The 142,750-nt window shown below is 39.7% G+C and overlaps 2 protein-coding genes across 3 annotated transcripts in view; both read right to left on the bottom strand.

Moving 5' to 3' along the window:
- The window catches only part of anxa13 (annexin A13), a 9,115-nt gene extending 3,155 nt beyond the window's left edge, over window positions 1-5,960 (bottom strand). The window contains exons 1-7 of the mRNA XM_063484046.1: window positions 5,813-5,960; window positions 2,605-2,680; window positions 2,397-2,491; window positions 2,134-2,304; window positions 2,011-2,044; window positions 315-394; window positions 14-82 (exon numbers count right to left, since the gene is read on the bottom strand). Coding sequence (XP_063340116.1) covers window positions 14-82; window positions 315-394; window positions 2,011-2,044; window positions 2,134-2,304; window positions 2,397-2,491; window positions 2,605-2,680; window positions 5,813-5,827 — 540 coding nt within the window. The 5' untranslated portion in view covers window positions 5,828-5,960. The remainder of the gene's footprint in view (window positions 1-13; window positions 83-314; window positions 395-2,010; window positions 2,045-2,133; window positions 2,305-2,396; window positions 2,492-2,604; window positions 2,681-5,812) is intronic.
- Window positions 5,961-53,631: 47,671 nt separating this feature from the next.
- gpr158a (G protein-coupled receptor 158a) lies at window positions 53,632-141,276 on the bottom strand. Of its 2 annotated transcripts, XM_063483345.1 has the most exons (12): window positions 140,049-141,276; window positions 123,961-124,066; window positions 101,658-101,760; window positions 97,344-97,570; window positions 93,748-93,816; window positions 76,307-76,416; window positions 72,836-73,074; window positions 68,849-68,987; window positions 63,856-63,961; window positions 61,803-61,949; window positions 61,629-61,712; window positions 53,632-61,152 (listed from the first exon to the last, which is right to left on the bottom strand). In XM_063483345.1, exons 1-12 carry the CDS (start codon window positions 140,924-140,926, stop codon window positions 59,335-59,337), a joined length of 4,026 nt encoding a protein of 1,341 aa, XP_063339415.1. In that variant the 5' UTR covers window positions 140,927-141,276; the 3' UTR covers window positions 53,632-59,334. The 2 variants fall into 2 exon arrangements, with proteins under 2 accessions (XP_063339415.1, XP_063339414.1); XM_063483344.1 differs by lacking the exon at window positions 61,629-61,712.
- Window positions 141,277-142,750: the final 1,474 nt, after the last annotated feature.

Genomic DNA, 142,750 nt, shown 5'->3' with positions numbered 1-142,750 from the left:
AATGAAACTGTACCTCAAACAGGGCAATTGCATCTTGTTCAGCCAAATTCTCATCCACCTCATAACTCTCATCTCTGTTGCCCTGGAAGAAGACAATTAAGAGGACTTTGGTCCTTACTGAGGTCTATTTCTCTGACTCAAGCAACTTTATCTGGGCTCCGTTTTACTCGTGAGAGGCTGTCTGGATGTTAGCCAGTGTGTGTGTGTGTTCACAGGGCACAGTTTGGCGAAGGGAGAGTGAGCTCGATTTCATTCCAGGGACAGATGGGAGGAATTTAGTTACACGAGTAGAGTAGAAAGTCAGGGCCACTTACCTGCAAAAGAGCCGTGAGAAGGTTTCTAACGTCCCCGCTCGTATCTCCCTCGATATCAGCTTCAAGATCACGCTCGTGCACTGCAAGAGTGACACCGAGAAAAGTCACAAAGCATGAGGACCACCAGATATTCTTTTACCATACGATACAAGTGTGTTGTGTTGGTGTTTTTCGGATAGTATTTTATGTTAGTATATTCCTAGATTTCATCCACCGTTTTAGCCATTTCCTGCAACCATTCACCTATTCTCATTTCCTTGCTGTGCATAAAAGTGTACAGCAGCAATCAGAAAACTAGTTAGTAGTGTAAAGTGAATTAGTGCACTTAGCTGCTTAGTTAGCTTCACAAATAATTTTGGAAGCAGAGCACATGACTCAAGTAAATATTTTCACATACATGATCATAGTCCTGTTTAAATGACATTTTTCCCTGAGTATTTTCAGTAACTAACGTAACATAAAAATACTTAAAATACTAAAGTACGTTAAACCTGTATCTTAGTAAAGTTTTCACATTACATTGCTAGTACATTGCCATTATCCAATGATGTTGGGCAGCACTCTAAACTATTAAGATTGGGCACTGGAATGATGACATCTTTCTAATAAGCTATTATTTATTCTTTATAGCTTTATAGCTGAGGTGACCAACAGACCAATTAGTAGACAAATCTAGAGGTCTACACTTGTATGGTTTGTCTGACCGTTTCTATTTTACTCTGTGCAACATTTGTCATATTTATGGTACAGTTATATTAACCTGCACAGCCTTTTCCTTTGTGTTTACACTCAATGTATGGAAACAGGAAGAGAACTTATTTAAAGATTTTCCAACCGGCCTTTTTATTTTTGAATACAAACCTTCTTTTACTTGAAGTGAGAAAAGACGATTTTATTATTATTTTATTATAATTAATAAATTAATAATAAAAATTGTTGAACTACTGTTGAATTGTACTTTTGGTGTTTTATTTATCTATTATGCTATCCATTATTGGCCTGTACAGCATCAATAAAACATTTGATAACTATAACATGGTGCTTGACTACTACCATGGAAGCTTGCTATTACATTTAATAATTTTCTCATTATATGTTTGTTAGCAGTACGCCCTGCATATGCTATTGTGCTAGCTTTATACTGTTCCAAGTAAAACAACAATACCTAGCAAAGTCAGCAAAGTCATCGCTCACGTCTATAACATGCAAGCTTTAGCTATCGGTGTGCTTACATAGCATATTAGCTAGTTCACCCAAAGAACAAGAATAAAGCATGTGCTATGCTATAATCTAGTCATTCTAAATCACAATAAAACAAACTCTTAAATAAACATACGCACTCTGTAGAAAATTACAACGACAAACTTATATTTTTGAAGAATGATGTAATTCCTTCCATGCATAATTATGAAAACAAAACTAAACAGAGGTTACTCTGTTCAAAACTCATAAGATTTCAGTGCCTATAACCACAGAGGATATAGCCAGCTATAGTGGTAAGTATAATCAACTCTCAGCACCAACACAATAATGAAAGGGAAGTTGAAACAGGATGGGCCTTGACTAAACAAAATGTGACATGGCACTAGAGACAAAAATAGTAAGCTACTGTATGAGGTGTAGGTTGATGACTCACACTTACTAATTTCAAATGGAGAAGAGATTTAAAAACTGCTAAGTTGCTTATTGTACTAACCCTGAAAGTAGCATTCCTTGAACATGGCAATGTCCTGTTAAAAAACAAGTAGGAAGTTACACATTTCCTCTGAAATTGAATTGCAATATGATTGTCAATATAAATATATATTTTTCCAGTTACAGCATTTGTGGCAGTGCAGAGGATCTCCACCAAGACGTCCTCATCAGTGCCCGGTCCTTTCATCGCCTTCCTGAGCTCCTTCACAGCATAGATGACCGGCGGATCCAGCATGGCAAGGACGGCCTTCTCAAAGTTTCCTGACAGCTCTTTCTTCAACACATCCACCAATTCCTATCCCAGACAGACATGCTGATTTTAGCAGAGAGATAGAAAAAAATGTTTCTTACACATTTGAAATGAGAAACATGCCGAATGGCACTCACATCATCATATTTTTCAAAATAGGCCTGTTTAATTTCCTGACGCTGAGCTGAACTCCGGTTTGCCAGGATGTCAATAATAGCCTGCTCATCAGTTCCTGAAAAGAAGTCACAACAGATCAGATGCAGAGAAATCAGATGCATCCTTTCGAAGTTCAAGGAGACTAGTTTAATTTAAAAATGTACCGTTTTCATCATATTCACAACCTACCTAACCCCTTGCAGGCTTTGCGAATGGCCTTGATGTCAGCAACAACATCAAAATCTTCATAGGGAAAAACTGTGGGCTGAGAAAACAAAAATAATAATGTTACATGCAGTAACTGTTATGGACACACACTGATTACAGCTAATCATTGTTTATGCAAGGATTTCTGATCGTAGGCAAGAGCAGCTGGCAGCTGGGGGAAGGGACGGTGCTCCTCGTTGAGGAATTCAGCAACTGAACTCTTTAAACAAACTTGGTGGAGGCCACATGAATGAAAGCAGTCAGTGAAGTGCAATCGAGGGACCAAAAGCAAGCTGAGAGGGGTTTCACAGAGAGAGAGAGAGAGAACAGTCTCCCACAGTAAAGATACAGTTGACTACATATATGGGAATGAATTTAATGGTATTTTCATATATACAGGTTCATACAACACCCCTAAAATAACATATACGATATTTTAGGAGTGAGGGGAAACATTGATACAGCCGAGTATCTTAATATTTTGTATGGCGATAGGAACGCCAAATATCGATATGTTGCTAAACAAATTCAAATACTGGACACACTTCGCTTGACAGGACAGCAACCTTCCTGCATCTACAAAAAACCTCTGCCTGATGGGAGGCAACCTTTCTGCAGTCACAATGTGCCTGGGACAGACGTAGGAAGATTGTCATAGGCCTGTATTACTCTCTAATCTAAAATTGCAGACAATGCCAACATGTTGCCATCAGTCTGAATGAGTCTTTGTCAATAAGCCCAACTCAAGGGTCTGATCTCAGCTGGCTCCCAGCCATACTTGCCAACCTTGAGACCTCAGAAAATAGGGAGACATTCAAAGGGGGTGGGGGGGGGGTTGTATACATATACATATATTTACAAAAAAAAAAAACTTTAATTTTGCGGTATTTATTTATCGGATAAAATAAGTTAAATGTCCTGGACGTGGCCTTTGTGTTCTAAGTGGGCCTGGCGTAAATTCTCGACCATCTCACACTTCTGTTTAATCAGTTTTCCGTTTGACGTTTATTCAGCTGTGTGGAAACCCTCCCGAGGGATTAATAAAGTTTTATTTAATCTAATCTAATCTAATAACTTTAATCTCAGCCAAACTGATTTACTCATAAACAAATAAGACACTGAAAAAAGCCAAACAATAACATGTTTAAGTTATCTAAGTGGCTTATATATCATGTTTAATGTGCCGGGAGTTTGCTGTTCTCGTTGGCTCAGATATTTGAAGTTTACACAGCTACATTCTCGCCTGAAAATATGTTAAAAGTTTATTTTGCGACCCAGAAAGAGTAATAAGAGTAATATAAAAACTAAGTAGCTACAGTAGTAGTAGCCATTGTTGGAAACTGGAATTGGCTGGGCTATATGGTTTTTCAATTTTGTTGTCCGGGTGGAAAATCGAGAGAAATTCGGGAGAATGGTGGCTCCGGGGGATTTTTGGGAGGGGCATTGAAATTCAGAATTCTCCCGGAAAAATCGGGAGGGTTGGCACATATGCTCCCAGCTGATTTTATTCTGGTTATATTCCTATAGAACACAAAGGTTTCAGAGCACAAAGGTAACAAATATGAATTTCTGTCTGTGTAGACAACATCAGATATGGGATTTTTGATGATTTATGACATTTCATTGGTGTATTGTCAAAAAAATGTAATAATTGGCTTGACACCATTTAATTGCAGACTGATAGCAGACTGACTCCATCTTATGGCAGCATTTATGGCAGGTTTTACTGATAGGGGCTGGCATGGGCTTTTTTTGCTCATTTCTAAGCAAAAAAAAAAAAACTTAACTGAGATAACTGTATACTGGATAAATCAGATACAAAGTTTAACTCTGAGGACCCCTTCCTGTGCCCCCTTCTGTTGTTTAGTTTCAGCTGATCTCCTGACTGATCCTCATTTCAAATTTAACACCACAGGTGCTCAAGCTTTCAGCTATGCCGCACCTTGTTTCTGAACCCATTATCGCTACACTTTTGTCAGCTTGACTCTTTGACAGACTTCAAATCTCAGCTCAAAACTCATCTGTTTTCATTTTCACATCAGTGATAATCATCCTGATTTTTGTGTTGTAAGGTGACCTTAAGTGTTTTGAAAGACACAAAAAAATAAAATAATAATTAATAATAATATTAATTAATAATTATTAAAATATATCAATAGCATTTTTAAAGGAACTTTGCCAAAAACGTTTCACAGAAATTTTCTTTCTGCCTCAAAATGTTTGACATATTATAGGTTCACAAGTTATTCACAACAATGTGCCAAGTCATATTAACTATAGTAGCATATAAGGAAGCATCTGCGTCTGCTCTGCCCTTCTATAATATTAAATATGACTAATATTGGAAAAGTCCCTGATTTCCAGATGAGGTTTTAAAGTCGAGGTCTTTTGCAGTGGATAGAATATGTTTTCACTGAGATAAGCCTTTGTGGATTCAGAAAATATATTGTACTTGTTTGTTAGGTTTTTTTTACATTTCAGGCTGGAAAATGCAGTCAGGAAGTGGTTAGTATGGTTAGTACGTTTTCAGTGGTCGAGTGTTGACAAAAACAATTCATCTCACGCTCTTCCCTCTACAACCGGCACTGAATCATTAAAAGCTGTAGTATTTGATTACTCAAATAAAAAGAGTAGTGTCAACCATTTGTACTGATGAATAACATGGTGATAGGACAGGATACAAAATCCACAGCCTCCCGTGAAATCCTTTCATTGCACACAGTCGAACTCATTAAAGAAAAAAAGAACTAGTGTAACGGGACCGTGATGAAATTCCGCAAAGGAGTGGCCCTTTCCTTTGCGTAAACCCCGACACGGCGTCTCCCAGACGGTGTCATTTGCAACGTTTACACCGCTCGAACCTTAAAGAAACAGCGCTAACTGAGAATCTATATTCACAGCTCTTTATCTCGTCAGTGTAGTCGCAATAATAGAGGTTCCGTATGATGAAATGGGTTGTGCGTAAAGCCTTAAAAGTGAAGGGCGGCTCGCATTATACGGACTAAAATGATGCAAATAAAACATGTTTTAAACTCCTACATAGACCTAATCCAGCCGTCATTCCTGGCGGTGGTCGAACCGAAAGTATGGCTCATACAGACTTAAAACAGCGAGCCAAGAGATTTTTTGTTTAAATCTAGCCTTTAATCAGTGTTTTTCTCAGAGAGATTAGGAGGAGAATGACGCCTACTTGACAGTTGCCCATTTTTGAGGAGATGATCCGTCTGCAGCGCCTGATCTCTTGTTGAACTGGCAGCCTTTGGGTGGGTTTGGGGGATATTTGACCTCTTCTGACCAAACTGCGACTCAGCTGCACATACTGGAATGTGACGTCACCGCGGAGCACAGCGTGGCCCGGTTACGTGCGCAGTTAACGTCCACAGCCCTTCCCCCGGTTTCTGTCTGACTTAATCATGCTGACTGTAAAGATCCACTCCAGACATGTTGCGTTATATAAGAACATATTAGTAATTCTTCCGATTAAATAGTTTAATTAGTCAATATACAAATATTATTAATAGTCGGTATGAAGATATGGTGCACAAACGAGGATTTTATTACACAGCAACCAGGAGCGTGTACTTAAGGGAGGCATCGGGCACCAACCCCCCCAATATTGATTATATGGTTATTATTTATAGTGAAGTTACTCTTCCCCCTCACTTCATGATTAGCTCCTGATCATTTACCATTATCAAAAATATAAAAAATTAGTATGAATATACTTTTTCTCTTAATGCCCCTTCAAGTTGGGGACAGTGTGCATGTGTAACATAGTTAAATAGAGTCAAAGTTAAATCCCGCTAAATGGGACATTGGCACCACCTACTGTTGAAAAAGTCACCCTGCAACATTCACAAAGGGCAAGGGATTCCGGGTAATCCTCAGAATAATGGAGGATTCCTGTGAGGTAAGGAATGCGCAAATGTCATGGTGAAGAAAAATCATATCACAGGTTGTTAAAGTAATACAATCTGACCTGATTATTTTTGTTGTTTATACACCATTTGCTGTGGGTCATTTCTCCAGTCTTTATGTTGAATTGAGTGCATGTTTAGGTGAGATTTCTTTATTGGTAAGAGAGGAAACAAAATGGGAGCATAGTTAGCTAACTCCGTTGTTGCTTTCCCATTTAGATCTTGTGCTGATTGCTCACGACATTAAAAGAGAGCATTCTAACCATTGCCTTTTTGTTGTGAATGCAGGTATGTGACTGTGCCACACTGTTTAGAGAATTCACATTGTTTCATGTACAGCTTTGAAATATATTTCTATATTCCTTTCATTTGGGAAATTTAACATGCAATGTTAATGGTGTTGAGGTTTTTCTATTTTGTTGTATAAATTTACTACTATGCGATCACACTGCAATCCCTAAGGAAATAATGTGGATTACAGTTGCTCCAAGAAGAAATGGTAAAAATAGCAACAGTAACAGACTAAACTGCAAACAATACATTATGTTACAGATTTTAATATTAATTAGTCATTGTCAATTGTTGATTTGTCCTGTTCTCATTGTATGACGAATTATGATGGCTCTTTGGTAACCATTTGTATACTATGCATACTCTCTCTTCATATGTGTGTGTGTGTACAACAGTTTTATGTTAATGTACAATCCTTAATATGTTTTGTGTGTGTGTGTGTGTGGAGGGGAGGGGGGGTGGGGGGGGGGGGGGGGGCACCAGTGGGAGTCTTCGCCCAGGGCGCCAAACAGGCTAGGACCGCCACTGCATGCACATGCACACAAGTGAGCGATCGCTAATAAATCACAGACGCATCAACAGTGTTTTAGCTTCAGCGCCGGCGTTCTCAAACTTTCAATCATACCTGCAGCCAGTTCTTTGAAGCTCTCAAATGGGCTGAATGTCGGGTGTTTTCCACCATCATCGCAGAGCATTCCTCCAGCAGGTCCAACGCCTGATTCAACAAAACCCGCGACTCCGGCAGCTGTGCTCCGAAGCAGTTTGCTAATGTGATGGCTAACTAGCTAAAGAATCCCAACATATATGAGGTACTTAAAGAACAAAGGGAACGAAGGAGGAGGAAGAGTGGTTCCCTGTCTCAGCGAGATTCACAACACTTCTTGCAACAAACTCCCGTAACCATGGTTACAAGAGGACGCTCTGTTTTTTTGTGGGTTTTTTTTTTTTTTCAACTTTATTTGAAATTATAAAGCGAACAGTCAGTCATTCCAGTTCAGTTTGTACAGTAGACATACAGGGCAAATAAGAGTAACAATATACAGGATAAATAAATAAAGGGGGAAAAAAGGGGGAATGTGACAGACTTCATAGCAACTTCGTACTTGAAAGTTGTATTTGTGACAGCTCATTCGTTAAACATTTCTGAATGAATTTCAATCAATGATAAACCTTTTTTTTTTTATTGGAAGTTAATTTAAGAGAGTTCAAGTAATATTCAATTTCAGTCAAAAACAAATTAAATGATGGGGTTGAGTTTTGAAATTTACATTTATGTATATGGAATTTCCCTAATAAGATATAAAGATTGACAATGGTACATATTTTTTTTCTTTAGTTTCAAAATAAGTGATAATGTTCTTCCCTTCAATTTTCATTTCGTATGTTGTTTTGCACAGTATGTAATTTTCAAGCTCTCTCCAAAATGTAGCACTATATGAACAGCCATAAAACAAATGAGTAACACTTTCAAGTTCAGTTTTACAAAAGGTACATTTTCTATCAATGTCAAAGAATCTTGAAATGTATGTGTTGGATGGATATATGTTATGTAATATTTTCAAATGTAATTCTCTAACTTTGTTTGTAATCCAAAATCTAAACGGAACAAGCCACGCTTTATCCCAGTTGATATTATCAAAAATAGGAATGCAGCCGGCGTACAGGCAGCCATAAAAGGCTGCGCTCAGGTCTATACCTGCAGAAGGAGACACACTGGTGTGAAGGATGCTTGCAGTGTCCAGGTGCTGTCACCTGAAAAGTACATCATCTGCATCGTCTCTCACCTGGCAGGTACACCAGAGCGACATGATCTCCTTCCTGCAGACCGCCTCTCTCCATCAGCAGAGCTGCCACTTGCTCCACCCTCTTATGCAACTGCAGACAGGTGAGAGAGCTGGACACTGCCCCCTGTGGGGGGTGAGAGAGGGGAACAGTGTGAGCCATCAAGAAGCCACCTGCAACACTCAAAGGACAAAAAATGCAGTTCATCTAACGGCCAGGTTATCCACAGTTATGGATAATTATTATTCAGTTTTCTACTTGCTTGACTTAGCTCATAATCGTCAAATATGGTCACACCTATTTTTATTTATTTACTTAAATTACCATGATAATGAAGCTTGAAATTCCTGATTTTAAGCTACTGATTCCATGGATAAAGATCCGTTTTGGTATCGATTATAATCCACTTTTATTCTCCTTGTATTTAGCATCTTAACACCACAGAGGAGCGATGACTGATCTACATATTTTTCACCTGCAGGTTATTGAGCTCAAAACTACAATTTTTTAAGGTGGCCAGTTGTGCGTGGGTGTGCTGGTACCAGAGAGCTGAGCAGGGTTTGGAGAGGACGGGGTCCTGTGTGGTCTGAGCTCTCCACTGCAGGAACAGAAACTGCAAGACAGACATAAACACTTCTTTTACACACACTTTGATGGCTTAACCTCTGTGTTTTTTACATTAATGTGTTTACGTGTGTTGTACATGACTATTGTGCATCTGGCTCAGTGTTTGATATTGTAAAGGAAAGTCAATAACACCAAAAATTTAATATTTTACTTTTTATTTCTGTCGCCCTCCTGCAACAATCCCAGAATCACCCACACCCTTTACCACATTTGCTTACTTTAGAGACTCCAAACACCAGGAAGTGGGAGTAATTTCTCTTATAATAAGATACGGTAATCTTTCTGATAATAGGTGACATTGCTTTTAAATATGGAAACGGGGGTAGTCACAAGAAGTTTGAGAGGCGCAACTCAGACAGAAGAGGAGACAGAGAAAAGCCACGTGGATAGGAGCTACTCTCCCGAGCTAAGGTTAGCCACAGAGGGCATGGATACAGACGAGCCCAGCCTCCTGAATATCCCAAAAGAGCTTCGTGACTTTAGGAAAGACAACAACAAACAATATGCACATATTAGACGAGGGTTGAGAAGAGTTGATGCAGAGGGGCGATTCGACGAGACTGAGACAGTGCTATAGTTGTTTATTTTATTCAGAAACTTCACTATGTCATTAATTATTTCATGGTTTCTTTGCATCTTCATCTGTAGTACTTACGCATCGGTGTATGTTACCTGTGTTGACCAGAGCATATAAATTTTCATATTTGACAATATATTTTGAAAGCACAAGACAAATCAGAAACTGTTTTTAATTTAGGTTTTTATTTTCATTTTGTTTTATTTTTCAGTTCTTGATTTGATGGTGATGTGATGCCATATTACATGTTTTTAAGATTCAGATAAATTTAATATTTGTAATATAGCATCAAATCACAACCGTCTCCTCAAGTTGCTTTATACTGTAAGATAGAGACCCTACAGTAGCAGCAAGAAAACCCCAATTAATTAATAATCCCTTATGAGCAAGCACTTGGCGACAGTGGGGAGGAAAAACTACCTGTAACAGGCAGAAACCTCCGGCAGAACCAGGCTCAGAAGGGACGGCCATCTGCCTCGGGCGGTGGGGGGTGATGGTAACGATAATACGAGGAGACACGATGAAGAATATTTCTCAGTCTAATTAAAGTCGAATGAAATAGTTTTAAAATAAAATATACCTCAGATGTTAACTCTGAGGCCAGACTGCTTTAAGATTTTAAAAGAGGTATTTGAAAAAAATCAAGATGACAATTTAGTCATCAGTACTGCCTTTAAAGCAGCAGCTGAACGGCTTCTTAAAAGCTTTTAACACTGCTGAAAAAAACCTGGCGAGTTTGGATTTCTTTGGAGGATTCATGAAGACACCGAGATTCATTGCTAGGTGCTTCAGAATAGTGCCGTCAAAAGATGAATCTTCTGATATCATAACATCAAAGAACTTGTCTGGAGATCCAAACTCCTTGATAAGGCCTTTAGCTGTCGCCTTGACTAATTTAACCCTGTTATTTTTAAGAATTTCCAGGGATTCGGTGCATCTCACTTCAGAAAGTAACAAATCTGTCAGGTGGTTGATAGCTAAGTCTAATTTTTTTGGATCCAGAAGATTTCTGGTATTTTTGTGCACTTTGTGTTCGATTCTCATGACTAGAAGAGTGCTGAATTGATTGGCAATTAGTCTATCATCAGGTGACACTGATGTTTCTGACAGTTCTTCCACTGTGTTTTCAGAGGTTGCTGGAAGACCTTGACCCTCTGTGGGTTCAGTGTGAGACACTGATGCCTGATCATAGAGAGTCATTGCTAGGTGCTTCAGAATAGTGCCGTCAAAAGATGAATCTTCTGATATCATAACATCAAAGAACTTGTCTGCAGATCCAAACTCCTTGATAAGGCCTTCAGCTGTCGCCTCGACTAATTTAACCCTGTTATTTTTAAGAATTTCCAGGGATTTGGTGCATCTCACTTCAGAAAGTAACAAATCTGTCAGATGGTTGATAACTAAGTCTAATTTTTCTGGATTTAGGAGATTTCTGGTATTTTTGTGCAACTTTTGTGCGATTGATGTGGCTAGAAGAGTGCTAAATTGATCGGCAATTAGCTTAGCATAAAGTGACACTGATGTTTCTGACAGTTCTTCCACTGTGTTTTCAGAGGTTGCTGGCTGACTTTGACCCTCTGTGGGTTCAGAGTGAGACACTGATGCCTGATCATAGAGAGTCATTGCTAGGTGCTTCAGAATAGTGCCGTCAAAAGATGAATCTTCTGATATCATAACATCGAAGAACTTGTCTGGAGATCCAAACTCCTTGATAAGGCCTTCAGCTGTCGCCTTGACTAATTTAACCCTGTTATTTTTAAGAATTTCCAGGGATTCGGTGCATCTCACTTCAGAAAGTAACAAATCTGTCAGATGGTTGACAACTAAGTCTAATTTTTCTGGATTTAGGAGATTTCTGGTATTTTTGTGCAACTTTTGTGCGATTGATGTGGCTAGAAGAGTGCTAAATTGATCGGCAATTAGCTTAGCATAAAGTGACACTGATGTTTCTGACAGTTCTTCCTCTGTATTTTCAGAGGTTGCTGGCTGACTTTGACCCTCTGTGGGTTCAGAGTGAGACACTGATGCCTGATCATAGAGAGTCATTGCTAGGTGCTTCAGAATAGTGCTGTCAAAAGATGAATCCTCTGATATCATTACATCGAAGAACTTGTCTGGAGATCCAAACTCCTTGATAAGGCCTTCAGCTGTCGCCTTGACTAATTTAACCCTGTTATTTTTAAGAATTTCCAGGGATTTGGTGCATCTCACTTCAGAAAGTAACAAATCTGTCAGATGGTTGATAACTAAGTCTAATTTTTCTGGATTTAGGAGATTTCTGGTATTTTTGTGCAACTTTTGTGCGATTGATGTGGCTAGAAGAGTGCTAAATTGATCGGCAATTAGCTTAGCATAAAGTGACACTGATGTTTCTGACAGTTCTTCCTCTGTATTTTCAGAGGTTGCTGGCTGACTTTGACCCTCTGTGGGTTCAGAGTGAGACACTGATGCCTGATCATAGAGAGTCATTGCTAGGTGCTTCAGAATAGTGCTGTCAAAAGATGAATCCTCTGATATCATTACATCGAAGAACTTGTCTGGAGATCCAAACTCCTTGATAAGGCCTTCAGCTGTCGCCTTGACTAATTTAACCCTGTTATTTTTAAGAATTTCCAGGGATTTGGTGCATCTCACTTCAGAAAGTAACAAATCTGTCAGATGGTTGATAACTAAGTCTAATTTTTCTGGATTTAGGAGATTTCTGGTATTTTTGTGCAACTTTTGTGCGATTGATGTGGCTAGAAGAGTGCTAAATTGATCGGCAATTAGCTTAGCATAAAGTGACACTGATGTTTCTGACAGTTCTTCCTCTGTGTTTTCAGAGGTTGCTGGCTGACTTTGACCCTCTGTGGGTTCAGAGTGAGACACTGATGCCTGATCACTGCTTGTATTTGAAACCAGGTCCGGGTCTTCTGCACTCACACAAACTGGTTGATTGGTGACATCAGTAACTGGACTTGACTGTGATGTAAACAGTCTGTCACTTGTTTCACCAGCATCTGGTCCAATCATAACTTCTTCCTTTGATGGGGTCAGCACTCTTACTATATCTTCCACGGCACCAGAAATTTTGTCATTTATAATAGTTTGGGTTAAAGTTTCATTCTCCAACCAGAAAAGAAGGTTTTGTAAGAACCTTTCCACTGAATCTTCTAGGAGCACATATGGCACCTCGGGAGTAGAGGGTACGTTACAGTCACCCTGTGAAGTCTTGGAGATTTCAGACTCTGAGAGACTTTTACCCATTTGCATCATGGGGGCTGGATATGTTGACTCGACATGGTCGTACACATTTTCTGTCAACTCCCTTGAAAACATCTCGATTTCCTTACTTGTCAGGTCAAGGTGTCCTGCCTGGGTTAATCTACTAAACAGTGTATTCAGAACTGGCATGACTGTTGTAAATTTGAGCGGAGAAGAACTTTTAACTGTGGTTTCTAAGGTTGGTGATTTTCTGGGAACGTCTGAGGGATTCATGTGTACGCTTTTCCTGGAGTCAGCTCTCTCACTCTCAGGGGAGTTTGCCTCTTGTCTCTGAAAGTTCAAAAATCCTTTGCTTTTCTTCACCTGATCTTTCAGCTCACTGTTCATTTTTTCAAATTCCTTTTTAGCAAACCTGAAGAAGTGTTGTTTTACTTCATCTGGTTTTATAATTAGAGCGCATGATGCAAAAAAGTCTTTCACCTTTTTTATCACCAGGTCCACGTCAAAAGCAGGCTTGGGTGAGCTACACTTCTCACTTAATGTGATATCTTCTGCATCAGGATACTGAATGTTAGCAATTAACACATTTACAATGTCAACTGCAGCTTTGTCTGCATCATCTTCATCATGTAAATAATTCAGATTGTTGAGGAATGTTTCATCATCGCTTTGAGCTTTCTCCTCAGCTTCTGCAAACTCATCACTTTCTTTTTCCTCCACGGGTTGCGGTTCTCTGTGACAGTCCTCATCATGTTTACTTATCTCTCTGTCTGTACTCCACCTCATGAGAGCCATACTTATTTCTTTAATTGTTCCCATCTCAGAGAGCTTGGATTCAAGGCTCTCATCGCTTGAACTAAAGGAACTGGGTAAAGCCCCCCTCATGCACAGGCAGCTCAGCTTACCTTTATATCTCTTCAGATATGAGAAAGCATGAGAAACCATGCATCTGAGGTTTTTTGTGTTCGTTATTTTTCTGGTGACATAAATAGAATCAGGGTTTTCTGGGACCAGAATCCAACCCGAGTTTACTTTATTTGAGATCTCCTCCTCAACCATCTGTGTCAGCTCCACAGCGCTGTCACACTCCTCATGGGTGACATTAAGAGCGGCAGCAAAGCTGGTTGAGAGAGAGTTTCCCAATACGGGGCTTATTTTTGTCGCGGCTATGCTAAAGAATGATGAATCATTTAAATGGTCCTGACCTCCTAGAATTGAAGTTTTTATGGTGCTTGCACTAACTGACTGAATGACATCAGTAATCATATCAGCCAGTGCTACTTGGACATCGGAGTCCCAGATCCCATTTTCTATCAAGCCCCACTGTAATCCAGAGAGCCTATCGAAACAACCGCTGATAGCAGGTGAAATAGCCTCTGAATTAATGGGGGTAGGGGTTCTAACACTGGACACAGACATTGTCAATGACTTAGTTTCGCTACAATTATTTTGGAAATCCGTTTTAAGAAAGCTTTCAGAAAGGGAAGATCGCGGTCTGTACATTTAACGTACGACAACTAAAAATGCAAAATGCAAGATTCAGGTATAAAGCCCGCTGTTTTTATTTAAGGATTTCAGTGGAGGTCACGTGCTGCAAGATCAAAGGCTTGTACTGTGAGATCAAAGCAGAAAGGAACTGAGCTGTGTGACGTCATGACGTGAGCGTTCACCTACATGCGCGTGCGCACAAGTGAGCGATCGCTAATAAATCACAGACGCATCGACAGTGTTTTAGCTTCAGCGCCGGCGTTGAAGTCCGTGTTCTCAAACTTTCAATCATACCTGCAGCCAGTTCTTTGAAGCTCTCAAATGGGTTGAATGTCGGGTGTTTTCCACCATCATCGCAGAATTCCTCCAGCAGGTCCAACGCCTGATTCAACAAAACCATTGACTATAGAAAACATGGACGACGCGACCCCGCCTCCTACCATTGGAAAAATGAAGCCAAAATACCCCGCTTGTGGAGGCTGCCATCTTGCAAATTTGGAGCCAGAGTCTGCGCAGTAGTGACTTGAGGTGGAGCGACTGTGTAACGCTCCCGCCCACACACCCGCCGGACGTGACCGCAAACACGCCCCTCTACACCGCGACTGACGACTAGTTTAATTAAGGTAAATACAACCACGTCACTGTTATAAAAAAGACACACAGCTTGTCATCTTATAGTTCTAAAATCACTCCGTTGTTAATTCGTTAGTTAAATTAGCCGCTAGCATACGCACGGTGTTGGAGGCTTGTTGCTAGCTAGTTAGCGATGCTACACACCTGCTACTCTTAATAGTACACTTATGTTTTTTTTTTATCCATTTTTAGACAGCGATGAGATCAGCTGCACACTCTACAGAGGCCCAGAGTTACTGTTAATATCAAAAATATAATGCTGTCCTTTGAGATTTTAACATAAGACTGTGAGTGTAATGGATCTAAAACTGTTTAAATCTTCAGAGCCCTCTACAGCCTGGTAACATGGAGACTTTAAAAACATCAGCAGAACGTTTCAGTAGTGTAGTCTAATTTGTTCTTTTCATTTAATAATAGAGTCCATAGTATATCAACAGCTACATTCACCCTGGAGAGAAACTAGTGAGGCAGACCACCAGGACATCATTTAAGAAACAAGATATTATATTCAGTCCTGTAGAAAGTTATATATTTAAAAATATGTGATCCTCTCTGGTTACTCTGGTATGAATAACTCTGAATCACTTTATGGTAAATAACACACTATGTGTAAAAAAAACTGTGAAAAAATTCCAGATGACAAGTTTGTAGTTCAACATACAAGTGACGACCTTTGACCTTCATCAGGTTTTATTTAATTGTGTTAGAGAAAATCTCACGTGCTCTTCATGCAGCTGAGTACATCAAGTGTTTAAAACGGAAGCTGTGCAGGTCTGAGATCAGCAGCTTTATGAAACACCAAACTGAGGTCCTGTTAACACTGATGTATAGTGACACAGTTACATGAGTGATTAATCCTTTTGTTTTTTTGTCTTTAACTTTATCAATAAAGCTGCAGCTTTCACTACAGCACGTGTGGTACTTTAACCTTTGCACTGTTTTCATCAGTTCATTTTGCAGTTAACATGTGAACATGTTGGATGATCTGTCTGCTGTCACTGGGTGGTGCTGAGGTCTGAATCTGAGGGCAGCTCCTGTAATCACAAAGAGAACAGAACCATCAAACTCAAATATAAATTTTATCCCTCAATATTGAAATAAAGCTGATTCTTCTGTCCTCACACACTCAGGATCTGAAGTTCTTCTCTTACATTTTTTTCAGTATTACAGTACTCTACAGTACTTTAATCCATAGTTCCTGATTAATGAGGAGTTACTGAAGTACAAGCTTTTAAAAAAATTGTTACTGTCTTTACAGATGTGGCAATAGACTGAAAACATGCTGTTGTTTGTACATCTTTAATACTCAGCTCTGCACAGGAGCTGAAGCAGGGTGCAGCCTGTTGCTTTTACAGTATAATACTTGTAATAAAAGTACAGTAACAGTAATTAGTGACTGAGCAGCCCGGGGCGTTTCTCTTGATTTCTTTAGTAAATTCATTCACCTGCACAGATTAGCTAAACGAACCCTGACAGCCGAGTGCTCATTTTAGCTAGCTAGGTCTCAGGACCGAGCTAAGGACGGTAGTTACGGATTAGCTTACAAACACGTTTAACTTACCGAAAAAGTGCAGCGCGGCCTCGGGTCCTTCTGTCGGGTAGTCCAGTTTTCTGAAGAACACCTCAGGCTGTCAGGTTAAAACAGTTGGTCGTGTTTTCGTAGCGTAAACGCTGGCCCTCCTCTCAGAGCCTACGCTCTATCTGCTATTCCCGAACAGAGATACGCAAGTTTCTCTGTGACTGCAGCTGTCAGTCAAAGCTGTTATGATGACGTTTCACCCCAATTTAACATCACCGCGGTAGGAATTAGAATCAAACTTATGGGAAAGGAGACCCCTTGGACATCAATCAGCATGATGAGAACTATTGATAACAAAAGAAAGAATCTTTGGAAAAAAATTATCTGAGGAGAATTAATTTATTTTAGTCTGACCCCAGTCCCATCCGCTAACATGGAGGAGGCGGGGTTTATGACCTATACTGCAGCCAGACACCAGGGGGCGATAGAGACGTGTTGGCTTCATTTTTGGGGAGCTGTCGCGTCGTCCGTGTTTTCTACAGTCAATGAACAAAACCCGCGACTCCGGCAGCTGTGCTCCGAAGCAGTTTGCTAATGTGATGGCTAACTAGCTAAAGAATCCCAACATATATGAGGTACTTAAAAAACAAAGGGAACGAAGGAGGACTCTCCGTTGAGCCCCATCTCCCTCTCGATGTCTTGTCTCCAGCATCTAAACCATTTTCTGAATTTTCGGTAGAACATTCATGTGCTCTACCCTCTGTGCTAAATGAAACTGCGGCTTGAAAGTATGAAAATGAAACGCCCTCACTGTGGCCTTAGTCTTCTTACAAACAACTTCAAGGCTCACGTGATGAGGAGGCATTCAAACAGATGTTTGCCTGGCCTGTCAGCTGCAGTGTTTTTGTGTAGAGGGACTTCTTCTTCTTTGTTTTTCAGTTTGCAGAGGACATGGAGCTCTTTTTAAATGTGCTGACGAGCAGGGACTACAGGTCAATGCGATGTTTGACACTTAATGGACAGATGAAGGCCCTGGCTGTTTGTTTGTGTTTTTTATGTGTTGTTGGGGTTTTTTCAGTGTACAGAATTCCAGTTAAGCTTATAATAAAATGTTGTTCACTTGTTTTATGTCCATACTTATAGTAAAAAAAATTAGTGTAAATGTAGCAGGATTGTTTATACTTGTAACTTCAAAGTAAAAAGCTTACAGTTGCTATTAACATTAATGTATTATCCTGTAATCAATAATATTTTTAATACATTTTACGAATTAACCCTCTGATCTCTATCCTGGACATTTGTGGCCACTTCACTTCTTTTTCTTTTGACTACTACACTGCATAATAAGGACATTATAAATACAATGTCATGCACATCTGCATCTTGTAAGCTGTGTGAGCAAATGATCTTCAACATGGCAGTCTAAAGTAATGCAAGAAAGAAAGACCTCTTCTGTATTTAACACAGTAGCATGTAAACTTGTGATGCTGAATATCCCACATTTCTTGCATCAGAATTCCTAAGACTGAATCTGGACTTTATGCTATCAGTTGTACTTCTGTAAAAACTTAAGTGGCAAATTGTCTGATTTGAGGGCATCATCAGTATTATTATGTGTTAAATTATTTGAGTTTTGTTGCCAGTCAGTGAGGTTAAAGGTGTAAATATCTAAGTTGAGTGTTTTCTGGAAATATGGCAAGAAGGGAATTGCTGCTCATTTCTACAATCTCCCAGTTGGGATACAATGCCTTTGTCCCATGAAAACCACTTCACAGTACTAAGAGTCCACTAAAACCTACAAATGATGAGTGATCCTGGAAGAAATGGGGCGCACACTAGTGACCTCAACAATTGCAAGACAGCCTTGTCCCCGATGCTTATATGAAAAAAGAATAAATAAATAGGAAGATTTATGAATTAGGACTTTATCACCTTTTTATCTGAAACGTTACTGGCACTATATATAACCTAACTGGCATTTAAAGAGTAAAAAAAAGAATGTAGATAAAATTTTGGTTTTGATGAAAAGAACTGGTGCTAATTTAAAGAGTCAAGTCGGTAAAAGTAGATAAATGTTTTAATAAATATACATTTTACAGCATTTTGTGAACATACACAAAAGTGGCCATTTTTGGCAACGAACAAGCTGCGAGAGAGTTTTATGGTTTTTGCTCTCCTTGAACAAAAATAATAGTGCATGATAATCAATGTGGATGTTAATCAATTAGATGTCCCAGACTCTACTATTAATAATACACCAGTCCTTCGTTTATCGCGGATGTTACGTTCGCTACGGGAAGTAGCCAACTTTAATTTTTACAATTATATTTTTATTTTAAGACTGTAAAACCCCTCTTTAGATGCTTTATACACTTTTCTCACACATGCATGTACATTTTCACACTTTTCTCCTTTGTTTACAAGCTCTTAAACTTCAACTTATCATAAAAACATAAGTCCAGTATTATAAAATGAAACCGTGCAAAACGTTTAGTGGGCAGATTTATATAAATTAGACAAGCTAAACGTATTCTGTAGTGTACAGCAGTGGTCCTCAACCTTTTTTGCACAACGGACCAGTTTAATGTCTTTAAGGTGTTGCAGATAAATACAACAAAATAAAATGATACAAACAAAGACAAAGACGGTGGTATTTTGTAAATATAATAATAAACGCGAATTCGGCTGTGCAATTCTGTAACTTTATGAGCAGCGTCCTCCTGAAATGCGCCAACAACATTGAGAGTAATGTCCTCCTCTGTGCTTCTTGATGCTCTCTGGTCGCTATGGTAACGCGTAAATAGTTCTTTCAAAATAAGACACACAACCACAACACGGGAAAAGACCCAGGGAAACCGACTCAACGGACCGGTACTGGTTAGTGGCCCTGTTGGGGACTGTACAGGAGATACTGTACTAGGTTGACTGACAATGGTCTACAGCACATGTGTCAAAGTCAAGGCCCGCGGGCCACATCCGGCCCGGCGTACATTTATATCCGGCCCGCGAGATCATTTTATATAGATGTACTATTATTGTTATGCATGGCCCGGCGATATGAGGCGCTAATAATATATAAACTACAGTTCCCATAATGCAGCGCTGCAGCCTCCTCGCTGAACGCTAGGCTACCTGGGAACATTCTCGCGTCAATCAAGTCAAACTTCTGTTATCGCGAAGCTAGTCCCGCACAATGGTGGAGAGAAAAGTTGATTCTGAAAGCAGAGCCTTTCAGCGCCAGTGGGTGACTGAATATATGTTTACAGACATTGCTGGTAAACCCGTGTGTCTTATTAGTGGAGCTAATGTGGCTGTAATTAAGGAATTTAATTCAAGACGGCACTACGAGACAAAACGTCAGGATAAGCTGAAAAACCTAAATGCAGAGCAGAAACTACAGAAAGTAGAAGTCTAAAGAAGAATCTGACATTTCAGCAGTCGTGTTTCACCAGAGCAAAATCACAAAGTGAAGCTGTTGTGAAAGCAAGTTTTATTGTAGCAGAGGAGATAGCCAAATCAGCCCGGCACTCTGAAGAGCTGCGTGATGAAGCTGTGCGACGTCTTGTGTCCAGACAAAACGCAGATTTTGGCAAATGTGAGCCTGAGGAGAAATACGATTGCTGATCGGGTTTGTGAGATGGCCACTGATTTAAGAACACAGTTGTGTGAAAGAAGCAAAAACTTTATTGCATACTCTCTTGCTGTGGATGAAAGTATAGACATGATGGACATTGCACAGCTGGCCATCTTCATCCGTGGAGAGGAAATATTGAACATTAAATCGATGCACGGGACAACGACAGCAAAATACATTTTTTAAAACGTATGTCAAAGTGTAACCGACATGAAACTGCCCTGGGACAAACTTGTTGGACTTACAACAGATGGAGCGCCGGTGAAAAAAGCGGACTAGTCAGCAGGATGCGAGTAAAGATGCAGGAGGAGAACTGTACCGGTGAGTTAACAGCATATCACTGCATCATACACCAGGAAAGGCTGTGTAGTAAAGCCCTCAAAATGGAGCATGTAATGATCACCGTAACGCAAACCGTACATTTTATCTGAGCTAAAAGTTTAAATCACCGTCAATTTCAGTCTTTTATGTGGGAAATAGATTCAGAGTTTGCCGACATTCCTTATCATACAGAGGTCCGTTGGCTGAGTTGGGATAAAATTTCTCAATAGAGTTTTTGAGCTCAGCAAGGAAATCTGTCAGTTCATGGACATGGCATGTATGATGCGGTGAAGGCATTTCAAGTGAAGCTGTCACAAATGCACCAGTGCAACTTGCCTCACTTTCCCTGTTGCCAAGTAATGTTGAACCAAGTCAGCGGACTTTGCTGAACTGCACCTGTGCAGATTCAGATGGAGCTGCAGTGTAATGATACACTCAAGGCAAAGTACGACACTGAATGGCCCGCACAGTTTATTAGTTCCATTCCTGAAGCAATGCCCAGCTCTGTCTACATGCGGCTCCAACCTTGTGTATGCTTTCATTTATTTTTTCTGGGGTTTTTGGCAGCATGTTCATATTTCTAACTTGCATAATTTTGACAGGATATATTTTTATGAAGAGCAAAATATTTAAAGTTAAAGTTTATTTTTTTAAGTTTATTTATTCTGGAATAATATTCCTCTCTTTTTATTCATATTTATGTTTAAAAAACATTGTTTTAGTGTGTTCAATAAATGTTTATCTTGTTTGGCCCGCGACCTAAAGTGTGCCTTGAGTTTTGGCCCCCTGTGCAATTGAGTTTGACACCCCTGGTCTACAGCAATCAGAACGCACAACACAATGTACTGTTAAAAAAAAAAAAAAATCAGCGAAAGAGTCCACAAAAGGTGAACCGTGTTATTGTGAGGGACCACTGTACAATAATTTCCAGTAGTACTGCTGATATATGAAATGGTGAGTTTTGAGGTTGTCTTCAAACAAGTGCATTATGCTAGAAAAGGGTGTTTGAAGGATTAAAAATGTAAAAAGTAATGACTATTTTATATTTATGAAAAAACCTTTATGCAGAAAAAGTAGCAAAGAAACAAAAACATAACACATGGACACTTTTGCCACAAACAAGTGGCGGAGCGGGGGGTGGCTTACTGGGCTTAAGCCCGGGTTGTTTTTTCAGAAGCCCGGGGTCTTTTGGAGTGTAATTTTGTCACAGTTAGATGCCTGGCTGACAACTGTATAAAACAAAAAACTGCACACAATATTCGAAGCACATAGGGAATTACGACTGTGCGTAAATCCCCCCTAATATTGGTATGATTCGAGCTCAGGCACTAAGCGACTGAGCGAGGGGGCGGGGGGAGCTGCTGCCTGCGAGTGCGCTGAGAGAAACGGAGCCAGGCAGACAGAGGAGAACTGAAGTTCGACCAGGTACCAAAGCAAATCATTCGTACTGTACAAATAATATAAATATGACGGTTTATCACGAAAGATTGATATCAAACTGATCACTTGACCCATGTTACGTTACTTGCTCTTCAAGTGAATCAACAAATGGCAAAATGAAAAGCCGAACAACAACAATGCTGTTTCTTTAGAGAGTCTTAGCTTACATGTGTGTTTATTTCATATTTTCAGTTGTTACCCTTCACGGCTAAATAAATCTGTTTCAGTAATGTACAGATACACAAGAATGGACATAAGGGGCTTCTTTCAAAGAAAAAACTCTGGTAGATGTTATTTTATATATCATGCTTTGTATGTTGTTCAGTATATTTCTATGCAAAACAAGAGGAATTTCAATACACAGCAGTTTATTCACAGTTTAAACCAGATATTTACATACACTTTATGGAAAACACAAGAACATTTTTTTTTTACTGTACAACATCAATTTAGAGTAAACTTGTTTTGTTTTGGATAAATAAATATTGAAACATCTTTTGAATTAGTTAAATGTCAGAATAAAAAGAGACAGAGCTGTCTAATTTTTTATCACTTTCATCAAATTTAGGAGTACATATACACTAAGTTTATTGTTAATTAATAAGAAAACTCCAGACGATTCCATTCTGAGCTGAAGAAGCTTCTGATAGGTTAGTAGAGTGCATATGAGTAAATTGGTGGCACACCTGTGGATGCATATAAGGCAAAACACAGAGCCTGTTTCTTTGACATGGGAAAAACAAGAGATATCAACCAAAACACCAGGAAAAGAATTGTGGAGCTCCATAAGTGTGGCTGAATTTTGAATACAATTTGGTGCCATTTACAATTAAGAAATACAGATAGTTTCTCTCTTTACTCTTAAAGTTAACAAATATGTTTTTATATTTATCAATCTAAAAAAATAAACATTTAGTCGGATTCGATGTTACAATTAAAAAAGTGTTTGTGTTTTAATCTGAAGAGTATGTAAATATCTGGTTTCAACTGTATATTTGATGATTGTCAGCACAAAGAGGGAGAGAGAGGAACAGAGAGGGATGGAGTATGAGGACAGAACAGAGATGTAATGAGCAGGTGAGACTCACATGTTAGTCAAATGGTTGTTTACCAAAAGTATCACCGTATCATAGGTACTCATGTATCTAGTACCTAGTGTTTCTTTTTAGGTTTGTTATTTTTGAATTTCTGTATTTATTAAGTTATGCAGGCTTGTTTGCACAACAAGGCTAAATAATTATATAAACTTTTCTAAATAGTGTACTTTGGTAGAATTAAAAAATAAGTGTAGTGCAGGTCTATGATGATTTTTAGTGCTACTATCATCCAGTTCTGATTCTAGTTCTGTCTTGGTTAAATCTTAAGTAGTCCTGATTTTGAACTGTTGTAGTCCTGTTTTAATTCTGGATCATTTCTGGGTCTGGTTGACCCCCCCCTCCCTCCCCGCCCGTTCCCCCATGCATACTACCCTTTAGGGCTAAGCCCCGGGTGTTTCAAATGTCTGCCTCCGCCTCTGCTGCAGGCGCTGTGTCTTTGCCATAGCAGCACCTACTGTTTCCTGATCTTCCAAGGTTAAGTCGTGCCAGAGCTCTGGGTCACAGTGAATGCTTTCCGCATATTGGCAGCATTGTCACTAATAATAATAATTATCTTTGATGTTGTATTCGTCACATATAGCTTCAAATTTCTCACAGATTCTTTCACCAGTGTGTAATCCTTTGAAGTGGTCAAAGGCCAGCAGTTTGAATTTTAGCTGCATCCTGTCTCTTTCTGTATCCAGTGCACAGTGATACCAAGGAAACCCCTCATCCTTCGGTCTGACCAAATGTCCACAGTGACTGAAACATGATCAGTCTCACTCAACTGAGTTTTTAACATTGAATGTTTCTCAGCAGCGAGGTTCTCTGTTTTTGATATAATAATCCTGCGACATACCGGGCTGTATTTTCTGTCAACTACCGTCAGAAAGTGCTGAAAATTCTTGTTTTCCACAATAGAAAGGGGCAGGTTGCAACCAATAATCAAGTCACTTAATAATGCATTCATGATAGCTTTCTGCTGTGGATGAGTCATGCTGTACTGTCCGGCACAAGTGTCCATAAACTGTGATAGGCTGTTGAGGTTCATTTGTGATCCTCTTTTTCATCTGGTATTCTTCAAATTCGATAGAGGTAAGCATATTAGACTCATGTCAGAAATTCCATTACAGCCATTCATGAATTGCATTTGACTTTAAGTTGATCCTTATAATCCTAAATAAATATTAACACTTAAACCCTCATAGTTTTCAGACAATAAAAAATATAAATAAAAAATTTATAAAAAATATTTATTAAAACACTTTTCTCAAAACTCTGCATACAGTTCTAATAAGCAATGTTTAGCATCCCTGTTAAGAATAACTGACCTTTGCAAATAAACAACAGCTAATAACATAAGATCAAAGTATTTTATTTGATGTACTGACATAAATGACAGAAGAAAAAGGCCATATATAGCAGGACTACTCAATTACACACTAAGGTGGGCCAGATTTTCTAACCAAAAAAATTTCCCAGGCTCAGACATGCAAAAGTTAAACACGACCATACACTAATTGCAAATTAAACAAAGTGATTTTGAATTGTGATGTGATGGTAAAATAAATATTTATCAGTCTAAACTGGGTTAAATCTACGGGGTTAATGATGGGGAGGAGACGGAGAGAGACTCTCTTACCTGAGTACAGCTACAGAACCCACTTTCTGAAACAGACCCTGCTCACCATTCACCGACAATTCTGAGCTAACAAGTTGCATGTTATTCTTGGATGCGCTTGTAGGACTGGATTTAAAATAGCATGACAAACATATCATACCTGTTAAAGCCAAACAGTATCATCAACGTAGCCCGGAGAACATTTGCTAAAAAGATGAACTTAGCTAAGTCAGCTATCTCATCGTAGCAAAAAGAACCTACCGTTCTTTATGCAACTTCAAATGTCGGACAAAGTTGGAAGTTGTTCCATCTCCGTCTGTAATTCTCTTCTTGCATGTTTTGCATATTGCATTTCGTTTTTTGTTGACTACTTTGTAGTTTATGTACCCGAAAGAAATTACTCTTAGGAGCATTTTTGGCTCAAGCGTTTTTGTTTTTGTTTTTTTAAAATCTGGTTAATTTGATTGGCTGTGCTACAGCTCACGCTCACATACATACAGAGTGTGGTAAGAATGAATGAATGAATAAAGTGAATTAATGGTCCGCAATTTTTATATAATATGTATGTTAAATTTTAGATTTGGATAAAATATCAAGTCTTTTCAAGTAAACAGGTTCAAGTCCTATTCAATTCCCAAGTCACTGGTGTAAAAGTCCAAGTCAAGTCACAAGTCACCTTTTTTCAAGTCAAGTCTAAAGTCATAAAATTAATGACTCGAGTCCAAGTCATGTGACTCGAGTCCACACCTCTGGTGAACTCATTGTCATGTTCAAGAAACCAGGTGGAGATGATCTTTGTTTTGTGACATGGTTCATTATCCTACTGGAAGCAGCCATCAAAAGATGGGTGGTCATAAAGGGATGGACACAGTCATCAACAACACTCAGGTGTCAGGTGGGCTGTAGTGTTTAAAGATTCTTAATTGATACTACGGCGCCCATAGTGTGGCAAGAAAACACCCCCTCATCACCCATAGCCTGAGCTGTTGATACAAGGCAGGATGGATCCATGCTGCTTACACCAAATTGAATCATTTCCTTTGTTTCCTGTTCCTGGCTGGCCAGAACCAACCCAGAATGATTTAGGTGTGATTTAACCATTTTTAATGTCCTTGATCAAAATGAATCTCATTTAACTGAACCATTCAGAAAAATTTTCCTACATATATTTTAATGTTATTTTTAACTTGTTTTCTTGTTCACACATCATGTTTTTTCCACAAAGAAGTAAAGAGACACGAGTTTAAACACTTTATTCATTTGTTATAGTTATTGTACCCCTTTTCTTTAATTTAACAAGCTTTTATTTAATTAATAAACCAGAGTCAGAAAGATGATCTGTTAAATCGTTAAAGAATTTAGTTTCTTACAGCATAATTACCAACCTTACCAGCCTGTGCTCCAACAGTGAGTATTTTACTGTCCCTTAAAACTGTCACTGCATCATAATTACTTACCCACTGAATGATAGCGCTGCCGTTGCCCTCCATAATACACAGTTTCCAATTAAATGCCTGATATCGTCACACTTACAAAGCCATGCAATCAGAGGGAATGAGTCACCTCTCTTTGATATATCATTAAATGCTGATTTCCTCAAACATCAATCAGGGAAAGATTTTCCATAAAAACTCATTTCGGCTGATTATTCACACAGTTTAATGTGAGACACTATAATAAGCAAATTAGCAACATATTCTAAAAAATGTGAGTCATTTTCAGCGACAACAATCACTAGCCAGATTAAGTTTCATCAGTAGTGATTCTCACTGGCCTGTGTAGGATGTCGCAATGACACACATTGTAAGCTCACATGAATTTGCTAAAACCAATTAAATAGCGGTTGTCTACACTGTAATTTCTCATTCATAAAAGCTTCTGCAGCTTCGGTTCTCACTTTTGCAGCTCACTTAGTAAACAAGGTCTTGTGCAATCATGCTTGTGCTGATGCAATTCAAAATTCCTCCTAACATTAGAGCTGTAGACCTGGACTAAACTTAGATTAAATATAAATAAATAAGTAGGGATGGGTACCGGTATCCGGTGCCATGATGGCACCGGATCTGAAATAAATGGTAGTAACCAGACCGAAAAGCAGCGCACATTTCGGTGCTTTATTTCGGTGCTTTTTTCCCCCTGAGCTGTACACTTTAGATTCTAGCCAATCATTTCATGTTTCCGAGGATAGTAGGCGGGCCCAGGTACGTACGTTCTTTTAGAGCAGAGCTACAGATTAAAAATGGCCAAGGCGAAGCGGTCAAAAGTCTGGCTGTACTTCACAGCAAAAGATGCAAATCAGCAGCCTGCAACAAGTGCTTTAAGGTGATACTGTGCAAAGGAGGTAACACTTCGAATCTGATCAAACACCTGGTGACGCATAGTGGGGTTTTTTTTAAAGTCGAGAAATGCGCCGTATTTGATAGCTTGCTGCGAGACCTCACACCGGGCACATCTACTGCGGGTGTGGTGCCTGTTATCGGACGTGGAGTTAGCAACAACCCAAGAGTAGAGTCCTGGCCCCTAGCCCTGCCAGTGTAGCAGAAATGATGACGGATGATGATGGTAGCAGCAGCTGTTCTTCTCTGCGTGAGTAGCTTAATGTTGCTCGTGTGTAATTTACGTTGAGTAGGCTAACCACGTTATTAAATTAATGCATGTAAGGTGAACTAGCAAACACCGTCGTAGTTACATGCGGCTGTCTTCTTGTTTGATGGCAGATACTCCCTTCACCCTGGCCAAAAAGGCTAAAATGACCAAAGAAAAAGTGGAAAACAGTTAAACATGAGAGGTTTTTGGACAATGTTTGTGTTTTTTCCATTCTTAAAGCACCGGTTTGAGCACCGTTTAAGCACCAGCATCGTTTCAAAAGTACCGGTTTGGTACTGGTATCGGATAAAACCTAAACGATACCCATCCCTATAAATAAGACATATACTCACAGGATGGTCGGTGAAGTTAGGAGGGCTGAGAGAGTCCCACACAGAGTGGTCCTGCTCAACCTGACCTGTCCCTCTGATGTACACATTTCTAATGCTGGCATGTGCTCAGTGAATACCTCGGACAGCAGAAACCCAAGAAGAGGAGCAAGAGGAAGAACCATCATGGAAGGACAGGCCCTTGCATGGCATGTACCACCAGCAAATAGAGGAAGTGGCTGACATCCAGAAATCCTACCAGTGGCTGGACAAAGCTGGACTGAAAGACAGCACAGAGGCACTAATCATGGCAGCACAGGAACAAGCTCTGAGCACAAGATCCATAGAGGCTGGGGTCTATCACACCAGGCAAGACCCCAGGTGCAGGCTGTGTAAAGATGCCCCTGAGACAATCCAGCACATAACAGCAGGGTGCAAGATGCTAGCTGGCAGAGAATACATGGAACGCCATAACCAAGTGGCCGGCATAGTATACACAAACATCTGTGCCAAGTATGGCCTGGAAGTCCCGAGGTCAAAATGGGAGACGCCCACTAGGGTGGCTTAGATTGGTTTAAGTCATACCTCTCTAATAGGTCCTTCTCGATCAATTTTGGCCCTTATTTCTCCTCTGCTGCACCTGTCTCCTGCGGCGTGCCTCAAGGATCTGTCCTTGGCCCCCTGCTCTTCTCACTGTATATGCTGCCCTTAGGCACAATCTTTGAGAAGTATAACATCGCACATCACTGTTATGCCGACGATATACAGATATATTTCGAGCTAACTGATGATCCCTCTATGTCCCTCCATGGCTTCTTTGAGTGCATGCGTGAGGTCAAAAATTGGCTCGCAGGTAACTCTCTTATTCTAAACAACAGGAAAACGGAAATTATCGTGTTTGACAGTAGAGTCCCCCGTGGCCAACTTTGTGACGCCCTCGGTTCCTTTAACAGTTTCCTCACAGACACTGTCAGTGACCTGGGTGTATTTTTGGATAGCTCTTTTAAGCTCAATAAACAAGTGTCTTCTGTTGTTAAATCTTGTTTCCATCAATTGCGTCTTATTAGCAAGGCCAGACATTATGTTCCACATAGGGACCTTGGAAAGCTTATCCATGCCTTTGTGACATCTAGGTTGGATTATTGCAATTCACTTTACTTTGGTCTTAACTCTACTCTCCTCCATAGACTTCAAATTGTTCAGAACGCAGCTGCTCGTCTCCTTACTAGTAGTGAGCGGCGTGTTTCTATCACCTCTGTCCTTGCTGATCTGCATTGGCTTCCTGTTAAGTACCGCATTCAATTCAAAAGCTTGCTGCTTACTTACCGAATTGCCAACAATATAGCACCAAGCTACCTTACCGAGCTACTTAGATCATACACCCCTACTAGAGCGTTAAGATCATCTTCCCAGTCACTCTTGGTACTCCCGAGATCCCGGCTGAAGACTAGAGGTGACCGCGCGTTTGCCTTGGCTGCACCCGTTTTATGGAATAATCTCCCCATCGCTATACGCGAGTCTGATTCCATCCATTCCTTTAAATCGCGGTTAAAAACCCACCTATTTAGCCTCGCCTTTTCTACCAGTTAGCCCATGCTTGATAGTCAGCTTAACGCTTTTCTTATCTTCGGCTTATTCTTAATTATTTTAAATTCATTTTTAATTTTGACTGTTTTATCCTTCACATTTTGTTTTGCTTTCTTTTATGCTTTTATATGCAATTCTTTTGCCTTGTGTGTTTTAATGCCATTCAACCTGCCAGCTCGTTTTGGTACTTTACCATAGTCCTCATTCTCCCTGTTATTTCATCTCACCCTTTTGAATGTTAAGCACTTTGGAACACCACTGGTTTTTAAATGTGCTATATAAATAAAGTTTGTTGTTGTTGTTGTTGTTGGTCAAGAATGACCGAGCTAAGATCCTGTGGGACTTCCAGATACAGACGGACAAAATGGTGGTGGCTAACCAACCAGACATAGTAGCGATACAGAATGACAGCAACATCAGGCAGAAGGAACACGAGAAGCTGGAGAAGTACCAAGGGCTCAGAGAAGAGCTCGAGAAGATGTGGAAGGTGAAGGTAACAGTGGTCCCAGTAGTAATTGGAGCGCTCGGTGTGGTGACCCCCAAGCTAGGCGAGTGGCTCCAGCAGATCCCAGGAACAACATCCGAGATCTCTGTCCAGAAGAGCGCAGTCCTAGGAACAGTTAAGATACTTGGCAGGACCCTCCAGTTCCCAGGCCTCTGGCAGAGGACCCAAGCTTGAAGGACAGACTGCCCGCAGGGACGAGAGGGGATTTTTTTTTTTTTAATGCTGTCTTGACTGGGAATACCTTGGAATCCCCCAGAAGGAACTGTAAAGTGTGGCTGGGAAGAACAACATCTGGAATACCCTGCTTAGTCTGCTGCCACCATGACCTGACTGTGTTTCAAGCTTCACTACTGGCAATTTTTCCTTGGTGAAAAGCCAAACTATCTTTAATGGATGCCAACATTTTTTTTTTTTTTTTTACTGAAGGAGAAACCCTGGAGTGTTTAAATCTGCTCCAAAGCATTAAGCAATGTACTGCTACAGAAGCACTGCCTCAGTTTAAACATGAAGGGAAGCCAAAGCAGCCTCATTCATGGTATAGATCCCAAATAAATGAGATGTAAACTGTTTGTGGGTCAAAATGGTAATAGGTTGCTATGGTTATTTTCAGGCATCATAATGATTGTCTTTTGACTTTCTAAATTGATTGAAGTGTGTTTTATTTTTTTAATAATCTAATAATTTCACTGAAAAACAATGACAACAGTGTCAAATTGACCCCTTTACTAACTGACCTTTACTTGTCCCATGTAAACACAAACTGATCTATAAATACAGTCTGATTATTTATGGTAAATATCTTTAGTAATACTCATCTGGCTGTTTGCTTTGCTTATGCTTTCAAAGAATTAAGAGACCTTAAGTTCAGATATTGAGACCAAAAGTTTTGCAATAACTTTGAGGATTTGAAACACAATTTGTTGACTCACCAGTTAAGATGAACAAGTTCAATATGCTCAATATGCATTGACTTTTTCTGCCAGGACAAGGTCTGATTGCGGTATGCAATGAGGAGTGCAACACTGTTGCAGGCACTTGTTCATTTGGCAGCAGCTGCAAACTGAAAGTTTGCTTTTGTTTTCGTAAATTGTTCAAAATGTCTCTGTTTGTGTTGTCTTAGTTTATTGTTTTCCCTGCGAGAGTTCGCTGCTGAAACAGTCCAAATTTCTGAAGGACTACAAAACTGAGACAAGTCTGGGGGAGGGTGGAAGGGTCCTGGGCTTCATTTCACGGGTGGAGAAAGGGATCCCGCTGAAGCCTCTAACACAGATCTGGGGGAGGAAACAAAGGCAACATTCAAGAGGATCCAGGCCGTAATGTCATGCTGGCACAGCACCCAGACTCATGTTATGACCTCAAACACATCTTGTTTGGAGTCTGAGCAGCTCCGACTGTTAATAATCACAGACAGAGGGCTGCGTTTCATCTGCTCTGACACTAAAGACCTGCCAGGAAAAGGAGGCCAACATATTTGTGTTTAAAAGAAGAAAACTACAGGAGAAAAATAGTCTTAGCACATCTTCATGGATTTGTTTGTTTAAATATTTTTACTAATTCATCAATTCAAGATTTTACTTGAGTTTTGGATTCTTATCTGAGCAGATATTTTTCAGCCCTCTTTGAATTCTTTTAGTTCAGAGTGATCATGAGGCTTTCTGAGCACACTAGGCTTTTGTTTGCACAGAACAATGCTAATAAACGGTGCATTGTTTACCTGCTCTTGTGGTAAAAAATCTGACATTGTAGTGGCTTGTGGTCATTCTTGCTGTACCCAGGTGGTAGTTTGGGGCACCACTTCCTGACATGCACCACACAAAGTGCTGTGTGGTCTCATTGTGCGGCAAATGGTAGAAGAGCTGTGAACACTTTGCATGTTATCTCGCTCAAATAGTTTAACTATTTGGCTGTTGTTGTTGTTTTTATCGAAAAAGTATAAGTGATGCAATAAACTACAAATGTTCTTCTTGGACTGAAATAACTAACTTTTTAATCATCAGTGAGGTTTCAACTTCTGACCATTTCTTTGTGTTGTCTCCTCTCCTCTACCTGCTTACTGAGGTCTTCCTAGTACCAATTTTTGCTATGGACACATTTAAAACAAGCATCTAGAGAAAGGTTATGCAAAAGATGAAGATGATGTAGATGAGATGAAGTTTAACCTCTCTGCTGATACTGGATGCCTTAAAGTTCATTGTGGACTCTTTGGTGCTACTAATGTCCTGCAGAAGAGCTGACACCGGCGCCTTTCCCTGGAAGAAACTCGTTGCTCTGCATAAACCTGTCTTGACATTCCTTAAAGTGGATCAACACCACCACCTAGTGGTCACAGTACTAAGTACAGTTGAAATGTGATTTCCAACTTTTCTCCTCAGTGCTTTCCCTCAGTTTTCAGATATAATGTGTAGAAAGAGCATTTTTATTTTTGGTTTGTTTTCATTGCAAATGTTTTAGGACACTGGGCCAAAGTGCCAAAGAGAAAATGTCTAGTGTCAGCAAAAACTACTCGTATGTGACGTTAAAATTATTTAATTCCACAAGGTATTACATGCAGAAATATTGCATTGAATTGTCAAAATCTGTAAAGCCCACTGACTCTGCCAGCAGTCCTGTGAAAAACTAAGCACTTCCTTACACCTTCCATAGGAATTAATAGGGTAAGTAGCAGCCAGGTGCTGCTAATTATATTCACGTGATTAACTGATCATCAGCAAGTGCAAGCACTTCTGTAAAAGCAAAGGTTTTGTCAGTTTCCTGGTGTGGAGCATTCAGGTGTGTGTTAACACAATGCCACAATCTTCCCAGGAGTTGATGACCCTGCAAATTCACTCCAAAGTCTGACCCAAGAGCTACATTTCAGACTCTAAGGGGCTCAGTTAGCACGTTCAATGTTAAAGTTGATGACAATACAATTAGAAAAAAGTTGGACCTGGGCTACAAGTATTACCAAAGTATTCCAGAGTTAAATGTGACGTCATTTACCTGATAGCTAAAAGGTTGGCTGAAATTGGATCATATAACAAGGCGAAGGTCACAAGCACAGAAGCAAATATACAACAGAACGGGTGAAAAAGACACGTAGCAAGGCATTGCAATGTCCCCGTCAAAGTCCAGACCTCAACCTTATTGAAATGCTGTCACAGGAACTCACATGAATGTCCACAGTCTCAATGAACTGAAGCAATGTCATATAGAAGAGTGAGCTAAAAGTGAGCTAACAATAACAAAGCAACAGACTGATAATGTCAGACAAAAAAATATTAATTCAATTCATTTGTGCTCCTTTAAGCAGTTCTTTAAGTTACTGATACATGAACTATCCCAAATAAATGCCATTTCCATGTCAGTCTGCACCAGATTTAGGGGGGTTTAGTTATTTATTGTTTTGAAACTGAATCTGTATATTCTGTATTTGTTCCGTTGGGAGCAGTGCTCCGGTTCTCAAGCTGGGAAAAACTCATAAAATAAATTGATGTGAAATAGTACTATATTTATCCTTTACAGGAACTAAAAATATGCCCCTAATCTGACACATCAGCTGTGAAACTTATAGCAAGTGCTGCTTGAAATGAAGCAGTTCCTTTAGATGTGTTGTTACAGTTCCTTCCGTGGTGAGTAAACGCAGCAGGGCTGGGGGATAAACGAGATAGGGGTGAAGCAGTTTACGTTATAGGCTGTGATCTGAACTTAAAGGTGTTTGCAAGCATCTACTCTTGTGAATGTATGACAACTAGAGCTGAAAGTATTTGCTGTCAGCTTTCACAAAAAATCTCTTATGTGTATATAGACAACTTGTTTTAGCTTCTTTTTCTTGACTTTTCTCATGCTGATGGGCATAAATATAAAGAAATATAAGATGCAAACATGCCACATGTTAGCAGAACTGCTCATTTTCATTCATTCACAGTTTACAATAAACAAAACAAACAACAGAAACAACTATAAATAGTAACTTGATAAATACAAGAACAACGAGCCGTGCTTTAAAAGTAGGATATGTGGAGTGCTCCTTTATTGCACTGCAAAGCTACACCAATATTTAGTCCCTTTACTGGTAGCACAGTTTGTCCAAATGTAGGGAACCCATGAGGCACTGGTGGCACTGGTACCAATCTCCCTGTCAGTTTTGTGTTTAATTAATTTAAAGGTGGTGGGTCAAGTCCATGTAAAAGCTCATAAACCACATGGCTGCACTTTAAATGATCATAACCCAAAATATTGTGTTTCTCATTATAAAATGAGAATCACTTGCTACTCAAAAATTTTCAAATAGTTCTCTTTGAAAGTGATCCCATGAATTGGTGTTTCTTCTGTTAATGACCAGGAAGTGGGGAAAAAAAAACTATCCATCCATCCGCTTATCCTTTTCAGGATTGCGGGGGGCGCTGGAGCCTATCCCAGCTGTCATAGGGCGAGAGGCGGGGTACACCCTGGACAAGCTGCCAGTCTGTTGCAGGGCTAACACATAGAGCTAACACATAGAGACACAGACAACCATTCGCGCTCACATTCACTCCCGACATTTTGGTTTCAATTACTGTCATTTTGTATAACAATGTGTCAGGGTTTGGGGTAGGCTGGCTGGTGGGTTGCTTTATTTTCCTCGCAGGTGGCACTGGGATGTTCTGCCCTGGCTCCACCCATGCGTAGGTCAATTCCCCAGGCTTGTCCTCTCACACCTGCGCATAGGTTTCCCATCAAGGAAGCACATTTAGGAGCTAGTGTGGCAATATGCCTGACCATACTATCCTCATGCGAGTAATTTTCTTGCCTTCTGTCTGCATGTTATCCTTGAGTAAAGAGAAGTAACCTATGTGTTTGTTCTCTAGCTTCGACCTGCACTTCAGTCTGAAAAGACCTGTTTGGCTTGGGAGGCCCGCACCTCAACACATTAATGAAGCAGTGTGGGATCATACTGACAGAGAACATAGCAAAAGGTGCCAACATCCATAAAAGAGCTTTGAATGTCCTTCAAGAAGTCTGGAGAACTATTACTTAATACTTAATTAAAGAAATACCAAGAAAGCTTTCCTAAGAGAGTTCAGGCTATGGTAAATGGTAAATGGCCTGTATTTGTATAGCGCTTTACTAGTCCCTAAGGACCCCAAAGCGCTTTACACATCCAGTCATCCACCCATTCACACACACATTCACACACTGGTGATGGCAAGCTACATTGTAGCCACAGCCACCCTGGGGTGCACTGACAGAGGCGAGGCTATGTTGAAGAACAAAGGAGATCATACCAATATTGACTTTTAAGGTTGTAAGAAACTCAGTTTTTACCTTATATACTGTATTTCTATGAGTTTTCAAATACTTCACTAAATTGTTGCACCTATTTCTAGAAAAAATCTATAAAAAAGAAGGGTAGCTTAAGACTATGTTACTGCACAAGGAGATCATTAATACAAAGTATGGATAAAAGGGGCCCAAATAAGGAGCCTTGCGGGATTCCTGAAGAACATTTAAGGTAAGGAAGCTTGAGATTGCTAGTACATATACATTGCTTCCTATGGGCCAAATCTGATTTACATCACATTCCACATTCTTCATAAAAATTGAAAATTATTGTTGCATCACTCAACATCACTTCTCTTCACATTTAAACCAAACAGGTAGTTGATGATGAGGGACATTTGTTGGCTTTTTAATGGGAAAATGTTGACCGTAAGACAATACCACTCAAAACCTCGTAAAGGCACATTTCAGCTGGTTTACTTTAAATGTGAATCAATTGGTGGAAACACTCAATGGCACAAACCAGCAAGAAACTGGGCAATCAACTTTGCCAGTATACTCATACTGACCCCAATTGCTCACACTCTTCTTTTTATGTTACTATGAACTGAACAATGTTTACAAGAATTTACACAAATGAATACTAAAAAGCAATAATATTGAGATATTTGGAGTTTGGTACTGATCATTTCCTACTGTTTTTGTCTATGACCTTTACCAGTGAGTAAATGCAACATTACATGTGAACTCTGGACTGCCAGTTACACATCATATCACGTCTCTTTCTCCATTTTTGTTAAAGTCACGATATCTGAACTTTTATCGGTTTTAAATGCACAATCTGAATCTAAATTCCTCTACCCTGAAGCACACATTTCGTACTCTAACTTCTGCAAGGGACTCAATTTTACTCCCAGATAATAAATCAATAAACCTGTTTTGTAACCCAGACTGTCTCCTCTGCTGACGGGGGAAAAAGCCTTTTGTGAGAGCTGGAGTTATCCATTTAGCTCCCACTGTAGCAAAGCCCACTCAAAATAAGTTGTACTATCAGGCTGACTCACATCGCCTTTCAGGCCGTGACTGCAAATGTGCTCTTTGTCTCCTCGTGCAGAATTCCCCTAGGCTTCCCGTGAGTGGAGGTGTGCAGTGTGGAGTGGCTGTATTGTCATGGAGGCAGTGATTAAGTAGTCTCAGCCTGATTATGTAACTAATTCAGTACTACAGTAGTGTGGATTAAATCCCCTGTCTGCTCTCATTTAGTCTGAAACATCTTTTGATTAAACACAGAGGAAATACAGCAGAAATAATAATTAAATGCTTCTGACTTTATTTTCTTTTCCTTGTTTTATTCATTGTTGCTCCACAGCTGTAGCAGCAGCTATGTTAACTCTGTTTTTGTTGTTATGTGGGTCTTACAGAGCTTTAGAGCATCACAAGACCTGCCTTTATATGTGCAACAATGGCTACTGAACATTTTGTATTTCTACAGTCATATGGACTGTGGCTACAAGAGCCTCCACTCCATTGGTAAGACTTTATGTAACTTCATCCAAAAGCAGCTGAAGAGGTTGAGGTAAGCAGCAGTTTGTGGTATACATATTAGAGAAAAGCAATCACATAGCTTTGAAAACCATGTTTTTAACTCCAACATTTATTTGCAAATTATTTCACCTTGTGCCTCATAATCACACACAAGTTTTAATACCTTAAATCACGTCTCCAACTCAAGCCTTGAGGGCCAAATCTTTCCCTTTGCAGATTTCAGCCTGGCCTTTAGGTTCTCAATTAATTTTTGCCCATCCTGCTGTGGCTGTGGTTGAATTAAACAGAGGGATTCCTTTCCACTGCAGCTGCAAGCTAACAAGCTAGCTAACATGAAATGGATCCAAAAAGAAAAGTTGATGCTTAAAGCCTCGATTATACTTTCCACATATGCGAGGTCTACTACGGTCCGCTCAGGTCCGTGCAGATGTCCTCATACCTGCCTGGTTTTTCTGACCACGTGGACTTGCTTGCAGACAACTTACATTGCATGTCATTGGTACAATAACTAACGAGCTACGCATGTGTCCTAGGTGACAGACTTCCAGGTGCCTTTAAAGAAATATAACAGGACTGGCGAGATGTCTGTGTCCATGTCATCAATGCAATATATCAAGGTCTAAAGCCAGATTTTTTTCAAGACAGATCTTTAAACAAGGCCTAAGTATCTGCTTGCAATAATGTTTTGTGAAGATAATTATTTTAAAAGAGCTGGGAATTGAATCAATGTGTAGGGAAAGGAAGCTTTAGAAAGTGGCTAAACTATAAAAAGGTATGAAGTTACCACTGAATGTCCTGTTTGGAGTCGAATTTCAAAGTGATGAAGCTGTAAAGGCAAATTTCACCATAGCAGAGGAAATGATATGATGAGAAAGGGGAGGAACAGAAAAACTACCAAGCTTACTTGCAGTTTTTATGTATTTATTTGAGTGATTGTGAATTCTACGTTATTTATGTATTTATGTACTGCAATCCTGAACGTGTCCTTTATCCCATCAATAGTAGGAAATAACTAAAATGGCGCAGTGGTTGTCAGGTATACCTGTTAATGGAAAATAAACCTTGATGAGCAAATCAAAAGAAGGTCAGAAGTTATCAAAGAATGGCAAACTCACTGGCTCTTCTAAGCTCCTGGAGCACTCAAAGCACTTCATTCATACAAGCACCTTTTTTTTTCTCTATGTTCAAGTGCTGTTTTCTATCCAACATCCACACTCCGATGAACAGAGGTCAGTATCTTGCCCAAAGATACTTTGGCATGTAGACTGAAGCAGGCAGGGGTCAAATCACCAACCATCTGATTAGTAGATGCCCTGCTCTACCTCCTGAGCCACAGCCAGGAATCATTTTAGGCTCATGTGATGATCCGAGTTGTGATAAAAGGTTTGACATTTTCAGATTTCCAAGTTTACTACGGCAGTCTTAAGTTAAAGGATGGCTGGTGACAGCTGTAATTGTGACAAATTTAGGTGCAAGGTTAATTTGGTGTCCAGGACTCTGTGTTCCCTTCTAATCAATGGGGGAGTCTTAATCACGTAAATTTGCCTGTGTAGTCAAAAAAAGGTTTAGTGGGAAGCATCTGCTGATGGAGAAGTCGCCTCAGGCACCATAGCATTCTGGTTCACAACTGGTTGAGGTCAAGGATATTCACACCAAACGGTGGTCTTATCTCACTACCTCAGGGTTCACATAATAAGTCAAATATCACACTTGTTTTGGTGATTTCTGACAGTGGTGCCAGCAGCTGTAATCCTGCATTCACCATGCTTACTTTTAAGAGTTTTTAACTCTTAACTCTTTTAACCTGCATTCTTTACTCGTTCTTTAAAGTGTTTAATATTCACTTTGGCTACAACCTCCCACTGATGTTATGATTAGTGCTGTCAGCGTTAATCTCGTTAAAATGACGTTAACGCCATAACCGCATTAACATGGCAAATCTCCGTTAGCGAGTTAGCACGGATCGCCCCGTGCATGGGGCTGCACGGCGTCAGCGTTAGCGCGGTTAGTTCTATCTAACGGAGATTTACCGCGTTAATGCAGTTATGGCGTTAACGTCATTTTAACGAGATTAACGCTGACCGCACTAGTTATGATACAAATACATTTGAAGGCTGATGATTGGGGTTGACGTCACTTTATCACGTAACCTATGTGGTGCCTAATTATATTTCATTTTGTTTTTTGGGGGGTTTATTTTGTGTCTTAGCAACATTTTACAAAAAATACTCAGGGTAAATATGAATTGCACTTTTTAAAATGATGATTTAATTTACTGAAGAAAAAAAAACCTATCTGGCCCTGTGTGAAAATTTGTTTTACGATGGCGTTGTACCAGCAAAGTAAAAGCAACTTTCGAAAAGGAAAAATAAAGGGAATAAATCTCTTTGTCTTGACCTCTGTGGGCGGTGGTGGTAAAGGTACGTTTTGTTATATGTGCGTTTTTCTTTGTCTTACTATATCCAATCATTGCAGAATGGCGCACATAGTCACATATTTCCTGCACACATGAGTAAGAGTGAGTGACTAACAGTGTGTGAATGAGCTCACATTGGTCCCTGAGAGAGGCCGCCTCGTTCCCATCAATCAGTTGTCTGCATTCTACCTGGAGGCAGAAAACAGTGAAGACAAAGCGCACTTACCTTCTGGAAATTGCTGTAATTGAGTGATTAAGACTGATGACGTCAAATGAAAGCCTGAATGAGCGCTCATTCACAAACAAACGGTATGTGGGTGACTCACCAGCATCCTGGCCTTGGGCTTTGTGCATGGCATCTGCATTCGTGCGGTAGCAGCTCCTGGTGAAAGACAGCGCCATGATTTAGAGTCAAACAGGCAGCGTTTGCACCTTTTGTACAATCAGAACAGAATATTGGATGAGTGGACCCGTGTTTGTCCTTTCCACACCAAGGGCATCTTTCTGTTGCCTACACTTGTGCATAAACCATGCCGGTGTTGTGATCGCTGCCATCATTGTGCTCATAATCACTGTGGGGATGAGCCGTGTAATAATAAAAAACAATTTTACTGAGATGATTATCACGTAGATCTTTGACTTTCATTACTGTACATCACTTACATCCAGGGTTCACTGTCATACAAGCACAGGAAGAAGACTTGAGACACATTTCTGGCTTTTATGTTTTTATCCCTGCTGTCCACTCATCCCTCTGGCTGCTGGACTCCTCATGTTTCACGATTTCTCCTGACCTTTGGAAATCAGATCACAACATCGCATCAACTTACGACTTAATATAATCACTACTCTGGAATCAGATAACAGTATACTTAAAGGACAAAGGCAAAATGTAATTTTATTAATATTTTATAATTCCTGCTAACAGAGTTTTTTTTTATAGAATTCAAGAATTTCTTTTAAAAAATGCCACAAAATCTTTTGTTTCTCTGCCAGATTTAAGAAGTTAAAGCTTAATATACTGCAATGTACTATAACAGGTTAAGATACATATTAACTCTATAAGATGGGAAATTTCTTTGTTACAGCAAAAAAAAAAAAGTATTTAAACATAAGCCATTACAAACTATGTTAAATAAGAAGAATAGTATATAGCTAATAAAATAAACCCATAACAACATAACAATATGAGTGCTTTTAATCAGATTTTTTGATAACTTTATTTGACAAATCAAGATGTTTGTGTGGACATATACTTTGACAATAGTTAGCTAGCTAACTAAAATTACTATTACACAATTATGGAAAGGTAGGACTTGATAAGGTAAGAATTTGATGTCTTTTTTAAATAAAAGTTAACTTTTTTCCTTGAGTATTTCTTTTTTTGTACCCTGTTCATAAAGTCCATTCATGTGTCTGTGGTTCCCTGTTTAGCTATGGTTTACTTCCTGTTTTATTTTGCTACTTACTTGTCTGTACTAATGATTGTCACTGTACTGCTGTATTGGCCTGTGCTGTGTTTGATTTGACTTCCCCTTCTCACATCATCTGATTAAAAGCTCAAACTAATCATGTGATCAGTTTAATCTGTACCCAGGTGTTTCTACTTTCCTCATTACCTTGTCTGTCTCTCTGTCTTTTCAAGCGTCTGGTACCCCAGGTGTTGACAATCAGGCATCTGGCCTGATTGACACTTGATTAACAATTAACAGCACCTGTGAGCATGGCCCTTGCTACAGCAGTCAGTTGTTGTGTGCTCCTGGCATGCCACATTTGACTTATGTGGACTGGGCACTTAGCACAGGGCAACTTCAAGCTGGTGTGCTGCAAATTCAAGTTGCAGCATTTTTTGGACTGAGTCCTAGTATATAGAAGTAGTGTAGTATAGATATTTATTTGTGCCTTTGGAGCTCAGGAACATTTCAAATTGTTCTATGAATTTTGTTTCATAGAACATGGACGTCAGTTCACTAAATTTTATTTTTTTTTATTGTTCTGCCTCGAGACTGCCACATTTGGGCCCTTCTGGTACAAGTATAACAGTCCATCCACACCTTTCCTATACCAGTAAGACAGCGGTTAATGAGGTTTGCTTGCCAAAGCGCTTTACACGTATGAAAGGAAATTCTTACGATTATACCGGCAACGTGATTTGTGGGCACACTGGCCACTCATGAACCAAAATACCTGCCTTCAGAGAAGAGTGTTCGGTTGTTTCAGGTGAAATTAAATACACACAATCGACAAACAGAGAGTGAGGGGGGCAATGAATGACACACACATAGGCCTACAGGACTCCAGCATAAAAATACAAACACTGTGTTCGCAGCTGGAGTGTGTCTGTCATCCAAATAACAGGAGCAAGAAGGGGAATTTCTCAGAGAAACAGCCTCCTCAGGGCTGAAGGCCTTCCCTAATTGGGAGAGAGGTGTCATCGGCCCCCAGCAGTTAATCATGGCACTGTGAGGAGAGAACTGCAGACACGGAGGACTCATCATTTCTCCCCCCCCCCCTGCAAGACATTGTGAGTGTTTGCACATTGTGCTGGGGAAACTCACAGCTCCTTGTTACGTCTGCCAGGACGATAGCTTACACAGGTTCAAATAATTGTCTCGAGTGTGTGGGATAATTACTGTAAAGCTATTTTCTGACTCTCTACTATCACTCAACTTGGATAAGCAGATATAATTTGGCTCATAAATGTCTAATAAACTCTAGATGTTGGGGGGGACTCCAGAGATTGACAGCATCTTGGGTTTCAGTAATAATAGCATTGATTGGCAATATTTATATTTATACTGTATATCATCCTGAACCAAAGCCATTATGTTAGATTTCAGAGATGAGCCAGAACTAGTCTCATCCTGTCAGCTGGGGGAGATAAATTGCCTATTAGGCCTCTGGGTTTATGATAATTTTGTACAATCAATCATAGTGTATGAATAGGTGTCAAATAGAGGCTCATCTAATTGGAATAATAAAAGGTTGTATTCATACAGAGTGTCTATTTGTTTTCCCCTGAAATGTGTACTTATGAGTTGTTCGCTTATCCTTTTTTTTTTTTTTTAATTAGGGCAGCAAATCTTTCATTGGTTATTAGTGTGTAAAATTAGTACCTGCCCTTTAAGTGTTCTTGGAGTGCGACTGGACGTTTTAGACTCCTCTCTCGTGTCATTTTTTTCTCTCTTAGACTGGTGACTGGTAGCAACACGTCACAACAAAAGAAGAAAATGTGACACGTAATTTGCGCTTTGCTAGCATGGTCGCAGTAGAGGTAATGAGATGAGAAAGGGTTTTAACTGATTGTGGTGAGACGGGGCAATTTGGAAGCTATTTTGACGAGTGAACAGACGTACTGAGCTGGGACTTTCTGCTGTCAGGATTATCTGCAACTGAATTCATCCAGAAAGCAATTGTTCTCTGCTAGGGTGAATTGAGATGCTCAGCCAGCCATAAAACACACAAATAAACATACAAACTTTGCTTAACTCACTGTAAATATGTCCAGCTTGAGGTGATCCAGAGCTACACAGCTTTATGAAATTGATCACTTATTGCAAAATACTGTATAAGTTGTTTATATGGTGTAATTATAGAGTCATAATTCTTGGCATGCATGACAGGCTACATGCCTGCTACCAGTCAGTCAGTGCTTGATGGCTTTATATGATGTCATTCAGAAAAAGGTGGCAGGCACTGTAAAAATGAAAACAAACAAACAAACAAACAAAAAAAAAAACAGTGTGCGCAGCAATTAAAATCCACTCCCTGTATATAAAAGATGTAAACATTTATGGGCCTGAAAGATGAGGCGAATGTGAAAGTTAGATCTGCATTCCTCTAAGATAAGATAAGATAAGATAACCTTTATTAGTCCCACACGTGGGAAATTTGTTTTGTCACAGCAGGAAGTGGACAGTGCAAAGGTTATGAAGGACAATTAGAATAAAATAAAATAAGAATTAATACAGTACACAACTGTACAGAATAGAATAAAATAAAATAAAATACTATATACAGTAGTATAAAATAGAATAAAATATACAATAAGATAAAAATAGAATACAAATGCTATATACAACTGAGTAAAAATACAACGATGCCAGAAAAGATTATTGCACATTAGTGTTATTGCACATTTGTGGATGTGTGTGTTTGATCAGTTAAAGTCTTTGTTGTGGAGTCTGACAGCAGTGGGGAGGAAAGACCTGCGAAATCTCTCCGTCCCACACCGTGGGTGCCGCAGTCTCCCACTGAAGGAGCTGCTCAGTGCTGTCACAGTCTCATGCATGGGGTGGGAGATGTTGTCCAACAGTGATGACAGCTTAGCCACCATTCTCCTGTCACTCACAACCTCCACTGGGTCCAGAGGGCATCCTAGAACAGAGCTGGCCCTTCGGATCAGCCTGTTCAGTCTCTTCCTGTCCCCGGCAGAGATGCTGCCGCCCCAGCAGACCACACCATAAAAGATGGCTGAGGCCACCACAGAGTCATAGAAGGTCTTCAGCAGTGGGCCAGCAGAGGGGTGTCTCATCTGCTTGAATATGAAAGTGTGATTGCTTTGATGACTACGGGAAAAGATCCATTTCCTCACTTGATTTATATACTCAGTTTTTATGCCTGTCATATTTTATGCCTCTCTAATGTTATTTTATGTTTATTTTGTAAATGATGGTCATTATTGGAAAATAATAGATGATAAATCAGAGTTTACTGTAGGAAAGGAGTAGACAATTCATTTTTCCAAGGTATCCCATTAAAATACTGGTAGGCTTAATGTTAACTTGAACAGTCCCAGTTTTTCATGTGGCCCTTTGGGAAAATCAATCGCCCATACCCCTGCTTTGGGTTAGGGATGGGTATCGAAAACCGGTTCTTGTTGAGAACCGGTTCCCACTGTTTCAATTCCTTGGAATTGTTTGCCATTTTTGCAAACAATTCCTTGGAATTGTTTGCCATTTTTGCAAACGATTCCCTTATCGATTCCAGTCGCCCCGAATGACGTCACCGCATTGCGGAGCGTCATTTACCTGGCAGGAAACATGGCGGCTCAAACGCTAAAAAGTTTGCTTATACTTTACGAGAACGGATGACAACAGGGCAACTTGCAATACTTGCAAAGTAGATATTTCATTTAAGGGAGGAAACACTACGAATATGCAAAAGCATTTGCTCACAAAACACACGATAACCTTAAATGAATGTCGTGTTTTTAATTCCGCTCCGGACTCGTGAATCTCAACCCAGCAGCAGCGGTAACGTTTGCGCGTCCTCTCCCGTTAATGCGGCAGGTAAATAATTAACTAACGGTGCATATTATGTTAGCGCGATCTGCCTTATTACAAAATCTGCCATTACTGTGCATTTAGGTGACCATGATGAGAGAGACAGAGTCTGGCTGGCTCAGATGCTGGCAGTTTTCGCTGCAGTCCACCTGTAGCGTCTCCTTTCAGGCCAGAATGTCACTGAGCAGTGACTAAGTTTGTGGTAAAAGGCTTGCACCCATTTGCCACAGCAGATGCCCCCGTTTTTCGGTAAGTGAATGTGTTTAATTGTAGGCAGGGACATTACTGGATATTCTTGTGTTATTGCTCAAGAATAATTTGTTATACTTTGTTATTGCTACAGAAGAATATTTATTTTATTATTTTACATTTACAATTTTCTTTCCCGGGGACCCTGTGACACCCCATTGAAGAGCCATAGGCTGTGGATCTCTTAAGATCTCACTGTTGGGTTTGTAAGGCCATGCTACTCCTAAATTTCTGTCTTGTTCAAAGAGAAGATATAAAACAAAGTTCTAAGCTAATCGACCTTAGTGTTCTCCTTTTTTAAAAAGAATCGATAAGAGAATCGATAGAGAATCGAATCGTTAAACAGAATCGAAAATGGAATCGGAATCGTGAAAATCTTATCAATACCCATCCCTACTTTGGGTCATGGCTAACTTGTGATTGATCATTTGCTATTGCATGGCAGTGCAGTGTCTTTTTATTTTAATTTCTCTGTTCTAATATCAGATATTTACTCTGTCACAATCTGCACTGGCACATTTTCAGCCCTAACAACCTACATGTAGGGAGTATTATGATGTAGTAGATTGCCTGTCAGTAGCAATCCCAGGCCAGCCTCTGTAACTTGTATCTACAATGGCAATTTTTAGTCTGGTTTGCCTCCGCTGACTGCCTACCTGTTGCCTATCATGCCTACTGAATAAATAAAGTCTGCTTTTATCCTCCAACTCCCCGTCTGCTGAGCCCACTTAGTAAAGAATTATTTCACAAAGTGTCCAACCCACAGTCTGACATCCCTCCTCCACCTCCTTGTTGGTGTTTGTGTGGTTGGTTTGACTCTCTGGCTCAGGAGAGAACAAGCAGATTAGAAGAAGATATCACGAGCTGCTCAGACCTCTGGCTTCTGTATTTTCTAACCTTTCCATGTCTCTCTTCTGCCTTTCAGGCACCTATAAGTTGATTTCAGGTGACGTGTGTCTGCTCAGCCACTCACTGTATTCATTATTGACCTTAGTGACTGACCTAACCCCTTAACATTCACCTTTCTTTTTATCCAAAAAGACTAAAAGCTTGGAAGCTTTTTGTTCGTTGGACTCTCACAGTAAAAATAATGTGCATCGGTGATTCAAAAAGTAACCTGTGTGGTCCTCAACACAGAAAATCTATAAAACTACAGAAATGGGCTCTAGTTAGCTGTGGTTGTGGCATCTTTAAAAAAGTTTGCACCATTTAAATGTTATAGTCTTGTGTACCAAAATCATTGGATTTGAAATCTGCTGATACTTTTCAAAACATAGCGACAGAATTTTCAATCACTGTAAATTTAAGGGTCACATTTTAGGTTCAATTTATCATTTTAGTTCAATACTGAATAATATGTGACTCCCTTATTTGTCATTTACTTCAGGTCGGTGAATCCTATTTAAAAAACAAAACAAAACAAAGGACAACTTTGTGTCCACAGATGAATGGGGAAACACACAGAGAAGCACAGGAACACAAACACTGGTACAAATACTGAGGGAAGACAGCATTTTTCATACATAATAATATAGAGGTTTTGGTAGATTTAGTTTGACACTATTAAAAACACATGGCTGGTTCACAAGTTGATTTTAAGGTGTGTTTTTTTTTCTTTTTGGCTCAGTATAAATGCAAACACAGAGTATTCAGGAGTATTTTTTTCCATAAGTTTAACACATCATGCCAGGAATGAAAAATGACAGAACTTAACTGATGAAGAAAATGAAAGAATCTGGTTACAGGACGCAGTGTTACCCTCAAATCGAAAGTCTAAGAATTGTGTCACTGGTGTCACTGGTTTTATAATTATAAGCTATTTCGATGAGAGTAAAATAAAGCATTTTCAGAGGTACTGCCAACCAGCTCAGACGTAATCTTTAAGAAAAGGTTTTACAGAAAAAAATTCTGTGTGTCAAATAAATGAACAATAAAAGAAAAATCAAACCTTAAGAGTGCGTCAGGAATCTGCGAGAGTTAAAAGCTCTTTTTCGGGTACATGTTTGGGGATGTCTGCAGATGACATCAGTCCTCCAGAGATGTGTCATCATGTGTAAAGAGCTGATCTGTGAGCGTAATAGAGCAGAGTTACATTAGCTTCAAGGTTTTAATGCTCTTTGTTTCCACTTGTTTGCCTCAGCAGCAGTCACATCAGGGCATTTTTTTTTAAATAACTGAATGACCCATTCATTACATACACAAGTAATTCAATCGTGATTGTGCACCTGAATGCTGAATTGTCTGTTAAAGCGTCGATTATTTCCCAGTCCTCCTCCCTCTGGGTGTGGAGGTGGTAGTAGTGGTGTTGGCGGCAGCAGCAGAGGAGCGTAACAGGAATGCTCTGTGAGTCATGAGTGCTTACATGAACCAGGGCCTCCTCCACTGATGAAACCACCATTGAAGCTTGTAACGCTGTGTGGGAGTCCAGACCAGAGGACAGAGGCTTGTGGGCGTGTACTACTGGCTGGGGTCTCCAGCTTATCAAACATCCAGCTGACTACTGAAATAAATCAGACTCCACATTAAATAAAACAAAACCAAAGTGTCAAAAAATCCAAAAAGCTCAGAGGTACATTTACCCACTGAAACTCAATAACAAGATTCAAATCCTATCTCAATTCAAAGGTCACTGACCACTCCTGTTAAGGACCTTAATGGGGGGCTTTTTTGCTCACTTTTGGTTCCATATTTGTATTCTTGGAGTATTATATCAAGCATTGCAAGATTTATGGCTGTAAATAATCTTTATGTATCTTATACTGGGTCTTGTTGCCGCCTTTAGTTCCTCTCCCTTAAGCCATCTTTATCCTAATTGGGTCCTCCACACAAACAGACGGTTTAAACAGCATGTGCTCACAGGATATCATCATACATACATGTCCAACAGTAAAAAAAATGATTTAGAGCTGTATGAAGTATTATGTATTATGGAGCAGTATTTCGCTCATCTGCCTTCACACAGATTAACTTGAGTATCCTAATTTAGCCCTTAATCCACAGGGTTTAATTTCATGTTGGCCCACACTCGGAAGCTGTAACAGCCTCAACTCTTCTAGGAAGGCTTTTTACAAGATTTAGAAGTGTGTTCATAGGAATTTTCAACCATTTTTCCAGATGTTCCAGGTCAGACACTGATGTTGGATGAGGAGGCCTGGCTCGCAATTTCCACCCTGATTCTTTCCAAAGGTGTTCTATTGGGTTGAGGTCAGGTCTTTGTGCAGGCCAGTCAAGTTCTTCTAGACCCAACTCACAAATCCATGTCTATGTCATGCTTTATGTACTGATGCACTGTACTCATCCCCAAACTGTTCCCTCAAAGTTGGGAAACATGAAATTGTCTAAGATTTCTTGGTATGCTGAAGCATTAACAGTTCCTTGCACTTGAACTGAGGAGCCAAGCCCAACGCCTGAACCCACACCATAATCCGGCACCACAGTACCACGCTGGAATTCACTGGGCCCCTGAGACCAACCCATTCTGCCACAAATAATTGTAGAAGCAGTCTGCATGCCTAGGCTCTTGTTTGTTTGTTTGTTTTTAAACCTGTGGCAATTGAAGTGATTGGAACACCTGGATTTGATGATTTGGATAGGTGAGTCAATATTTTTGGCAATACAGTGTATGTTGTCCTGATTATTTGAAACATAACAGTATATACATGACAGAAAATACCATATGATAATAGGTCCACTTGGGGTTACCACAATGGAGCACCTTTCTCCATTTCACCCTATACCTAGTATCCTCCTCTGTAACACCAACCCTCCTAATGTCCTCCTTCACTACATCCACAAATCTTCTTCTTTTCCTTCTTCCTGGCACTTCCATATTCAACATCCTTCATCCAATAGATCCACTATCCTTCCTTGCACAAACCACCTCAAGCTTGCCTCTTTAACTTTGTCACAAAACTGCCCAACCTGAGCCGTCCCTCTGATCTACTCATTTCCAATTCTGTTCACTCTGGTCATAAATGCTTTAAAATTCCTCCCTTTTATTAGGACAGGGAGAACACAGGAGGGTCTTGCCCACGTTCAGACGCAGGCACCCCTTGTTGAGCCAACCACTCAGCCTTTGTGCATTTAAATGACAAAATATATCCTTTATCCTTCACATCTGAATATTGTCTCATTTCTGAAAGCAGTTTGTCTGGGCAGCAGTGAGACAAAGTCATTAATTTACCAGTGAAAAATAAATGGTGAAGTCAAACTCTCCTCTTAAATTGTATCTGTACTACATGAAGTTCAGTGTCGTTTCAAACTTTTTAATAGGTAACAGTTTTTGTGATTTTATACAGGAATAATGATCACGAAGTCAAGCTCCAAGTCTGGTTTGAGCCTAGACAGGTTTAAAGTCGACAAACTCTTAACTGGATTTACATTTTTTTAGATTTCAGAATATATAAAAGTTTTAAATTAATCCAAAATGACGTCCTTCTGTGGTCATGAGCTACAGTAGAGAAAAACCAGATGCTTGCAGCTGTAATTATGTTGTACACATTTTGTGTTTCCACACGCATCTCCCACATTGCTCTCCCCCCACGCATGCATCCCCCTCTTTGTGAGTCATGAGTGCACCACAACACACGATATGTCCTCAGTGTCTTTCCCCCTCCCACTACCCACCACCCCCACCCTCCCTCCGACCCTCCCTCAGCTGTTCCTGTGTCTGAAAGATGGATGAGTCAGCAGCAGAGTATACTTTGGCTTGTGCCAAGCCATCATCTTCCGCTCATCTCCCGTCTCTCCTCCTCTCAGCCGCCGTCCATCTCTACCCACATGCCCCTGCCACCAAAGGCTGTGATTCATGTGCTGTTCACCATCTAAGGTTTTTTTTTAAAAAAAAGTCCCGCAAAGGTGGACAAGAGTGTTCAACTATGATTGTCACAAGCACTAACACGGTCCCAGTGTAATGAGCTGCATTTGCAGCAAACACAAGAGTCTGAGATTTAAGTGAAACAGTGGGATTATTTCTACGTGAAAGGACTTTGTTATTCATTTATCTACAACAAACTTCAAGGATTGACTTCACATCCAGTACTTGCCCAGTCAGACTGTCTCTTACAGTGCTGTTAAGCCACTTAACACTGACCATGAATCACAAGTATAGACAGGCACCTAACTCAAGAAATAATCCAGTGTTCTGTCTATACATAACAGACAATTTAGCAAAGAACCAGTTTTAATTTATGTTTTCAGATGCTTTGTTAAAGAAATTATAAAAAAGAATACATTATAATATTCTTGTGACAAGCTGCTAGTAACAGAGTCTATGAAAAATGCCAAAGGTAACAGTTTGGCAGGCATTAAATAGTATTGTTGCAATAACATCAGCAATGTGATTCCCAAAGAACTATTAGCTTTAAAACTCGTGTCCTTAAAATATTTGAGGAAACTGAAAATAAGTGGCAACAGGTCCTATGGAAGGATAAATCCAAATGTGAGAACTGAATTGGTTCATGCTGTTCTGAGGCACTGTGCAAGGCAACTAGGAAGTTTGTTCCGGACTCTATTTCAACACTCAGTTGACAGTCACACCGTCCCCCAGCTGTGGAAACACTCGACAGTCATCCCCATCCCCAAAAGAAACAATCCAAAGTCTCTGAATGATCTTCGTCCTGTGGCCCTCACCTCCCTGGTGATGAAGGCCATGGAGAAGATCATAAAACAGCACATTGTAAGAGCAACTGACCCCCTGATGGACCCACTCCAGTTTGCTTACCGTGCACGCAGAGGTGTCGATGATGCAAAAATCTTCATCTTGGACTCCATCCACAAACATCTGGAGCTCCCTGACTCCTCCGCCAGACTTCTGTTTGCTGATTTCTCATCAGCATTGAACACTCTGCAGCCTCATATCCTGGCCACTAAACTTTCCACCCGATTTCACCTGGATGATCAGCTAATCCTGTGGATATTGGACTTTTTGACCAACAGGACTCAGAAAGTTTGGGTGAACAGCTCTCTTTCCGGTCTCCGTTCCACCTCCACTGGCTCCCCCCAGGGCTGTGGGCTCTCCCCCCTGCTCTTCATCCTCTGCACCGATGACTGCAGATCCACACAGCCCAACTGTCACCTGGTTAAATATGCTGACAACACAGTTCTCCTGTCACTGCTGTCAGGCCCCTCACAACACCACGGGCCCACTCTTCAGCAGTTTGTAGAGTGGTGTGATGGCTCTAAACTTGAGCTGAACGTGAGCAAAACCAGAGAGATGGTGGTGACCTTCTCCAGTAGACAGAGGGATCTGGCTGCTTCAGTCACCACCACCATCCACAGGAAGCCAGTGGAGGTAGTTGAGGAGTACAAATACCTGGGAACCATCTTTGACAACCTCCTGAAATTCTCTGCCAACACAGAGGAGATTCTCAGGAGGTGCCACCAACGGCTATACCTCCTTAGGAAACTCAACTCCTTTGGAGTCAGCACACCCATCATGATGACTTTTTACTATGCCTTCCTGGAAAGCATCATGACCTTCTCCATCACCTGCTGGCTCCACTCCCTCAGCCTTCAGAACAGGAACAGACTGCAGCACACTCCATCAGTGTGCTCTAAAATCATTGGCCTGCCTGTCAGAACTCTGGCACAGGTTTTCAGCCAACAGGCCCAAAGACAGGTAGCCAGAATCATCAATGACAACTCTCACTTTCTTCACCCCGCATTTCAATGGCTCCCCTCTGGGCGACGCCTCTGCTGCATTTCCTGCAGGACTGAGAGGAGGAGAGCCACCTTTATCCCCAAAGCTACCCTGCTTTTTAACTCCAGCCGATAAGACCATTTCCCACACCAGAAACATAAACTACTCTACACTCTTTTTATACTACCGACACTTTATTTATCCCCAAGGGGCAATTAACATATAACAGTGACTAAAAGTGAATAAAGTCTTTCTGATTCTGATTCTGGAAGAAGTCAGGAGAGAGGGTAGAGGGAGGGAAACACCTAGGGAGACACAGCTGACACAAATGAACATGACGTCACCCGGAAAGTAAAACAAAACACCTTGAATGCAAGAGTTTCAAAATAAAACAGGAAACACGGAGAGACGTAAGCATGATAACACAAGCTTGACAACATGAAACACAAAGACAAGAAACACATGACAGACTAACACAGACGACAGGAAAAGAGTCACAAACACGGAGACATAGGTGAAACATAACCTAGACTAAAACTCAACTAAACTATAACTAATAATAACACAAGAACCTGTTATCACAACTTAACATAATTCCAATGAAACACGAGGAATCAAAAACACAAAATAAACTCAAAATGCTGGGTCACACTCTCATTTCTTCATATTTTGCTACCATGCAGCCAGACTTTTTTTTTTTGTAATTCTTGGTCTTGTGGTCTTGTGTAAGAGTTCTCCATCCTTTGTGAACATAACAGTTTCTATGCACATTGGCTTTCACTCATTTTTAGTCCAGTGCTTTCAACGGACCATTTCAGAGGATTTTTGTTTTGTTTACTAAGCCACTTAACCTTGACCTATGAATCATTCAAGCATAATAAATGCACCGAACTAAAGAGATGAACCAGTGTCGTGTCTACACATAACAGTCAACTTATCAAAGAACTTTTAATGGTATCTTAAGGCACTTTGTTACCAGCAGCCTGTCACAAAGACACGTGATTTAGTCCCATTTCTTCAGTTGAATCTATGAAAAATGCCAAAGATAACACAATCGGACAGGCATAAAATAGTATTTTTGCACGAGGTGATAAAGAGTTACTAGCTGAAAACCTTGTGCATTTTTGCATGGTGCACAGCATATCCCTAAAAACTGTAAAATAAATAAATAAATAAATCAGTAAATTGGACAGTTTAGTTTAGGACAAAAGAAGAAGTGGCAGGCCTAAAAAATATCTACAGCAGATCTGAAAGTATCAGAAAGTATTGTCCTTAAGAAATCCACTAAAGACCTCAAAGGGCCTGAGTGATGCATCTGGCCTTTCAGCTGATCCATCTGCTGTTTACTGAAGACTCATCAGAAATAGTCTCAGTAGTAGGTTGGCCCAAGACTTAAGAAGCCATTCTTAAGGAAGAAAAGCGTGAGATATATAAAATTACAAAAGAACTGGATTGAAAATATTATGTTGTTATGGACCTTATTGTGAGATTTTTGGTTCAGATCATTGTCAGCGTGCACAAAGGAAGTCAGGAGAGACGTACCATCAGTAACCATGAGTGTGTACATCCTATAAAACACGGTGGAGACTCTGTCCTGGTTTGGGGCTGTATTTTAATAAGTGGTGTTGGGGGATTTTGTCAAAACTGAATTTTAAACACACCAAAGCACTGCCAAATTTTGATTCCCCATGTAATATCATCTGGAAAGCATTTAACTGCAATGGCTTCATTTTCCTGCAAGACAATGATCCCAAACACACTGCCATTGCAGTAAAAGCAGACCTTGATGGAAAAAACACACAATAGAACACTATTAGTCATTGACTGACCTCCCCAGAGGCCAAACCTCAAAATTAAAGCAGTATAGGATCATCTTGACAGAGAACAGAACAGAAGGCAGTGGACATCCAAGAAAAAGGCCTTCAAGAGACCTAAAGAACCATTCCTGAAGACTAATTACAATTGTACATAATCTGTTTAGCCTTATATACTGTATTTGCATGTGCATATACACACTAGAAATTTCATTGAATGCTATGATTTTATGTTGCTTTAAACAGTATTAACAGAGCAGGTTTTCCCTTTGGCTCGGGTATGAAATAATTTCACCTTGGCGGATAATTATCTCGGAATAGGAAAATAACAGCACTCAGTTTTTCTTCAGGGGTCTGGAGTCAGCATTTGATATCATCTTCTGTGTCCTGCTTCGTGCAGAGCGTCCATTGATCTTCATCCAAAAAGACCACAATGAGCCATAAAAGCATTTCAGGGCAGTCGCCAAGAAGCACATACTCTAAAGTGGTTATGATGCACAAGGTCGTTAAAGGCTGGACTTTCTCCAACTGTATGTTTGCACAAAGAATAAGCAAATAAATCTGAGACAGGCATGATTATAAGCAGAAATGCACCACGGGACTGTCTTCCTGTAGGATCTGAAGCATTGTAGTGGAAACAGAGGAGAACGCACAGTTAATTTTCATATAAATATTTATTGCAGAGGAGGTATCTTTTATGTACATGCTATCACAATATAACACAATATAAATCTACCAAATATTCCCATATATTGATGCTATAAGCTTGTCATAGAGCAATAGTTATAACAAGCACAATACAGTGGGTTAGAGACAGTATCACTCACTATACAACTTGTAACAGTCCATAAAAGATCAATTTTTTCTTTTCTTTTCTTTATTTTTTTTTGTTCTATCAAGGGCAGTGAAACATCGGTCCTACTAATTTCTTGAATTCATGCAGAAGCCACAAGAGCAAGATTTACGACGTTACAGCGTTGAGTAGTAGTAGTAGTAGCGATAGTAGTAGTTGTATTTGCCTTCGTGTGACTTTGTTTGGTCACAAGAGAATAGAAGTCAGGTTTAAATGAAAGCAGCTAACCAACAAAAATGCACCATGGCAGAGACGACCCAATTGGAGGACAAAGAAGCTACGGGACACGGCATGGTACAAGAACAATGGTCTTGGATTTTCACACCCGAGTAAATGGCTGAGGTTCAAATACTCACAGACTCATTGATGATTTCCAGAGAAACGGACAGTAACAAACACTTGGTTATGTATCACACTGTTTACTACACATACAGCTATGGACTGGCAGAACTGAGAATTCCTGCAGCAAGCACGCTGTTGTAAATTAAAAAAGTAGACTCAAAGTTACACAAAACAGTGACTTCATTTAGTGCTGGGATGTTGCACTGTTATTTTTTGGGGTTTAGTTTTAAAATCAACATAAATGACACCATAAAAATTCCTTCTGTTGTTAAAAATGCTAACATATTGCTTGTTTTTGGTTCTTTTTTTAAATTAAATTCTACCAAAATCATGGAGCCTCTATTCGCTCCATTTCACTTTCAAATATGAAACAAACACATCTTTCCATTTTGAAATAACTTTCCTACAGTGACAGTAAAAGAGGCAGCAGGTTATTCTTCACCCGAGTTCAGTGAAAACGGCAGTGACTCCAACGTTAGGTTTAAATAAAGAAGGGGCTTTTCAAATGTCGCTGTACTCATGCAATAAAATTCTGACTCAGATGATAGATGACGCTTAACATCTGGTTCATAAAGATCACAAGGATCCATCAAAGGATTGCAATCAATCAGTGCTCTCTGACACCTCCCACAGGCTGGAGGTGGAGGTAATTCTCAGAAAATGATATCAGTTGCTGGATTGTTTTCATTTGAGTTGTGCCAAAGAAATTTAGTAATTCAAGAAAACTCACCGATGGGTACTGGCTTGAATCATAGTCATTACCAACCCCTAATGGGTTCTGAGGAAATTGACATGAACACAGACAATTACAATCAGTAATTCTCACAAGATACCATAATGCACTGTGGATGCTTTACTGATACACAACTGCAAATATAAATGGGGGTATTTTTTTCACTTTGATAGTTTATGGTGACTATTTAGACATTTTGATACAAAACACGGAACATCTCAAAACCTTTAAAAGATTTAGTCAGGTTATTATTTGATAACTACCATGCTAAGTTTAATTATGAACTTATTAGGTTGATAAACAACTGGGGGTTCAGTCTGATTTGTATTTAAGTTGAAATGACGCCTAATATGGAGCTGCAAAGAAAAACTGCAGCAGTGCTTAACCTTTAAATATAAAAGGTCACACTATTGTCAGTATTTCACATCATTCAATGACAGTTCCATTATCCAGTTAATAAAAACTTGGATTTTATTTTGGAAGTTATGGCCACTGTTTCTATCATTTAGATAGGATCATACTTGATGAACCTTCATTCATCTCTGTCTGTGTCCAGAGTTTCCTATATTGCAGATTTCAGACTTGATGCACACAAGTATGCTTAATCTGCACTAGACCATAGACTTTGAAACACTATATAAGTAAATAAAAGATGGATGTAAACAACATGACATCACTGATGAAGAGTTGAGTTTGACATTTCGGCTGCTGTTTGGATTTCTTCTCTTTTTTTTTGGAGCCAGAAAGAACCATATGTGGAAGTGAGGATGAAGGTATAAGTCATCAACCTAGTTAACTAACCCAACCTGGTACAACACTGATGCTCTTTACAGGAAGGGTCAGAGCAGACTCTACCTGCTGAGGCGGCTGAGGTCATTTGGAGTACAGGGAGCGCTTTTAAAGACCTTCTATGACTCTGTGGTGGCATCTGTCATTTTTTACAGCGTTGTATGTTGGAGCAGCGGTTTATCGGCAGCTGAGAGGAAGAGGTTGGATAAACTCATCAGGAAGGCCAGCTCTGTTCTGGGATGCACCCTGGACCCAGTGCAGGTGGTGGGAGACAGAAGGACTCTGGCCAAAATAACATCTCTGATGGACAGAGTCTCCCACCCCATGCATGTAAATGTTGCTGAACTGCAGAGCTCCTTCAGTGACAGACTGCTGCATCCTCGATGCATGAAGGAGCGTTTCCGCAGGTCCTTCCTCCCTGCAGCTGTCAGACTGTACAATCAGAACTGCTCCCAACAATCATAGATGTTTACATCAGCACTGTAACTGCAATAAGTTAATTAACCGAGTTCCACTACAACCTGGTTTGCCTCTTATCTGTAGTTATTTTTATTTAATTTAATAACTGTACAGTACTCTCTGTATATAGTAACCATTGTCCTTAATGTAAATATGTAAGAAAAAATTGTGTATGTTTCTGTTCTGTGTCCTGTGTACTGTTTGTTTGTATATGTGTCTTTTTGGCTGCTGTTACAACCAAATTTCCCCTTGTGGGACAATTAAAGGATTATTCTATTCTATTCTATTCTATTAGCGAGCAAAGTCCTGGAAATATTCCTCAGAGACTTTGGTTCATAGTGGCATGATCACACAGTTGCTGTAGATTTGTCAGCTGCGCATCCATAACGTGAATCTCACCACTGGAAGGTGCGCTATTGGATTAAGATTTGGTGGAGGCCATTTGAGTACAGTGAACTTAATGTAATGTTCAAGAAACCATTTGAGATGATTTGAGGTTTGCATTAGCCTACGGGAGCAGCTATCGGAAAATGGGTACGCTGTGATCATAAAAGGATCAGCAACAATACTGGGGTAGGCTGTGGCATTTAAACGGTGATGAATTTGTATTAGAGGCCTACATCCCCTAAGCTATTACAACACCACCAACATGACCCTGAACCACTGATACAGAATTGAACCATGCTTTTGTGTTGTTAACACCAACTTCTAACCCAACCATTCAAATGTTTGAGCAGAACTTGAGGCTCATCAGACCAAAGGCAATATTTTTCCAGTCTTCTATTGTCCAATTCTGGTGAGTCAATGTGAAATAGGCTCAGTTTCTTGTTCTTAGCTGACAGAAATAGCATCTAGGACAGGCTTCTCCTGCTATAGTTCATCTGCTTCAAGGTTCAGAGATGCTCTTCTGCATACCTTGCTTGTAACAAGTGGTTATAAGTATTTTTCTTTCTTTCCTATCAGTTCCAAGTAGTTTGGCCATTCTCCTCCGACTTCTCACATCAAAAATGTCATTTTTGCCCAGAGAACTGCCATTCACTGGATATTTTCTCTTTTTTGGACCTTTCTCTGTAAACTCTAGAGTGGGAATGTGAGAAAATATTAGCAGATCAGTCGTTTCTGAAATATTCATCCCAGCTCATCTGACAACCACAATCATACTTCATTCAGTCAATTAAATCACAGATTTTCCCCATTCTAAATTTCCCTATTAGCAGGTCTTTTTGACCATGTCTACATACCTAAATGGACTGAGTTACCATGTGACTGACTGAGTCGAGATTTGCGCTAATGAACAGCGGAGCTGATGTCCATATAAAATGTCAGGTGAGTGTAAACAAAAACATACCATCATTTTACTCATTACAACTGTTGTACAGACCTCTTGCATAGACTCTTAGTACACTGAAATGCATCATAATCTATAATATTTGTCAGATCACTCACACACTGTAAAGTTGGGCATTTTCAATATTCTCAAGGGATTGACTGACTTAAACATAGTGGGCTCAAGTGCAGTGTAGCACACAAGTGTAGCTAACAAAGTCATCTATCGCTGCAAGAAACGAGGTCCCAGAGGCACAGCAGCATTTCAGGTAGCTCATTTCTTTGACTAAAAGTTACTTTCTGTTGCTACAGCATGGATCTCCACGTTTTCGATATTTATGCTAGCTGCCCTTCCTGACATGACCCAAAAGCGATTCGTGTTTCCTTTATTTTCAAACTTTTTTTTGGCTTTTAGGCCATTACATTAGACTATAATCTACAGATGCATAGCATGTTAATTTGTTTAATTTTGATGGATGATTACCCAGACTAAGTAATAACTTCCAGACAGTTTTAGCTAAGCCAGAAGTCTCCTTAAAAACCTGTGGGACTATCTGGCAAATTTTAGTGGCCACAACTATTATACAGAACCCAAGTTTTAATTACCCAGAATGATTCTGTTATTGTGTAATACAAGTTGCTTTCCTTTTTTTACGTTGAGGCAGTAGGACAGTAAACACAAAGGCAAGAACAGATCTTCTGCAAATTTTTCTGCATCTCATTTGTCCTTTAAATATTGCATCCTCAGGCACACACTTACATTTGGTGCAAGACAAAGATCCAAGCTGGATTCATACACAAAGCTGGTGCAAATAATTTTTCCTTCACTACTTTTGACATATGTGAACATATCTGACACACTCATGTTAACGCTGCTCTCAAATATCACCCTTTAGCTTTTGAAACTATAAAACAGGGTCTCAAAAAAGTGAACTGAAAACAACATTATAGATTTGCCAACACATTAACTGTTTTAGTTGACAAACCGGTAGGCTTCATCTACTCTCGATACCTGGCTGTGCATGCTGTTTATATAATACACCATCACAAAATGCTGAAGAAGAAGACACTCGCTTCTCTTCAGACTGATACAAGACAATGCTAGTTAGATAGGCACATACAGTACATCTCCGCAGACTTGGAAGCATTTTAATCTGCCGAGAACTACAATTAAATAGATCTAAACAAAAAACAAACAAACAAACAAAACATGTCTGAGTTTGGTCAGTGTGTTATATCGTGTGTGATATCATGCCATGTGGTTGAAAATAAGAAGACGAAATGTACAAGTCGGACATAACCTGTCCTCAGTTCTTAATTTGTGAAATTGGCTAAAGTGCTATAGACTGATTTCTTTCCTACACCAAGGACAAAAACTAATAAATTAACTTTAGAGCTTCGAGACCTGCATCCCTCTTTGCAACTGTTCACTTGTTCTTTGGCTTTCACTTTCCCTGTTATGCAATTCAACCTTAATTTTATACTTTCTTGTTTATACACATCAATATTTGTCTCTACAGTCTCATCTAAGAATTAATCATAGCAAAAAAAATGTAAGAACAGCTGACATGGTGAACATGGATGTTTAACATTGCTTATGAAGTGAAAAGACTGAATTAAAAGTTGCATAATTAGTCTACAATTTCTCTTCAGGAGTTTCCTGTAATAATCTGGAATGCTCATCATGACTTTTTTTTTTGTACATTTCACTTTTTTCCAAAATAGATAAAACAGGAACAAAACCTTGGAAAGGAAGGCAACTTGTGGATCAACTTTGCTTCCAAGTCACCGTACTAATAGTAAAAGGTGATATTTAACGATTTCAAAGTGGAAAAAAAGTATACATCAATAATTATAATATATCAGTGGTCCATTAAGGTTGAGTGTCATGCTTTCTTGCTCGACGTACTATCCTCAAAGTCCCAGGGACAAACATCTGCCTTTTTAGCAGCACCTACAGGCCCCCCTTTAGGAGTTGGTTTGCTCTGTTTCACTGCAGAAGCACTTTTGTCTGTACCCGTTTTTTCCTCAAAATCCCACGGACAGACTTCCGCCTGCTTTTCTTTGGCTGCTCCAACATTAGCGCTTTTCCTTTTTTCTACCAGCAGCATTTCCTGGTGACTCTCTACATCCCACGGGCAGACCTCAGCCATTTTTTGTTGGCCGACATGTTTCTCTGAAGATTTACTCTTGTCCTTCACCTTTGTTCTGCTTTTCTCATCATCAATGTCTTTTGATTTTTCTTGGTCAACTGTTCTTGTGAAAGGGGGCCCTTTCTTTTTAGAAGGGGACTCCTTGGTTTTGGGTGCTTGTGAGGGGCTGGGTATGCTATCTGAATTTGGAGCAGCTGCACTGCTGTCGAATTCCCATGGACAGACGTCGACTTTTGATATTAGTGGCTGTAGTGATCCTTTAGGTGGATCTCTCACATCCATTGGAGAGGTTCCCTTTTTCTGCTTTGTCACGTCTTGTGAGTGAGCTGACTCTGTTGGTTTTTTCAGCTCTTCGAAGTCCCAGGGACAAACATCTGCCCGATGTGTTCTGGAGCTTTCAACTGAAGAGGGAGGCTGCTGGGCTTTAGACTGAGACATCGATTGCTTCGATGCTTCCACTTGACTCTCACCTTTGTCTTCCCATGGGCACACCTCTGCTCGAATAGCCGATGACCTCTGAATCTCCTTTGGGTACCTGCCACTGGATGGAGAATGATCAGAACCTTTCTGCTTCTGAGACTTGGCTCCTTTCGTGCTACCTCCATGAACAGTTGTGGTTTCCTTTGGTGCAATAGATACATGCTTTTGAACCTTATTTTCAGATGGAGTTGGGAGATCTTCCACCTCCCAGGGGCATACTTCTGAGAGATCATAGAGGTCTTTTCCCTTAATGGGGTCGGAGCAGATTGTCGGTTGGCTGCCACTAACTGGCTGTTTCATGATTATGCCTTTTGTGGTGCTTTGTTTGTACTCGACTGACTGGCTGATAATCATCTTGGGCTGGCATTCATTTTCTGGCTCTACATTTGCCTTTGTGTCTTTGCTCTTTGGCTGACTCTTCTTATTGCTTTCCTCTGTACCTTGGGTCTTTCCAGTCAAGCCCAAAGTCTTCTCTTTGGCACTAGCAATGACACTGAGGGACTTCTGCAGCATGGAGGCTCTGGGATGAATTGGTTTCTTGTCTGCAGAGAGATTATGGGCGCTGGCTGACTTGCATACCAAGGGAACTGATTCTGTAGATTCACTGGGGGCGTTTATGTTCTCACTGGATGTCTTCTTGACCAGCTTCTTGCCCATAAGTGTATCCAGGAGGGACCCTTCAGCTGTGTTCTCATCAATCTTATCATTTACAGTGCTGCTGGAGTCCTCATTCTGGTCCCGGACGTGATCATAGCTACTGTGTGACTTCTTTAGGGAGAACACCTTGTTCTTCAGTGTCTCTTCCTTCGCTGGTTTTGCTGCGTGAGTCGTATCCAAGGGGGTTTTCTTCAGCATGGAGATGCTGTTACGATTGCTGCCATGCTCTCCCGCCTCCTTCTCTTCACGGCTGCACTGGCGATGCACGGACTCGGGAATCTCTGTGATGCGCCTCATCAGTGAGCGACCTAGCCCTTTCTTAGAGCTTCGCTTTTTCTGGAGATGAGGGTTGTTTGCTAGCATCTTCTTCCTTTTGTAAATCTCCAACTGGGAGTACAGTTTCTTCAGCTCTTCCTACACATCAATGATAAGACAGATGCAAAGTTATAAGTCTTTTTTTAAAGACAACAACCTGGCTAAATAAAAAAAACAAACAAACAAAGGTCGCGCTCAAACACTGCTACAGAAAAGCACACAATCTGCTGCACAGAAAACATGCAGTACTACCTAATGACACGTGACTACAAACAGTTTTTAAATAATGCATTACAGAGTATCACATGCTGAAAAAAAGCAAAGACGGGACAGTTTAGGACAGCGTCAAATAAGAAAACGGAGTGTCTTTTAGTGTTAGGTCTGAAACAGCCTCTAAGCTCAGATCCTGAATCAGTTGGATTTCAATCTGCATTTCCATCCGTGACAGTGAATGCTCCCAAACACCTGGATGTCATCATAAAACCCCCTCCTCTAGATTACAGGCTTAAGGTACCCAAATATTTTGGTAGAGAGACTTCTTCAGCTCTAACAGACAAACAGATATCTCTGCTCACGTTGGCACGTTTTTCCCAAAGGCTGTCGCAAGACCTTATGCCACAGCCATTAATAGAATTGAGATGGCCCATTTCGTCTGGTGTCTGCAATAAAAAACTGCCATGGCTCAGTATTTTTGGAGGATTCAAAAGGTACACAATGGAAATGTAAAAGTTGGTGGAAACACCCCTCACCCTGATGTCCTCAGGGTCCAGGCTGTGCTCACTCCACGCTGACGTTATGCTGCTGTTGAGGTACGATCCAGAGCGACCCATATCCAACTCGTCCTCATAGGCCTCAGACGCGATATCGTCTCTCATGTGGGTGCCAGCAAACAGGAACTGATGGAGGGCGGTAAAATTGGTCAACACTGATTGTTTCCATAACATTTCTTAAGCAAGGAAGGGCAAACAATGCAGAAATCACAATATACATATATAGCTTACTTACTTAACCTAACATTATTCAAGAAGATGGAAACAGTTCTTTAGTGCATTAGTATGTATTTACGTGTCTATATAGCAAATATAAAACATTATATTTTACTGATGAAAATAAAGACCACCATGAAAGATAATGAATAAAATAAAAAGTAAGAATAAAAACAACAATAATAACAATATCTTAAATTGGTAATGCCTAAATGCTGGACAGCATCTAATACCAAAGGAGCTAAATTACAAGTAAAGCAGCATGTAAGCACAGGCTACATATGAAAGGTGAAGCCAATGGTGAAGTGCTTTAAATCTGGGCCAGTGGGGGCAAGTTGAATGGCCAAGTTAAGGCAATTTACTCATATACAGTAGAACATTTAAATGATACTTAAGTGCTGCACAGATTCTTCTCCTTCTTCTTCTTTCCTTCCCTTAGGGGTGTCCACAGGGAATTATCTTCCTCCATTTCACCCTATTTCTAGTGTCCTCCTCTATCACATCACCCCTCTGCATTTCCTGCCTGCCAGATCCATGTTCACCATCCAATAATCCACTATTTCTCCTCTACACAAACCAGTCTTGCCTCTCTAACTTTGTCTCCAAACTGCTCAACTTGAGCTGTCTGTCTGATGTAGTCATTTCTAATTACGTCCCAATGAAAGTCTTAACATCTCCAGCTCTGCCTCCTGTTTTTGTCAGTGCCAATGTCAATGCCATGAAACATACATACATAGCATTCTCACTACTGTTTTGTAAACCTTCCCTTTCACTCTTGCTGCTATCCCTCAGATATAAATCACCCCCAACACTCATCTCCAACCACACCACCCTGCCTGCACTCTCTTCCTCACCTCTCTTGCATACTGTCAAAGTGCTGCACAGCAAGTAATTATAAAAAAAAGAAAACAAGTAAAAGTCAAAGTAAAAGAAAGCTACTTAAAAACAATTTAGAAAAAGAAATTATACATAGTATAGAAAATAAAATAAGGGCAAATAGTCTTCAAAAAAGGCGCAGTTGTAAAATGATCCAATATTGAAAAAGTCAATGAGAAAAGGTATCTTTTTATATGAAACTGGTCGGTAGATGTTTTCAGCTGGAGAGGAATGCTACTGTAAAGTTTTGGAGCTTGAACTTGAACTAATAAGAACTTTAAGGCTAACTGACCTAGGTTGCATGACGTAAAACTGGAAATAAGCCCAACAGATACTCAGAGTGCTTACTGCTGATTTGTTCTATGAATACACACTATTTTAGGCCCCAGTCACCATAGGTCAAGAGACCAGTCAGCGACTCCATAGCAACCTTTGGAAAAATGCATATACCCCAGCTGGTTGCCGAGTGGTTGCTGCACCAAAAACCTTGTGATTTCATTGATCGCTAGCAGTTTGCCAAAATTGACCATAGTTTGCATGCAAGACACTGACTTGACTATGGCAATCTGTTAGCGACCAAAGCAATCACAAGCAGGTTTTTATTACACCACGAAGTAACAAGTAAAATAACCTCCAGTAACTACTCACTACCTGGTTGGTGAATATACATATCACCCTAGCGACTTTTTTAGGGCCTCATAGACTAAATCTATACAAGCTGCTACTCTGTGAGCATGGAGGGGTGCTTGTGATTCAGGGCTGCTGAAACTGAGGTCTCACAGTGATGGTTCACAAACTACAATTATTATTGTAATATAAAGCATCATGAGGCAACTGTTGTTGGGATTTGACGTTATATAAATAAACTTAAATTCAATTAGATACTACATCCATCTTTTCCATACATTTATGAATGTATTGCATACATTGAAATGGTTACCTTAGGAATGAGTAGAAGACCCAGGGTGACAGTGACAGTTAGGTGAGTGTGGGTGAAGAACAGGAGCAGCATCCAGTCTGGATGCAGCTCAGGAGCAAGAGTGAACCTGTAAAAATAAAGACAGAAATCCAGATGTGAAGCTGATGTTAGTCAATTTCATTGACTGCCGATAGGATTTCAGTTTCTTATATTCTGATATATCTATAAAGCTGTTCAGAATCACTATTCAACCTGCTAAATCTCATTACATAAACCAGGAAAGTATTTGGACACAAAGGCTACGTTCACACTGCAGGTCTTAATGCTCAATTCCGATTTTTTGATCAAATCCGATTTTTTTGTCTGCTTGTTCACACTACAAATAAAATGCGACAGCAAATGCGCTCTAGTGTGAACCCTCAAAGCGGCCCGCATGCGCAAAAGAAGACGTCACACACAACGCGCTCTGTTTAGACCCAGAGCAAACAATATTGTTTGACTGATGGCCCTTAATATAAAGACTTCGGACTTTACTTTTCCCAATTTTTGGTTTAAGTTATTTTGTTATTTACATAATAATGTAAATAACCTAATAATTATCCTTTTTGCTGTTTTAGAGGAGCGGTGCTTCAAAGGATAGTTGCAGGTTTCTGTCAGAATCTGCAGATTATACAGTACAAATAAAATGTTCCCGTTTCTCCAACGTTGTCTTCCCAACAGTTTCACTGACATCTACACTGGATGGCCAGGAAGCGTTCGCGATGTCTTATCGGGCGCTTCTCCGGAGCTGACAATTGGCGTCTGTCTTGTGTCAGTGACTTAAAGATGGATTTAATGCGACTTGACCATTCAAACAGCAGTCGCTTTCTAAAACATCGGATATGTATCGGATTCAGTACCACATACGAAAGTGACCCAGATCGGATTTGAAAATATCGGATTTGTGCCGTTCACACTGTCATACCATGATCGGATATGGGTCGCATAGGGTCAAAAAATCGGATTTGATGCGCTTTTGCCTGCAGTGTGAACATAGCCAAAGACACGTCTTTATTATAGTTCATCAACTTTAAAGTGTTCATTCACTACTGAAGTGAAACCTGCATCAAAGCTCTTGGATACAGATGGATGCAGGAGAGAAAGCTACCACCAGTGCAGCAGATTTAGCAGCAGTGTCTGTCTAGTCGTCAAATGCACTCCTGCAGTGTTCCACTTGGGTGATCCTCGTGCCAGCAAGGACACAATATTTTCCTCATCCGCTCAATTGGATTCACAATAAAAACGAGTGACCTTCATCTGGTCAAAAGATTCAGTCTATGTATACATCAGACGGGAACACACTGGGCTAGCTGTGCTGCAGCAGTTGGAGGAAAATAAGATAATTACCATCTGAAACAACAGTGGTGAGAGGAGTAGCTCCAGCCTGTTATTTAGAACGAACTAACAGGCTTTCAGCACAGTGAGACCTCGTGTGCACTAAGGATATGAAGGCATGTCTTGTTAGATGCTAATTCTACCACTGGAGAGCCTCTAACCAAGCAAATGTCATGTAGCAGGCTCATTACGCTGCTGAGGTTGGCAAATGGCTAATTAACAAACAGTTACTGTGGTAATAGCTGTGAGGCATGAATGAAGGCAAACGTCCAGCATATGAAATGTCTCGAAGCTTTGAAGTCTTCTCTCCTTCGTGTTTTGTGATGAGTTTGTGTGCAGATGAGGATTTAATAACTCTGGCATGCTGTCTCCTCTCAGCCTGCAGCATTTCACTGAGCGATCCCCACCACTCCTACGACTCCAGCGGTTTCATTCCAGCATCCCATTTACCTGGACCTGGCTTATACCTGAAGATGACCACAGCCAACACGGAAGCCTGAGCTTTAACTGGTCACTATGGGATCAAATAGCAGGTTCTTCATGCAACATAAATGGATGGCGGATGCCTTTAACTAGCCCCAGTGCACACTGGAGCCCCAGGTGGCAACCAGACGGAATTAACCCACCACACCAGGCAGTTCTCCAGTTTATTAAGGACCTCATCTGGCCATTTTCTGCAGAGGAAAGCCTCACAACAATGCTCGAGAGGCTCGTTAAAAGAACTGGCCAAGCAATCACAAGAGCCAGATGTTCAAAAAGACATCAGAACACTTAAAAACTCACATTTCTTCCAGTAAACTATCGATCATGCACAATTTATTGGTAATGAATGATAATAAAGCTGCCAATAGTTCAAGTAATTGATGCTGTCTTAGAAAAAAAAAAATCATCCTGACATGGTTCATTAGTGAATAATGTGATGGAGCTGAGCTCTCAATTAGGGCGGCTCGAGCTAGGAGCGGCTGTGGCAGTGTCAGCTGAAACATCTCATTTATTAAAACTGCACATTGCAGCTATTTGACGTGTAGACTGGAGGGAGAGGGCTGATTTCACTATGATCAAAATTAACTACGAGCTGAACAGAAGAGTTGAGCTAGCGTACACGGAAATCAGGCGATCTACTGGAGGATATAAACATCAAAATGACAACCCAAACACAGACTATGATATTAAATATGGAGCCAGTACGTACAGGGAATTTTGCAAATTTAAGTGACAACATTTGCATGCTGAACACAATGTATTTATTAGTAATTATGCTTAGAGCGCTATGTGGGTGGATTCGAGCCTTACTGTTATTCCAGTGTTAAGGTTCTGATTTTTGTGTTTGTTAAACTTGGACTTCGCTTTTGCTTCCTTTATTATTCCATGAGATTTACATCCATTTACGTGTGCACACAGAAAGGTCCCGAGCTGGATTGGAAATTTCACCTTTTCGCTTTGAGGCAAAAGTGACACCGACTACCATCCAAATAAAGCAAGCAAACAAACAAACAAACAAAAAACCACTTCTTCATCTTAAATATCTTAAATAAAAGTGTCTCTTTTTCTTCTAACTGGTCCTGTCAGTTATGTTACTGTCAGTTATCATCAGTGTTAGTCATAAAATAAAAGTTGGAGCGTATTTCAAGACAGAGGAGTATTACCCAAAGAAGCTCTAAATTCAGTATTGTATGGAGTATAACAGAATATAATTTGTGATGCTCAAAGTGTTTTAGTAAAAATTCTAGACAGATTTATTATATAAATAAATAGAAAATCAGTTAAAAAAACGTTTTCAGTTTGTATATAGCATTATAACAGATGATGTAAGCTGTAGGCTTCTTACAGTATAGCACAGGTGTGGGAGTTTACTGCAAAAAACTGTCTGTGCTGAGTCAGAAAACACAGCCTGACTGTACAAACAGCACAGGTTTACCTGCGTATCTGCTGATACTTAAAGGTCTTGTATTATGTCCACCTTTAACAAGTCTCACTGGACCCCAGAGTAGAGCCTTCCCAGTTTCACTTCAAGACACCTCACAGATTTTTCTATCACACCACTGTATTCTTGGTTTGCATTTTGGGTTATTTTTGTTAAATTAATTGATTTTGCTCGGTTTCAGCCCTCTTCTCATCAACTCTCTGTAGCTTTAAATTATTTGAGCTGCTGCTGCCCATTTCCAGAAGAGGGCAGTACCTTTCCTGCCATTACCACAAACAACCTGAACCAAAAATGCAGCAGAATAATTCAATTCTGTGCCGTAACCTCAAAGTGTCTGAGAAGAGCTGCTGGTTTGTACCAGGTCTGTACATATGTACCAAGAATCTGAACAGACTGACTACTTTACACAAAGCAAAAATGTTCTTATGCAGTACTGATAACATATAAGAAATTTCTAGCTGATAAAAAACCTTTCCCTCACTAGTCTGCACCACAAATACCAGCTGGTTGAATAAATAATTACTATTTTACTCATGTGCAATAGTTAACTGTTCTCAGATGCTACACAGCAGTATGTGATTTAGAAAATGAACAGTTGTATGCAGGCTGTGAGAGAACAAGCTAGTATATAATCACTGGAGTAATGTGCCATGAAGTACACCACAGGCGTGTGGATGCTAACCTGCAAAGAAAGGAACACTTGGCAAACTAATCTGACATCATGAGTATGATGATTTGCAGTACAAAGTGCAGCACTGTTGAGTGACATTTAAAATTTGATTTGATTATTTAAGAATGTAATTAACAGTTTCAAGTGGTTCCTAAATATAAGCACTGTTTACACAGTCGATTTTTATCCTCATCCATTAGATTAGGCTACATTTTTTATGTTTTTCGTACTATTGCTGGTCTGCTGGCTACCAAATGCAAAGCAAACTTTCCCCCTGAGCTAAGGGTCGTCCACACACGGAGCAATGTGGTGATCAGAGAACATAAAATGCCAAAGATGTTCAGCAACTTCAAGCGATAATAGGAGAAGTGAGTGGGCCCCTCGAGCATGAGCAAATACAGCAAATACCAACAACGGCGACCCCCTCATATGTTGATCGACATATGAGGGGGTGGCAAATAAATTAGAAGGTTACCTAGGCAACCAAGGACTGAATTGTCCAAAAGCGACCAACCATTGAACGACCAACAGGATGAGGAGGCATGTAACTGATAGCTGGAAATTTTGCCATTTTGCACACCTTCTTCAAGGCTTCATCTGTTTTTCCTGTCTCTGCATAAAAGTGAGTTGAGCTGTAGAGCTCCGTTTCTAATTGTCATCATGGGTTTTTGCTATGCAACACGATGCAAATTTGAGTTGAAAATTTTTAACCTGTGCAAATGCGGCTTCGCCTCTGTTTGCAGTGCCCAGTGTGAATTTGCATCAAATCACCTCACGGGATTGAAAACGTGTTCGCGGTTTGAAGGTTTTCAGACTTTCTGTCATGACATTTCCTTGAGATTCATTCTGTCTTACTCGAAGTGCTATAACCAAGAGACTATGTTGGCAGTTCTCTGACCTTATAACCAAACTATTTATCTCATATAACTTTTACTAATGTTCTGGTATGATGCAATAATACGATAGAATATATTTGCTTCTTTTTTAAAATTCAACAAAAAAAAAAAACCTCACGGTGCCAAATCACTGGGAGGAGGAGCTCTTACCTGATGATGTAGAATATAGCTGACAGCACAAGCTCATTGTGAACAGCGATGGCCATGTAGCGAGGCTCGTGGAAGGCCGAAGGCACAGTCCTCACGGCGTAACACAGATAGACCGCCCACAGCAGGAAGAGGAACTCGGCTGGGAAGCGAAAAAACAAAAAAGAAGCTGTAAACACAGCGAATGCTCTGGCCAAGAAATCATTTCAATGCGGCACACACTCCTTTCATGGGCACCAACCAACCAGCCACTTCACACTCCAGCGCACACATGGAGCTGCCACAGATGGTTGTAAAACACACGTATACAGGAAAGTGGCCTGCTCGACAGACTCATTTGTAACAGCTGTGGTTGTATTCTCAGGGCATTAAATGAGTCCCCGTGCACCTCCGCGGCAGCCTCACATAAGGTTTCCAAGGTATCCAGCTCCGCAACTGTAAACACGCCAGGTTGCTGCCTGTGAGGGCAAGTGAATCATGTTTCCTTACAATAGGAACAACAATCACTGCAAAGTGACTCATTACTGTAAACGCCTTCCTGTCCGTTGTACTTCTTTTTTTGAATAATTAGATCTCAAACTTTTATTTTTGTAAGTAAAACTATTTACTCGAGACAACAATAGAAATAAATTAGTTTTCTTCGTTTCTTGAAATAAAATAGCGAGTGAGAGCAACGAGGGAAATCTAACAATTTTTTAATGGTTTATTCAGAGCATTTGTAAATTATTTATCAACCTTTGTGGCAGTAGTTCCAGCATATTAATCCTTTAAAATGGGCAGATTTTTTAATTTTTTTGTACTTGATTATTTTTTTACAGCGTTAAACAAAAAATGTTTCTGGTATGTTAGCAACTAAAAGACTTCATTCACAAGTTTAGCTACCTCAAAGCCTTTTCTTTTTCTTTTTTTTAACATATATTCTGTTATAGAATATAACTTCTATAGAATAACTTCTATAGAATATAACTCAGTCTTTCACTGTTACCAGTAACTTTCTTTTTTTGTAATCTATCATGAACCTCCATACAGTTTAGAGTGGGCTTTGTGAAACCGATTATACCGAGGATTTGCAGACAAAGAACTGCTAACCCAGTGACATTAACTCATCCCTGTGTAGGAACACTTCTAGTGAAACTGGGACCATTTTCCTTCAAAATAAAAGCTGCACCTTTTGAAATGCTGAGGTAAAACTTCTACTTTGATGGGGAGCCTTCTCCATTTCCAGTTTGCGTTGCACTTTTGCTAACTACAATCACTTGGGTAGTAGTTGGCAAGTATTTGCAGCCAAGCTGTTCGTTGCAAATTACAGGTGACCAAGGCAACCTACTAGCGACCAAAGCAATCATAATGAGCTTCTTAGTGCAGCATATCATATTCATTATGTTGAATAACGTGCACACATGATATCACATGAAGAAAAAGAGACCTCTCTAGGTTGTATGGTGCAATATTTAAAAAAAATACTTACTACTCACTTACTAATTTCTTTAATGTAATTAGTGTTTCTGTGTTCTATGATATTCAGTGTTGGGCAAGTTACTTTGAAAAAGTAATTAATTATAGTTACTAGTTACTTCTTCAAAAAAGTAACTGAGTTAGTAACTGAGTTACAATATTCTAAAAGTAATTAATTACTTGAAAAGTAACTATTGCGTTACTTTAAAAAAAAATGGTTTAACCCTCTGGGGTCCAGGGTATAATTGGCCATTTTTAACTACTTTTGATTTTCCCTCCACATTTTACCTTTAAAAACTATTTACTTTGCCTTGTTTGGTATCATCCTTTTCAGCACAACCTCACGTGTCTGAATTTACAGTCATGTTTTCATTTTGACATACTGTATTAACACAATTGATCTAAAATCAGACAAAAAACATAAAATCAGAGTAGAAAAAGTTATATTTTTTTACTGTAACAACCACAAACATGTTTATTGAATCATATTTCATAACTTTAAATGCAAATATAAATTGTCAATTTTAAAATCATATGCACAAGTTTCGCAAACAACAAAGTTATTTGCATCCATTTACCTTTTACCTTGAGTTTTTAAATAACCATTTCAAACTATTTACAGAACAATCAGCTGTTCTTCAATAAGATGCCACACAGATTATTTGCCACTCCAGAAAAATAATTTCTGTCCACTATAAAGGAGAACATCACAGCCTGATACCTGCAGGTCTGACAGCAGCAGGTGTATCACTCCTGTTTCTACCTGGAGACAGCAGTCGCCTCATTGTTCTGACACACTACACAAAACTATCCACAACACTACACACTAACTACACAAGACAACACATTAACTACACAATACAAACACGCTAAACGTCACAAATCTCTCACATCTCAAAACTCGCTCTCTCTCTTTGTCGCCGTCACTCCTAAAACGTCCCCTGTGTGTTTTTGTTTTTTTTGGGGTCATAAGCAGAGAGTGCTTGCTAGCGCTGTCCTTAGACAGTAAACGTGAAGAAACTATTGAGGAAAAACGCCGCGTGTATATTGTTTATCATGACTCTGGTTTTACGTGGCCTATCAACACAATTTATAAACTGGTATATGTCACCTTGTTGCTTTATCTTTAAGTGGTCGTGTGATTGGCTTACCACGAATACTTTATTCTTCCTCAGTCAAACAGCAGCACTCATGCGATTGTTTTGCCCCCTTAGCTCCAGGTGTTGTGCTAGAGTGACCGTGACTACCGTCCGCGGGAGCGCGCGCAGCTACTTAAAGCTGTAGCACCCAGATTACTTACAGCTACTTCCGTGCAACTGATATAAGATGCGGTAAGCTGAACACAGCTTCAACCGTCTGTTTGTTGAAAAATAGTAACGGACCGCATTTTCTTGTTAGTAACTGTAACGGCGTTGTAACGATAGAAATACTAATTAGTTAGATTACTCGTTACTGAAAAAAGTAACGCCGTTATTCCCATGACTGATGATATTTAACCTTGCCATGGGTGTCACAAGAAACTAACTCGCACCAGCATGTGATTTGCACGAGAGGCTGTGTGAGGGATGAGGAAGAGGAGTGTGCAAAAGAAGTGTGTTCTCTTACCATGACTGCTGATAACTGCTTTTTACTGTTTTTATGTTTATAAAGTTAGACTGCACAATATTAATATAAGAATCCCGGTGTGCCTGTACTGTCCTCTACCCCTACACATGCGAGCACGTGATAACAACTACTGAAAGTGCAGTTTCGCTGCATGCTTGGGTCTTAACAATTAGTCTTTATTCGATAGGAGCTCATTTTTTATGGGATTGTTTCTGCGCAGAAACACAGCAAAGCAGAAAATACTACAATTAGATCTCTTGCTGCGAGCAAATGCAGGTGTGGATTTCTAAATCTGAAAGATTTATTGCATCTCTGTGGGTGTAAATTATAAGCTGCATTCAGGTGGCATCAGAGTTGCCCCGCACATCCATATTGCCAAGCTATTTTTACCTCCTAATAAACAGAATGAAAATGTGTCCTCAGTATACAGTAGCGCAGCATGGCGGCCCGGCTGGGGGTCCATCTGTTTCCCAGAACTCTAAAACGACCACAGCGCTCTCTCATGAAGCCTGAGTCAGCAGACATAAACCAGCATGCAGACTTGCTCAAAGTGAGATGCTGCTCTCAAAGCATCTTTGATTTCTCATCTGTCTTCATCTGCTGCTGGTTGCCCTTCCCCTCCTGTGTACAACACAGGAAAGCATCCAAAAGCGTAGCACCAGTAGAGAGGATTAATGTCTTCTTTTGGGAAACATTTCCAAATGTACATGGAAGGGAGTTGTCTTAATCATCCAGCTTCACCCCATCACTCATTCTTCCCTCATCTCACTTTCAACTCCCATCGCTATCATGCCTAACAAATCACTTCTTAATTTCACGTGTCCATCAAGTAACCCACGTTTCCTCACCACACTACGCACATGCAGAGTGCGGCACATTTAAATCTACTCACAGCGCCCTGCAGAGGCAGAGGGCAGTAACGGTACTTACCAACAGCCATCATATAGTCCCAGCGATCCAGGAGGCACATGCTGAACTGCAGCCCATTGGGCGTGTAGCCCACCTCGATGAGAGCCAACTTCGTGTCCGGGTTTTGACAGACGGCAGATGTCCAAGCCACCAGGAACCAGCAGACGATGAGCAGAATGATGCCCAGCAGACGTAGCACTCGCCAGCTGGTCATATAGGGGATCCTCTGGGCTGTACGGGACAGGAACACCTTCAGCACCCTGTGGAGGGAGAAGCTCACATTGAGACTGTTTCACAAAGTTTCATGTAAGCCTGTCGTCATTTCAAGTAAACAGAGTATCCATGAGAGGGAAATACCTCTACACTCAGTGTGCCTTGAGTGTATTTATCTTTTTATTTCCCATATCTGCTAGAATTTGAAACCTTCTACATGCAAAAACTCTAAGCAAAAAATACATCATAGCTGCTTTACACACTGGTTTATTAGTCTATGGCAATATTAGTATCGGAAAAATATTGCTTCCACAATATGAGATTATTTTGCTTTAATTTTAAGTGTTTGACATAAATACTGAACAGAAAACTAGTATTTCCATTTTCATAGACTCTTATTAAGCTTTATAGCAGCCATTCCCAAAGTCAAGAGTGCTGCGGCCCACTTAAAAGCCAGAAAATCCCAAGGGGCCCACTCATTCTTAAATCTTCACTTTAATCAAAATGCAAGAGAAAGTGATGTATTTCCTTGAAAAGTTTTATTCCAAAAAACATAAACAATGCAGGCTGTTAAGGCTATAAATTGTTGATGCTACTTGGGTGTATGCAAAGTGTTTAGGTCAGTGTGTGACCCATCTTCCTCCTTGGACACGAACTTCACTCACTTGTGCCAATAGGAGTCACTGAACTGAAACGCTCTGCTGTGCTATTGCAGCCTTTCAAAGGATTTTTATTATGTGCTGCTGTGTCCAAACAAACACGGTGAAAACGCCGACGTCAACTCTGTGATCAAAAGTGGGCCTGGCAAAAAATTAACCTTGATGGTGGATGCTGATGTCAAATATTAGTCTAGTCATGCTGTCTCTTGCAAAATGAGAAGTATACGTCATATTACTGCAATGAAGGACTTGAATGTACATGTATAATCAAATGACCTATGAGTAAGCACTTTGGCCAAAGTGGAAAGGAAAAACTCCCTTTTAACAGGAAGAAACCTCCAGCAGAACCAGACTCAGGGAGGGGCGGTTGGGGAGAGAGAAGGAAGACAGGATAAAAGAAATAGTATTATGTGGAGAGCAGTGAGGCTTCAAAAGCACTGGATCACATCATGATGGCTGTGTCCATCTTTCATGCTATCTATTGTAACCACTGCTTCAAACCTGCACATCTCACTGTGTGAGGCTAACTGTGATCCAGAATCTCTATCTAAGGGAATGGTTCTCAGTTTTTCTGGCATGCCTCCCTTCAAAAGACAAAACAAGTCACTAGTAACCTCTTGCTTACTTATCCTGCATAAATCATATTTCTTGAACATAGTTTTATTAGATGGTTGAGCCATTTGAAAACACTGGTACAAGGTAACCCTAGAGTAGAAAGTTATAGCAAGATTTCTTTTTTTATATGGATGAATTTACCTTTGTTAGCACCATTTCCTGTGAACTGGCTCCAACATGCTCAGAATCGATGATTTTCTCGACCATATTAGTTCATGAAATTTAACCAAGACAGTTTATCTGCCTTAAACTTACTAAACATAACAAAAAGAACTGAGTAGGGTTGAGCGATTGGACGAATATATCAACTATCGACGATAGGCTGAGCCCATCGGCAATCGTTTTTACAAGGTCGATTTATTTGTTTATTTGCCCATGAGTAAGTTTGCTAATAATGATGGAGCTAATAGAAGCAGTCAACAGAAAAAAAAATAATAGCGCTGTTTTAACAGCACCCTTTTTCATCTGCGAGCAAATGCACGCTCCTAAATTCTGTGCCCAAATGCGTGTTGATGGAGCTGCAGAAGTTGGTGATAGCCTTGCATACTCAGCCGCATGGTGGACACGTACATGCTCATGCAAGTTAGTCGTGTTTGAGTACTTTGTTCACACTATACGTCTGCACAAGTGGCACACCGCTTTGGTTACATCCTTAGGTTTACCTCTTTCATCCCAAATTGGCAACTTTATATTTTTTTTGTGCTGTCAGCATTAACGCGACTAACGCGTTAACGCCTTAATCACGACTAACACGATTAACAATTAACCCATCTGGAGCACAGACTGAATCAAACTGCCTGAAATGTCTCTGTCAACACATTTCAGGCAGTTTGTCCAAAGTTTGTTCATTCTGCACTCCAGATGGGTTGAACCCGTTAAAAATTTTAATTGTGATGACCGCGTTAACACTGACAGCCCTAATTTTTGGGGAAATTAGTTCATCCATGTTTGGTCTTCTGTGTTGTAAACAGCAAATCAGTCCGTGCATGATTACATTGCTCCGCCCATCAACAAGTCTGCGCATACGCGAATATATTGCCGATCGTCGATTATTGGACTGACGATTGTCGGTTGGAAAATTTTTACATATCACCCAACCCTAGAGCTGAGTGATCAGAAAAGAAAAAAACAAAGCAAACTTATTGTTTGTCACCTCACTAAATGGGTGAAATTTTACATTATTTATTAAAAAATGCTAATATGTTGCAAACTTATTTCAGGACTTTGGTTTAAAAGAAAGTGTGCCTTGAGGTATGATTAAATAACACTTTTTCCTGAGTTCCTGCAAAGCAGCGCAGCAGAAAAAAACTGCTAGCAATCACATTTGCAGCACTTATTCCACCTGCCAAATCCACAGACTGTGGAACATGAGTTAAACTCTGCTCAAGCACATCACCGGCATAGCTATTCTTAGGCTCTGCCCTTCACGCACATTGATGAAGTGTCCACTGCTCTCTCCACTAATGAGCCCCCCATCAAAAATTGATCTGTGCAATATGTTAACTTGCACCTCTAAGGGTGAACTGGGCCCCAGCTCATGTTAGCCACATCCTCTTAATCAGTATCTCCATTAGCGCATTTTGACAGATTCACCTGACAAAAAAAGGCCTACAGATGAAGAATTTCATCACTGTCACTTTAAATACAGTGGACCACCCTGTCTCATTAACAGCTATTCACAGCTGGAGAACTCCCCCCCCAACACCACTCCACTGCATCCTCTGGCGATGCTTTCTCTTCCTGAGTTCTGTTTTTGTCTTTTTCTCAGCATCTGTCATTCAGGACTTTGTTAAATATGGAGCTCATTTGGGGCCAATGCGCGCCGTGTTTTCTTAATTACTTTACCACTTAATGAGGCAGTATAGCCTGGTGATGAAGTAGCTGAAAAACACGCTGCCTTGACACATCACAGGACTCTTTATCAAAGGATTAAGAGGTCAGATGCAATGTAATCTGATAAGTGCTTCCAGGGATGGATAACAGTGTCGAACTGTGGGTGAAGTACCTGTACAACTTAAGAGTCAGCATCCCGTAGACGGTAGCGAAACCCAGCAGTCGAACCCAACGCAGAAGGATGCAGCGGAAAACACTGGGCTGGAAGTAGAGAATCCCAACCTGGAAGAGGACAGAAGAAGCGTTGAACAACAAAGGTCGTGAAAAGAAACTGAAAAATAAATAAATAAATAAATAAAAGAGCCACCCAACTGTGAGTGTTTTTTCTATCTAAATGATAATGGGCCCTCTTTCCCTGGGAAATTACATTTAAATTCGTGGGAAGCTGCTGCCTCATTGTGCTCTCAGTGGACGTCTCTATAAACAGTAAAGTAATCTTATTTAAATGTTGGTTTTCTCCAACTGTTCTCCTTTAGTGTCGCACAAGTGAATGAGTGGGTTTATGCAGTTTAGTTTACTGTACATCCTATCGCACATTAAGTCCCTCTATAATCAGTTACTTGCTTTGTTTCACCACAGAATCTACTCACGAAGCTATTTTGCTTGTGTTCTCTAAACCTTTTCTACTTCCTCTGCCACCTTTCATCCATCAAAGGGAATTTAAAATACAGCAAAAGTGACCATCAGTGTGTATCGCCGATGCTGCAGATGAACTCAGTGTGTTTTGGGGCTGTGAACTTTTTTTTTTATAGTGGTTTTTGTCAGCAGATGGTGTTTCCAGGGATGTCATGAATGTGTTGACATAAAAGATCAAATGCTGCTTGAATTCTAGGACCTTTTTGCTCATGTCGGCCAAAAAAAAAAAAAGAGCACCAAATTTTTATTTTTTCTCATATGCTACAAAGAGCAGCTCCATCTGCTGATGAAGATCATGTGCTATGATCAAAAGGTCTGGGCATCAGTTGAGCTCATACACTTGGACTTACTTCTAGGACTCAAGGATCAAAAGTTTTGACCATACTAAAATTACTATGGCTAAACAGCTGCTGAGCTTGCTTCTCAATAATGAAAAAGTAGCATTTGTTGAGCACTTTTCTAGTCTGATTGCGCACTAAAAAGTACCTAACAGATACAATATGTACGACAGCTGCAGAAACCACAAAAGGTTTGCTCCAGTAAAAGGTATAAGATTGCTTTCTTAGAACAATACTTGTTGGTGTACGGCAAAACTATGTGCCAATGATCAGATTCCCTTGATGAAAAAATAAATAAATAAATAAAAACTTCAGAAAGTTTATGGTCCAGGTATGTTGATATATAACCTATTCAAGAAGGGGCAGTGTCAAACAGAACAATAAGTGGACACGACCACCAAAAATGAAATCCAGAGGAAATGATGTGCTCACAGTTGCTATGAGACAGTAACTAACTAAACGAATATATAACAAAGTTACAAAATATAACAAAATAACTACAAATAGCTGAAATTATAAATATTCTAGTATTATTAAATATGCACGCAGTGTTACTGTATATGCATATCGTAAAATTAATTATACATACTTGACGTTGGGGTGCCCATCTTACCATATTGTCAGAACCCTGTGAAGCCCAGTAAGTAAAGGAGCTTAAGCTCGCGGTTACATCCAGTAACTAATATTTTTCCAGCAAAATTTGTATTTGGGAATTATTTTCACTGTATATTTTTCCCTTTGACACATTTTAAGGGTATAACCACTCATTTGTAATTATCTTACAAGCTTTATTAACAACCATAACAAGAACAATGTTGACACTGCATATCAAGGCTGAAAATTCCCTCCACATTGTACATGGATTGACCCCCTAAATCTAGAAGGGTATCTGGATGAGATAATGAAGACATTAAGATAATACCTTCAAAACTTCCTGTTACAAGTGACATTAATTTATCACATATGTTTGTGAAAGGACATAAAATGTCAAATTTTCCAAATCCTCAGATCTAGATCCAGGTCTACATATAAAGTTAAAGTTCCATTTCTGCTAAAATCTGAATGCAAATCCAACCATAACCTTTTGAGAAATGTCACTAAAAAGTAAAAAAAATCAGACCGAACCAAACACATATCGCAAAGGAACCAAGCTAATAAAATTAATAATGCTAATAATTTAATAACTCAATAGAAGATTACTTAAAACACTGACTATATTTGAATCTCGTGATTTGCCAGTCATCATTTTATGAGCAAGATAAAGCAGTGTGTGTGTGTGTGTGTGTGTGTGTGTGTGTGTGTGTGTGTGTGTGTGTGTGTGTGTTATATGTGCTTTCAGTGCTCTATCTCATTTATAAATAATTGTTTCAGCTTGGCCAACCTTTGGTAAAAGTTTGAGCTAAACTTTGACCAGGTTGGAATTGGTTGTCACTACTTTTTAGTGTGATTTTTAATTTTCAATTGAAAAAAAAAAGAAAGAGACTATATTGAGCGCCGGTATGAATATCACAGTGTTGTTGGTGATTTGATGAATTTAATGTCTAGCTCTTCCAGTCTGGCAGAATGAAACTCATCCAGGAATAGTCTCCCAATCTTTAGGGATTTAAATCCGCATTCATCTCTATAGTGCATTGTTTGAACTCCAACACACAGCGACTCAGCTCAGATAATCTTTGAAAGAAACCTTCTGTTAACAGGATAACATCATAATGAGTGACTGACGCTCACCGCTTCGCTCCTAAAATGCCTCACACACATCGTCAGGGTTCAGCCAGTGCTTTGATATTGTTGCGAGCATACAAGTAAACAACCCTTACACTACAATGATTGCATAATAGAGCAATTAGGAATGAAAAACAACTGACATGTTCTGCACATAGTGTCTCAGATATAACACTCAATGGATAAATGTCTAAGAAAGAAACAGGTAGAGAAATTTCTATTAATTAGCATTATTTTTTCCAATAATTATAATTACTATAGTACAACTAATAGTAGTACTACTGCTGCTGCCACTATTACGGGAGGTGAAACCATTTTGGTAGAGTCATTTTCATGAGAAATTTACCTTTTATACATCAATACATCATTTCATAACCATCCTTGGCATTATTTAAAAAAAAATCATCATAGAAAGCTTGCCCTTGAGACACAGAGGGCATCCTCCTATGTTACATCTTCACGAGTAGATTCTTCTACAAAGACCTGAGCATGCTAAACAGTGCCCATCCATGCTGGTAAAAAAACGCTGATGGTCTTCCAAAGACATAAAAAGAGCCAGAACAAACAGAGAGAAAAAAGAAACAAACATCTGAGGCAACGTAATTATCTGTCCGTTGCAGATGTGCAGAGATTTCCCCTGTGGGATTGTTAATGTTAATCGGATTAGCTGAGGCATTAATACGTTCCCTCAGGCAGCGGCGAAGACGCAGGCATGTGGATATTTTTGCTCACTAGGTTCGAGTCAGTTAAGGGACACAGAGGACCCCACGGGAAGAACGGTGGCCCACATCTTCATCTGCTCACAGAGTCTGGAAGACCAAGTGGAGAAACTTCTGATTCAAACAAAGCATGATCCGTTTGACTCGATTTTGCAAAAGGAACGTCGGCTGAGAAAATAAAGACTTAAAGAGTGCTGAGCTGTTCATTTTCAATACATACAAGGTGCTTAATACTATATCTACTGTCAATATGTTTTTAAAAAGCCTCTAAACCTGCATTTTTTTAACAGGTGGGATTAACATAAATATCTAAATAACGATGTGTGACTGCTCCTCAATGCATTACCTTTTTCACAAAATAAAGAGCAGAGGAACAGGAGCTGATAAAAAGATAGCCAGGCTGCCGCTGAGCAACTTGCTGACGCACGTTTGGGTCCACAGGGACAGGAGAGGGCACAGGAAGAGGAGCAAAAATGCACAATGGGAAAACACAGCTCATGACTCCCTTTTAGATAAACTACCAAATAGCATCTGAATCTCCATCACGTGCCAGTTTTAAGACTGGTGTTGTTTGTGATGAGACGGAAACGGGGAGGTGTTATCTGCCACATTCTTCCCTTGAGGGCTGGCTTTAAATGATTTGAATAAGCTGTCATAAAAAACTTTTTTACACATTTAGCAGTCTGAGTTTCTCTTTTAATGGTGCGATCTCACCTTCTGGTTATTTTAATGGCTCACAACAAGAAACAAAAAGTTAGGGATATGTACAAACATGTAAGACATCCTTTTCATCCTTCTCTCCCTGCAGTCGTGAATTGGATAATGGATGGATGGTGTGTCGTGGTCATCTTACTACATTTCAAATGACAGATGATGAATACATTAAAAGGTAACACCAAATAATTTTGATGATTGCTTTGGATGATTTATCTAATTAAAAATAACAAACAAACAAAAAAACTACTCGTAGTGGTTGATGCTGTTTAATGCTGTCTAGTTGGACAACATTTTGAGGACTTCCTTTTGGAGCCACTATTGTCAAACATTGCCATGACCCTCAGGTTTCATGATGATCTGCAGAAATTACACAATCAATTTGTGCTGGCACAGTACTTTCCATCAGTTAGGTTTCTGGGAAGTTACTGGCCCCGATCCTCAGACAGGTTTCTCTTAATGTTAGTGGGTATAAAGAGTAAGATCAGTTTCTGCCCTCCTTCTCTTTTGAAACCTTCCATTAATAATCGATGTTAAGTGCTGGGAATACTGGATTCAGCGTTGTGGGGAAGGAATGGAAAAGGATCAAATGTTATTGGTGAATGTGTGTGTGTGTGTATGGTGTATATGCATGCAAGTGAGGTACTGTATACCTATCTAATGGACATCAATATCAAGGAGACAATTATGAACTAATATCAAGCCTCTATCCCAGCCCCATTTGCCTTGTTTCCCTACAACATAGCAAAGGCTTCAGCTGAGCTGAGCAGTTCTCTTTCCAGTTTTACTTTTTGCTTTTCTTGAATCTCATCCTATCGCTATTTGCGATTTTAAAAAGTGCTAGTTCTTCTGTCAGTTTGCGTGCAACAGATTTTGCAACTAGTAGTGAAGACATTTAGATAATGTAGGTTTTTTTTGTTTTGCTTTCAGGCAGGCAGGTGAATATGTCCCAGCTGGATAAACGCCTAGATGATGAAGTTTTATCTGCTGGCCTGGTCTCCAGGCTCTGCAGACACCTGACTTATCACAACCTGGTTCTGCACCTGCTCTCTAAAACAAAGTCTTATCATGTGGAAGCTACAACACAACACAAAGTTTTATACAGACATATACCTGAGATGAGCTTTCATATGCAAATATAAATATTTGAACGTTGTAAAAATGCACAATTGAATATTTTTAAGAGTTCTGGAATTTTCTATGTCCTATTTTACCACTGAATTTTGACTTAAATTACAAAAATCTAAAATAATTTGCTGCTACCTTTTTTAAACAACAAATCTTCTTCTTACCTGTTATTAAGTGGAAGGGGAGAAAATTCCTGTTAACCAATTAATAACTAACCTTTAAAAAGGAGCAGTTGGATATTATGGGACATATACATATGTTTGCTTACTAGTTTGGTCACATAAGTAGTATGTAAAAAAAAAACCACAATGGTAGTCTCAACAGCTCAGATAGATCCATGCTTTTGTAGTAGGGTGAGAATTTACCAGGTTGTCTTGAGCATGTGTACATGCATAAATGCACTGAGCTGCTGCCACTGGAATGGCTGATTGAATAGTTGAATTAATGAGCAGTTCAACAGGTTTACTTTTCTGTGCATTTTGTACCAGTGGGTCAAGCATCTCTTTGACATTTTCCTTTTCAGATGAGCCACAGTACTAGCTACGTATCCAGCATTGCACTAAGTGAGGATGTAAAGCTATTAACAAAATAATCAACTTCTGTCGGAGTAAAGTTTAAGTAGCTGATTCCCACTCTGCTGGCACATGACATGAAAGAAAACAACCATGGAGGAATCGCTTCCATAGTTCAGTTATAGCATTTGCAGAAACAAAGGCATCTACTGTATTGAAATTTATTTGCTAGAGCCTAGTGTTTTGTAACATAAAACATTGTACATCTGAATGTTATTAAAATATTCAGACAAATGTTTTTAGGGATTAATGTTAAATGTTAAGTTTCTATGCTATATGTCAGGACAGGTTATTGCAATTTTATTGCAGTGTTGAGGCTGTGATATTCTTCATAAAGATGGGTGTTAATATTACCTAGAATAATTACTTAATCTATACTGAACAAGTAAATCAGATTTAAAAAAAAAAGTCTGAGAAAGGCTACGTCCACACCTACACGGTATTTTTGAAAACACAGCTTTTTCTATCAGTTTGGGCCTTTTGTCCACACGTAAACGGCGTTTTGGATTACTGAAAATGGAGATTTTTAAAAACTCCTGCCAGGGTGGAGATTTTCAAAAAACTCAGTTTATGCATTTACATGTGGACGAGGAAAACTGAGATTTAGTCACGCAACATCAAAGCTGTGCGCCTTTTTTGACGTCACGCTGTTCTTCGTCACGTTATTACCTGAGATGAATTTCTACAATGGCGGATATAGACAAAATACTGTTGCTGATAATCTTAGAGATCTTAGAGATATTTTTCAGAAATGGGATTTGGGATTTTTTTTTTTTTTAAACGAAAAGGAAAAAAATCTCAGTTTTCCAAAATACCTGTGTATGTTTGGACGTAGCCTTAGTAAGGGCAAGGCAGATGATTCATAACAACTACTAAAACAGTTTTTTGAGTTTTTCAGTTATGGTGGACGAGGCTATGGGTCTGCTTTTGAAATGAATTTGAAGAGAGCAACCTTATGGTCAATGCACTGTGTTTATTTGGATTACCTTTTAGTGCAGTTGAGGATATCTATATTGTATTCTTTCTTTTCCACTTAAATGTTGATGGCATGACATTTAGCACATTTCTCCTAAAAGCCTATTTAGAAAATTATAATGATTAAATAGAAAAATGATAAGAACTGACAATAGAAACAGGCATGGGACAAAATATATGATGTATTATTATATATTATATCTATGTTGAACTAAGAAGATCTATGTTGAACAGTAAGGAGCTATGGGAGACTGAAAGCGCAGACAAACATGACACAAGCAAGATTCACTCACCCACTTAGTGATTCAATCAACACTCAGTCACTTAATTTGCGGTTATCTCTCATTCCTAATCATCTCTCATTTCAGCACCCACCAGCTGGCTTCCACACTGAGATTCACTGGGTTGGTTACCCACCAGAAAGTGTCCCTGTTGATAGGACGGTGACGCAAGCCGGCCAGCTGTGGTGGGAGCATCAGCTTTCCAGGGAGCTATTGTAATGTTGGCTACTTTAACATTCTTTGAAGTTTTGTTATGTGTCACCACTCAAAAGCTGCAGATAGTCTGTGTGATATTTGTTCTACAATAAAATCCAAAGAATTTAACAAAGGAGTCTGAACTCACGTGTGAGGTTAACTTTTGCAAAAGGGGCTATAATTTGGGGTTAAACGGGAAAAATGTCTTGTTATTTTGAGTAGAAAAAACACAGTTTGCACTCACTACTGTCCCTTCACATTCATGTTTAGGTAACAAATAATAGCCAGCTAAACTAATAATTCATATTCTATTAATTAGAGCTGTAAGAAATCTTCAAATCCATAATTCAGGCTATATCTCATATTTCTAGCTCATTCTTTACCTGAAAAATCTCTAAACATTACAAGTGTCGCTAGACTGGAATCAACTGTGGCTCAGGAGATTGAGTGGGTCGTCTGCTTTGATGCCCAGCTGTTCCAGTCAGCATTTCAAAGTGTCTCTGGGCAATATACTGAAGCCTGATTCATCCATCTGTATGTGAGAATGTGTGTGATAAATAAAAAAGGCTTAAAATTCACAGAATAAAGCATTAAATGTATGAATGTCTGTGTGTTTTAGAGCCTAACTGATATATTGGTGGGTTGGCCTAACATACTGGAGGATATAAGCTATTTGCCAGTATAATGGTTTCTGCACATTTTTGTTGTGATGTTTCACATTCAGGTAATAGTCAGTGAATGTCTTAAAAAGCAGCACAGTAGCAACAATATCAGGGAAGAAAAGGCTATTCTGGCAAGTAAACATGGATGTAAACAATAGGAGAAAATGAATCTGCAGGTTAGAAACTGCTTGAGAAGGCTTATTAAAATAAGACAAAAACAACATTATTATGTAATATGTCATTACTACCATTTGTACAGGTTACTGTACAATAGGTTTTGCGGTACTCAGGTTTTGCTTTTGGATATTCAGACCTTAATGTGACCTTAACTGAAGATGTCAGTTTTATCCTGTAAATGTAAACAGAACCTGTCATAGCAAACTTTTAACACAAACTTTAGCACTTTTCATTCCCCGAAGGCTTCATGTAAGAATGGCTATACACCCACAACAAAAATATGACACCCAAACTAGATGCCCCACAGAGTGTAGCAAAAATCATTTAGTGCTAGGACGCTTTGGATAATTAGCTCTCGCTGCAGGGCAAAAAAGAGATATTCAGCAAATAACACTTAAAAAAAGGAAGTGGGTGGATTCTTTTATCAGACTAATGCAGTTAGAAGAAGCACTCCGAGAAGCAGGAGTGTGTAATTAAGTTGTTATGTGCAGACAATAAAAATGCAAATGCATAGGTGCAGGGTGTTTGGTGCAAAAGGTGAAAGCTTTAGGGATTGATCCACCTTCTTGTGAAGGTCAGGATGCCACAGGATATTGATCGCAGGGGACGACAGACCTCTCCCTTTGTGCCATTAAATCAGTATACTGCTTTCACTAAAGAGCAGAGAGCAAAAATTAACTGTGGTCTGTTTTCTTATGTTTTTAAAATCCTCTGTCTTCACAAAATAATGGCTGCTTAAATGCAGAGACCAAATTATTACTGAGCTGAGTTCTTATGAAGCATTTAGAGGAAGTTTTCAGGTTATAGGGCAGCAACCGTGCAAAACACTGACACATTCACATTGATCGGTCCTGCTCTGAGAAGATAAAGAAAGCACCAGTGACACTAATCACCTTTGAATCTAAAGTCATTTTTCTACATGTGAAGTTACCCTTTCTGTGTTATAACATGCATTATAACATGATTTATATTATAACAATATAACATGATTTTTTGTCCATTTCAAGACAGAAAAACAAGCTGTAAACTCCACATTTGCATAACGTGACCTTGTAAAGAGGATATTGCTAGCATGTTAGCAAATAATTTATTTACACATTCAGCAAACATGACACAACATTAGCATGGACTGCGAGTCCCATCTGATCATTGTAAGTCCGGCATTGACTCGGTTGGGTTGCCCATGTGTTCACCAGCATTTTGCTAGCATTTTCCACCATTACGCGGGGCAGGAACCATAAATGGGTTTATGATAGCAGTTTGTATAAAAACTGCTAATTGTTGGATTCTGGTTAAATCAGTGAGACTATAAAAACCAAAACAATGAGCTAAAAGACACTGAGGAGCTCTGTAGCTCACAGTAACTCACACAGTCAACCAACTAAATGATCACCATTTTTTGCTGTTGTAAATGAATGTCTTTTGTGCTTTCTTCCTCCCTTCACCCCCAACTGCTCACGGCAGATGGTCGCCCCTCCTTGAGCCTGGTTCTGCCAATGGTTTCTTCCTGTTTAAAGGAAGTTTTTCCTTCCCACTGTCGCTAAAGCGCTTGCTCATAGGGGGCCATCTGATTGTTGGCGTTTTCTCTGTAGTATTGTAGAGAGGTGCTTTATATTACATTACAATATAAAGCACCTTGAGGCAACTGAAGCTGCCCAAAAAGTGATATAACTCAAAATTTTGATTTAGTGTCTCATTAGTTATTACTGTAAGTCAAAATTTCAATATACTAACCTGACATTTTGACTTACAGATGGAAAAAACTATTAAATTCCAGTAGTGGAAAAAAGCTTCCATATGTGCTGGGCTCAGACCGCACAATATTTTGTCTGTTACTGTTATGGTCTGTGGGACTCGTGGGCTTTGTTGAGGGTTGTTTCACGTTTAAGTGCTCCTAGTTTGTGTTTCATATTCTTAAACTCTAGATTTCTAATTGTTATTATTAAGCTGAGTGGGTCCTTACTTCAGTTCTAGTTTAGTGTTTATGGAGTGTGCTATTTAAGTTTAGTTTTTGTTGTGTTTTCCTGTTAATTCCTGTTTGTCATTTAACCTGTGATAGACTGGTGACCTCTTTATGGTGCTCCACAGTCTGCATACGAACCTGAATTGGATGAGCATTTAAGAAAAAGGATGAATGGATAGACATTTTGCCCGAGTGAGACCTGTGAGGACTACGACTAAACCAGATATATAACCTGTTGTTCTCCATAGTTATTACATTAAATAAAATTCAGATATTTGTATTAGAGCTATGTCTCCATTCTCAGACCTCCTGTCTCTCCAGGAAATACCTCAGCACAAACTTGAGCAGATATCAATCACAACAGACGCCATCGGATGCAGAATGAAATATGCGCTGGGAACATGGTATGTTGCAAAGCAGCTTGCAGAGCACAGCAACTTTGCATAGCTGAAGCAGTTTAATTAAAACGCTATACATGACTGTGTGTAAAGGTATCAAGAGATAAGAGCCAACCCATCAGCTGATGTTAATCTCACATGAAGATTAATGTTAGTTTTTGAGCAGTTTTACTGTAGTCACAGCAGTGTTTGCTGAATCATTGTTAGATAGCTTCATACTGTAAAGGTCTTACTATTTATTAACAGATTTAAAAAAAAAATAGCCAGCAACAAACTTTGCATAATACAAAATTACAGTTTGAATTATTTTCAGGGTTGCCAGCGATGATGGGTATAAGAGCAACATCATCCTAATGGAGCACTTACCGAAATGAAAGTGCAGAAATACAACATCATATATTAGTCATCTGTCAATTATGGAGTATAAACACATCACAATTTAGGTTCAAAAACGACTAACACCAAGCGCTAAAAACATTAGCCAGTTCCAGTCAAAAGAACAGACAGTGCCGAATTTCAGCCTTTTGTTATCACAGTTTCTTTGGAAACTGCTACCAGGGAGAAAAATGACTTTCAGCCATTTAGTGTGTCTGTCTCCATCTGAGTAGAGAATGGGATTGTGCAGCCTCGGGAATCATTCTGTCACAACAAAGCTCTCACGCTACTTTTAATGTTTTGACATGAAATGGTGACAGCCATGCGGTCCGCCCATGCCCCACTTTGTCCGGCCATGATCTCCTGCTCATTCCCCGACCCTTCTATTTCTAATCTACGAAACACCTTCGGTATGAGAGAGTGGGAGGGAGCTGCGGTGGGAGGTGGAAGCAGAAGAGAGGTGGGGTGTTGTAATAGCAATGGATCCATTTTTATATGAAAGCTGACACTGCCACATGGGAAGGGCAGCTTTCTGGAGGGAGGTAATGGTTTCTTCTCCTCCCGCCGCTCCCTGAGGTGGGCTGAGTGTAAATTACATCCAGCTCAGCCTCTGCTCAGTCAAGACTGGAGCTGACTTGCACCCACCTCCCACATTCCCTTCCCTTCTCATCACCAGTTACGACCTCAGAGAGAGATATTCCCATCTTGCTAGGACACAATGAGACATATCAGAGGAAATAGCCTGCCTGCATGTCATACAACTCTCTTTTTTTCCCCACTCTCTCATAGTTCTTGTCTCTCTGCTCAAGCAAGTAGGAGCACTTGAGCTACAGCAACGCATCCTCAGCTTAGTCTCTGTATGCTGTGGGAGACTCCTCTGGATTTTTCAGAAAGAGGAAAGGAAGTAGAGTATGAAGGGAAGGCTGCACATGCACAAAACAACTCTCCAGATCCACTCAAGTCAGATTGAAAGTGTCAGAGCAACTTGGATGGCAAGCAGAGCAGAGAAAGGCAGACTAACGGGTGGCAGACTGTGTTTCATGGCCTGTCAGGTCAGGATCCATTATCCTCTGGCCATACTGTTTCTCATTAGCCCCCTGATGTGCTGTGAAGGCATGGCTTCGTCCTGCCATGCATGGCAAAACCCCTAAGTTGGAATGAGGCGGCACCTTGGCCCTCCTTGGCACAAAGACAATGCCGAGATTGGACAGGTGGAAAGACAGGGATGGGGAAAAGGGAGTAATACCAAAAAGACCAGTGGTGGAAAACATGGGGACTCTATAGATTCTCTACTTTGCCCCCAACAAAACGACTGAGTAGAAGGTAGAGGACTATAATCTCTTCTATTATGGTTAAACGCATTTTTCTTTTTCTTCTTTTTTCTTTTAATATTTATTTAGTCAGGAAGTGAAACTCTTGAGACACTCTTTCACAACTGGATTGTGAAAAGCATTTGGAACTTTCACAGTGAGGTTTTGGCAGATTTTTTTAAGTAACACCCCAGTCACATAGGTCAGGAGACCAGTCAGCAACCACCAGTTGTTGAAAAAAAAAAGTGTTTTCCCTACAACGGCTTGGCAAGTTCTTGTTGGCTGTCACTAGATGAAATTGGTTGCAAGAAGGTATACAGTGCTACACCAAAAAGCCTTCTTGGATTTGATCGTTTCTCTAGCAGATTGCTAAAGTTGTCTATGGTTTGCATTCGAGATGCCAACTTGTCTGCAAATACTAAATGAGCAGTATTGAAACTGAAAAGTACAGAAGTGCAGTGCAAACACTAAACAAAGACCCTTTGTCTTTACTAAAGTAAATGTTGCACCTTTTGAAATAGGTTGGTTGCAGAGATAAGGCACAACTTTCATTCTGAAGATAAACATTCTCAACCAGCATGGCAGTTTCACTCCTGCTAGTTAGTGAAATTTGTAGTTTTAGTTGGGTAGTGTTTGCAGATAAGTCAGCCCCTTCCTGTTCCAACATGACTGTGTGTCAGTGCACAAAGCCAGGTCCATAAAGACCTATATGAGCGACTTTGGTGTGGAACAACTCGTCTGGCCTGCACCTGATTGTCCTGACCTCAACCTGATAGAACACTTTTGGGATGAATTAGAATGGAGACTGCGAGGCAGGCCTTCTCGTCCAACATCAGTCTCTGGCCTCATAAATATACTTTTAGGATAAGTCCAAAATTGCCATAAACCCACTCGTAAACCTTGTGGAAAGTCTTCCTGGAAGAGGTGAAGCTGTTATAGCTGCAAAGGTGGGCTGACATCATATTAACTCCTATAGATTAAGAATTGGATGTCAAGTTATCCATGAAGGCAGACAAGCGATGACTTTTGGCAATATAGATAAATATGAAGAAGAAGAAGATTTTGGTGGCAGTGAAATTAAAGTAAAGTGGTAAACACAGAATAGAAAACAACAGAAGCTTCATATGATGCATTTACATGGATGTTACTGGTTATCTGCAGTGCTTTGTTATTTTTTTCCTCCAATGGGAGACTTGGGTTTCCTTGAATTGAGTGGGTAAAGGAATCAAGGATGTGATTTCTGCGGGGGAAACCTTACTTTTGGCAAAGGTGATTTCTAATGTGTGTGCATATGCATGTGCATTTTTTCCATATCTGACTACAGAGATGTGGAAGAATTAAAGGAAGTAGATTTAATTCAACCCAAGTAAATAACCTGAATTTGATCATGAAGATATGTTTGTTTCTTTGGATCAGTAGTAGCTATTAGATGAGCTTTAGTGTCCCTTGGCCTTAATTCTTCACATCTATAGAGCTCAGTAGGGATTGCCCACTTTTTCAGCATCCCCAGTCCTAAAAGTGAATTTCCCATGAATTCGGTCATAGGAAAATAACGGGCCAAAAATAATGTCTAAAATCTCCTAAACTGTTAATTTGACGTCCTTTAAGTTATTAGGTAATTAAATATACTAAAAACATAAGCCAGGAAAAGAGTAGGCAAGTACTGAATATTTGACATCACAAGTACTGAGGTGCATTGCTAAGAGCAACAGAAGCTAGAAGGTAGATAGAAAATAACAACAAGTGAAGGAACATCAACAAGGATTAAAGTGACACACAGAAAACATGAGTAAATGGAGCACAAGTGAGGCAAATGTGGAAGAGTCTCTCTCTTCTGGAAGCTGTAGAAAACTAAAATAAGTAAAGTCATGTTCAATAAAGCAGCTTTCTGTATTTCCATGTCTATCTCCCTTACAAGTCAAGTTTCCTATCTGAATGTGTTCCTGGCTCCACCTGAAAGGAAAACGCGCCGATCCAAACAGTCACTTTGCTCCAATCTAAGCCTCACCAACAGCGTCAATAAGAAGCCACAAAGACGCAAACAGCGGGCTGGCGAGCTCATCCAAGGATCACATTGTGATTCACAAATGCGTGTCCATCTCTCCATCTCCACAGTCAGACAGAAATAGTCAGTTTTGGCACTGCCATAGTTTTGCCTCTTTCCCTCTGCACTGTCTGTCCCTCCCTCCTCCCCTTTCATCTCAAAGCAGGAGGGAGTGGGGGGAAAAACTGAAGTTATTGCATGTGACACACCCAGGAGAGAAAAAAGGGGGAAAAAATTGCATTACTTCACAAAGCTGAATGCCACAGGAGCAGAAAGAGATGTAGCTCTCCTGCTGCTTAATAACAGTGGAAATATTTAAAATAGAAGCAGCAGCAGCAACGGTGGAATATTTCTGAATCTATATTTAGATTGGGAGTGATGTGCCTCGCCCTCGCAGCCATGGCTCATGTGGGATTCACAGGGGAGACATGGAAATGCATCAGGGTGGAGATCAATCTAGCATGCTGCAGAGTGCCATGCAGAAAGATGTCTTTCCCCTTGCACACGCACACACACACACACACACACACACACACACACACACACACACACACACACACACACACACACACACACACACACACACACACACACACACACACACACAATCAGGCCAATATATCATATATTATCAAAACAAGGTCTGTCGTGTTCAGGCTGATGGTGGACGATCAAACTGAATCCTCCTGCATTTATTCCACAAGAACATTTCAAAGCATTGTAATCTCTAAATGAGGTAGGATTTACAGAGTGAGCTACAAAGTCAAATTCCTTTGTACAGCCTCTTTACAAGCCATCTATTTTTAGCTTCCGCTGCCATCACTACTCCAGCTGGATGCAAGAATATCATCTGCTATTCATTCATTCACTAACCAATAACCTGACTCCCGGGCTTGCTTTCACTCTGCAGATTTCAAACATTATTACTTTCCAGGATCTTGTCACAGCAAATTGCATTGATTATTCGGCTCTACATCAGTTGGCTTTAATTACATTTACTTTGCATTGCTTCGCTAAGCATATATCTCCACGTGATTGCGACTAAATTACAATTAGCCAATGCCCCGTGCACCTGGGAGAAAGACATAATGGTGGTTTCATGTAAATCAATGGCATGTGGGTGTTCATCTGCAAAAAATAATGAGGTACTGCAGAAGCTGGCTGAACAGTGTCACTGATAAACCTGAATTGATTTTCATTGGTATAGATTGCGTAACACTGTTAGACATTATTTTTTTGGTAAGTAAAATAAAGAAAGCCTTAGTCTGTAGCACAGCTTACAGCTTCAGTGGATATTTTACATGGGTGGAATTACATTTATTCCTATTTAGCACTATTCAAAACTTATACCAAAAGTGACAATCCAATATGTTTCTTATTTTCTACTTCAATTTCTTCCTGAATTATAAGAAATCCATTTCCAAAGCCCATTAACACAATGAAGAAGCTTTAAATCTTAAAATAGGACCATTATGTTTATTTATATCCCTTAGTTGCTGTCACATTGATACCCTTTTACAGTCTAAGTTGTTCATATTAAAAATGGACACCATTTCAAACAATCAGGTCAAGAGGATTCCAGTGAGGCAAAAACTTAGACTCTAAAACCAACGTGCTTAAAATATGCAACGGGGGTTAGAGACCATCTCAATCTGACTCTGAGTCCTAAAACTAAAAACCCCTCCAATCAAAAACCAATAAAAGCCACACTTTCAACAGAGTGTTTATGTCTGTGTTTGTGGGTGCAAAAAGAGGCTAACCCATATTTCTTCAATAAATCATACAAAATATACTTTGTAACAGTATCAGTTGTCTCTCCACTAAGCTTCTAATTACTTGGAAATACTCAGATGTTTGAAAAAAAAAAAAAAAAAAACCATACCAGGTACAAACACTGAAAATCAAAAAATCTGACAATGTCCAAATAAGCCCTTTAAAAGGCCTTTGGAAAGCCTGAAAAATTACTGCTCTAGACTACTTTAAAAAATGAAGAAAAAAAATGTGACTCCTTGGAAACAAAATATAAAGAAGAGGAGACTTTTGCACAGTACTGTAGGTATGGGCGAATCAGTATTGACACCAGCATTGGTAATCCAATTGGATTGAGGGGACCAATACTGTTATTTCATCTTAGGCATATCTGAAGTGAACATCTGAAGCCTCAGTAAACTACCAGCATAAAACAGTTTTCAGCCAGCTGCAAGTTCTGGTTAGAGTGTCAGACCAGATCATGGAGTACCAGCAGCTGCAGCCCGAGACTGTGGAGTTAGATCCTGCCACAGTAGCAAACCGATGAGTTCACCAGTGCCTGGTTTTGTTCAGACAGAGAATGAACTGCAGGACCGTATATACCAAAGATACAAAAAAATTTAACTGTTAATTATGCAATGATGCTGCAGTAGATTCCAAGATTAGAAATATGGAGGTGGAGAAGAACACAGTAGGTCTTCTTTGAAAGTATCTCCACAATTATTTGATTCCTTGTGTCTTTAAAGCAAAGCGATTAAATGTATGTGTGAAGCAAAGAAAAAAGAAAGAAAGAATTGATCTGTAGATTCATGGATTAATAGATCAATGAATCGGTTAATGGGAGAGTGCAGCAGGGGTTGGGTGTGGCTGACGTAGCAGAAGCTCAAGTACTAAATAATGAATTTAAAAATAAAAATAAATCTTGAATTCAAGACACTATTAATGATAAGTTTAGTTCAAAACTGTTAAAAGAAACTGGATTAAATGATGGTAGTTTGCATTAAGAATAAATATAAATAATAAAGTCTTTAAAAGGTTACACTAAAAATAAATTCTGTGTGCCGGTTTTAAATTAACACAATGCGTATGAAGCAGCGTGAGTGGCTGGTCAACAGATGGTAGTGTTGACAGGCTGCTGGGTTCATTGGCCAGTTCTGTGTACAGTTAGCAGGGGGTCACCAACAAGCCCTGGGATGTTAGTCTCTGCCAGTCCCGTTTTATCACATGCACACTTCGGCTGTGAAATCCCTGCTTATCACAGCTCCATTCAGCTGCCACCAAAAAAACACCTGAACAGTGTGATTTATGAACTGGGGTTTGCACTGTCTGACAAGGCAAACAATCCCACTTTGTGCCGCTGCTGCAGATATGAAACTTTGTTCTCAGATATGTGATTTTGCTTTAGATGAATGAGCGACGGTGTGAAGTGAAGGTCGAGCTGAATGCCAGCCTTCAGTCAAGGAGAACATTTTTATTTTCAGCTCAAAGGAGCATGGCATGTAGATTATCAGCTAACACTTCAAAAAAAGATTGCATGAAGAGATCCAAGGCTGCACGGCAACACATGCACAAGCTCACAAGAGTCTCAGGCTTACCGGAAAGTAGAGAAGCAGAGCCCCACACAGGATGGCCTCCAGCAGGACAAGACCTGATGCTCTGATACTCTGCAGAAACACAAACACACGACAATTAATAAACTTCTGATTTATGGACCATTTAATGTTTAAAAAATCTGAACACAAAAATATGAATAATATGTTTAACCAACTGGTATCAAGGACATTGTATTCACAAGCTCAAGTTGTTCATCTTTTACTAGTACAGGGTGGTGGGACTAGTGCTGTTGTTGTAGCCCCAGGAAGATCAGTCAACACATCAAGCTATGATTATTTAACTTGAAATCTGTATAGAGCAGAGATGCAGAGAACCACAACAGCAGCCAAGTCCCGATTCTTCCAGTACCTGTGCCAAATACTCTCAGTCTGGTGACCAGAAAATATAGCAATAGCAAAATCAACTTGTAGCAGTGGACAGAGCAACATTAAACCATTAAACCAACCATTAAAGGATAAGGCAGCTCAGGAGAGACTGTGCTGGTGGAAAATTGTCGTTGGCCGATCCTCCAGGAAGAACCAAAGGCTTAACTATTACTGAGGCTTTATTGGGGCCTTTTCACTGAAGAAAAATCCACCACAAAACCAAATTTCAAAGCCATGCAATGGCCATAATAGTGATGTCAAAGAGACTAAAATGCTTCATAAAGAGCAATTGTAGTGTTGGGTGGTTTGTCACTATGACCAACTTCAATTACATTACAAACAGATTGCAGAAGAAAGTTTTTCAGTTTTTAATACAAAAACATTAATGGACAGCTTTAATTTTGATGTGTGTGTGTCGTAAACAGAAATAAACCAAATAACATGTACATAACTGCCCACTTTTTAAAAGATATATCAGAAACAGGGTATCATTTAGGCGATTCTGTAAGCCCAAAAAAAATCCAAAATGTCAAAATAAAAATGTTTTTTCTTTTGTGTACAGAGCACTGTAGTTTCTATTCACATTAAAAAATGTATCACACAGCGTGTCATAATACTCAAGGCTGATTTAAAGAGGATGGAGGTTTGTTCCTCGTTACTTGAAAGAGGAGAAGAGCAAAGTAAAAGCTCCTCCCTTAAGCACTTTTTATAGAAGCATCCACCATTTGCAGGCGCTTTGTGTGCACCTCTTGTGTAAGATATTTAGCAACATATCGTCCTCTAATTGACAAGGCGCTTGAGGGGGGCTTTCAGAGAGCAGAGGACAGCTGTGCCACCCATTTAAAAATACATGCAAAAGAAAGCAAAAGGGCTCTCTTTGTGCACCAGATAAACTTATTTTAATTAAATTGCATGAATGTAATTGAAAAGTCTGCAAAGAACTTTGAAACAAAATCTTAAACTTAGTTTAATGACATTAATTGGAATTATATAAGTAGTCTTTAAATTATGACAAAGCCCTGGAGTATCTGAAACATCCATCTGCTTTAATAATGGGAATGATCCTTTGATGAACTCTAGCCGTTGTAATGGCAGAGTCCTCGGGTGTGGAAGATAGAGCAGCTAGAAGTTCCTTTGTCAGGAATGTGGAGCATCTTCAGGCTAATCCTCAGATGTTTGATGCTCAATTCAAAGCTAGTAATTAAGACACTTAACTGACAGAAACAACAGGAGCAATGGGAGGCTGAAAAGTTCAGAGATTTAATTAGGTAGACGTTAAACTAAAGAAAAAATGTTTGAAATATTAACCATACAAAATCAAGTTTTGTGTCTTGACATGAATATATATTTATTTATTTTGTTCCAGAACACAAGACACTGTACGGTGTATTCAGGTAAACACTGAACAGTGGGAGCAGTCGCAGTTTTCCCCATATGGTATCTCACTTTTTCTTGTCCTGGAAAAGTACACAATACACACCCCGTCTCCTTCTGCTTTTTGTGGGAGTTTTTTCTTCCCACTGTCGCAGAAGGGTTACTTGATTGGGTTGTCTGACTGTTGAGGTTTTCTCTCTAACATTGTAGGGTCTCACACCTGAGTTGGCTCCTGTAGTGAAATGAAACTGAATCTCCTGTTTGTCTGCTACGGTTTGCAGATCCCAGCAAGTGTAGAGAGGTGTCTTCCTGTTACAAGGGAGTTTTTCCTTCCCACTGTCGCCAAAGTGCTTGCCCATAGGCCATGATTGTTGAGTTTTCTCTGTATGCATTATTGTAGGGTCTACCTTACAACATGAAGCGCCTTGAGGCGACTGTTGTTGTGATTTGGCGCTGTATAAATAAAATTGAATTGAATTGAGTTGAAAAGCCAAATCCCACTTTTAAAAAAGTAGTTACGTAGATCCAAGAAACAAAAGAATCACCAAAGAGATGCTACGAATTAGACCGAATTTGTAATTCATGTAAGTAGTATGTACTACTTCATGTAAGGAAAGTATAGACTTAGAGAGGGTTAGATTCAGAGGTTACGGTTACATCACAATAACATGAAAAGATGAATGAGCTCTTTTGATCAATCACAAAATTTGTATAGGTATCCTCACCCTGGCAAAAAAAAGGACAACCGTTCTATTTGAACCCCAACTACAATCTTTTTCTAAACTTAACATAATAGTTTTTTAAGCCTTTAAGTCCATTTAAAATCCCAAACCTGACTAAGTCTCTAAATTCCTCCACTACCAGCACATCCAGCTTGTTTTCTTTATTTTTCACTTTTTAAATAGAAATTGAGATTTAGAAAGGCAATACAGTAGATACAATAAGATGGAACTAGGAGGGGGATGATCCACTGCTGCGACCCCTAAAGGGAGCAGCTGAAAGTAGGTATGGGGCTTGTCAAATGAAAAAGCTCATTCAGGCAAAGAAAAACCAGACAAACACAAAAACAAAAATAAACCTGACTGCAACCTGACTAATTTGCAAACTCATGCCATGCTCGAGTAAGAAATGAGTAAAATACAGTATTCTCCACGTTTGCTGATCATTCACTCTCTGTGACTGATTATAGGACCCCACCGTACCACAGGCAGCACCCTTGCATGAGCTATATCTCAATTTTTACTTTGCATCACATCTTATATTCATACTCTTCTTTTTAAAGGTGCATGGTCTCAAGGTCATGTAAATAATGTAAAACTTAGTGAAGTTACTAAATTAAGCAGGAGATTTCAACCAGGTGTCATCATTCAAATATACATATAAACCACGCATCATAAGTAAAAGATTAAACAGATTGAATGGTGAGTGGTCTGATGTATGAATCAAAGTAAATGTGCTTTTGTGTTTGCAAACTTTGGTCGTGATCCAAGGTGGTGATTTTGACTTGATCTGAAGTGTTGGATTCATTTGAAATCATTTCAAAGCTTTATTGTGACCACCCACATTTGGAACTACTGTTTATTAATTCCAGCGGGCTTTGATGACCATATGGCCTATAAAACATCAAACATGTTGATGTGATGTTGCAACTGTGAATTAAATTAGTGTAGATCTCTCTTATCCACTGCTGAGTCACAAAACTTTACCTCTTCATGGCATTAATGACTACATTCTTGGTTTAAAACACATTTATATAATTATATAAAAATAGAACATGCGCTTTAATACCAATTCAAGATGACGTATCTGGAAAATCATTGTTTTATTATAACACCTACCTTATTCCTACGAAAGTGGTATATAAGGACCATGCTAATGAAGACGATCAGCATGCAGAGGCACTGGAAAGAGACCACAGCCATGCGAAGAGGGCCATCCTCTTGTACCACACAGGGGGTGTCATCTTTACAGTAGGCACAGCCCTGCTGGCAAGGCAGGCAGTCACTGGAAGATCCCTCCTCTGTGTTGGGACTGCTGTCTGCAGGTTTTCCCTTCCTCCCCATTCCTGTCAAAGAAAACATTGGAAAGAAGAAGTCCCAAAATCTTAAATACTCAAAGAAATAAACACTAAATAAAAACTAACTCTCGCAGGCTGATTTCATATTTTTTGTGTGTTCCAGGACAATTATAGCTACATTTTTAATAATAATAAAAAATAAATAAACGGCCCCAAATACTGACACAATAACTCCGCCAACAGTTTTGTGCAAGTGAAGCTCATTTAGGCTAAAGTAGCACATAAATTAGTGCATTTAATAAAAATGTAAAATACTAAAAAATAGCTGAATTCAAGCACATAATGTGCTGAATAAATACATTTCTGAAATATTCAATGCAATTCCAACAGCTAAAAGTTACGGATAAATATTTAATGGATAAAATGACATAATTTAGCTTATTCAGCTGGCTAACAATAGAAATTAATTATGAAATATAATGAAGTAAACGTTGTAGGCTACTCTTAGTTTATGAAGCAAAAAAAAAAGAAAAGAAAGATCAACAGTTGAAAAATGCTAGAATTAATGGTGGGACTGATAAGTTCTTAACTTAAAATAAATGAGCTAGATGATAGACTGTCATGCGAAAAAGAAAGTACGCACTCAACTTTTAAGATTTTACATTTCAGGACATAAAAAGAGATCATCTGGTCCTTACCAGGTTCAAAAACTGGTTAAATATAACCTCAGATAAACAACAGGACAACATTGTTACAGCATATTAAACAAAACAAAAACTAAGTCAAAATGCAGAAATGTGTGAAAAAACTGTGTACACCCTTCCTCCATCCATAGGAATCAAGAGGGTAAATAGCATTTCTGCTAATGAGATGCAGATCATCGTAAACAAGTCTGAGCAGCTCTATAAAAGTAAAGAAGGCCATCATTGTACACTAAGAAAGATTATTCACAAGTGAAAAACATTCAAGACAGCTGCCATTTCTTACCAGGAGTGGACATTCAAGCAAATTCACCCCAAGATCAGACCGTGCAATGCTCAGAGAAACTCCCAAAACCCAAGAACTACAAAGCTTTGCCCAAATTTGTTCATGCAACATGACGATGATGAGCAAATCTACAACAGAAAAGCTGGAAAAGAAATCAAGGTAATGCCGTGGCCCACCAACGCTGTGGTGGGACCTTAAGAGAGCTGTGCATAAACAAATGCCTTTAATAGAAATTATTTAATAGAAAACACATAACAAATAGAATACCCATGTGCTATAAAAGAAATCAGAATATAAAAAAGTAAATTTATTAATATGGTAACACATAATCTGACAGAGTTAGTTAGCTAGAAACAGAACTAGAAAATCAGTTTGCTAAAATTAATGCATTTTGAAACTATAACCAACAATGATCAATAGTGTAGTAAAAATATTGGTTGAATGTTTGATGGCTTTGTTATAGGTAAATTTAAAGACAAAATCTACTTTCACTGAATTAGGTTTTACACAACTTTAAACAACCACTTTACAGTGTTTTACTCTTGACCTGTAAATCTGTTTGATTTGTATATGTGTTTTTTTTGTTTGTTTTTTTACTCAATAATTTGACATTTGACATTATATTTTAGGATTATAAAGAAGATAGGAACAGATGGTACAGCAACTGTCATTTAAATTTTCCTTGTTATTGAATTTTCCTCCAGATCTGTCCAGATGAAGTGCGTCAGTGGCAGAGTGAATCCCGACTGTATATATATTCTTCTTCGTCTCTGACCTTACAAGAAGTCATCGACATTGTGTCAACAAAAGGGAGATGGATCTCTATGTGTGAACGTGGAAAGTCAACACTGCTCAACCCTGTTCAGTCACGGGCATATCATACAAGGCTGATGACTTCAGCTCCCTAATAAAAAACACACAAAAAAAACACACAAAAAAAAACTTTTTTTTTTTTTTTTTTTTTTTACTTTTTTGGTTTATCCTACCAGGACCAGAGAAGCTGTGAAATGTTTTTGAATGAAGCGTAGTATAAACTAACTATAACCACTTCAAAAGTGGCTGTTTTTTTATTTGCTCAAATAAATTGGTCACATTGGGAAGCAGCAAAAACTTATGCAAACTTAAGAAAAAAAACTCTCTCTCAGGGTAAAGTACGGTAAAAAACAAAACTAAACAAACTAAACAAACCCAGGGGGACAACAAGGAGGAAGTGGACTTGTTATTGGCCTGTATAGAAATCCCCTGAGAGATGCCCATGTGGTTGGATAGATAACACATTTTGGACTTATAGAGCTTTTATAGAGGCTTTATTGGAAGCAGGCATTGTCTCAGAGATTTGCAGGGATTTTGCCTTTAAAAAGAAACTGGCCTATTTTTCAAAGCTATGACTCGGCAGATCATTGATCCCTTCAAAAGGAGTACTTATCTCGGTAGCACTGAGTCATTTCCTTTAGCTCATTCTCAGTGGTTTGTTGCTGCTGCGTTTGAGTGACAGTCAAAGGAAACGCAGCTACAGTAACCTCTCTCCCATATTTATATGCAAGATCCACAATGTAAGATCACTGTGAGACAAAGGGAAGAGAGTTGCACCGGCTTCCTCTGCAGGAGTGTCAGTGATGTCCCCTTGTGGATTAACAGGCTTGTTATTGGCCCCATGGTGGGCCAAACTGCAGCACAACGCCTCGCTAACAGGCTTGCTTTTCCTCTCTATTGCTGGGTTCTCAAAGATGCACACACACTGAGCTTTCATGCAGATTTGAACACTTGCACATGCAAGTTTGTGTGCCTTCGCAGCACAGCAAACAATGCAAATTGGCTAAAACAGACAGCACATATATTTAGCTCTCTGCACACGAAGTGTGACGTTTTAGAGTAAAAAATGGATGCAATAAGACGGTGCAAAAACTGAGTGAAGGAAGGTAAGGGAGAGGGAAATGGATGAGAATGGGGGTAAAATTGAAACAGACGCACGAGAACACGCTGTATGAGGTTTGAGTGGGATGAGGCAGGAGGGAAAGTGGATTGAAATGAAAGTATGGCACAGAAAGTGATGGAGGGCAGGTGAAAACCACTGGGGTTCTGTGTCTGCAAAAGCCTTTTTTAATTAACTCACAGCAGACAGAATAAACTGGAGAAAGTCGCTACCATTAAAAAGATATTTCCCTTCTCGAACCAGATTAGCCTCCCCAGGTACTGGGGCTACTTCAATTTTCAGACAGGGCGGATACGGTTATCGCAGATAGCTGTCATAAAGTGCAGCTTTTAGCAGAGTCAGAATTAATAAAATTAACTTATTGTTAATTCAAATGCTCTATTTTAGTGAGAGAAGAAAAGGATGATTATGTGGAAACATTTTCAAATTTTCAAACATTTGCTGCCAAACTGCATGCAAAATCTGATGCTAAATAATAATTTTTTACCTTTGTGTCTCCTATGCTTTTTACTTCCTGTTCCGCAGATTACCCGCTGGATTTACCCCACCTTAGCTGTTTCCACCTGTGCTCTGTTCTCACCTGCCTCTCATTGTGCAATCAGTCCTGTGTGTCTACATATAATCCTCCCTTTACCTTCATCAAGACGTCAGTTTTTCCCCATGTTTTACTTGTTCTCAGTGTCTGGATACGCGCTGTTTAGTCCAGTGACTGCAGTGGACATTGTTTTTTTTTCTGATTTTTGCCAATTAAGGCACTTCTTTTTCATTGTTATTCCACCAAACTCTACATTCTGCACTCAGCTCTTCTCTTCACCTCAGTCCAGGATAATAAAGGTTTTAACTGTGGATGTTGCAAATCAAAAAGTATGATAAACACAACTTACCAATCTCAGATCTTTCAGCCATGTTTCATGGACTGCTGTGGCATTTAGTCAGTAAGAAAATTTCCAGACAATTTCCAGAAAATATTAAATGCCATCAAACATTTTGATATGCACAGAAGCAATTAATATATTTAACAAAGGTGAATTAAAGCCAGGGTATAATTGGGCACATACTGGCTATAATGTACGCACTTCCACCTGTGATTTCCCTGCTTTAAGTCGTAGGGTTGTTCATTGTTAGCATGTTTAGCAACACTTAAACGCAGCCACATGAATAAAGTCTGCATACAAGGAACAATCATCTTACAGTGACTCATTTGCCATTACTTACTTGTAAAGCCATTGACAGCTACTCTGTTGGGATGATAGAAACCTTTCCTGCAGTGGCACTTGTACTTGTCCAAGACAAATCCGTGACCACGGATTGGCAAACACTGAGAAGAGAAGACCAGAGACAAAAATGAGTGCAGTTTAAGCTAGAATAAGTTTTACAATCAACAGCGTTTAATCGTGTCATCTTGTAATGCAGACACAGACGTGAAAACTATTAAAATATGTCAATACCAAAGCAAAAAGTAAAGCCCGCAAACCAAATTCGGCAAACAGACTGAGATCAAATGCCTTGCGGGAGGGACACGAGTCTAATTATTTAAGTTGTGAGATTCCTCTTTCTGTCTAACTGTGCCTCCTCATCTCTCCATATTAAATTAATAAAGCCTCTTCCATTTGATTGAACGTGTGATAGGAAGTAGACTGAGAAGAGCAGAGAAAAACACGAGGGGCGTCAGGGGGCACCCTTGGCAGACTTTGTGTGCTGTTTGCCAAATTACAAGACATAATTAATAGCTAAATTAAGAACAGACTTATTTGCCTGATTAGAGAATCGCCATTAATTCTATTTCTTGTGGGAATGAGATTTCATCATCTCCCCTGTACAAACACATTTTCCCCTCTCATTCTTGCTCTCCTTCAAAAACTCCTTTACTGTTTTTTTTATTTTTTTCTCCACACAACGTGAACATGTTTTTCTAAGCCAAGACGATAATGACTTATGAATCCAAAGAAACGACAAGGGGCCCAGAATAGCAACGGTACTTTAGCTGACACTTGACACGCTATGAAGTGTTTGTGACCTGACTGAGAGATCTAGAGGAAAGGCCGGTGGCAGCGTCTAAATGAAGCACCAGTCACTGTGATGCTCTTCACAGCGGACTGGACTCGGCATGTCTTGAGAGGCTACTATTTCTGACTGTCTCTCAAGGTCCTTGGTGAGGGCTGAATGCATTTTTCAGTCCGAGAGTGTGCGCTCCTCAGTCGAAGCCTTGAGAGGCCAGCCAGGACTCAAAAGCCCAAGGTAATTACCAGGTTACTATTCAGTGGACAACTTCCTCAAGTAAATTCCACTGAAGAGGCCAAAGTATGTGAAGTGACTCTTCACTAATCTGTTGAAGACGACTTGTCGTTTTAGTGGTGAGACCCTCGAAAGACCCTCAATCTGACACCTGTGAATCTGTGTAGAGTGATTTTCCTCACCACTTTACTCAAACACTATATAATACCCACACAGCTCGTAATGAAGTAGATGCTTATTTCAAGACATACCCTCTATGTCACGTATCTGTCAAGTATTGGCAGAGAGATGACCCAAATGCAGGTAAAAATCATTAAAGAGCATGTCTTTATTGGCTGTTACACGGTCCGAAAGAGAAAACAAAACAGGAATCACTGGGTGCTGTCTAGTATTTATAAAATGTCCTCCCACTTCCTTTACCTAATCAATTTACCTGGAAAATGTCAAGAAATGAATAAAGTTATATGTGCATAGCATTATATTTTAGTATATTATAGTATATTTATATTTTAGAATCCTTAACAATATGGCAACAAATCTCATCTGTGTTGCAGCATCAACATCCAGAAGACGGACTACAAAATGCACACCCCGTGTGATCTCACTTTGTTGTTTGAGCCAGGCCACATAAACAAGAACCACCGGTCAAAAACGTCAATTTATCCCAACGGCTGGAATTTTAAAGGAAAAGGAAGACGTGCTTGGATGAGGAAATCAATTAAAGGCAATCCCAAAGACTAAAAATACAATGACAACCTCAATCTTCAAAGATGACAACAATCTGTTTTGATAAGAAGCAGAGTTATTCACAGGAGCCTAATGTTCATAGTTCAGCTGTGGGTTTAACATAGCGACTTTTTGAAGGTTTATTATGGCTGCCACAGAGTTAGGAACCTTTCTGAGCACATTTGACGGTTTGAAACAAAAACGAAACATAAGCAAAAGCAGACAATCAGAAAGGAGGGGAAAGAACAAAAGCAGGAAATAAAAGCAAAACAAGACAGCTGAGAAACCAAGCCTTCAAAGTAAAACAGGAAGTAACCAAAAGATAACTGATTAACCACAAGGCATCACGACAGATAAAGGGGAATGCTGAACACTAACAGAACCGCTGACATTTTGTTATATAGTTTATGCTGTTAGTGTCACATGCTTTGAATATATTCCCCCATCATGCTTTTTTAAGCTCTCTTCCACCAGTCATGTTCATGGGGAATAAAAAAGCCCAGAGTTTTTCTTTAAAATAAGTTTTACAGTAGCTTCTGTTAATTTTTGTTTATGCACAGACTGTGTATTGAAGGGTGTAGCCACAGTGATATGATTCACTGGTTTGTGAAGCCCCATCTGGAAGCCTCAAACAAAGTACTAAACACTCTGTTTTGAAAACAGACATATGAAGCTAGAGCTGACTGTCAAACTACAGTTTGACACTGCATGCTCATACTGTAGCAACTTGTCATTCAGAAGGTAGCCATGCCCGAAAGCATTCCCTGCTGCTGTCATCTGGTTTTCTCTGAAGTGCAACATTAGTTACCCAATAAACATCATGTTATATTTAGTAAGATTTGAAACTAGTGACCACAAAGAAAATAGACCAAATGTTCATTAGCAAAGTGTTTAGTGTGGCTATAGAAAAAGTGATCATCAGTCTTTATGTAGTCAGAGGAGTTGCCCCCAGCTGGCCAGGAACAATAGAGGTGCGACTCCTCAGCCATCCTTTATATACAGTCTGTGGGTTTGTTGTTATACTGTTGACTAAAGGATATTTTAAACCTCACTAGAAATAAATTATTTTATAGTGAAAGGCAGGTATATTTTGTAAAATTTAGTTACAGTGAAGATCACACAGAATTATCACCCAACCTGCACAGCATTTTAGCATCTTTAGCTCAATGTGGTCTTGCAGCTTTACTGCACTAAGCAGCTATTTAGTGAAAAGTTCTAGAGGTCCATCTGTGCAGCTCTAAAGAGTGTATGAACAGAGTTAGTGACTAGTTGTGTTTCACGTAAAGAGTGCTGCAGAAGCTTATGAATGAGTTTTGGAGTTAAGTACATCAGGTCTGACTCAGAGAAGTGACTCCAAATAAAGGCTTATGCTGCTAAAAGCATAGTTGAGCAATAACACACTTGAATGGTGATGATGTATGAGTAATTATCTTAATATGCCACTCCATTATCTTGCAAACTTGTTAACTTGTAATAACATATGCAAACAAGAGCACAGATACTCTAGAGAACAATGAGGGAGAAGAATACAGTTCATTATTATAAAAGTCTTACAGATGCAGAATTTGATTACTTTCTTTTGTAAAAATGCATTTTTACTGATACATTGTTTTGTACTTAATAAAATGGAGGCTTATGCAGCTTATGGACCTGATTTTTCTTTGCTTATTATTGGCTTGAAATGACAGCCAGAGGTAACTGCAAACTGCCAAGTCACTCAAAACCAGAGACTCAAATTGGACATTGATGAGTGAAATGAATGAGCGCATAAATAAGGTGCTTAGGAAGCTGTTTGGATTTCACTGGATAGTTTTAGCTCCCCACTGTCTAGAGACCAAAAAAATCACAGGACTGAATCTGTAAAGCAGATGATTCGCCATATTGGAGTCTCTCATTTGGATATAGGCAGCTGAGTTGTCCATCTTTCATCTGAATCCACCTGCTCTTGCTTTAAATGAGGACTGTGGAACAACAAAAAGTCTGGTAACTGATTTCCCCACTGATTCTCCAAAAGTCACCACCTCAGGACAGGTTCATCGTGCTACAGCTACTGCCTGCCACTGTTAATATTCCCACCTGATGGAGACACTAGGAGAAACTGTCAGAGACAGGTGTGTGTGTGTGTGTGTGTGTGTGTGTGTGTGTGTGCGTGCGCGCGCGCGCGTGTGCCAGCATGCATATTTTTAGTGTGTGTGACAGGGGGAGCCAGGAATAGCCCTGGCAGTACATCCCATCCCTGCCTGCTGTGGTGACTGATGCAGGGGCTCAGATGTGGAGTTTGTTGAAGGGAGAAGCAGTCCACCTCTGAGCTACCTGCCATCAATCACATGTGATCTCAGGCAGAAGACTGGTGCATTTCAAAGGACTGTAAAATGCAAAGCCACAAGAAATCTTTCATCTTAAAAAACAAGATAATGTTCTTAGAAAATTAGTCATAAAACAGTAATCTTTTACATTGTTTTTTGAGCCATATTGACAATAGGTACAACTGTTCCTCTGCTCGTTAATCCAAATATCTAATCAGCCGATAGCATGGCTGCAAGTCAGTGCAATTAGGCATGTAGACATGGTCAAGATGTCTTAGTAAATGTCAAACTGAGCATCAGGATGCAGCAGAAAGGTAATTTAAATGACTTTCAAAGCGGCATTTCAAACTGCTTATCTGCCGGGATTTTCCAACACAACCAACTTCAGGGTTTAAAGAGAAAATATCCAGTGAGCAGCAGGTCTCTGAGCTAAAATGTGTTATCAGTCAAGGTCAGAGTAGAATGGCTAGATTTCATCAAGCTGAAATAACCACTCATTGCAAACCAAGGTTTGCAGAAGAGCATCTCTGAATACACAACCTATTTAACGCTGAAGCAGATGGACCACAAGCAGCAGAAGACCACACTGGGTGTCACTCTCTGCACAACCTAAGCCCAAAATTCGACTCTCTGATGAGCTGATGACAATGTCACACTGTACTCAAATGGCCTTCACGGTCACCAGATCTGAATCCAGTAGAGGATTTTTGGGATGTGGTGGAACAAGAGATTCGCATTATCACATGCAGCCAAAAAATCTGCAGCTACTGTGTGAAGCTTTGATCAAATATTGACCAAAATCTCTGAGGAATGTTTCCGGCACCTTGTTGAATCTATCCAATGAAGAATCAAGACTGGGGGGTTCAATCTGGTACCAACAAAGCAGCTGTGGAACAAGATGCAGTAAACACTTTAAGTTTGTAAATAATGATGAATATTGTAAAAGATTAACATGGGGCTATCATTCTTTCCCTTATATACACTGTTACAATGGTGGACACTCACATAAAGTAAAGTCATCCTTATGAGTAAAAATGAAAATGAGTGAAAATGAACACATCTTTCAAAATGTTTTATGGAGATGTGCACAAATCTAAGTTACCAAGAATATGACTTTTAGCAAGAAAAAATAACCTATGCCTGTCACTGACAGAATATTGTCTAAGATCAACACAGTATATTTGAAATTTAAGTCTTGGAATAATTAGTCAAATCAAAGATCATCTACTTAAAATACCAAGCATTATGTACATACATCTCGTCAAATGTGTTTGAAATGTTTTCCAGTTTTAAGGGTTTTTTTGTGATGTAGAAAGTTTTATGATGTAACTGACTAAACAACTGATTACTGGAGGAAAGAATTTGCAGATAAATCAATAAAAGAAGGCTTTCAAATATAAATATACCACTGCCATTGTCTATTCTGCATTCTGTTATGTAGGCTAAATCTTCTCTGCTTATAAAACAACACAGTGTTATGGTATTTCAAAGGAAGCACACACAGGCAGTGACCTACTTCTATATGCATGACATCTTCTATTAATTATAGTCCAGGCAGGGAAGCTGCAGGAACCCTATTGCAATTGTTCTGATTCTTCTTCTGCTGCTTCTTCTCATTTTTATTTATATTTCCCTGCTAAACGTGCAGCTTGAGACCCGGAAGCACGAAATATCAAGACAGTATTGCAAATTCCAGCCATGTAAATAATCAAATTTATATTTCTGAATCGATCCCAGAATAAGATGTAAGTAAATAGATTTATTCTTTACGACAGTTGCGTGTATAAGAGACGTGCAGCACTTGTATTATAGTGAGTGCCTCAGACACTCCAGGTTTACCCATCAGCGTTGCTCATTGTTGTTTACCTCCCAGCTGTGGCAGCTGTCAGTCACGCACACTCTGACATGCTAATTGTCATGGTGACTTGGTGCCTTTGTATTAGAGTGCATCGTGCTCTCAGACCAACATGGCCTGCCTGCAACAGATACGTACACACAACTGGCGGCATGCTTCACATCCACACTCAGACTCCCTCTCTCTGCGCTGCTTCTAACAGACCACATTTTAATCATTAATGCCTGATTTTTTTTGTGATAATTTTAATTCAAATTTGACCTGAAAAAGCACCAAACAGAAATCCATTTAAGCTCAGCTCAAGCTTTATTTAACTTGAATAATATAGCTTGGAATATTACTCTTGACTTGGACACAGAGAATTTGTGGTTTGTTTCTTATTAAGGACTATTTTCAATAGTTTGGATAAACAGCATAGCTTCTGATTTCTTATGTGTCTCTATGTGGGATGATGTTTTAGACAAAAGAACGCCTCCAGCAGTTTTTGTCCTTTCCTGTTTCAGCACGACAATAATGCTCATACAATAAATAAATAAATAAATAAGATTTTGTGTCAGAACCTCTGTCCTGATAAGTCCTTATCAACCAACACCCAGCCTCTCTAATGCTTTTGTGACTCATGGGATCAAATTCTTGCAGCCAGGATCCAAAAATGTGGAGGAGAGCCCAAAACCAGAGGAACCAGGTTTACATACTGGTGGATGTTTCCGTGGTAACTTAGTGTATTAAAATCAATAGAATCTAAGTGTCTGCTCTGTGGTAGGGGTCTTTTGTCAAAGATAGTTACAGTTTATTTCTAAAATTAATCTTTTTTCCGCCATGTTTCAGATTCATAGCAGTGCGCAGCTGCACCTGAATCCATGTTGATCTTTTTTAATGGCCCTGAAAGGCCTGACATTGTATCTCACCTTTGACCTGCACATTAACAGTGAATAGAGAGCATTATTGAACTCGAGACTAATTCATTTGGGCAAAGCAGGGCCAGATAACAACACCACTCAATTTTATTCATTTCAGATCAGGCCACTTCAGGTTTTAAAATGTTTTTTACAAGTAAGTTATTATCATTATTGTGGCTATTACTGTCAGTGGATTTATAGCATTAGAACCATCATTTTCCATACCCATGGGCAATAATAAATTATTATTCTTGTGACCCCATAAGTAGTCTCTTTGGTAGTTGTAAAAATACAATGAGTGGCCTCTGTTTGGCACAAACAAATCCTTACGGTCCAAAACCTTTTTAAATTATTGGCACAAAAAAAAAAATCATACAGTATCGTTTGTTTATAATAGATTTTTCTTTGGTAATGCAATTTTTCTGATTTATTTACATTTCATGGGGTTTCTGCAATACCAAAATCAATCAACATAATTTTATTCCAGGGTTTTGAGTTGCTTTAGGATGTTTGGACTTGTGTTGATGATTAGTTGTTTAGGATGTTTGGTTTCTCTCATTTTGTTGCTCAAAGTAATCTTGCATTTTGACCACCAGTCAGTGTTCACTGAGTCTGAATAATTGTAAGATCATAGAGTGGTGGTCCTGAGACCAGGAGGAGACCCTGGTAATGTCATGTCAGGACATCGTGTTTAAGAATCTGCAGATCCATCTCTTGCACTTAAGGTTATACTAAAAGAAGCTTTAAGCTTTTACTCTTCTACTGTTAGTTTTTTGTTTTATCTTTGGGTTACTTTGAGTTTGTTAGCATGTCTGTGTTTAGTTCTCTGAGTAACCCCCCTTGAATACTCATTGATGCTACAGCATCTCCCTGTTCCAGTTATGGTTGTTATTCATTTCCTGCTTTATTCTGTTAAGTAGTTCACTCTTTTATCTTGTTTTTGACTTTACTTCCTGTTAGTTGATTGTCTTTATTATATTCAGCTGTGCCTGTTCACCACTTCCCTAATCAGCCCTCTGTGTATATACAGTCCAGTCTTCTCTGTGGTGTTTGTTACGTTCTCTGCTTTGTCTTCATGTTTTCATTGTTCCTCGTATTCTTTGAACTGTGGTTAGCTGAAACTTTTCATTATCTCTTAAGCAGCTTATATCCAAATAATGATGTTTGCTTGATTTTTATTCTGTAAAGTTGCATTTTTAACACTATCACACAGTGTGGACTTCACTGACAGTGACAAACGTTAGAGTACTTACCTCGTCTGCACATCCAAATCTTGACAAATCCATTGTAAACTTCTTTTTTTACTATTTAGTAGGTACCAAATAAGAAGAGGATAGGTCTGAGAAGGAGAAATAACTAGAGTAATTTTAACAGTATAATACTGTGTACACCTTCAACATCTATTTTGTCCAGACAAAGTCTTCCTTCCTCACCTCTGTACGGCATAAAGCATGAAAGTAAAAAAAAATCTAAAATCAAGTTTATCTTCTTTAATTGATGCAGAGGCCAGGAGTCTTCTACCTGACCGGGAAACCAGAACTACCTTAATTTTGTTAGCTAATTAGAGCCTGCCAAGGACTCTTCCTCATTTTGAAATAGCCCACGCTCTTCCAGTCCAGCATAGCGCCTAATCAAGCACTAATTAGCCTCTGTAGATATTTGTAATGATCCTGCAGTTCAGCAAAAACCCAGAGGAAAATTTATCATCCAATCATTACACACTGAACTATAGAATACACAGAAAGCAGGTTAGGAGGAGAAGGACGAGGAGGAGGGCAATTTATCCTGTTTGCATGTGTGTGCAGAGCAGGCAGTAAATTATCAGCTCGAGATGTGTATGCAGGCACGAGGGAAATTAGACGATGCATGTTTGTTTTTATTTTGAAGGAAGTTGTACGCAGTGTGCTGAACACTCAGGCATCCTGCTGCATTTCTCACCCTTCAGTGAACGCTCTGAAAAAAAAATGCATGCAAGTGACTTTCCATCCAGAGTCTCTTCGGTGGGTCGCTTCCCACGTGCTCTTTAAGCCTTCTGTTTGCATGGGGCAGCTAATTGAAAGAAAGTTGGCTTGAAGGGGTCTAAGGAGGTTGGACTTCTTTGAGTTTCGTGAAGACATTTCTCATCTGAGAAGCTTCTTCAGTTCTAAAGGTTTGAAAAAAAGTCATGGGTTATTACCATTTCTCCCACTTTGGCTCATGTGATGAAGCACATAATCAATAGTGGGTCAACAACCCTTTTAAGGGACAGCCCTAAGTAGGGGCTTAATACCTGGGACTCGCCACCATTTGGCTTTAGAACTGAAACTCTTGGATGAGAGGAGAAACCTCGTCATGAAACTTAAAGAAGTCCACTCGCTTTCTTTCCAAGCTCCTTAGATTACCATGACCTGGATGACTTGATATAAACAAAGTTATATGAGATGGCTTGTTTTAAAGCAGCAGATGAAGTGAAGAGCTCCAACGTGGCCCATTTTAAGATAAATAAGGATTATTTTGAGCGCTAAAGATCATGCAAAGTTACTTATAGAGCTAGAAATGAGCATAAACAGTCCACTTTAATGATGAGTTAAATTAGAGTAGCAAGAATATAGTTTTTTGTGAGAGAGAATAACAGAGAGGTCAAAAGAAGAGAGTGTCTGACGTCAATTTTTATTTTTGCTTCGGGCTAGGATCGTACTTTTTTCTTCTTCTTTTTTTTTTTAGCTTTTAGGGCAAAGATGGGGCAATACATCTTGGCACTGGGTCTGGCTCTGAAATTTAAGGCTTGTGCAGACTAACCAACAAACACAGAGGCAACACACACGAAGTCTACACAGTGGCAATGACACTGCAGACTGCTGGATGACTGTGGCTCCCTGCTCAGAGGGACAGCTAGACAGGCAGCCAGGCCTTTAAACGAGGTCAACTAGCAGGAGTTTAACCGGAGCGGAGCTGCACTGACAGCAAGGCCTCGCTTTGGGTACAGTCCAAAGACCAAAGCCTAAACACCAGCAAGATAAACAGTCTGGCCTACGGGGAGCTTAACACTGCCATCAGAATGAGACGAGTAAACACATAGAGCTTCTTAGTGCACACAACAGACACTGCATGGATATTGCTTTCATAATCACATTTGCAGCTTATGTATGTGTCAAAACAAACTAGCCAGGCAAATTTATCCACACTGTACAATGCAAGTGATTCTTGCAACTTGCAGCAGACCGTCCACCACGTGAACACACACATAAGCACTGAAAAAAGCACTGTAAGCATCGTCAGTGGGCATAGGGACAGAGGTCATGAATGCCTGGGATGTCTGCTGCTTTTGTTCATTGATATATTTCAGAGGCTGTTCTGTACCTGCCTTAGCTTGTTAGCTGAGCATCTCTAGTTCATCAGGCCTTCATTTGAACTATTATAATTGAGTGAAATGTAATTTTTCCGATATTCTCTTAATACAAGGCTGACAGGCAGTTTATGGCAGCAACTGAAGGAATGTGAATAAAAGCAGTGATTCTCAGGCACCCTTTGGCAGACCTAGATGAGGAATTACATTTCATCGATATATCAGGATCTTTCAGGAGTAAAAGACGTGGGTGAAAAGAAGCCTGCTGCCAAGTCATTGTCACTGCTACTACCTTATCTTTTCGCCCGTGCACCCTCACTATTCTTTTCCCAATTTTTTTGTTTGTAGCCACACAGCTGCACTCATTTTACATCCAATCTCATGGGTCCCTAGACAAATGTTTTACCTTTACATTCAACCCATCTCTTATCCTCTCTGGGCCGACTGTTTGCTTTCTGCGTCAGCTGACGCCGTGCTGCTACGGCTGGGTAGAGCGGATGCAAGACTTTGCCCGGGGGCAACTGTATTCAAGTCTTCAAAGTGTTTCTACGTAAAGTCAGAGTTCCAGGATTATTCACATAGCCAATTAGTGCGACAGCATTTAAAGAGGCCTGCACTGCTGGGGGCAGGGAGCCACAGTTAACACCAGAAGTATCTTGTGATCTCTCCTCCCTGTGCATTATGGCCAACAGCTCTCTACCTTGATGTTGTCATCTTGAACACCATTGAAGCGGAAACACTGTGGCCCACAGAGCATCTTATATGTGTCCAGTGGGGAGATTAATTTTGTTCATCAGCGGTTTTATTTATCCTGAGTTAACAGGACATCAGAATAACAAACAGAATCCTCAATATTGAGGATATGGGTTATTTTTAGATGAAATGACAGCAATGTTGCATGCTTTTCCAAACTGAATACTGAAAACAGAAACTTCACCATTTAAAATTTGCAGTTAAAAAAAGAAGGAAAAACTACATATGGGGAAAACTTTACTTTCCCTCCATATATATGTGGAAAAAAGTATACTCCCCCCCCCCCCATATATGATATTATTTCTTCAAAAAAACTGTATATGTATATATATAGACAGTAGAAATTACATTATTACTATAAAAATATTGTAAAAATACAGAATCACTACATACACACTATAGAAATGACATTATTGCTCTCTGTGTAGATTCTCAGTCAACCAAATCATGGTCATTTAAGGAATGTGAATGTTAACGTTAGATATAATACTGTATGCTTTTTATTGTATTGTCCTCTAAAACAAATAAAAAAAACTAGAATAAATTACAATATGGTCACTGAAAATTTTACAGTAAAGAAATGGCAGCCTTGCTTCAAGTATTTTAATGTAAAAATGTATGTTTAAAGTGCTTCCAGAGGGAGCTTTGTAAATATCTGAGGAATTATGAATCATTTGAGTGAGTCTGTTTGTTCTGAGGCCCAGTACCCATGTTTGTGACTATATTAGTTATGTTAGATCCTTCTGTTAAAGTTTATGTAGCAAAGGAATTCTTTTTACAGAATATGGGTGCTAACCTTATGCCCACCCTCCAACAGTCTTTTGCTTGGCCTATACCCTTCAACTTTGCCAGTATGGGTGAGCCTACCTGGTATAGCTCTAAGGATCACTGAGGCATGCAAGCTCCTTGACCAAAACAAGGTGGTAACCTAACAGGGGTTAGGAGGAAGGGCCTCCAACATCTTGGAGGCACATGATACTATGTAGTGAAAGAGTTCTTGGAAGCCAAAGGAGAAAACATCCACGCAAATACTTCTTGAGGTAAATAGTTAAGAAGAACAGGATATTAGTCCTTAGATGGATGAACAACCTATCGCGGGATATTAGCTATTTTTTGAGCAGTTATCCAATTCAGGGTCCCAAGGGTTAGAGCCTACCCCAACAAACCCAAACATGCATGTCTTTGGTTTGTGGTAGGGAGACGGAGTACTTGGAGAAAACCTATAGAAGCACAGGGAGAATAAGGCAATCACAGAAACTGAAAAGTATTTTAACTTATATCAGTGGCTTGTTTCTACCACCTGAAAAGCAGCATATACATGTTCCTAAAACAGTCTGGATTAGGTGGCACACCAACACCTAAACTTCAGGCAGGAGTTTGAGTCATATTTTTAGGTTTTGCTGTTTGGGTATTTGGGAGAAAATTGTAATTTGGCTTGAAATACCCTTTATACAACATTAAGCACGTATTTAAAATCTAAAGTCTATGTTACCCATTTTGACAACAGTGCACAATTTACATTGCACTTTTTCAATGTGACAATAGGTCATATCGGTTTCCAAATACAGCTATCAGTCTCATGAAACTACTTTTCCAGCACAAAACTATGTAACACTCCATGGATCTAAATCGCTGTTCATCTTTAAGAAACTCCTTAATCTTTCTTTCAACAGTGGAAAGAGACTTGAATTATCTTTCACCTTTTAAAGTTCTTCCTCCTTTGCTACAATGATGCATACCTCACCAGCACAGAAGGATTTCCAGACTTCCTTTCTATCTTATCAACTCTGAAGCATAATCACAGCTTTTGCTGAGATCACTGTAGATAATTATCAATTACCCTGTTAATCGCGTCCAACATACTCTTTCAACAGGCAACAAAGAAAGGAGTGTAATAAACTTGCTCCTCTGTGGCTCGGTGTGACACCATTCCTGACATGTGCGTCTTGAGGGAATCTCTGCCCCACAACGATGCCGAGTCTCTAACACCAGGGGAATTCCCAAGGTGCTAAAACAACTGCTTTTTTTTTATCTTACAATACGTGGGAGGGCCTGCAGATGAAGAGGGAAGCGTTTTTGCTGAATGAGTGCAGAGGGAACACTTGGATGGGAAAGCTGTCAGAGAAACAAGCAGATAAATGTTGCTCAGCTAATGTGGATCACGTTCCCACGGGGGACTCTGGGATTTTCCTGAGTGTGCGCCATGTCGAGTGAAATATGAAGATCCAGTGGAGAAAAAAAAAGGACATGTTTGGATGTAACTCAAAAGTAGGCCATGTAAAGCGCCTTTACTGACCACAAAAATACACCAATTCTTTGCACAGCATTAAATATTTTTGGAGTGTCAAAAAAATGGATAAATGGAATATTTGGATATATTACCAGTTATGACCAGCAATAATGTACTTAACCCGCCAAAAAACACTTAAAGTACATGTTTTTTTTTCTGTGCTCCCAAGCCCCTTGTCAGGCTTAAATGAGCAACAAAACTATTAAATTACACAAATTGAATATAAAGTAAGATTTAATTGCATGTTTAATTGCTCTCAGTGTTGGGTTGAACAGGCATTTTAGCAGGAGAAAAGTAGCAACACTAGTTTTTCAATTACGGTGTATTTTAGGGAGAAAAAAAATGGCAATTTTGCATATTCGAATGATTGCAAGCACAAAAGACAAGTCATTATGGGACAGAATGAGGTCTAAAACATTTGCATGCAAATACAACTCAAATCAATCTTATTTGTGACACACTGATTAATGAATGTCAGTGTTTTAAAATGAGCCCCATCAGTTTAACCCGTCATATGTCATTTTTAAATGTTAAATGAATAGATGAGCCAAATTAAGGGACTGTATCTCATGTTTTCAAATAAACTCTCCCAGTAGATTTGCATGTTCTTTTGCATCCACTGCCATGCAAATAAAGGGCACGTTATCATAGCTGCCAGTACAATATGCAGCCTTTTTTTTTGCCTGATCTTGGTAAGTTATAGGCAGGCTGCAAGGAAAGATTGCTGGCCAATGAGATGTAAATCAGGGAAACAATGCATGACATGGATTGCTTGTGTTGTACTGTAGGTCCCCAGTGGGGCTGTTGGGGACAATCAGCTGTTTTCCTTTCAAGCTTGTTGGGACTGCAGGATGTGTGTTTGCATTAATTGTAATGTTAGGACAGAAATCTGTTCATGCTGAAGGGACCAAATATAGTATGCTTGTAAAACCACTGCAGGGCCAAAAACCTTCCGAGTCTAATGGCCCATTTATGCTCACCACATCAGTCGCTTCACACGCAAACAGTGATGTCGCCACAGTTATGTACCATTTTTACCAGCACTAGCTGCACTATTCTCGTAAATGATAGGTTTCACCGCCTAAACAAAAACTCCACATCAGCGCTGGTATTACTAAAAAAAGACAAAACCAGAAGCAAGTACAAGGTTTTTTTTTTTTTTAGAAAGCTTAGTCTTTGAAGCTCTTGCAACATCTCCCTCTGTATAATCTATGAATCATCTTTAATTGTGTACTGAGATCATTAAAATCGCAGGAAAAACCAACACGATCTTAAACGTGTGTCATCAATACACACGAGGTTGCAAAAAAAGTGCAACTTGTGCCAGCGATGTGATCCAGCACTATTTGCAAGAATGATGAGCACAAATGGGACAATTGTTCTCCCTCCAAAGTCTTGACAACAAGGACACAGAAAATTATCATTCAAACGGACAAAACTCAAAAACTACTTTTAAACTTTCCTATTAAGGTTAAGGTTAGGGTGATGACTCAGGGTGTTTTTATCCCTGCTCTGTTTAGTCCATCTGAATCAGACTCTGGTTTGTTTTCCTCCTTGGTGCAGTTCATTTGTGCACAGTAATCACACCAAACTAACCATACTTGAACTCTGTTTGGAACCAGACACAAGCCTCCTCCTCAAAAAACTCCAGAGAAGCTTGTTTATGGTGAGAATGTGATTGGGCATCGATCCAAACCAACTATCAGCTGCAAGTGGGAACCACTGGTGTATTGTAGCCATGACGTTAAATATTTATTTTGGGCTATACTAGGAAAAAAATGTTGGGGAAGAAACCAATTAAATCTGGTCTTTGCATGGTTAATTATTCATTGTTGGACTAAAACATGTTGGTTAGTTTTTAATTTATACTGTGGTAAGTTTGGGAGATTGAGAGAGACAACGCGGTCATAGTGGATGAGCCCCCAGGAAATAAATGGAAGCCACTGTAATGTCCTAATGTGAGGACAACATATGTGTAGGTGAGGGGGAGAGACAGAAAAGCTGAGGGACAGAAGGTGAGATAAGACGGAGCAGGAGGCTAGCAGCAGTTGTTTAACACTGATGCCGTTATTAATTCAGCAGCACTGGGTGCACGGCGGAGGAATCAGCATGTGATTGAGATGATAACAGGCTGGGCCAGGACAACCTTGTGATCCAAGGTCAAGATGTAACAGTGATTCAACAGACAGAGCACAAATAACCATTTCAGCTTTTCAACAGCAGACAGAGCACCACGGTGAGGCAAAAATAAACCGCACATGCTGCTGAGTGCACAAAACGCCATGAAAAATCACCCTGCAACGTCACCGAGGCAGCGGTTTGGTTTTCTGAGTGCTTTCATGGATGTGCTACGTATGTTTTGAACAGGATGGTTGATGCAGCTCGTCCAAATGGCAAGCTTATTTATTTATTTATTTTTTGATATAATAAAAAGTTTTGTTGAAAATCCTGTTCCATTTAAAATTCTTGTCAAAACAAGCACATACAGCAACTTGAATTTCTACTTCAGTGTCTGGAGTGAGATATCTTTAACAAAAAAAGAAAAAAGAAAAAAAAAAGAAATTAAGGAAAAGAAAGTTAAGATAGGAAAAAGCAGAGTTAGCCTTCTAAACTGGCTGACTAATTTAGTTTAGTTTATTTCCTTTTTTCTCATATAAAAAATAAATGTAATTAAGTAATATATATTTCACATAATAGCTTTAATTTTAAATTAAAAATCATGAAACCCAGACACAAAAATATTATAATACACCAATATAAACCTTTGAGTTGCTGTCATTACATTTGCCAAGGAGGTTATGTTTTTGGTAGTGTTTGCATGTTTGCTGATAAAACCTTGTAGTGGTGTAGAGCAGAGTCATGTTAACAATCCATTACAATTTGGCTTACATCCACTGCAGTCTTCAAGGTGAACTTGATGACTTATTGGTTGAAAATTGATAAAAACCCTTGTAGACTGGATGACCCTTTAAAGTATGGTGTATATTGTTAACATATAGAAAACACCATATAAAGATTTTCAATATCATGTCACATTTGACCTCTTACCTCTCCTTCAAGGTTGATAGATTGATCTGAAGGTCAGAGTGCTATATAGAGCTATTTATCATGTTAATAATAATGTTTAAATAAATTTTACAAAACAATAAAATAAATACTTCATGATAAAAGTAAATCAGGTGTGCTGAAATGGGTTTCAACAAAGCAAATAACAAAACTCTGCATATTACATTTTAGTCGAAACAAGTGCAAATTTAAAGTGCATTTAAAAAGAACGACAACAACAAACAAATATGTACAAAATGCAATACTATTCCTTTAAAAGGAAATACTGCCCTGAGACTGAGCTGCCTTGGTGGAGGTTTATGCCCTTGGAGTGCTTTTTTGGGGGAGGTTTGTGTGTGTTTGTATTTTAGGTCTTTTTTTTTTTTTTTTTTTTACTATTTCCAGTTAATAAAACTGAGTGAGAGGTCACTCATCTTACTCAGCATCCCTCAAAAAGAAATGGCACAGAACAGAGTCAGGGTTTCTTGTTACAGCGGGTGGCGTAATCATTCAGGTAATGTGGCACTGCCTTTCACAGGCTATGATCCCCCTGGGCCCCACCACTTGTTCCCAGCAATAAGCTAATTGATTGAAACATTCATCATCATCCACAGCCACATTCTCTTATGAAAGCTGACCTCGGGGCAGCAAAGTCCTAGACTTTTGGAGAACATTGAAACTCACTAATGGAAGTGCCATTAGTGAGAGATGAGAGGAGGAGAGACGAGAACCCCAACAAGAGTGTGTACACTTTTTCCACAGGAAATGAAGGTGAGATTGGGGTTGATCATCCGTGGGCTTCGCGCTCGTCTCTGTTCATTTGTGTAGTTTCATCATGGTTGGTTTAAGTCAGACCTGCATCCCTAATCAAAGGAACTGCAGTGTTTGCTCCTAGCTAAATAAATGCAGTCTATAATTAAACTGATTGCTATACTACTTTTTTGACAGCAGCACAGTGACAAGCCTGCTCCTGCAAACTGATGGTGATGTAAGTGTAATGCCTAGCATATAATCTTCTGCATCGAAAACCCTGAGCTCATCGGCAATATAAGGAAACATCACTTGTGCTATTTTCCTGCACCAGTAAATGCATCATTGTACATGATTAAAACATGACAGATCAATGTTAAATAAATACAAAAATGTATTTTTATGATAAATAAAATGAAATATTAAAATATTAATACGTAAAAATACTTTATTATGTGAAGTACTGTTTCCTTTCCTCTTTTATGTCTATTTTTCGCATTATGGTTTTAAGTGCTTGAGTACTGATATTTCCTGAGGCAATGTGTGTATAGTAATGTACTGTACAGTGCAAAAGCCATCTATCCTTCTTTAGTTGACACTATTACAAAACGCCCAAGATAGCATAGTTTGAAAAGGCATAGTGCAGCATATTTGCACCAATGAGGTGATTTCCAAAAAGCTATTAGCACTGAACCTGGTATAGTTCAGCATGGTGTGCAATGTGTCCTTAAAGAAATTTAGGAAATTGGCCAAAAGAAATGACAAAATAAGAAGTGGCAGGCTTAAAAAGAAAATCTGTCTACAGCAGATGAAAGGTATCTGAAAGTCATGACTTAACCCTTTAAGACCTACCATAGAAGTCCGCCAGAGTTATCTTTATATTTTTACATGCTGTAGTGCCATTTTTGGGAGCATTTCAAGTTGCTATACATCAATACAACCGTTATAGCCCAAATTTTAATAATATGTATGCATTAAGTGCATAATAACTACACAAATTGCAAAAAAGTGCAATAAACTACAAACAAATTGAAAATTATTTTGGGGTTTTTTTTACACATATTTCTAGTTAGAGAAATTTAAGAGGTTTATCCCTCAAAACTGTAAATGCAAAAAGTTGCACAAAATAGTTTCCAACCACAGGAAATTTATTTTGAGTGTCTTCATAGTTTTATTTTTGAGATACACCAATTTTTATATACTGCAGGAAAAACGAAGAAAAAATATTATAATGCAAATTTACAAAAAAACAGCATATGCATCAAAATAAACTATTTCCAGCAGTGCAATTTGAGTTCTAAGTATCCCAGAAACTATTGAGGAAAGCATGAAGTCAAACATGACTTTTAAAAACACCAGCATAGGCTTATAAGGCCCCGAAGGTAAACTACATTTTCTGCGAAAATGACGTCACTTCCGGTTTCAGGCAAGTAATGGCGGATATGCGATAGTTCGTGCTGACGTCTGTTCCAACGTAGGAAGTGTTATGAACAGCTGATCGGATCGGCAAAGAGTGTTTCTGGAATATTATGTTTTTGTTGCTGCAAGTGCTTTTTATGCAATTTTTGCAAAGCTATAAGTGGAAGGAAACCGTGACCTAGGGCAAGCCAATGGCATAACATGTAAGTACAACTCCTCCGGTTTCATATGCAAAAAAAATTATTGTGCTAGCTTACGTGGTTGCAGTTCTACAGGGATTTAAAAATAGTTACGCAAAACGGAGCGTGTCCGCTCCAACCGGCTTTAAAGGGTTAACAGACCTGACAAAGGACCTGAGAGATGCATCTGACCTTTTTAGTTGATCCATTTAACCTAAATGAGATTATCCTAATGGAAGTGTAGCTGTCAAGAAGCCATTCTTATGGAAGGGAAACAGGGGAATAACGGTCGAACCCAAAACTGGATTGAAAATCAGCAGCAAGAGGTCTTTTTCTAGGAAAATACAGAGAAGGTGTGACTTAAGCCTTTTTCACAATCTCTATGTAGGAATCCTGTGTATTAACAGGTTGAGCAGGTTGCTATTTTGTGAGTCTTCCATATCACTCAGTTGCTTCCCCAGAGATTATGTCATACACAGTTCAACTTCAGCTTGCACAGCAGTTGGTGACATCTTGATATTCATTTGTCAAATAATATTTTTTTCCTACAAAATGGTATTGTTTAATGATTTCACACACAGTTTGGAAATCTCTAAGAAATGGTGAAATGAAAATGAAGTTGTCACGTCGGGCGGGCCGTTGCGTTTGTGGCATGGACCCAAAAGCAGACACGGAAGAGACAAAAACTAAGGTGTCACAAAACGTGAATACAAACAAGGCACAGCAAACCGGGACGAAAACTAAAACTAAAACCTAGACTGGGAAAAACTAAACTATGACAACTATGACAACACACTGGACATGTAAACACAATACTTTCAAAATAAAACAGGAAACATGGAGACACATGAACTGGGACATGCAAGCCTGACAGAAGAGACAGAGAGAGGGAAAGGGACACAGAGGAGAGAGACACAGGGGGAACCTATATAAGGAGATAACACATGACAAACAGAAAAAGACTCATAAACAAGGAGACATAGGTGAAACAGAAACTAGACTAAAACTCAACAAAGTCCTAACCCTAATAACAACACAAGAACTTAACATATTTCAAATATAACATAAGAAATCAAAAAAAAAAACTAAAGAATCAAAGACAAATATTGACAGATTTTAAAACAGCATTGCCCTCAAATAACCACAGGGTTTGGATGCTGTTGGGGTTGTTGTATTTTTCCTGTCAATAATCTGAGCCTCATTGTGCTTTGCCTTAGTGTGCGTGCCTGTTGGATCAGTCATCCATGTCATCTGCCTCCATCTGAGTTTGGGCTGCCTGTACGCTCGGCTGGACAAACAGCAGCTTGAGAGGAAAGAGAGGCCTGGAAATCCGGCAGGGCGGCTGGAAGCGACTGCATTTTGTCAAATTCAATTGCTGGAATGGCGCCACTTAAGCAGCTCCTAAGATGCAAATGAAAAACAGCGGATGCGCGACGCATGGAAGTCGTAGTTGTTATGCGAATAATGATGGCGAGATGCATGCATAAAGGACACTAAGTAGTAGTGACGGGTTTGCTGTAAATGCTGCTATAAAGAGCATCTGAGGGTGGAAAAGAAATGTGAATGCTGCACATAAATAAACAACCCCAACACCATCATAACAAAGTGCTTTGTTTCCAATAAAACAAAGAAAGTACGCCTTACATGGATCTTAAAATGGTCCCAAAGAAACCCATTACACAACAAATTGCTGCACATGAAGAGGGAATACCTGTACAGCTTAAAAAACAGTCAATAAAACTAAATGAATGCATATTTGCAAATACAGGGGAACCCTTTCAGTGTTTTTTACAGCATTACCACACAAAAAATCCTAAAACACTTGATTACACTTCAGTCATGCTTTCTACCAATAGCTCGAGAAACATATGCTTCCTCTATCAGCCCCAAATTGCCTGGTCATGCACTTTAAGACCAGATAGAGGCTCTAACAGATACAAAGATTTTGCTTTTTTGTTTCTTGCAAAACATATGAATTACAACCCCTGCATTCCACATCAAAGACTAATAGTGAGGTGGCTGTAGCTGCTCTTGCTCTTGGTCAGCGTATGTCCACATATACAGTTGCTCTCCCTGTCCACATAGTTTATCTAGCAGGCATGACGATAATGAGCACCTCCGCACGATAAAGCTGTCAAGCAACACAGGACACATCCTGTAGTGTGCCACAACCACAACAGCTTTCATCATTCAGCTCTGAGCAAGCATGCTCCTGACATGCTCCCGCGGTGTGAGCACACATTATTCCGCAAACCCGGCTAAAATCCATGCCATTAACCAAGCATTTCTCTCCTCGCAGTCACCCGACACAGAGGCACTATGTCAAATGTCTCTGGCATTGACTGTCCACAGAGAGGTGCAAGTGCTCAGACAAAGAGAGTGATTAATTATTCAAAGAGGCTCACTGCAATCCATTACATCACATGTATTATGAAGCAGCCTGATCTATGGCACCTCTTCAAAATCTATCAGTCTTAAGGGTGAGGCTGAAACGGACAGGACACTAGCTGCTAGCTAGACAGCAGGACAGGTAAATAAAGGGCTGCAATTAACAGCAGGAATAAAAATGTAATGACCTGCACATAACATGGCATTATTAATTATTTAATTAGTGAAAATGTAAATCTTTACTTTTGCACTTTCTGTAGAGTTTTATTTTCATACTTTTCTCATTTTAAACCGGTCATCCACTAGGTTATTGAACCACTTTTACCAGCAATAACTTAAGTTTAAATAGGTAATCATTGTTCTGTTGCATGACCCACTTTCAGCTGTTGGACGGATGGTCTCATATTTGACTCCAGAATAAGTGCCCAGTTCACATGTCTGCAAAACCAGCCTATCCCTCCACCACCACGCTTGACTAGTATAAGATGTTTGGTTTTCTCCACGTTCTGATGCTGAGCTAATCAAGCTAACTTGAATAAAGTGGTGCAATTAGAAACTACAGATCAAAAAGTTGTCCAAAACAAGCCAAGTAATATGACTATGTGACCCGAAACCTAACTTCAGTGTTTAATGATAATAGTTTTCAAAATGGTGAATGTGGATGTCTGACATTCTCTTAAAAATAACAGTACTGAGAATTTTATCATCTTTTCCAAGTGGGCCTTGAGACAAGACGTTTTTCATTTTAAAAATGACCAGAGCTATTTTCTACTCTGCCAATGCTGAACATGAGTATAACCCTCCGTCTCAATTCCAGGCAATTATACTTAGAGTTAAATATATTTCTTGACCCTGGAAGGAAACCCTCAAGATTTGAACCAATAGGGTCTGTGTACTTTATCAGTTGGCTAATGGCTACAAAATGACTTGGCTCATCTCTGTCTACCTAGTTTCATGCAAAGCTGTGCATTCAGTGTCAGACAAACACATCATATTTCATGACAACGCAACCTTGACAGAGGTAATAGCTGAGACGAGCTGCAGCTGCCTTTAACAAAGCTTCATGTGTGACAAAAACATAAATCTTCCCTGCAGCCTTGGCACGCTGTGGGATATATTCGCATAGATAAACATCAAGTGATGCTTTGTATCCACTGTACACTTTAGTTTAGTGGTTATATTGTTAGCAGTATCATTAAAGGTGAATCGGATCCCCACATTTGTCACAAGACATACAGATTTACTGGTTTTCCATTTGGAGCCTTGTGTAGATGTGACACAGTAGGTGTGGATTACAGTTCAGTTTAACTGAGCAAATCAATCTAGCCCCTATGCTTGGCACACTCACCTCCATAGTGGTCAGGTTGCATCGATGGGTTCCAGCAAACCAGCCATCAGTGGAGCACTGGTCGATATCAACATCCTGTAGATTAATGTCCACTCGAACCACTCCCCTGCAAGATGGAAGGACATTAAAAGAGATCTATTAGGGTCATTTCTACCTCCATGTTTTCATTCTTGGACTCAACTAGAGCTTTACATGATTTTCTAACATTTCGCATTTTGATTGTTATGGTGAACAGCTGTGGAATTGAAGCACTTTGAAATTGTATCATTCTTTCTTAAGCATATTGTATATCAGAAAAGTTGAGAGTGTGGAGGTTTCAACGCAAAACAAGGCCATTAGTTCAGGCGAAAAAGTTCACGATATAAATGTGAAAACCAACACACATGAAAAAAGATCAAGTGCAAAAAAGAAAGCACAACAGATGCTTCCCTGTGACGACAGGACTATTTATACACACAGGTCTGATTGGACAGTAGAACACACGTGGTATAACTAACAAAGGACATGACAGAAAACTCATCTTCAAATAAATCAGAAAGTAACAGAAAGAAAACAAAGAATCACTGAGGGAACTACTAAAAGAAACAATGAAATGAACCAAAACACAGGATGTAAAACTGAAACTTGACATTACAAAAAACCACAAGAAACAACAGGAAGCAAAGACTCAAAAATGGACACATAAAATAAAGCTTGTAATCTGTTAGAATAAAGAAATCAAAACAAAAACCGAAACATTCAACAAACACAAAAATCAAAACTTGAAACATTTGGAACAACAATAAAACCTCAACAGAAGTTCAAACTCAATTATATTTGCAAGGAAATCAAAACCCGAAAACAACAAAAAGACGACGGAGTAAACAAAGTTTAGTAAGGCCAACTGAAACCCGCTGTTGAAGAAAGTCATTTACCCTTTTGTTGGTTGATTGATTGATTGATTGATTGATTGATTGATTGATTGATTTGTGTTAGACGGGATTTTTTGGAATGGTTTTCTAAATAGAAGCTTTTCAAATTAGAAGAGTTGAACTGAGGAAGGTAGATAAAGCAAGTACATTATGAGCTGTACTGTCTGACCTACTAATTTCACTTAAAAGTACAGTTAAGTTACACCAGCGGTCCCCAACCTTTTTTGCGCCACGGACCAGTTTATGTCCAACAATATTTTCATGGGCCGGCCTTTAGGGTGTTGCGGATAGATACAACAAAATAAAACCAGTACTGGTAACAAAAAAAAGAAGAAGATTAAACTGAGTTAACGATAAGAATTCTAAAAAATAACCCTAAAAACCGATAAAAACCCTGAAAACCATAAATTTCACACCCGAGCCTCAACTCTCGCGTCCCGGTACCAAACGACTCACTGAGCCGGCACCGGTCCGTGGCCCGTGGGTTGGGGACCGCTGAGTTACACTACCTTAAAATCCTCAACATGTAATTGCACAAACCTGTACTTGGAATCTTAACTGAAATTTTATTAGGTTCTAACATGTTATAAAGCAAAAACAGTCATTTGTCTGCCTCATGTCTCATCTCTTCTTCCTAAGACAGAAATCAGTCTGACAGAGATGCAATTAGCCGTGTACTACATCACAACGAGACACTCTGCAATGGCGGCTCAGCAAGGCTGGACTCTTTGTTCCGTTTCGACCTGCTGAGCCAGGCCGGACCTTCTAATGGAGCTGTTGAGGATTTAGACTTACTTAGCTTTCTGAAGCTCTGTGAAGAGAAGGTCACCGTGTGTGATTTTGAAGGTCAGCCCCTTTGATTCTGACAAATCTTTTCACTGGTGTGGCATATGTCCCTTTCACAAGTGCAGCTCACAGGACAAACCAACAGACAGTTACATAATGCTGTATACTATATGTGTAACTATACAAGGAAAAAAACTAAACAAGCTTGACAAAATACTTCAAATCCACAAGAAACTCTAAACTGTCTCTCAGCGACCTCAGCCCACTTACAGGTTTTCTCTCTTGGTAGACTTAAAAATGGAGCACAGCCCGAGGCAAGTGTTGTTAGAAAATCTATACTGACTTTAAACTTTATGGAAGACATGCTCTGGAGAGTTATAGCTCAGTAGGACGAGTGTCATGACACCAAGATAATGTGCACATATGAAAAAAGGTATTTCTCTGATCCAGCATTCAGCGCCTTCAAGTTTCTCACACACAACATTTTACATAAACACCAGCCGACACAAAGGAAAGAAAACTGAACGTTGTAGCTTTCGAACAAAATCACCAAATATACACTTTGTTATTTGATCAGGATGAATATAAACACAAACCCTGCTCTGAAGTGAGCGGGCGAATCAGCGCTGTTATCTGTTTAATCAGGCAAAACCTGCAGCTGCTTCCCTGCAAATAAATCAGCGGCTGACTTTGCACTGACCTTTAACTCCTTTGATGCTCGTTTGAACACTGACATTCACACTGGGTTTATTTTGTTATAAGATTAACAGGAAACTTTGGTCTCCCAGTTTCCAGGATTTGTGTTCTGCGTTTAAAGAAAAACAAAAAAAACCCGCTGGTGTAGATTTTAAACTCTTGACCCTGAACTTTAGTATGGATATACATCATATACCCCCGCATTAATCACCTAAGTAGTTTGTATCTTTTTTATACTGACACAACATCAAATACAACTTTTTTTTTCCCAAAAAAGTCTGTTTTGCCTTTCTCCTGAAACGATGGGATGGTGGTTTCTTAATACAAGCCTCATTTGTCTATTAATACACATTCATACTCAAGTCTCTTTTTTATGCCAAACCACTTTTAGTATTTAGTATCTTGCCTAAACAGGGTCCCATTATACCTGCGGGCCATTATTATAACATTATACTACGGGCTTTGTACACTAAAGGTGACATCATCACACCATGAACTCCAGTTTTACTTTACCTACAGCAAAACGTCAGAGGTTACAAAAATTGAGTGGTGCACAATCAGCCAAAACTTGGCTCATTTGCAAGATCAAGAACATACACATTAGAGGAGCCAATGTTCAACCACTAACTTTCTGATGAGTAAATGCCTCATTCTTCCTCCTGAGCCACAGTCAACCCCAGAGTTCATCAGAGAATTAAAACAACTTGCCTAATAGAAATCCCCCTAATTCTGCCAAAATAACTATGACACCATCAATGAAATCTACAACACCTCTGAATTTCTTCTGTAGTATCAGCCACAAACCTTTCAGTTAGTGTATGATCTGCTCAACCTCCTGAGCTACAATCACTTTATAGCAAAAATACCCCACAAGACCTTTTGGGTATGCTCTAAACCTCAGTTGTCTACACGTCAGAATTTGGCTTTAAATTTTAACTGGCAGGAGCTATGCTAGCAAAGCTATTCACCTCATCTATTTTAGTGTTGTGGCTGATTGGTGATTCATGACAGAGATCTGTTTCAGGGTGTAGATGATGAAAATTTCAACTAATGATCATTGGCTATTAAGGCTTTAATTAGTGCCCAATGATTTGTTAATGCATTTTGCCCCTGGTGCCACTTTGTTAAAGTGTCATGGTCTGGAGAACACTGTTATTTAAATGAACAACCCTCTTCACATCTTATTCTACTTGTTTTTGTAATTTAACGTTAATAATAAGGCATTTTGACAGACGACAAACACGTATGTAAAAGAGTACTTGATCAGATATTTGGTACGATTCTGTGGTTTCCATCATATCATACAGTAGAGGTGCACCAACTACTAATTATCAGAATCAGAATACTTGAATAATTCTTAAGGAAAATATGTGGGTTACAGTTGCTCCAACGTAGTAAGAGTAACAGACTAAACTAATTAAATAATAAGATATATTATAAAGGTTACAAATCTCTATGTAGTTTAGATTGATGACTAATTTGAAATTAGTTATGGCTTCATACATTAGCAACCTAGTCCTAGATGGCAATTGGCATACTCTGTGCTCACATGAGCTGGAACTCATACAAACACCTTGTCCCATACTGCTCAGTTTTGAGACCAGGCAAAAGTGTGGTTTCCATAGTAACACCTTGGTTGAACCATGTCTTGCTGTAACTAAACAATACACAAAACAGCAGGTGGCAGAAGACGCTGTCAGTGTTGACGTATCACTTTTTGGGGAGAATAAAAGACAGAGTTCATGGTTTATGTAATTTAACAAAAAAAAAAAAGCAATGACAGAATGCAATAAAAAAAACTGCACCTGTGACAAACTGAAAGTGGGAGAAGCAGCAGGTACCAAAGGAAAGGCAAAATTTACTGATCCATAAGCGTTAAAAAAAAACTGTGGATATTTCAGAATGTCATAGCAGAAGAAAACACAGGTAGAACTAGCAGCTTTATCACAGGACCCTCCTCTGTAACCTGCTTACAGTCTTATTATTTCCATCTGTGTGTTTAAACTGTCCACCTGTTCACCATATAGTGCCCTGTATCATGCCCACACCATTTTATAGTGGTGCTCAAAATCTCATCTGTAAACTTCCACTGTAGTGCACTACAAAATCATCACACGCACCACGCAGGTTCTATTATGCTTTTGTGAGCAGATACAGTTCTTATCATTTTTATTTAAATGCTGTGGGGAGATAAGTTTCAATTGCACTGTGCAATCATTCAGAAATAGCAATGCTGAGGTATCCCTGGCCCCAAGTATGATGCAGATGTTCTGCTATTGTTTTGGTGACAGATATCTAGAGCAAATGTATCATCACCTGTCTGCACTTGTTCCCTAGTTAGTCCAAATGCCATATGAGTGAAAAACTGGACAATTCAAACAGAGCCAGGCAATTCTTGATTTTTGGTTGGCTGACTTTGAGTGGATAGAAACCCAGTATGTACAACATTAGCTATCCTTCAGTTCCCCCTTTCTCATGTTAAATCTCTTCCTCATGTATGACCTTTGCTTGTTTCTGGACTTTTGTAAGTCCCTTGCTGGAAATAGTCGCTTCACTGAGTTCTTCACTGCGAGAGTACTGCCCGTTTTGGATGAAAGATTCCCATTGTGTCCCAGTTTCCTGCATCTGAGTCCTCGAACACAAGAGTTCTTCAGCACACACACACACACGCACACGCACACACACACACACGCACACGCACACGCACAGACACAGACACACTCAGTTGAAACAATACAACATGAAATGAAAAAGAAAATCACAGAAATATCAAAAATAAACAGGAGGGAATATTACTACACATTAATAAAGCAACCCTTAGAATAAGTTACTGTTCCAAACATGGTATCTAATATTGTATCACAACAACCAAATCTTTTTTGGCCTAATATAAAGATATCAACTTACTATGGACATCTTACTTACTATTAAGAAATTAACTATCCCTCCCTCCATTTTCTTCCACTAAACAGATTCAGGGTACTCGGGGACAGAAGGTTACCCCACCTGTCATAAAGTAAGACAGGTGCATCAAGCCTTGATGGTTTCATTTAATGCCGGGATTCCAAACAAATCAAATTACCACAACTGACACACAGCATGAGACATTGTGGAGGCTCTGCAGGCCTACAGCAGTCTTTGTCCATCTGGTAATCCACGCTAAGCTCCAGGGTCAAAACAAGCAGCTAAAACTTGGGGATGTGTTGCACTGGTGTTTCCCTGTGCATGAATAGACTAGTTGTTTGTCCCAAAAAAACAAAATAAAAAAAATATACATGTTATCAAAATAGCAATAAAAAATAATAATGTACACGCATACACAAATACTGCTGCTCTGGCATGTTCTCCAGGTGTATAAGAGGCGGTTTACTATTCCCAGTTCCCAGTGGACACCAGGTGAGTGCAATGCTCTCTTTGCCTGTACCTCTGTTATTAATAACTGCTGCTCTGGTCCTGCCTTGGGGCAAACTGACCTCGCTGCTTTTTCCTGCACTGCTGGTTGTTTCGTGTGAGAAATTACCTGCAATTCTCTGTTATGTAATAAGGATTGGAAATGTCGCACTGAAACACAGCAGACGCACAAGAATACGCCGATTTGTTTGTGATGGAGGATTCATGAAACCGTTAGTTTCAGTGGCAGCTTAGGTTACATTTGCTTAGGTTTTGCATTTGAAAAGTGAGTCTGCACAAAGAGGAAAATAGTCTGCAGTCGGCTTCTCTTTTTTCCCCCTTCTGCTCCCAACTCCCCAGGCAACCTTTAGCTTCCCAGTCAAAGAGGACATATGGTGTATAAAATGGCTTTTGGGGGGGAAAAAGAAAGAAGAAAATGTTGGAAACGGTGGTGTTGACTGGGTATGTGTTGCACAAAGACTGGGTCGTAATTGAGAGCAGCAGCGAGGAGCATGTGGCAGAGCCATCATGGTGGCCATCAAGGCCCTCGGGCATAAAGACAGGATTATCACAGAGAGCAAGAGATAGAGGTGCCCAAGGAAACAGAGTGCTTTCTCCTTTCATCCTCCATTCTTTGTGGGTCTAAAGGCCAGGCCAGCAAAGAGAGGAGCATCCCACCAGCAGGAGTCTTTCTGACTGACTCTTTCTGAGCTAATGTTAGCTGCACAAACATTAAGAAGCTGACTGTAGATATATCTGCATAATAGCTTATATTCACAAAAGGATATTCATCAAAAGATGCTTGCATTGAAGGCCTGCCTGTGTCCTCTTTGTTACAAGTCAGTCTTAGATGTATTCATCAGTGAACACTGAATTTCATACGCTTTGAGCTATAGGTCTCAAAGCAGAAAATAGACTCTGAAACTGATTAGCCTGTTTAGTCACAGGACAGGATGCTGCAATAAATAAAAACTTTAGCTAGTTTAGGGCCTTGCACAGACCTGAAACAAACCTACTTTAAAAAATGTTTAGTTATGTTAAAACAATGGGAAATTGATAGAATACCAAATGTGAAATGTTACTTACACTTAACAGCTGTCTGGTGTAAGTGTTCATTGCATATAAGCACTGCGATACCTTAAGTCACAGTTGTCGAACTCCAGGCCTCGAGGACCGGTGTCCTGCAGGTTTTAGATGTAACCTTGATCCAACACAGCTGATTTAAAGGCTAAATGACCTCCTCAACATGTCTTGAAGTTCTCCAGAGGCCTGGTAATGAACTAATCATTTGATTCAGGTGTGTTGACCCAGGGTGAGATCTAAAAACGGCAGGACACCGGCCCTCGAGGCCTGGAGTTCGACACCCCTGCTTAAGTCTTTAATTTACAGTTACAGCTAATTTCTCAGTTTCCTACATGCTCTTATTTTTTCACTCCTATTCTTTCAAATACTAAAATTTCTTTGTTTGAACATGTTTAACTGCTAGCTAACATTTTCTTAGTCACAAAACGTTTTCAGTCATTTTTTAACTAAATGTGTAAAGAATAAAAAACATATTTAATATATTTAAGTCCTTTCTTTTCATTGTGCAGGGTTAAAATTTAAAATGTTTACTACAAGCTCCTCCTACACAATCAGAAGCTGAGCAATTACATTTGGCACATGGGTACAGTTTAGACCCCTAAAGGTTCTTATACATATCAGATATTATAATGTCATCATGTTGCCTAGTAACCACCTACCAATTGGCTAAAATGGTCTATTTGTAGTGTTTATCCAAGTACAAGACCCTAAAAAACTGCTATCATTTTAAGATGATAAGAAGATTTGCCTCTGTAGACAGACTTATCCAAGATTTGATAGCTTAGCACAGCTAACTGTTGCCAAAAAATTCAAGGTCAAACTCAAGACACAAGAATTTGGGTTCCAATATCTACCCTTCTCAGGGTAAATATAACTCAACTGGAAGGTACCATAAATTCATAAAGCACCTTGTTTCAGATGTGTAGACACTATCGCTTCATTTAGTTAGCTAAGAAGCTAGTGATCAATAGTTTAAAAGTTTACTGATTGTTTTAAAACTGCTTTATAGACAGTTATCTGGATAGTTATTGTACAGTTGCAAGGTTTATTGATAAAAAAAAACACTGGTAATGATTCATAAATACTGCACATCACAACTATACACATTGCCAGATGCTTGTTATGAAGCTGAAACTGGTGCTTGTAAATTAAATGATATTTAACCACCCAGTTCTCTAGCAAAAAAAAAAAAAAAATCAGTGTTTGATTATTCTGTGGAGGTTAAAGTCCAATGACTTAATCGGTGGGCATGCTGTACACTGCCTTCTGCATGCTCTATCCACGTGGCACCCTCACCTAATGTAGGTAAATATTTTGAGTATTTTTACATAACACATCTTGAGCAGACCTGTGCTACATGTAACAAAGTGCAACTTTGAACAATGGAAGTATTCATATACTGTCTGGAACTGAAGCAAAACATTCCCTTAAACCAAAGATAATGCAAAAGAGATGAAAACACAAAAGCGTAAAAGTCATCCTTTAGCAGTGTAGCCAAAGGAGTTGCAAGCCTGCATGAACTTGCATGCACATATCTCCTACTCCGGGTCTCGGCAAGAACACGGTGCTGTCCTTTTAGAAGGGCACAATTTGTGCATTATGCCATGGAACCATCACAATGCAGGAACCCGTGCAGCTTTCTCAAGGAAAATGTCCCTTACGTGATGGAAATGCATTAAGCTGACAGGACACGTAGAAAATGTGAGTCGAGCCGCCGGGCACGATGCTGCTTGTCTACCATCATTTCAGTGCAACCTGGGTTATTTTATTGAGTCCTGTCTCTGGTCATCAAAAAAGACACAGCGCCTGTGGGGAAGTGGCTGTGACAGAAAGCGAATAAAGACTGCTTCTTCTTCAGAGTGCTGGCACTTTCTCTTATAGTTGGTATGCTCGTGTCATTAAAGAAACAGTTCACCCCAAAATCCAATTTCTGTATATTTTTTTTCTCCCTCTGGCTAGTAGCGCTGTTTATCCATCGAGATTGTTTTGGTGTGAGTCCCCAGTTTTGGAAATATATTTGCTGTAGAGATGTCTACCTTCTCTTGAATATAATGGAAGTAAATGACTCTTGCCTTGTGGTGCTCAAAGCAACAACAACAAAATACAGCTGCAACGTCTCTTTCCATAAATCACCACTGGATACTTTATAAATATGTTGCAGGTTGAATATAGGAACTATTTTTCCTACTGTCCACATCCACCTTTTTTTAACTAACCAAGTCATAATTTGTGGAAAGAGACATTGCTGCTGAGTTTTTTCTAAATGTATTTTTGGTTAATTGACTACCACCAGTGCCATGTAATTCTCCTATATCTCCATAACTGTGCAAATCACACCAAAGCAATCTAGATTCATAACACTGCAGGAATAGTTTGATGAATTTTGCAGTGAACTGCCCCTTTAAAACCCTTCTTCCAATGACCAAACCCAAAGTCAGAAGGAGGTATGTTAGCGATCATGAATAAATGATGATAAATGATCATAAAGCATTTGAGCTACAGTACAGATTTACTGAATGAAGTACTCAGTTCTGGGTACCTTTCTTTTCTATGTAAAAATATATACCAAATTGTACAAACATGAACATTTTCCTGACAGACAAGATGAAAGTGGAGTGATTCTTCCATGGAAATATTGGGGAGATACACCAAAGGACCAGCTGCAGCACTTCTGTGTATTACATATCACCTATCCTAAAGCTGCAGTTCCTTCTGTTTGTCGTCTTCGCTGAGGGTTATGTTCTCATTGTAATTGTCATCTTTATTACAAGTTATCTTCTGTAATATCTTCCTGTATTTTTGTCAATTTACAGAATCTAACAACAATCCAAATCTTTATAAATTCTCCAAACGCAGCACAGCACTCTGTTCTTACTCTGTTAGACCAGGTCATAAATGATAACCTTACATAGTTATTAGCAAAAAAAATCCTACCAAACAGCACTCTTTAATACCTGAGTAGCTCGATTTTCCTTAATGTTGACATTTACTGGCTGAAGGCTTTGACAGGCCACCTTACTGAGCAGCGGAGTACCACTGACGTCAGCAGTAAGAGAAGCAGTGCCTCGGGGATATTTAACCCCTGCTTCCTCCAGGTCGCACTCAATGGAAAATCTACAAGGTCGGACTCGTTTTTTGCTCATCGGGTTTAAAAGCTTCCTCCTGTGTGTACAGTTTAGTTTTCTCCTTGCTGGTATGCTTAGCTGCAAATCTAATTTACCTCTTGGATGCATTTTTTTTTTACTCCTACCACCTTTCATCTCAGTTTAGCATCAAACATTATTGCATTTAGCCTCGGGAATTGTGGGGTTTTCTTCCTATTTGTTTCTGGATGGAGTCCATGGAAGCAGATGCTGCTGGCTCCTCCTGGAGCTCCAGGCCTCCCACTCTGTTAGATGCTGGGTATCACAAAGCACTCGGGCTGTCCAGACAGAGCTGCATGAATAGTAAAATGAGAGGCAAAGCAAAAACGTAGAGGATCCTGCATATAGTTAGAACTTATTTGGCCTTTTTGAGAGATAAGCTGAAAATGCATACTTTTCACCATTTAGTTTTGCTTTTAAGCTTAATTTAATCTCCCTTATTCCTGCTGCTGCCGGTGAAACTGCCTGAGCTCCAGCCTCAAAGCAATTAAGGTCTGAGTTGTGAAAGGTGAGCTTGAAGTAATGCGCCTGCCTCACTTTCCTTCCCTTACTTTCTTTTGTTTGTTCTAACACTTTTTTCTTTATTTGTGCCTCTGCTGTCATGAGTTTCTATCTGAAGTTAGAGTGATCTGCCAATTAGGACTACAAAGTGTCATCCTGAAGAATGTCTGAACCTCCAACAATGGCATTCACACGCTCACATGCACACACACACACACACAGATACACACTGCACACTTGGAAACAGCCAGTCCTCTCTGTGCGGGCTAAGCTGTCTCCCCTGTGCTTTGAGTGCAGCTGAAGAGACAGACTGGAAAGGAAAGAAACGAAGTGTGAGAGGTGCGATTTCTTGCACCTTTGCAGAAACAACAGGTCGATCTATCGCAAACGAACGTCCGCACATTTCTGCTCCGACAAGTCACATAAGTTGTTTAGCACCTGCACGTTCAACAAATAAAAGGGGCGAGGTGGGGGGGAGTCTCGGTTTGTGTTAATTTCCATATGCCAGAGGCACGAAAAAGTCCAAACAAGTCACCTTGCTTCTTGCAACATCATCACCCCAAAGAGGAAGTGACTGAGGCTGGAAATAAGGACAGCCCGTGCAGGGTTGTTGTTCTACATCTTTCATTATTAATTCATTGTTGTATTGATTGTGTATTCATCTGTAGGGGAAGCGGAGGAGAACTGATGTCTGAGGCAGCTATATTAGCCAGCACTTCCCTTCCTCTCCTGTTTCTTATCTGGCAGGCTGCTGAGGCGCTGGGAGGATGCAGGGTGAGCCGCCTGCTACTCTGATACAAGCGTCAGAAAGAGGGCTGTGAGGAAAGAAACAAACGAGGCCTGGAAAAAGGGCATGACAACGTGGAAAAAAAGAAGAGCTTGACTGTGCAAAATATGTATTTCAAAGCAAAGTGGTACACAGGAATCAAGCCGTGACTATCAAGTTTTTCAAGTTTTTCAGTGATTAATGAGAACAGCATGTCCTTTGTTAACAATTTAAATTTCTTTCTAACATTTGGGTCAACAGGAGAGAGAGAAGGAAACCAGACAGAAAGGGTAGTGAGAGGTTTAAAAGTTCTACTGCAATATTTCTCCTAGGACTATTCATCTCATCTCCATGTGTCCTGTTATATTTTAACTTGAATCAGCACACATTTGATGCAGTCTTTGAGATCCTCTCATGGCAAAAGTGTAACCTGATGAGATTTAGTGAGCATTGACTTCATTACTACAGGGATAATTCAACACTTTTGGAAATATATATCTTCCCTTCTATCACAAGTCGCATTGCACAGTGTATATCAGGGGTGTCCAAACTTTTTTCGCTGAGGGCCACATACATAAAAATATAGGAGGGGCTGGGCCACTTACTAGAAATTAGGTATATAACCTTAACTTTACTGTATTAAAAATCACTTAAAAGTGGTCAAATGTGTTATATTGTTGAATATAATTAAAGACAAAACTGCCTTCATCACAGTTTTCCATAAATGGATCTTTATTGGTTTATTCAGAAAAAGCTTTGGTAGCTCATTCTCTGAACAGCAGCCTCAGATTTCTTCTTAGACAGAAGATTTACAGCACAGAGAAAAAACAATAAAGGGGAAAATGGGACGGGTACATTTCAAGTTTGTTATTTAAGTTATTAGGCTTAGCAACACACCTATTAACGTTCGTTTGAAACGATTATCACCATTAACAGACTGAACTGGACTTAATAACAGGAGTGCATATAATTTTAGTGAATTATGCTGGTGAGTATCAGCTGCGCTGGGTATGTAAATCGGGCCATCCAGCTGCGGTGCTGATCGCCACTCATGGCAAAAATCCGGACAAATGTCACCTGACCAAGGAGCAGATCTGCATCAGATGAGATCAGCTGACTTGCGTGTGCGTGCGCTGTGCACAGCGGTGTGTACTCTGTGTGTTAACAAGAAAAACGCATATAAGAAAGCGGTGCGCAAAAGCAGGCTAGTGACAGAATTGATGCGCATTATTGATATTTGAAGCACGTGTACCTGCACATTAACACACGGGTACTGTGGAATACATTTTTACTCACCGAAAGTGCTCGTGCTCTCGTCCACTCCCCGCAAAGAAATTAGCAGCTGTGCGGTGTCTGTGGCATCAGCGCTCTCATCACATGCGATGGAGTAAAAATCAAAAGCACAGCTTTATCAAACAGCTGCAGTTTAATGTTGGCTGACGAGTCTTCAGTGCATCGCACAACTGGATTTCTGGACATGCTGACGTTGTTGAAGTCCTGCACTTTTTCCGGGCACGTTATTTCGGTGACTTTAACGAGGCCGTGTTTTATGAGGTCTCCATCTGAAAAAGGCTCGCCATGTCTTGCGATGAGTTGGGCGACCTCATAGCTGCTATTGGAGCCTTTTCCTGGACAATTTGAGCACGAAAAAAAATACTGTTGCTGACCTCGCAGGAGAGCTAGCATTTGCTTTACTTTCTGCTCTCGCTCGGTACCAGTGTAGGATGCATAGGCCTGATGTTTGGTTTCATAATAACTCTTTCATAATTGCCACAGTTTCAGTGCAAATCAAACAGACACACTTCCCCTTGAATTCTTTGAAGAAATATTCACTCTCCCACCTTGTCTGAAATTTTCTGCATTCACTTTCTACCTTTCGCTTCTTTGGTTCTGCCATGTTTAGTAACTTGCGGGTACACTTCTTCTGTGATTGTCCTTTTTGGTGGAGCAACTGCCTTGATCAACAGCAGCTCCCCCTGGTGTTAAAACTAAGAAGTGCAATACACTCAAGCAAAAGTTGAAGTGCGGGCCATATTCTATTCAATTTATAAAATTACTTGCGGGCCGGACTTTGGACATGCCTGGTGTATATGAAGCCACTGCAAGAAGCCAGTGAAGACTGAAACCAGGGTTAAACCACTAGCCTGGGTCTGCAAAATTCATCTGAACCTCACTGAATGCAGTTGAAAGTACACAATTGAAGATTACAACTGCTTATGTGGCTTGATTTAATATGGCTTGGTATTAATCAGAAAAGCAACATGCATAAAAGGATCCTGCCATTTTTGAGAGAAGACTATTCTCACATATTTATGTGAGGAGAAATGAAAGAACAACAGATCTCCTGTATGCAAATGTTAAGGATGAATACTATTCCTCCTTCACCCTGCTTGGTAGCTCAAATCGCAACCTGATTCGCCTCACCCATCTACTGTGTCCCTCTAGTCAAGAATCAGCCTCTGACCACACGGACGGTGAGTAGATGGTCATAGGATGCTTTTGTGGCCCTGCCAGGCCGCCCTGAGGTGAATGATTGGCCAGCCCTCTGTGAGTCGTAGTGAGAGGACATTGATGGGCGCGTAAAATTGATCAGTCTACATAAATTTCTGCACCGACTCCATAATTCCAAAGAAACAACAACAAATCATGTGTAACAAAGGACACCAAAGCACTCCTTAAAAGGAAAACGAGGACCTTCAGAGCTGGCAATATGGAGGAGGAGAGAGAAGCTTAAAGTATCCTAAAGAAATCCATCAAGGAGGACATGGACAACTACAGGAGAATCCAGCAGACCAACATGAGGGCAGTCTGGAGTGGCACGAAGTCCATCATTGGTTTAAGACCAACTAACAGCGCTGCAGTTGAAAACTGTGGAATTAACCAATAGACTAAATCCGTTCTTTAATAGCACAAACCTATGCGCTTTAACTTTTGAATATTTAAAGCTCCTTAGTTTTTCTTATTTTTACTCTTTTTTTAGGGAGACTTTACTTTTTATTTTAATATTTATATTTAACTTATATTAATGTCTGAAACAAGCCCCCACCCACACACACACACACACAAAAGTATTTGTGCTTCATTTTGCATTCTTTTCTTACACTTTGTTACCTAATTAGTGTCAGAACCGATACCTCAGTGGAAAATAAGGACACAAAAACTAAAAAGCAGTCTAAGGAGGCCACTTTTGGACTGCAACTGACTGTAGCTATGAGTTTTTGTAAAAAATAAATAAATATCAATAATAATTAAAATAATTTTAAAAAATAAATGGGATATACTGTTCACTTTCAGTCTCTTTAGCATTAAGTGGTTCTTCACTGTTTTGCTAGCTGCACTGAAATGGGAAAATCCAGCTACTGGCCATAATTTTAGGGTTTTTAGAGCATTTTCTAAATGAGGACTGTGTGGGGGAGAGCCTGTTTGAGTCAGGTGCACTGACAGTTCACCAGACAGACAAGCTGAAGTCCGACACTCTGATTTTTCCTCATCAGTTAGGGTGCAGAGAACAAATGCCGTGTAAATTAACCTTTATACATGTAGTGTTACATATCTACTTTAAGAGTATGAGGAGATATTTAGAAGATTTCAATGCTCCAAGAACCAAGAAAAGCACTAAAATGTAAATATTTTGATTGGTAAAACACTTAACTGTAAATTATGGTATAGATTGCACTTTCCTGTTTCTTTCCTGTTCTTTACAGACAGCTTTTCAGGGATTTCACACAATACAAATACCTATACATCGCCTGCAGTGGGTTATGTGGAAGGCTTTAGCTGAACTGGTTTAATAAAAATGTCTGTAACTCAGATCCTTTGGGGACAAAAAAATCTCCAAACAAAAAGTCTGGTTTCACTAATAAACTAGAGTTGGTGCGTCAGACAGGTTTGACTTCAGGTTGCTTTAGTGGGAGTCTGAGCTTTGCTGTGAAGCTGCTCTGAGAGGATTTAGTGTGGGATAACACCAGGTAGCTGATAGCCTATTACAGGATAATCACTGCAGGTTTTTGCTCATTTGCAATCCGTGCCAGCCTGTGAGCAACTAGAGTGTATCAATTAAAGATTCATTGAAGGCAGTACAAACACAACTAGTGATCTGGATTAAATATTCATTGAGGAGATGTTAGTCGGGATCCTATGGAGCTTTAACACTTGACTCTTTCAGTGCATGTCACTATTGCTGGAATAAAACATGGCACATTATAGCATCGAGCTGCAGCCGAGGAGGTTTTATGGTTTGGAGAAATTCAACCAAATATCCTTATCTGCTGCTGCTGATGCTGCTGAGCTTGTTTTTCTTACGGAACTCATAGCAGATTTAACAGCCTCCTCTCTTGAAGAAGGTAAAAGAAAGGGCACAAGGCATTTCCTAAGTGCATCCCCTGTGAGTTTGAAAAATGAATTAGGGCCTGCAGCCAGAGGTTTCCACCGCTGTTACATCAAGTAACACCCTGGGTTATTTTTAGCATCCCGCCGTCTTGTCAGACTGGAGGAGAGAAGAAACCCCCCCACCCCCACCACCCCCACCCTCATGTAACAAGAGGAGGCTAGTGGGCAGGTATGATCACCTTATAAAGCTTTATCCAGGTTTGGAGATGTAGTGGAGGCTAAGCTCACCTGAGCACACCTTTAGGTTGACAAAAAAAAGTCATTGTTACATAAATATATTGTTCTGCTGAAAAACTGAAAGCGCTGCACATTTGTGTTAGGCTTTGGAAATGTGGTTTTAAAGGGTAATAAAGAAATATACAGTGTTGCATATATATTGTGTTCCTCCACATCATAGCTCAGGTTTGGACCCTCTGTGCTTACCTGAATTCAGGAGCCAGGTTGGATTTCAGGCCATAGAAGGCAGCAGATAAGGTCAAAAGCCAACGGGGAACAAAATTCCCATTCTCACACTCCAAGTAGGGCGCAGACCATCTGACGTGCGTCTTGTCCGGAATAAAACTCTCTCCTCTTTTCACTAAATTGTCCACCGATCTGAAATCTTGGCTCAGCACTCTTTTATGGAAATTGGGGTTCTTCCTGTCTTTTATTTCGTGGTACCACTCTGTCTCTGCCGTGCGGTTGTGCAGATGTCGGTGGGCCATGCTGGAGAGGTCTTGGAGTACTATTTCACCGCCGGCCCTGGTGGCTTGAAGAAGCACCGAGGGCCCCGGGAAGGATGAATCCCCGCTAAAAGTAACAACCGCCCGGTGAATCTTGGCGTCTCCCTCCAGTATACTCCTGACTAACGCGTGGTACCACTCAATGTCTCGCCGGAGGTTGTGCTCCCTGGACCTGTTGGCTTGCAGGATCATGTTGAGGAAGTTTGTGGCGTGCAGCACCGTATCCAGCACGCTGCTCATGGAGTAATGCGGGGTAGCGTGTGACCTTCCCCGCAGAGAGGTGAGCTCGTACTTTCGCGAGCAGTTGGCATGCTTTAAGGTGGTCGAGTCCCCGGTGTGTAAAAAAGCCGTGACGACCCTGGGGAGAAGCTCGTCTGTCTTCTGCGGCAGCTCCGCCGTCTCCCCGGCAGCGTGATGAGGCGCACGGAGATGCGCCAGCTGCCAGCGGTGCGTCTGAGCGCCGTGAATCGCCTCCCGTGCCCCGATATCTTCCCCGTGCCCTGACCATTCCGCGTATTTATGGTTTGATCCGATCACAAATCCAACTTGCAGCAGCAGCGACAGCCGGAAAACAGCCATCTCCCTCCAGAGAGCGACCACAGATGTTTGGGGGATTGCTGCTCGGAATTAACAGTGTCGTCGGGCGAGTGTGCTGTAGAAAAAACACAGAGAACCTATCAAATTGCCCCGCTAAACCATCGCTTCACCACTTGTAGGATATTCTTCTGAGCTCCACGCCTCTGTTCTTGAAATCACAAAAAGAGGGAAACCCGCCAGGAACCCCTTCCCTCGTCAAATGCCTTCTCCTTCCTCACAGATGCCTCATACAGCTTGTTGATGTTGAGTATCCGCTTGCAGCTGTTTCCCCCCACCTCTCTCTCTCCCTCTCTTTCACACACTGTAGACAAGATTGTGTCGGCTTTGCTGTGCCGCGGACGTTCTCCTTCTGCGTGTAGGCTACACAGACTGAATCAAAACGAGGAGGAGGGAGGGGTAAGGGGCGGTTATTATTATATTTATATGCTTTTTTTAGGAGGCACCGAGTCGAGGAGCTTCTCACTTGGATGGCAAACGCACTCCGCCCTCTTCCGACCACAGCAAGCATTAAGCAGGCCTATAAAAGCCACGAAGAAGCAACATCAGGATCCGTGCGCTTTCAAAGCCCGTCGTCTTCGTCGTCTCATAGGGGCTCCAGGAGCGCCATTGATCCGCGTGTGGCCGCTTCTTCTGTCAATCTCGGAGCGGTGTTTGGTGGAGCGGTGAAGGAGCTGTCCGGCGCTGAAACCGATGAAGCACTGAAGGAGCTGTCCGACGCTGAAACAGACAAAGTCACCCTCAGCCGATTTATCACAATTAAGCACTTAATTTTAGATCAATTGACGGAGACTAAGATTTTTTTTTCTGTCATCAGTGAGGGGAAAGCTTTATTAAATACAATTTGATTCATGATTGTAAACTTTTGGAGCAAGGTGCAGGCTGGATTCATCTTTTCTTTCTAAATTTAAAAACATGTCATCTGCTACAGGCTGCTCTCTTCAGATCTGAAAGCTGAAATGCTTCTGACTAATAATTTATCTGCGTTTCTATCCTTACCGCACTTTTAAAACAATAACTTTGTGTTTACCTACATTTGATGAGTTTAGGAGATACGACTGAATTGTAGGTACAAAAACTGACCACAAGATAACTGTGTTTAACTTTTGGGGGGCAATAAAATGTCCCCCAGCTCTAAAAACTCTATATTTGGACAATTTCCTCTGTGTGTTCCTCAGTCTGTTCCTCTCAGTCTTTTCCTGACCTAAAATGTAACCTAACATGCATGTCCAAAGCCTTGCATGGTATGCATACTCAAGACATCACTGAATGCACACATTAATAAGGCATGTAGACACACCTATCATTCGCATTGGCATGCAGTAAAATCAAGTGTGAGATCAGAAAACCTTTGAAGCTTTGGTTAAAATTAAAGAAGTGCTATGCAAATACCAGTTCACGTCTGAATAAATGACAAATATATGATATATATAAATTAATGTGTCCCCCTGCCTCTAATTTTCCCCACTTTTTAAGAGCCTTGAATAACATTATGGTACAAAATTTTCACCAGAGGTTCAAGTGCAAATAAGCATCCTGCTAAAGCACTACTGTACTACAATAGTAGTGCTTTAGCATGTAACACCCCAGTTGCATCTCTAAATATATAATTAGGTACTTTATTTTATGAGAGAATAAGTTTTTTTTTTTTTGCTGGCAAAATATTGTTTTTTTTCTATAAATTCTAATAAAAACTTGTGTTAGACATGTAAAAGTGCACTAACAGATGTGGGATTTTACTACACAGGGAAAAGAGGAACATGATGAGTTTCTTTATGTTATCTCCAATCCCTCTTCTTATCAGTTGAT

Source organism: Pelmatolapia mariae, linkage group LG9 (assembly GCF_036321145.2).
Source record: "Pelmatolapia mariae isolate MD_Pm_ZW linkage group LG9, Pm_UMD_F_2, whole genome shotgun sequence".
NCBI lineage: Eukaryota > Metazoa > Chordata > Actinopteri > Cichliformes > Cichlidae > Pelmatolapia > Pelmatolapia mariae.
This window is presented reverse-complemented; position numbering and strand designations above follow the sequence as displayed.

Bases quoted from the DNA above. Each gene is read 5' to 3' on its own strand.
- gpr158a (XM_063483345.1), bottom strand. From the start codon at position 140,926: ATGGCTGTTTTCCGGCTGTCGCTGCTGCTGCAAGTTGGATTTGTGATC. The intron at 93,817-97,343 runs GTAGGTGTTATA...GTGTTTCTGCAG, and splicing joins ACCACTTTCGTAGGAATAAG to AGTATCAGAGCATCAGGTCT. The intron at 61,713-61,802 runs GTGAGGGGTGTT...TTTTTATTGCAG, and splicing joins TGGACCCTGAGGACATCAGG to ACACCAGACGAAATGGGCCA.